Source organism: Nuphar pumila, chromosome 14 (assembly GCF_984573655.1).
Source record: "Nuphar pumila chromosome 14, dmNupPumi1.hap1.1, whole genome shotgun sequence".
In the NCBI taxonomy this organism is placed as follows: Eukaryota; Viridiplantae; Streptophyta; class Magnoliopsida; order Nymphaeales; family Nymphaeaceae; genus Nuphar; species Nuphar pumila.
The window spans coordinates 7,791,902-7,936,080 of NC_143262.1; the positions used below are offsets into that span (position 1 = coordinate 7,791,902).

Here is a 144,179-nt window from a genome sequence, read left to right on the forward strand (position 1 = left end):
ATGTTGAGACTGGCCTGCAAATCGCAGAACTAGAAATTTACTTTCTTGTGCTCGTCAATATGTATTGAAATACCAATTCGTTGTACATGCTCGGTGATTCGAAAGATTGAAATGAGAGAGAGAGAGAGAGAGAGAGAGAGAGAGAGAGAGAGAGAGAGAGAGAGAGAGAGAGAGAGAGTCTGTGTTGGTCTTGGTTAGGACTGGTAAATGAACTGAGACTTCATCGTTCAGCTTGGTTTGGCTCGCTCAAAGTTCGCTTGTGATTGGCTCATTTAACTAATCAGTTGATCACAAGTTGGCTCTGCATACCTTACTGAGACAAGCACGAACAATGCATCTTCGTCTTGGCTCGACTTGTTTAGGCTCGAAATCTTAATGAGCCACTTACGAGCTGTTTGAACAGCTTGTCTAATGTTCATAAGCTGTTTTGGTGAGATTGCAAAGATTTTTTTGCTTCCCTTATGGAAAAGATAAATTGTGCCGTTCTATACTGTTATCTGTAATGGGACCCACAAACTGCGTATTCTCATTATAAAACTGTTTCATAAATAAATAAAAAATGTTAATTTTATTTTGTTTCTTATTTTATGCAATTTAATTGTATCAAACAGGTGCTTGAATTCAGAAAGCCATTCTTGATCTTGCGATTTTGTGTTGAGCTCATACGAACTTATGAGCTGAACATGTTCATGATCTTGTGAGTTTGAACCTGATCCTAGCAGAAACTTGACTTCTTTGGTTGTTTGAACTGTTCATGAAATGAGCTTGAACACATGATGTTCGGGATAGAACGATCCAAGTTTGGCTTGTGGTGAACACGAGCCGAGTTTGAGTTATACAAAATGTTCAACTAGCTGAGCCTAAACACCTTTTGTTTGGTCTGTTTGGCTCGATTACCAGCCCTAGTCTTGGTCTGAGTTCTCTCATACCCACAAGTGCTTTTTGGGTATGGTGGTCTCTTGGCTTTTGGTGGCCCTTTTAGGGAATCAGCCCGAACCTTGTCATTGGTAGACATGAACCTGTTTAGCATATAAACTGTGCTTAATTTAAAATATATCTAAAATATATTTACTTACATTATAGGTAGGATCTTGAATCTCATTTTTTCACATAAATAGTATTGTCACGGGCCTATTTCTTTCAATGGGCCAGCGCAGTGCGACAATCCTTCTTCACCGCTGCAAGCCTACTTTCCAGCTCGCTTACCAGTCACGGAAGCTTGTAATTAGAAAGTAGAGGAAGATAAATTGCAATCGCAAGAAGCAATCACAATGAGGGTGAACAAAAGAAAGCTCAACACATTTATTTCATTCATAATTTTGCCCGCAAACTATTATAGTTTAGGTATACGGGCTGCCCCTTCAGGGTATTGATTCACCTGAACTGGTCTGCTTATATCAGATTCAACAAAAGCAAAAAAGATTTTAAGCGCAACTGTACAATGTAATTCGCAAGGAAACATGCTTTCTTTTAAATCATGCGGCGTTCTCGGTGTCATTTGTTTCATGGTAAGCTTTGACTTCAGTCGGGTAGCAGCTGTTCATTCGGAATGCAGGCTTCCATGTTGGTTTTGTTGTTTTCTCTCACTACAAGTATTTTTTTGTCTCTCCCAAGTAGTTGACCTTGAGGCGAAGGATTTGACTGAGGTGTTTTTCAGCCCGTTGTGCTGTCAGGGTCTTCTGCATGATGGGAGTGCACTGTGGCACACTGCGTTCTGACTCTTCATCATTCAGATGTAACTGCTTGAGGTTGCACACGTGAAACGTCGGGTGCACCTTGATGTCTGAGGGCAACTCCAGTTTGTATGTCAGCCTGCCCACCTTCTTTATGATGGTGAATGGTCCTTTATACTTTCTCAGCAGTCCGTGATGCCGCTCACGGAAGATGCCTGTACGATCAAGATATAACTTCACCAACACTTGGTCTTCAACTTGGAACCCCGCTGGACGACGATGCTTGTCCGCCCACTTCTTCATTCTCTTTGCCGCCTTGTGTAAGAATGCCTTCGCCAACTCATTCTGCTCGTGCCAATCGCGAATAAACTGATAGGCGAAGGATGACCTTCCCTTTTTTTGTGCGGCAAGAGTGTGTGGGGTCAGTGACCGCTGCCTCGTGGCTATCTCAAATGAGCTATGTCATGAAGACTCGCTCTTCTGTAGATTATAACAAAACGGTGCCACATCAAGGAGCTTCACCCAATTTTTCTGATTGGCACTAACAAAGTGTCGAAGGTATTGCTCAAGTATCCCGTTGATGCGCTCTGTCTGCTCATCTGTCTGCAGATGAAAGCTTGTTGAAAATAGCAAATCAGAGCCAAGTAGTTAAAATACTTCATGCCAGAACTTGCCTGTGAAGCGATCATCGCGATCACTCATAATGCTCTTTGGTATGCTCCAGTGCTTCACCATATGCTTTACGAACAACTCTGCAGTCTTATCCGCAGGGCACTCCTTGGAAGCTAGGATGAATGCGACATACTTTGAGAAACGATCCGCCACAACCAAAATAGAACTGAGACCCTCTACCTTTGGCAAAGTTGTGTGTGGCCCCTGAGTCTATTATTGTTGAAGTAGACTTTCCATTAATAATGACTTTCAAGTACATAAGTTTTTTACTGACCTGCATGTTCTTAGCCGCGCAACTTTTAGCTGTGTTAATCGATCGCATGACCCCCATCCTTGGTTGCATTGTCTTAGTGTCACTAAATTCAGTATCACTGCATTCTTCCTGTGCAGCGTTGGCTTGCCCATTGTTCTTCACGAGTCACTTTGGGCACTGCCTGACGATGTGCCTATCTCTACAGAACCAACATGTCACTACCACACCCTTGTTGTTATTGTTATGCTTTGTGTAGTTCTGTTTCTTTTCAGATTGATGGCGTGTTGATGACTCACCTTTATCATTGCTCCGCTCGTCCTTCTTGCCTCTGTGGTCAGGCTTCTTCCCGACTTTGGTGGATAGAGTGAAAGGCTTGCGCTGAGTGTCAACTAAGCGCTCAACTGCCATATATGCATCTTGCAAAATACGAGGGTTACTAATTTTTACTTTAGACTGTGCCCATGACTGAAGTCCCACAATGAACCAGTTGAGCATGTCGTCTTCTGGCATGTTAGGTATCTCCAACATAAGCTTCTGGAACATTGTGACATAGTCTTGCAACGAGCCAGAGTGTTTAAGCTCATGAACCATCCGGTATGCCTGCTTTTGCGCGTTTGTTGACATGAAATAGTTGCGTAATTCCATTTTGAAGTCGTCAAAGGTGTCTATCATGCATTGACCCCTCTCTATGTTGCTGCGCTTCCGCCTCCACCAAGCGATGACATCTCCATCAAGTAAGACTGCTGCAGCCTTAATCCTCAGATCCTCAATGATCACATTCTCGATATTCAAGTAGTCTTCTACTTGGAACAAAAAGTTCTCAATGACCTTGCTATCACGAGAACCATTGAATTTCGCGGGTCTTGGCACATCAATCCTTGATGGTCTCTCACCATTTCCGTCATTTAGGGTCAGCGCCTGCTGCAACGTACAGTTCTTCAACTAAAGCTCCCCTACTTCAGTCTGCAAGTCGGCCACTATAGTCGTCAACAAAATGACCTACTTCATTAGTAAGTTTACCTGCTCTTGCAGGCTCGCCACCATATCATTCAGTCCACTTAATGATTCACATGCGCGTGAAATCACTTCTTCATGCGAAGTCACATCTTCCACCAGCTTGTTAACAGTTGCAACAAACTTTTCTTGGCACCGAGGTGAACCTATCTCCTCAGCTTTGGCATCTGCCTTGTTTTTGCTGTTACGTAAGTTTTGATAAGGCGCCACAATGTCTTGCTTATAAATCGCAGCCTGTCGGCGTGTCTGTCAACACCGACTCCGGAGTCCCTTCTCCAACACGAGAACGAAGTTTGGTATCACTTGTCACAGTCCTATTTTCTTCAATGGGTCAGCGCGGCGTGACGATCCATCCTCATCGCTGCAAGCCTACTTGTAAGGTCACTTGCTGGTCGTGAAAACTTGTAATCAGAGTGCAAGAAAGAATAGAGGAAGATAAATTACAATCACAAGAAGCAATCACAATGAATGTGAATAAAAGAAACCTTAACGCATTTACTTCATTCACAATTTTGCCTGCAAGCTATTACAGTTCAAGTATACGGGCTGTCCCTTCAGGGTATTGATTTACCTGAACTGAGCAACTTACATCAGACTTAACAAAAGCAAAACAGACTATAAACGCAACTGTATAATATAAGTCGCAAGGGAACAAGTATTATGTTGCACCTAAATGGGTGGGTCTGATACTTAACCCCGTTGGCTGCCTTAATTTCATTCAGGGCAACATATCTTTGAATATGATTTCTTGTTTGCAAAATTTTGAAAATGAATTATTTTTAAAGTATCTTAGAAAAGGGTGTTTCTATGGTGGTACTGTACCACCGTAACTTATGCTGCTTGATTTACATAAATCTAAGCTCCAAATGCAAAATACCTTTGGATAATGTTTAACGTGTTCTACTTAATATTTTCATGCGTTAAAGGGACTGAAATATGATGTTTATAAAATTTCTTGAACACCCTTATTTTGATTAATTGTAAGCAGTTGATTTTCAATGTCTCAAAAATATTATCTTATGATGTATTAGACATGATAAAACCTTTTAACATATTAAATAAACCACATTTGTAGGTTAGATATACCGTTTGGTGGCTACATCATCCATACAAACAAGAGTGTGTGTGCAGAACCACCTTATATTTTTTCCTTAGAAAAATGGTAAAACCGCCTTATATTTTTCCCTTAGAAAATTGGTAACCTGTATCATACAGGCTGTATGTCTTAGTATTTTTGCTAAAATATATGGGTACAAAAAAATCGAACAATATAATTTTTAAAGGCATGTAAAATTTTGGTACAATATCATGATAGCTTGATAAGTTGATAATTTGCAAAATCGTGCCTTATCGAGATTTCATTACTTTTGATATTCACAACTGTGGTTTTACCATTTTTTGAGAACTTGGTTAGTGCATGATTCGATTCGTTTCAGGACGCAATACCAGGGTCTGTCTAACTATCTCACAGGGACACACCATTTTGTTGACGTATCTGAAGTGACACGAGAGGACACGCTATGACACGTGAATATGGACACCGACATGTACAGTGATTATTTTAATATTAGTTAAAGTTTTTATTGTAATTCCAATCAAAATGTATTTTTAATATTCAAATATAAAACAATAGTTTTTATTAACTAAAAAGTTAAAAATTCTGCATCCTCTTGTCTTATTATCCAAAAATTTTTCAAACTTGTGAGTTGGACCCATGTCATGCGTCCTCGTGTCCGTGTATCTTTGTGATATAGAGTCCAATTAGGTCGCATAAAAGGAACCAAGTCGTACGGTCCCACTTGGTTCAAGTGCTGATACACGTTATGATCCGTGCAACAAATTTGTGGCATCAGAATTAGGGATGGCAGTGCACCGGGGGAAAACGGGTCTTCGCCTTGCCTCGCCCCGTTTAGATCGGGGATGGAGAACATGAAACTGGGATGGAGGCAGCAATGGAGGTCAAAATCAAAACCAGTGTGGGGATGGAGGCGGGGATGGACTTACGCTTCCCCCCCCCATCCCCGATTCTCGTTAGTAAAATGATAAAATAGTCTTTAGGAATGGCATTGGACTGAGAGAAAACAGGGCCCCGCCCCACCTTGCCCCGTTTGGACTGGATATGGAGGACATGAAACAGGGATGAAGGGAAAAAGTTTGAGACGAGGCGGGGGTGGAGACCATGTTGCCTGCCCCCACCCCGGTCCACTGCGAAACAAATTTGATATGCGGCTATAGCAACAAACCTTTAAAATGTCAAACATGTGGCGCATATTTTTTGTTTCTAATGATTGAGAAACTCTCGTCGATAATCGGATAACTTAATGGTCTTAATCCTTGCAAGATAAACCCCAAGTGGGTTTCCTGCACTCAAGTCCTTACTCGCCAGTTAAAGGCACCTGCATACCTGGTGAGAGTCGAACTTGGGACGAAGCAGTCAGCACCTTCTCCCCAGGCCTGCTGCCTCTTGGGCAACCCTTGTGGGTATATGCAGCAGAGAGTTTCTCGCTATACTTTGAATTATATATTTTCTTGAACTTTTATTTGAAAAAAAGTCTTGGGAACATTAAAAGGTGTTATAAACAATTAAAGAAAAAGACATGAAAATTTAAAAATATGTAGAAAATAAAATAAATAGTTTACCAACATTTTATCAATAACAACTTAAATATCGCAATAAAAGTTGTGATGTTTTCGTTTGAACTATAATATCATTGAACATATTGTAATACATTAAATGTTTAAATATTTGTTAAATATCTCCTTTTTTGTCAATCACTTCAAAATATCGCCGATATTAATCATTGAATATCAAATGCAAATTTCTGCAACTTGTGCACCAAATTTTCTGCTTTAACAAAACCGCACGTGTGATTCTATTTGGCATGAAAACAGGTCAGGTATGGGTCCTGGGTTGGTCAGGCTTGACTTGTGCCGCTATTTGTTTATTCCTTTTTTTGGTGTGTGTGTACTAAAATTAGATATCTATGCAACTCAGGTATCAAAGCGAGCTTTCAGATCCAATATGACATGAGCTTCTGTGATATTGGATTCTCCAAAGATGGATAAAACCTATTGATTTACGTAAACAAAAGCAATATGGGTCGGGTCAAACACGATTCTTACTGGATTCAACTATATTTGTGTACCCGTTGTTGACCCTAAGTCACATAAGATCTGACCCAGATTAGAAAACACACCATTCAGATCCATCAATGTGATTGGATCTTGTTAGGATCTTTGACTCTTTTGCACTCCTATATATGCCGCTTTAAAACGGGGTAATGGATATTAGTGTTTAGAAGTTTTTTTTCTTGATGACGATGAACCCTCATCAACGAGAATCAGGTCACTTAATGGGCTAGCTCCCTATAAGCTAAACCCTGGGTTGAGTCACCCAACACCCAAGCTCTCATGAAGCCCACTAGTTAAAGGTACCCTCACAACATGTGAGAGTCGAACCTATGACGGAGAGGTCATCACCTTCTCCTTAGTGCTTAGAAGTTAATTGCGCCTACGTGGCAAATATCACCAATATTTTGAAAATATCATGATTTTTGTCATAATATTTTGCACATCATTGCAATATTTTAAAATGTCACTTATTTTTTAATATTGCAATGTTAAACTAAGAACTACTTGATGAAGACCGATTTTTAAAAGTTTTATACTTTTACATATTATCCTTTATAGTATTCATATGTTTTTATTTATTTTTTAATATTTTAAGCCTGCCAAAATATTTCCCGTCGATTTTCCTGAAAAACAAAAAGTTAAATTTATTGAGAAAATTTCCCTCGCAAAGAAAATCCCGATACCAAGATGTATGACCTTCGGTTCTGGCCATATTTGATCCGAACCGAATCCGACCCGTTTAAAGATACTCGTATGTAAATTGTACGCATCGTGGAGTGTAGAGCATGAAGCGGCTGTGGTTGGGGAATCTTCGATCTCTGGCCATGAATCGTAGGGAAAGGTGACCCCCTCCCCCCCTCTCTCTCTCTGTTTCCCACTGGTTCGCGCCATCCGAAGTCCGGAAGAAATCGCGGGAATCCGTGCGCGGAAATGCAGGGGAGGGAGAGGAGAGCTTTGCCGCTCGTTTAGTGAAGAAGGCGGATTCCTCGAAGCGTCGACCTTGACAGAGATTGATGCATGAAAAGATGCTCGCAGTTGCACCAAACCCTAATTTCCAGGCCCACAGTCTCTTCCGTTGTTTCACTTTCGCACTCCCTACCGCGGGAACCTCACATTCGCCCTTCGTTTCTTCTCAGGTAAGAACTCGACGATCGGAGTTCGTTTCTTCGCGAAATTCGCGTTTCTCTATATGGGTTTGTTTCGATCGGAACCTGCAGGCCTTTAGTTATTGGAGGAGGCCGCGTTGCTGCCTGAGGTTCTCGTGCTCGTCGCGCTCGGCATTGCCGGAGAGAGCTAATGGTGGATTCCGGACGCTCTCTGTGCTTCGGTTGCTCTGCCGTTTTCAATTGTTCGATAGTGATGGATCGAGGTTTTTGCAGGTGGTTTCGATCCGGATCTCCGGTCAGTGCTTGAATTGGCCACGGATAGTGAACTATCTGAACTTTCGAGCATTCTCTTCGGTCGCAGGTAATCAGATAGTTTCGACTGTGTTGGTACTGATTCCACTATTAATTCCTCCTTTTCTGCATTGGTTAGTTCGATTCTAGTAGGTGATGGTATACATAATGCTTGAATTGCTACTCAAGAGTTCTCGGTTTCTTTTTCTTTTTTCTTTTCTCTTGTTTTAATGTGTTTAATTGAATTCTTTTCCCTTTCACTGAGAGGAAGAGGGGATTTACGTGTTTAAATTTTGTTATGTGAACGCATTGTCTAGAAAGTGAGAAGAGGGATCATTCTTGTAGACGCTTAAGATAAAATGCGTTTCGCTAGTTAATTGTGAATGCAGTGTGCAAGTTTTGGAGCCAACAAGTGATTAAGATGTGACAAGACGTCTTATCCATAAACACTGCTACTGAATTGTTTGATTAAGATTTTTGTGTATGTGAAGATTTTCTTGATAGTGAGAGCAATTAAGATTGGCCTTTTCTGCTGTCAAATAGTGGGAAGATATCGTACTAAGCGATTAGGGTTCTCTTTTTTCTGCTCGCAAATGATGAGAGGGGTTCATACTTTCCAAATCAAATTTGCTTTCTTATTGTTTCTCTCCAGAATTTATTCGTTTCTATGTCTTGTCAATGGACTATTTAATGATGTTTGGAGATATTCCAAGTTCTGCTTCTTTAGCGTTTCTTGAACTTGATGTGGTGTCCTGTCCTGCTGCCCTGTCTGAAGCCATTCTTCCATTCTAAATGAAAATTAAAATCTCTTACCTTGTTCATACATTTGATATTCAATCATTTTTTTTCTGAAATCTCTCTCTCTCTCTCTCTCTTTCTATATATATATATATATGTGTGTGTGTGTGTGTGTGTGTGTGTGTGTGTGTGTGTGTGTGTGTGTGTATGTGTGTGTGCTACTGTCTACAGTTTGTACAATCTAGTTGGGAAATCATAGATGCAGGTTGCACGCATTCAATCTGACCATGGATCATATTTTTCTATGTAAAAACATGATCTTTTGATCCTTGAAAATCTGACACGTTGTGGAATGTTGATTTTTGAAGCCCTTGGAGAACCTGCTTAATGATGCAAATACATGATCTAAAACTTATTTTCTACTAAACAAACTATGTAGAACACATCTATAAGGTTAGCTCTACTAGAAAATTGCAAAAAAGTTGAAAAAATGGTGTTTTCTACTAGATTGTATGTACAAACGACTGTAGCATATATATCCCTTGATTTTATATTTGCTTTGGTTTTATATTATTATTTGTGTTAAACTCTCCTACAATATGATGCTTCTATTGATAGAAATTAGAAAGCAAGAAGGTTGGATGCAAAAAACATGCAAAAAAGAATTTATGAATGTACACAAATTGTTTGGCTGAAGAGTTTTTTGAACGTCATGGGTGTAATATTCTTTACTCCATTGAAGATGTGTTGTGACTGCAAGAGTGTCATCTACATCGCCAGCAATCACACCTTCCATGAGCGCACAAAGCACATTGAGATGGATTGTCACTACGTTCGCAAAGAGTTTCTAAGGGGCATTATTGAGCTTCCCTATGTAACATCTGAATATCAACTTGCGGACTTCTTCACCAAAGCATTGTTGGCACCTCATTTTTCTTTTTTCCTTAGACAAACTTTCGGTGATCTCACCGTCAGTTTGAGGGAGGGTGTTATATATATAATTGTTTAGAATGTATTTTAAGATATTATGTAATTTCTTATTCTATTTTATTTTTAACCCTTATGTAATGCACCCCTTTGTTAAGGGTCATTTCTGCCCACTATTCTAGCTGTTGGGCTAGGCCCAACAGCTAGATATCTAGCCGTTGGGAACAGCCCAACAGCTATATAGCTAGCATTTGGGACTAGCCCCAACGGCTAGATATCTCTCTCTTCCCCATTTTGTATATATAAGGGGTGATCCCCCTTCCCTCTAGATGCTTCTCTTGAGCATTTAGTAAACTGATAAAATATTATTTTTACATTGTGAGTTTATCCCTTTAGTGGCTTCTGTGTGCTCTTGAGTGTTACTCTCTTGCCCGTAGTGTCTTTTGTGTATTTCTCTTAGTGGTCTTGTGTGCGTGTGCACATCTATTTCTTGTTTCATTACAGAATATACTGAGAAGAGAAGTTTGATAAAGCATGAGGAAGCACTGAAATAACGAAAGTTTAAGCAGGCTAGGAATAAGAAACATGAGAAACAATAAGATCTTGGAGTGGAAAGAAAGGTGAATATTGTGCTGTACTGACAGCAGGAAGCATGAGAAAAAGAAGACGGTCATCTTCTGGTGCGTCCTTGAGTCCACATGGGTTACATAGATTTATTCTATAATTCATTTCCATTTTATAGATGAATCCTATAGCTTATTTTACATAAAAAACAATATTGTGCAAATTATAAACTATTCCTTACTATGCCTAACCAAAATAAGAATAGGAACCTTTGGTCTAATCTTAGATTGGTAGTACATCACATATGATAAAAAATGTAAGGAGTTTAAGTCATTTATTGTTTTCTGTCACTGTACTTTGAGGATAAGATACATGAAATAATATCCTTGCTTTTTATTACTCATGGCATGCTTATATTTGTACAACTGTATTTGTATCTATTCTTATATCTAGGTGCATGTACTAAGCCATTGGGGTTTTACTGTTTTTCCTTTACGTTTTGATCAGCTACTTTAGTCCATTGTTGAAGTCCATCACATATGGAGGTAATGTCGATGATGTTATGCATGGAGAGGCCTGTGAAGTAAGGGATGATTTCATTGAGCTTCTAGAGTCCCGATTTTTGTTCTTGGCTGCAGATGCTCGGGCAACATTAAGGCAAGATTCTAATTTTCTGCGAGCTTTATTTCTCTTTTTGTTGTTATAATCCAGGAACTTTTTTCAATAATATGTAGTTTTGTTGTTGAATATGAGGCTGAAATGTACTTGTAAAAACTTGATTATGTTGCAGCAAGATGTCCATTGTTCTTAGTTTTTAAAGCGTAAGAATAAAAAAGAAGTTTTTCTTAATCTGTGTAAGCAGCCTCATTGATATCTGCAAGTTTCACAAGGTTTCAATCAGCACCCCATCTGATTTTCTCTTTCACTATTATTGCAAGGGGTTGGAGGCCTTCCTACAGGGATGTTTTGCTTGACTTGAGGAAGAAGCTAAGGGTTCCCTGTTCCACCACATTGACAACAGGGGACTTGGAGGCAGAGATATTTCTGCACCTATTGCAGGAATACTCAAGGTACTATTTGCCATGTGTAATTTTCTGTGAGCTGGTTGCATGATCAGTTATCATGTACGTGCTTTGCCCTAGCAAAATATTTTATTATGATATTTAGGGGTGAAACAAAGATGCAGGTTCTGAATGTTATCTAATAGATTTCTTGCCTCTTCTGTTCTCCAGTAGGAAGTGCATGAGCAACTTCTTTCTTTTCTGAAATATGCTTACACATATGGCTAACTATTATAACTGTATCAATCTTTGTTATTTGAAGATAAAGTTTTGCTAATTATGAAACACGAGTTTTATGGTCAATACTACTGACTTATTGCATTTATTTTGAAGGTTACTGTTTCTACCGAAATATTAGGCCAAAGTTTTTAATGTCATTATCTGTGCACCACTAGGCTAGCAGGGTAGTAGCTAACATTTGCATCTGCTAACAATAATTATCATTGTTAGTTAAAGAGGTTAAGTTGTTCACAAGGAATGTTATGTTTATCTTTTGTTTTCTTACATTACTTTGATTGGACTAGGTGGAAGGCTCTTTTTGTATGGTTTTGTACTTCAAATTGATTTCATCAAGAGCGTTCCGTGTTTTATCTTTCTCATCTCACCTCTTTTTTTATTGAAATTTCTGTATTGCTTTGATTAAAATATCTGAGAAGTTGCTGTTTGTAGTTCCAACAAAGATGGATCTAAAGATGGAAATTAGAAGCTTCTCATTTCCATCCCAACATAGTTTATTAGTTTTAGAGTGTTTTTGTGCTGCTTCACAGATAAACTGGAATTTTTTCTTATACTTTTTAACTATTATATGTACGCTCACTTGTTATGAGTTCTACTCGATACCATTTCACATCTTAAAACTGCATGGATCGACTAGTTGACTCCTCTAAGTTGACCCGAATTGTCTATTTACTGGATCAATCAGTAAATGGACCTGGGAACCTGCAAAATAAGGTAACACTCTGCTGAGTATATATATATATATATATATATATATATATATATATATATATATATATATATATATATATATATATATATATATATATATATATATATATATATATATATATATACTACACTCGTGGGTAAGGAACCCCCTAGTGAAAAAATGAAATATTTTTATTTTTTCAGTTTTTTTACACATCAAACCCTCCAGATGTGATCTACATATTAAGTTTAGTTGAAACTGACATTTGGATCATGTTTTTCTGACATATATGTATGTCAGATTTGATGAGGGTTGAAAAATCAACGGTCTACAATGTACCAATTTTTCAAACCTCAAAAAAACCTGTTTTTTATGTCCAAAAACTATGATTCAAGAGTTGATTTCTACTATTTTGACCATGCAGAACACATCCATGAGGTCAGATCTGGTCAAAACAACCTCCCCCTATGAGTTCTAACTAAGGGGTTCCTTACCCATGATATATATACTTCATTTTATATAATCTCGAGTTAAAATTTCATTATTTTTTGTCTAAACTGCAGTGCAGTTCTTGAATTGCCAGATAGGAAATGTCAATTCTGCTACATGTATTAAATTTCTTGTTCTCTTTTTTGTTTCCATTCTTTTCTCTTGCCTATTTCTTAAAATTCAACGCTTTGGAACTTGATCTCTTGGCTATGACAAAGGAAAGAATAAACAACTAGCTTTGCATTGGTTGCTAAATTTAACATGTACGGATGCTGGTTTGCATGTCTGGCATTGTGAACTGTTCATATTAATATGCTTGATCTATTTTCTGTGAGGCGCTTAGCCTTACATTCATATTGATTTATTTTGTCTATTTTCAGTGAGGAAGAGCCTGGTTTTTTCTTCCCTTGGGAGAATGGCAAGTTTTCCAATTATTATGCTTATACAGATGGGCAACTTGGTCTTAGTCAGTGGAAAGTGCATGCACTTGATGTGTTGAAAGTTGGGGCAAAGGAACTCCAGTTGATAGTTTTGAAGGTTATTTTATTTTCTTTTTAATATTCATATTGCAATTTCATCAATGAATTACTTCTGGATTTCGTTCTTAAAATTATTGATTAGATGAATAATTTATTGGGTTTGCGAACAGGGTGGTGGTATGCTGACTCTATCCAAGATATATCAATTGGTATGTTATATGAGCTGGTTCAATTTGAATGGATTTGTCTATTGAGCTGTTAGAACAAGTTCTTGCCACTCCTGGATATGCTTAGACGTTTCTCTCCTTTGATAGTTAAGAAGGAGCTTATCTGGAAAGTTGATGTTGGAAGCTGCCAACTACCAAATAAAGCATGAAGCACTTAAAAAGGTAGACTAGTTTTTGAAATATCATTTGAATGGTAATTGAGCTTTCACCCATCTAACCATCAACTATGGGGCAATAGGTTTGCAAAGTTGGCTTTCTAGTTCATGCACTATCATCATTGTCCATCCGTCATACATCTCAATGTAGATACATCTGAACCTACACCTGGTATTATTTTCTGATTCTGTCAGCATTGTCTCTTCAGCTGATTCTGACTTGTATTACATCTGAACCTACTGTTTGTTCCACTAATCCTTTCTGTCTGCATTTGGTCCTGGACTCCTGTCTAAGGTCAATAAAAAAAAAATTAAATACTTACAAATACCAACTAAGAAAATGTCTAAAAGAACATACATGGAAGGTGGAAAAAAAGGGCTTCACTTGACTATGGCGTCTCCAGGCATTCCATTCCTTAACAAAAGGGGCCATACTTCTATGGTAGGACTGCCTTGTTGTCCATCAAATTGAACAAGGTAGTGGAGTGCTTTGGGTCTCCTTTGATTGGAGTAAATCCATCTGAAACTTGATCCTGTACTTTGCCTACCAGACTATAGCTAGACAGCTTGCTTTTCCTCTTTTGGCTAACTTATAGCTTTACCATGTCATTTTGAAATACCATGGCAGTTATTTCAGCAAGAAATGTTGTTTCTTGCATGTGTAGGTTGAATTAGTGGCTAGAAAAGGGAAAAGAAAAGGAATTGAAAAAGCCTCTAAAAAGGTTTTAAACGAAACATAGGTTAGGTTAGTGTGATATTGCTTAGTTCTATGGTTATATATATATATATGTGTGTGTGTGTGTGTGTGTGTGTGTGTGTGTGTGTGTGTGTAAAGTAGTTTACTTCCCATTTCATAAATTCATACCAGTAAACACAATGTCTTGTTTCAGTTGGGTTCTTGTCGTATTTCTTCTTTATATGGCTTGCAGTGGTTGTTCCTATTTTGCCCTTTTTTCTTCTTTATCTTCACCTTAGTCAGTCATTGTTCTTATTTCTTTTTATCTCTTTTATTTTCACTTTATTATTTGTACTACTTTATAAAATCAATTGACTCAGAACCACTGCTTTTTGTTGTTGGAAAAGTGGGATACAGCAGTTGTGGATGGTTTGGACTTGGGTCCGGATGTCTGATTGACCTGTATCTATTTAGTTGGATGTTAATTAGAGTGTCAGACTTGACTGGATAGATTGATTCAGTTTTATGTTTTTTATATTTGCATCCAAATCCTACTCTGAATCTGTAGCTGATCAGATCCAGATTCTGTAAAGGGTTTTTTCGGCTGTATATGAATCTGACTCTTTAGCTGATTAGTCTACATCCAATTATGTCTGACTTGAATTTGGCCCGAGTCTGTTTACATCTCTACATATGAGCACTTCATTATATCGTATCCTCAAGAATATAACTGCTACTCACACACACAGAGACACATACATGCATTCGGACGCACACATGCAATGTGTTTGATTCTTCTGTTCATAATAAATTTCCAACTTGTGCTCTTTTTCTATTGGAAACTCAAACATCTTTTCCTTCCTCTCTCTTTTTCCCTTCTTGAATCTTCAGTCGACATTCTCATGACGCATATGCATTTCCGCTATTTTTCCACTAGGACAACTACAGTCTACATCTCATAATGCTGCTAAGATTTGATACATCTTTTGTATCACCCTAATGAATTTCTTCACTAGAGAATGTAGTGTAGACCCTGTGAATAACTAGAAATTTCCATTTTGTTGTCAGGGTGGGCAATTGGCTGCCATTAGCTTGGAATCTAGAGTGACATTGCTTGCTGCTAAGAAGGTGATTTTTACTGTAGTGCTTTTATCACCCAATGTTTCTTGTGGATAGAATGTACATTCTCAAGTATATCCTGATTCATTTCACCATCCTATCACTTGCTTTTGCCGAGGGATAGACATTTTTTTCACTTTTGATATGTATCTGAAGCTTCTGTTTTGTAATGATCTAGGGTTTGGCTTCTGCAGCATCACGATATTTTGGACTACGGAGCATGATGATGTTGCTTGGTCCAGTGTATGCCATTCTGTTTGCGTATTTTTAATTTATACTACTTATTGTGGTTTCTTGCAATATGCCTTTCACTTCACCATCTTTCTATTGTTGTCATATTGCATAAGATGGAAGTTGAAGGCCTTCTGTATCTGCTTTGCTAAGCTGTAAAATGTTAGGTTGACAATGGAAAAAAATGGAAAATTTGCCGCATCCTAAGTTAACTTCTTATAATGAAATATTTGAAGGAATGCTTAACTACTCGGTAACAGCATATACTGCCTTGGAAGCGTTGCTTATTTATTTCTCTTTTCACTACTAGGGAAAACGGATCAGGGACTCTGTGGTCGTCTTATAGAACTCTTCAAAATTTTCTTGATTCTTGGATGAAACTGGCACCCCGTTATATGGTTTACTATTTTGTGGGCAGTAATTTAAGAAATTCATTTATTGCATAGCCACCAATTTATCTGCTTTTTAAACTAGTTTTCTGGTCCCATGACTTTTTAATTTCCTGATTGGATACATGGACAATGTACTCTTCTCAAATAGTTTTGGTCTTGGATAGTATTTGCTAAAAATATTTAGAAAAATTTCAGACATCATGTAAAACTCAATAGGCAGAAGAAACTGCTGGTATAAATTCTAGCTAATCATGAAGTTAGAATGAAGCTGCTTCAGAAAGTGAGTAAGATTCTGTAGGTTAAACTCAATTAAATGAGGTGATAATGGAGCTCTGTCAAACTGTTAGGAAATATTTTGATTTTCCTTAAATATAGCAAGCAGGTGCTGTTCCTCAAATCCATGGTGACAAATATAGGCATTGTTTTAGAAAATGCAAAAAATTGCATAGCCGATAAAGATGTAAATATCACAATAATTTTAAATTTTAAAAAATTTCCTTTATGGAGATTACTTTTTTATTTTTAATTTATTTTTTTCTGATATTTTACCGAAAATCATGAGAAATATAAAAGTTCTCAATTTCTCATGAGACTTTGGTTGCTGATATTTACCATTGTAAATGTTTTGTCACTATACTGGGATCCTGTCACAGGTTTTCCGATTTTTCTTTCTCCCTTGTTCTTTCTGTCATGTTTTCTTTTGTAGTATTTTTTGATTTGTGTTCACCTGATTTATTATTGAATGATTTTGTTGTGGTTTTTTTTTATCCCGTATCTGCCTACTTAGATGCGTGGCTTTTCCTTACTCTAAGAATTGGGCATCAGCTGTTCTTTTTAATGACACACATTATCTACTATCAGGTTTATGGCCAAGAATCTTATGATGTATTATTCAGGTCTTGAAATAACTATTACCATCATTATCACCATAATAATAAATCATATGGTTTTTGCCATTGATGGACCCTCGTCAGTTATCACCTCCCTACTCTGTTTATTTAATTAAGTTTTCTTTTAATTGATATTTAGAAAAGGAAAACGAATGCCTCCACTTTTTTGCTGTAAATGATGAAGATGGTTACTGGGTAAGATGCCCAAGGTATACCAGCGAAAGAGAAATATGGGCAAACGGACCATATGGTTAAGCTCAGCATTCATAAACTGGTGCTGAATCTGTATAAGTTGGAAAATGCTGCTATTTTCATGCAAACAGTTATCTTATCTTGAGAAAGGCATGCTGTTACTTCAGTGTTTCTTAGTCCACTTGCATTATCATGTTATATGTGGTGCATCTTTCTCTGAATTTATAATAAAAGATCTATGCATTTATGGCCCGAGTTCTGCAGGCTATGGGGAACGTTTCTGGCAGATATTGTAATTCAAATGATAGGCACAGATTATGCCAGGATATTGCGGGCAGTTTATGCATTCGCCCAGGTAATAAGTTTTGATTTGATATATATCCATATGCTAATGCAATCTCAACAAATACATGGATGGAATTCTGCGTTATATCTCAAATTTTCAATTCTAATTATGTCTCATTGCACTTTATTGCAGATTCGCCTTACACGTACGTATGGGTGGACATCAAGCAAAGATCAGACAAGAGATATCATCTAAGAGGTTGGCTAGAAATGGAGTTTTTTTGTTGAATTTAGATTCTGCAGTATATGTACCTCAAGGCTCAAGCCAGTAAATGTTTTAAATATAATGGTATTTACAAAATATAGTGGTAGTTTTATTTAACCTAAATCCACCTTTTGACTCCAGACATGATTATTGATGATATGTGCCACTTTAACAAACCAACAAACCTATCCCAGTCACACGGAACTGTCCAACTGATGTGGAGATATCCCCACATCACGACTTCGAGCCCTGGGGAGCATTTATTTTATCACACCGAGGAAGTGACCGCATCTTTGTACAGATCAGATCTGGATCACATTCTAGAACACTTAGCTATCTTATCTAAACTTGTAACGAGGCAATAAAAAGAGGGTGATATTTTGAAGTATCACTTATTTTTGAAAATATTGCATCTTTATTGTGTTAACAAACTTTTAGTATTTTTATAGTTATAAATGTTCTAAATGTATTTTGCATATTTTATTTTTGGGAAAATTTCAAATGTGCACCAAACTTTTGGCTCTAATTCATATGTCCACCAATCTTTTGGAAGTTTTCAATTAGGCACCAAAGGTTTCTCAATGTTAATCAAATGCCCCCCATTCCTACACTGCCGTTATCTTGCCCTTGAGTTAGCACTAACTATTGGTTTAAAGTTACTATTTTGCCCTTGCAGCAATTGAACTGCAAGTCTGGGCTTTTATTACCATCCCAAACCTAATTTATATCCAAACTGATTTTATCGACATTAGGATGGTGCAACGGCCCCGCCCATAGTTAAATGAAGTATAAAGTAAAATTTTGATTATGACAAAAATAAAAATCAATGAAGACATAAAATTCAGTATACATTTAAAATAAGATGCTTGTTTGAAAAAAGTGCATAATAAAATATAACTACCTAAACTATAAACCAAATCCAATGGCCAAAAAATGCTTACTATTAAGCATGTCAGTGGGTCATATCCGAACCCAAATCCAATTAATCAGATTCAGTAACCAAATCCTTTTTTTTTAAAGTTGGATTGAGTTATCATAAGCATGAAAAAAAACCCCTTTCGTACAGTTCAATTGCTGTAAGGGATAAATAGTAACTTTAAAACAGTAGTTAGTGCTAACTCAAGGGCAAGCTAACCAACAGTTTAGGAATGGGGGCATTTGATTAATAGTGAGAAACCTTTGGTGCCTAATTGAAAACCTCCAAAAGTTTGGTGGACATATGAATTAGAGCCAAAAGTTTGGTGTGTATTTGAAAGTTTCCCTTTATTTTTCTATATGTTATTGTTTTCAAGAATTTTTTTTGACAAAAGATTAGCCAGAATGTTTAAAAATGTTTCGAGATTTTCCATCAATAAGATTTCTAGAGAAGCAGATTTGTGACATTGGGTGCTGGTGAAATCGGCCACATTCTACCGCGGAGAATGCTAGATTATAAAAGCCACATCAACATATGTAAAGAGTGAGCTCAAGCATTTTTTTTATTAAGACAGAGAAACTCATTTCCCATTGATCTGTATAAGAAGACATGAAGTTTAAAACCATTATCCATCTCTGGGGATGAACGGCATTGAAAGCAACTTGTATCAAGACGAAACCAAAAGGGGGAAGTCTTGAATAATTCTGCCCTCAATTTTTTATTCTGCAAAGAGCTGTATGTGCTGATTTATTTTGGTATAATTGATGGAGGTCTGACTTTCATCTCTCCATCCCAGAATTTCTCTAGGGTTTTATATGGCCCATTAGGAAATTTAAAGGCCTCCCCAGGGGAAGGGAGTGAATGGCGTCAATCTCTTCCTGACATAGCTCCCAATAAAAAATACCAAGATTTTCCTTCATCCTGTTCATGCTGAAGCTTCTCACCTCCAAGGTCGCACCTTGCTGAAATCCCCATCTCAGGCAAACCTACAACATTATTTTATCCCTACATATATTTTAATTAAGAAAAAAATTTGGGGGTTCGAATAAGAAAGCTGAATCACCATCTTAATTGAGGGATCTAGCATTCTCATGCTTACACGCGATCCAGCTCAACTAAGTTTTACTGAAGTCTAGCATAACATGGAGAATCATTTCATTGCTACCTGAGCCACAGTCTTTCCTCTGGCTTGAGATATATCTTTAAGAACATGGCTGTCTAGAACCGAGTTCGAACCCCAAAAGTCTCCCCTTTCTCCCAAGGGTTTCCAAACACACACATGGACACCTTTGCTTGCACATAACTCCCTCAACTTTCCCTGCTGCCACTCTGGATGCTTCTCCACCTATTTCGGGGATCAGACAAATAAACTTTTCAGCTGTCACAATGATACTTGGACACAAGGACGTGTGATGCGAGTTAGCCTCGCAAGTTTGATTTTTTTTTTTTGGAAATCGGACATCAGGTCATGGAATTATTTATTCTTTAATCAATAAATACTATTTTTGATATTTTAATATTAAATAAATGCATTTTTATTAAAATGATTCTTTAAAATAATATTATTTGGTTGTATTTGTCAGTGTGTGTGTCCATGTGTCCAAGCGTGTCCTCGTGTCACTAGGGAACACCACCAAAATGGCGTGTCTGTGTCCACGTGTCCAAGCATGTCCTCTTGTGCCACTAGGGAACACCACCAAAATGGCGTGTCCCTGTGACATGATTTTTCAGTATAAAATTTAGGGATTTCTGCAAATAGGTCTCCGCCTTATAGCCAATTTGTAACATAGTTCTTGCCTTATGCCATTTCACAAATCAGTCTTTGCCTTTCTCACTGTTATTACAAACTGGTCCTTCTGTCCACTGCCGTTAGTTTGACCAGAGTCAAATACTGACCTTGGTTAACTTGTCACCACAATGCCCTTCATCAAATAGTTGTTAGTGTATTAACTTTTTGCAAATTAATCCCTGCCTTATTCATATTTACAAATTGGTCCTCCTGTAAGGGAAGAATAATCAATTTATCTACCTTTAACAGTTACCATCAAGAAAGCTAACAGCTGTTAACCTAAAGGACTGATCTGCAAGGATTAATGAAAAAGTAGGGATCAATTTGCAAAATGGCATAAGGCAGGGACCATTTTGCAAATCAGTTATAAGGACCAATTTGCAAAAACCTTTAAATCTATTGTTGCTCCCTGTTAACTTACGATGACAAATAACGTAGGCCGTCAGCATAATATTTCAAACATGTGCACGGGGACTACCTTTATTTCTATTTGATGAAGTGAAACAACTAATCTTTGTTATCTACAGATCCATGAACCTGATTCACGGCTGGAGGTATCTTGTCAGTGAGAAGCAAATCACTGAGATTTCTTGCTGGAGAAATTGCTTACACCAATAGATTTGGCGAGGCACAGCCTTTGGCACTCCTCCATGGCTGCCCATGTGCCGCCTATATCCATTGGAAGAACCTGTTCACTGCTGTAGTCCAATGTTAGTTCTCTGTCTCACTGGGAAATGTACCAAGTAAAAATCCAGATGTTGCAACTGCAGATTCCTGAAACAATGTTGATAAGGAAGCAACAATTAGAGATATTTCATTTTTTTCGAATAAAGAACATGCTAGGGGAATGGGTCCCTTCCTTTCATTGCTCAAAATTTAGTATGTCCAAGATTTCACACCCTGTTCAGGGGAAATCAAAAACTGTAATTGGTGTCTGGAGGTTTATGCATCCCCCCCTCCACGCCACAATCCTGTAAGGGAATCAGCAGCAAATTACATACACCTGTACAAGGGTTGGCATTTGTGAAAGTCAGCCCCTTACCAACCCTTAGTTTCCAATCATTCAGAGATTCAGACCTTCTCCTCCCTTCTGCTATTGCTTTCAGACAAGCAACCCAGCTGGTGTTAGAAGCAGAGAATGACAGTAGAGATATTCCATTTACTAACACAAATTGCTATGCAGCAATCCTTCGCTTTCAAATATAATTTAGTAGAGCTTTTTTTTTTTTTGAATTCATAACCTGAAAAAACCGCACCCGGCACAAAGACCTGGTTGCGCTGACTCAGCAGTCTTCATGCCGGCTGCATAAAACTCTGAGGCTAGGACCCCTGCCCCAATTTAGTAGAGTTGATGAGATCATTTCGTGTATAGAAACGTTACCAAGCTGGGCAAAGCACGCAGTTTAAAGAAATCACCCATTCATATTGCATCATCATCTCATCCAATGCACAGGATGTCCATCCTCTTCTAAAAGAAAATGTATTAACACAGTGTAACCAATGGATTTTTGGATATTCAACCAGGAAGGCACTGAATTTGGGCTGTCAGTGTAGCATGAAAACCAACCCGGCCAAATAATAAACCATGTTTGTCACGGATCTGGGTAAAATTTTCTTCTTTTTTATTTTTCAGTGGGGTGCAGTCCAGTGGCGGAGCCAGAAGAGTTTCGTTGGGTGGGCAGACTTCGGGTCTCGGGGACAATGCTATGGTCTTGAAGGGCGATCCATTTATTTGGACCAGTGGGTGAAATCACATTCTTTCTTGATGATTGAACCAGTCTCTTCAGAAATCAACCCATGGGACCAAAAATATTCATAAGTAGCAGTAGTGTCTACAGCCAGATTGAGAAGAGGATTGCCAATCTTCATAAAGAAACAAAAATTTAAAATAGTGAACTTAAATTCAGAAGACCAACCTTTATATACAAAAATTGGCATTGCCAACTTGAATGAAAATACGAGCTCATGCCAGGTCAAACCAAATGCCAACTACTTATTAGCTCAGGGCTTCAGTATATTTGGCAATTCTGTTATGGCTTGCAAGGTCTTCATTGATTGGTAATTTATCATGTGCGTAATTTATCATGTGCCATGTCAATGAGACTGGTTAACTCACAGCTAAGCCCTTGAGGTTGAACTTGAACCCAGATGAATGTCTATTGTGGTGTAGCAGAACACTTGCCTACTGAGGTATGTAGTGCCCTATTAGTAGTCATAAGTGAGGAATTGATCAAGAAACACAATCACATCACATAGACTATAAATTTATAGTGTTCAAGACTTGCATAGCTTTCTCCTGTTAGAAACAAAGCTCTTGATTTGTACTCTAAAAATTTCTCATACCATCCCACAAAAACCGAGAATACAAGCAGAAACACAGACACCCACAATGCAAAATCCATGTTTGGAGCAGAATGAAGAGGATCCATCACGTTAGAGGCCCAGAATCAAAGGAAAAAGAGTGGTAGTTTCCAGAGGCATGAGTGATGCTTATATTGAAAGTGGGATGGAATAGGGAGATTGGGGTTTCAGTCTCAAAATTTAGAAGAATATAAACAAGAAATACACAAACACCATCCGACCCAGATGGTGTTTGTGTATTTCTTGTTTAGCTCTTACGTATAACAAATTCAAAAACGCCCAAAAAAGGAACCGTTCAGAAAACATGAAAGAGAACGGAAGAAAGAAAAAGAAGAAAGGAAAGAGAGAGAGACACCGACCTACTTCAAGCCTTCAACTGGCGGTCCGACGTTCCGGCATGACGGCAAACGACAGTGGTGCTTGGGGTGGGCATGGGTGAAGCAGCAACCCAAATGAAACAGTGAAAATGAAATGGAAAACCTCAATCCCTAATTTTTTGAAATGTCCCGACTCCTGACTCGGCTGAGTCGCAGTAGACTCGGGGTCGGAAACCGAGTCAAGTTGACTCGGCTGAGTCCCAAATCGACTCGGTTTCTAATTATAGGGTGGGCGACCGCCCACCCATGCCCACCCGTGGCTCCGCCACTGGTGCAGTCCAGTCTCACCAGAGCCTCAGTGAGTACCTATGCATACGGGCCCCTGATCTTGTGTAATGTTAAAATCGATTTACTAAGTGTATGGATGCCTTAAAAAAGCCTAAGAATCGAATGGAATTGAATCGCCAACTTTTTACCATCAGAAGACGCATGCCATTTGAAAATAAAACTACTAAAAATATATTAAAATTTCTTTTAACCCCTTTAAAAAGAAAATAAAAAAATGAATTGGTCGCTTTAGAATCGGTGTTGGGCCGATTGATTCGATCTGAACCAGCTGATTCAGAACGATTTTAACATTGGTCTTGTGGTCGCATAAGAATTACACTTACCGCATGTAGGGTAGCATACTCTAGTTTGCATAACAAGTAGGTTTCATTAGATTTGTTGCAGTTTTGGGAGGCGAAAAAACTCTGTTCTACAAAATGGTTTGGAAGATCAAGTAAAAAAACTTGCCTCATGGTTGAATCCTCAATAAAACGTGGTATCCATTCAAATGATAAAACGAGAGAGCAGAATAAGATCTAGACCGTTAGTTTCTTTAAAAAAGAACTGGATCAACATCGAGCACACTAAGGTACCGTTACGTGCTCTCACTGGTCCCATGAGCTCCAGTGGGCAAGATCAGATCATGTTGAATCTAATCCATTCATCAGTTATGTTTAATCTCCACTGCACATCTCACTTGATGGAGATGTGATTAGGCCCCACTCATAATTCCCAAGCGAAATGCTTCATGGACCACGTGGCCTCACCCAGGGTTTGCCTCGCTGCAGGGGTGGTCCATTAAGTAGTCCGGTTCTCAGCCAGGGGTTCCTCATCATAAAAAAACAAATGCGGTATGGACCTAGTGAGATGTGTAGTGGAATTTGAATATAACCAATGACCAATTATATTCAATATGACCTGATCTTCTTTCTAGTGGACGATGGGGGCAATCTCATAGTTTTACTGTCCAAGCAGGAGGCCGGTTGATGTACATTTTACACCCACCTTTTTTTCATGAGGAAATTTGAAACTGCCCACAAAATCGGAAACCTAGTCATGCTGGCTATGCCTGCCATACTTAGGGTCGCCTTTCGGACAGTGTAAACCGGAGTCACCCATATTTACAGTCTGGACAGACAGTCTGATCATGAAAAGAGAGGAAAAAGACTTTCATGTCCACCCCTAGAAGATGCATCGGGATTTGGCCTAGGATTCAACTTGAAAGAAATCTATCATGGACCTTGTGATGATGAAGTCCTCCACTGTCCCAAGGATTTGCTGCCTCTTGGTGACAAATCCTAGGCCACATCTATTGGTAGTTAAAACTGTTGATTAGCATAGTTGCCCATCATCTAAAAACTTCTTTTAGTAGAAATTAGAAATTGATCAAACTTGGTATACGTTTGACATGATCAACAAGATTTTGCCACAAAATTGAATGATTTCATTAGATTATCGACTACAAATACAAGTTTATATTGACAAAAGCTTAAAATGAAAATTACCGGCTTCTAATATCTTGTTAGGTTTCAATTTTTTCCATGTTTTTGTATGGATTTTTTTTTTAATTTAAATGTCAAATAAGATTAAAATTTATATTTAAAGAAACAAAAAAAGGCAAAAACGATAAAATGTAAGTCAAAGAAGCATCCTCATTAGAGTATTGAAATTAAGGAGAGAATATATGAGCTCAACGAGGGAATTCTATTAAGAGTTGATAAAAGCAAAGTTTATTCTTGAAGATATACTCTTCATAAATATTAAACATAATGATGAGAGAAAGAGAGAGCGGTAACCTGATATATCTGTAAAATGAATTCCTAAACAGCATTCATATAATGTTAAATTCGTGCTAGTTTGTTTTTTCAAGTTGCAATACATTTATAAGAAAAAACACAAATTTTAAGGGATAGGCTCATCTGGTAGGGGTGACTTAGGAATGTCACAAAGTTGATAGGACGTCACAAGTTCGAAACCCCATGGAAAACTTCCCTTACCACAAGGTTAAGGCTGGGTATACTCCCCATGGGCACAGGGACATCAAGGGTTTTACCCACCGGTGGCGAGCCAATGTGTTGTGGGTGATGGGGGTTTTCCCATGGCCTAGGCAATTTTTTTTTTTGAAACATCATGATATTTTTGAAAACATCATGATATTTTTGAAAACATCGTTATATTTGTAAAGTAACCGCTTGCTACTAGAGTGTGTTTGGGCATCGCGCGGAACATGATCAACTTCATGAACGCCAATGATTTCAACTTCATAAACTTGGTCCATCAAAAACATTCAAGTTCACAAACCTTATGCTTGCTTTACTTCATTCATACATACATATGTGCACTAAAGGGAGGCCTACAATCAAAACTTACTCCAATGTCTTCGTGAGGGCAGGGAGGACTCCATCAGGGTGAGTATCAGTGAACCAGAGCTTGGAGGTGATGAAGAGTTGCACCCTGCTGCCAACCAGACCATGTTCGAGCGCGTAGGCAAGGGCTTTGCCTAAGAGGACTTCGGTTCCATATAGTGAGGCCGTGTCGAAATGCCGGTAGCCCACCTCAATGGCATCAAGTACAACTCTGTATACAACATCAGGTGGGCAGATAGGGTACGTGCCTGTGCCCATGCCTACCAATGGCATCTGAAAGCCAGAGTTCAACCTGACCTCAGGGATGTGCTGCTCCATTGCTTTCTAAATTGAGCCAACTTCCAGGGCACTCAGACCACATCCAGCTCACCTGTTTCGGAGTTTCGGGGACTTGCCAACCTCTCATATAAAGCTGGATATGACTATGCAATGTAACATGGACATTTATAAAGTTCAATGATTAGTGGCTCAGGTATTTATTTACAAGAGTATGAAAAAGAAAAAAAAGTCAGGGTATCAAACCTATAGTTAGCAACATGTGAAATGACAAATTTTTTTTTTTGAGAAGAGAAATGATAAAATTTATTAAACAATGAATACATGACTAAAATTCTTTTGTATTTAAAAGAATGACAAAAGAAAGACATAAAACTTGCTTTAAAAGACACGATAATAATTTTTTAAAGAAAAGAAAAAGATTGTACTTTTTTGAAAAGAAATAACAGATTGTATTCAATATAAACTTGGTACCAGAGCCAACCACACCACGTAACACACACAAAGAAGAAGGACCTAACGTGGTTCGGCTAAGCCAACTAGCCAAGCCTACACCCAATGAAAATTTATTCTTTCCTCGCTTATCGCTCTTGCTTATTTTGAGAGAGACACATCATTTATATAAGTCTCCATTTATAACAACCTTGCCCAACTATCATATCTCATCAACAAGGAAATTACAATAACTTGGAGCTACAACAAAGGACTTTTCACAAGGATGACTATATTTCATGGAAAGTTGACACCCTTCCTTCCTTCTCTTTCTTCGTTGACAAGACTTGCCTTATGAACATATATTCACCAGGAAGATTTTCCTTACAAGCATGCTCGATTGGATTATGTTGGATCCTTCTAGATTGAAGTGGCTTGGTTAAACAGATCATGAAGTCTAGTTGGAACTGGATCAGGTTCAAGTTGAGGGACTGGATAATGAATGATCATGTTCAATATTTCTAATATGCCCTCTCAAGCCAATCTTCATATCTATGAGAATGAGCTTGTTTCTAAGAAAACAAAACCTTGGTCCAGCGATAGCTTTGGTAAGAATATCAACAGGTTATTCTTCAGATGAAATAAACTTTATGATAAGTTCTCGACTTGCCACTTTCTCTCTAACAAAATGGTAGTATATTTCTATATCTTTAGTTCAAGCATGAAAAACAAGATTCGCAACTTGGCTCCCAAATTATCACACCACAGTATTGGAACTTCTCTCTGACTTATCTCTAATTATGTTAGAAGGGGTTTCAATCACATCAAGTCTCGCGAGAACTTTGTATTTGGCTTCTATGCTTGTTTTGGCTACTATATGTTTTTTTGAGGTTCAAAAAATTATATTTGGTTCCAAAAATGTAAAATATCAGTCGATAGACTTTATGTCATCTAGGTATCTTGCTCGATCAGTATAAGATCAGCATAAGAAAAGATAGAGAGCCTTAATGAATTTTGCTTGGATATTTTTAAACCATAATTTATGGTTCCCTTCAAATAACAAAGTATTCTTTTCATATGATTCGAATTCTCCTGCGTAAATTGTCAGGTTAATATCAGGCCTTATTAACCGAATAAGCAACATCTCGGGTAAGAGTAATGTATTAAAGTGCTCCCACAACACTTCTATAATATGTAGCATTCTCAAAGAAATCTCCAACATATTTTGATAAAACTACATTAGGGGTTGCAGGGGTAATCATGGGTTTGGATTTCGTCATTTGAGTTTTGAAAAAAAGATCGCAAACATATTTCCTTTGTGACAGAACAACATCATTTGAAACATGATTTACCTTAGCTCCAAGAAAAAAATGCAACTGTCTTAGGTCCTTGATGGAGAATTCTTCACCAAAGTCATATAATATTTTGCACATCTTTTTGAGAACTCTTGAAGATGATTATGTCATCCATGTATACAAGCACATACATCACCAATTCATCTGTATGCTTGACAAAAAGACAACTATCAGCTTGGCTTCAACAAATCCAAGCCATTGGAGATAGGTTCTTAAGCGTTCAAACCAAACTCAATTGTTTAATCTCATATAGAGCCTTGATGAGCTTACAAACATAACCGAAAAACTGCTCAGGTTCAAAACCTGGCGGTTGAATTACCATGCATATCTCCGATTTTAAGAAAACCCATGCAAAAATGAATTGTTAACATTTAACTAATGAACCTTCCACCCTTGACTGATCATGAATAGATGACACTACCCTGATTGTAGTGGATTTAACAATAAGGTTAAATGTTTCAAAATATTCAACTCTCTCTTGTTGACTATATCCTGACTTTGTAATAGGTTAAGGATCCATCAACATGCCACTTAATACGATATATCCACTTGGAGCCAATGATACATGTTTGGGAGGAACCAAAACCCATGTTTTTTTTTTGTACAAGGATTCTATCTCTTCCTTCATAGCTTGAACCCACTTCTGTTTGTGTTGGGCTTCATTGAAATTGGTAGGTTCTTTTTCCTCTTGAGCCACCTCATTATTAAGAACTTCAGGTAAGGGATATCTATAAGCAAAATAAATTTTAGGTTTTCAGGTCTGAGCATGTGACCTGGTTATCATGGGCTGCATCTTAATAGGAAATTGGGAGGATAAATCATCAAGATTTATCTCATTGGATTGATATGAAACTGTTTGTTCAATAGGATTGGTTTCTTGAGTAGCCTCAATAAGATTTGGTTCATGACTATGTTGTGGACTGGTAGGAATGGACTCAGAAACTTGCTATCTTGTGGCGGTCCTCTGGCTAGTTCTGACGGCTTAACAGTGACACAAGCTGATCAACTGACATTGGTATTGATAGGTATGAAAGGTATAGAGGGGATGGACCCTACATCATTTATATATTGTCTTTGTAACCACCTAACTACTTCTTTATGAGTGACAGACTCCTTTAAACCAACATAGAGAAACAAAACTCTTTTTGAAATAGGTAAATATAAGGCTTAGATCTTGGGTCCAACTTTTAATTGTTATAAGGCATGACGTGAGGATAGCAGGAGCACCCAAATAATCATAGCATGGGTAGTTTTAAAAACCAACTCATATGGAGACTTATTTTTCAAATTAGGTGATATTCACAACCATTCGAAAAGCATCCACCCAAAAACTAAGTTTCTTTGAAGCATATACCATAAGGCTCAATCGAGTTTCTACGACAAGACAATGCTCTCCCCAATATGCCGTTTGTTGTGTGGTATGTGAACAAGAAAGCCATCTTTTGATGCTATGTTTGTCCAAAAATCTACAGACTTTTACTCATGAACTCACCACCGACAATGCTGAAAATTCTTTAGGTCATAATCAATTTATTTCTCAACTATGCCTTTGATATTTTCATAACATTTTTGGACATCCAAGTTCTTAACCAACAGAAAAGGCTACAAAAAGCATGATAAATCATTCACAGTAAGAAAATTATATCTATATTCCTCACAAGACAAGAAAGGTGTTGGACCCCATAGGTCCACATGAACCAACTCAAGAGGGCGTTTAACAGAAAATTTAGAATTTTCAAACAATAGGGTGTGGATCTCACTAACTAAGCATGTTGAGTGAAAATTAAAGTCTTGTGCTTTCTCAAATAACAAAAGTTTATTCTTTTCAAGAGTCTTATAACTTCGGTGGCCCAGGTGGCAGTGCCACCTTGCCGTAGGCACATTCTTTTCATTAAAAGCCACATTAGCTTTTCCACCATTGTGCTTACATGCTGCTCTCTACTTGTATAAAGTACAAATCATTGCTTTTCTGTCCTCTTTGTAGTGTGGTTCCTTTATGTACATCCCTAACAAGAAAGTAATGAGGGTAAAATTCAAACATATGCCTATTATCACGTGTGAACTTCATGACTGATAAAATATTCTTCAATATTAGGCACATGTACAACATTCCTCAAAATGAAAGATCATTTTTCTGAGTTGAGAATAATATTACTAGTGTTGATATTGGATAACTAGCTTGGTTTTCCATGATAATAGTCATTCCCTAACATTTTTTCTTGTCAGTCATACCTTGATCTTTAGCCGTCATATGATTCATAGATCCATGGTACCAGCTATGTCTTGATATGAGTTTAAAGTTGGGCTGTACGATTCTTGCGGTTGCAATACTGGTAAACAACTTGTCTACCTTGAGAAAAATGGTTAAAGATCTGATTCTAAACATTCCTTTGAACATTATAATTATTTTGAGAATTTCTATAAAAACCACAACTCCTGCCACATCGTCTATAGTTATTTTCACATTCTCACCCTCTTTAAGAAAAGGAAGTGATGGACATAGACTCTACTTGATGATGAGGCTGTTTGAGAGCAAGCGTCTCAAGCCTCATTTATTGATTTATGAGCATATCATATATTTCAACAAACTATGGTAGGCATTTCAATGTAGAAACTACAGTAATAAAACTTTCATATTCACTAGATAGGGCATTCAGAATGTGCAAAACAAGTTAATCATCAGTAACATCTTCACTTACCGAGCTAAGAGAGTTGGCTATAAACTTCACTTGATTGAGATAGTTTGCCAAACTCTTTATCACCTTTCTTAATATTTTGGAGATCACATTTCAGTTGGAGTATCCTTGGATTAGACTGTGAGGAATAGGATCGATCAAGTTCAAGCTATGCTCTGCTTTTATCCAATTTAGAGCCAACTGATCGACTCACTTTCAAAGAAACTATTTAGGATTAGGAGAAGATTGTTCAACTTGAAGAGTGAACTGACTTGGTGAGAGACAAGACCCATCCACATACTTCACGAGGTCCTGGCTATAAGTCACATATTCTATCTATGAGTGTCAAGGCAAACAATTGGTCTTGTCCAACTTACTGGAGACGAGGCATAAAAATGTGTTTCATTAAGGAATCCACACTATGCTATTGGATATAGTTGATGAACTAGAGTTGGATGTCGATATGAGGAGAATCACGAGCACTATTGTGATTATCCCAACTCTATGTTGATAAAAATTTACAGTAAAGAAAATAAGACTTGGATTTCGTAAATCCTTTTCTAATCTGTTCAAAAAGATGTAAGATAATCGTTTCAAGCCTCATCCATCCTTCATGAGAAGGTAAAATATGGGCATGCTTTTCGATACTTGCAAGCGTGATAAGAATCAAACATATATTAGTATTTATGTGAGGAATAATAACTAAAAGGAAGAAAGTTTGAGGTAAAAACATGAAACTATTAAAAAGATTTTGACAATTTACCTTTTTCAAACTTTAGGGTCCGTTTAGTTCTTTTAGGGTTCTTCTTCGGTCCGACAACATGTCAGCTCAAGTACGATGATTATTGTAATGATTTCGACAACACCTTTATGTAAGCACAACTTAGGACTCAACCTAAGAAAGAGTCAGAATAAAGGCAAGGATTGGGTATGTATTCTCTCTAGGGTCAGTATCAAGACATATAATTTTTAGATCCTCTCAAACTCTAAGGTTCAACTCTTATTTATAGGAATTATAAATGAGATATGAACTAAGAGTTTTCAACGTTTGAATCCAACCCAAATGGACCCATCCTTGTCCTCATAAAAGATAAGGCTCATCTAAAAGAGTCTCATACGAAAATGCATAAGGAGAGTTTGAGTTTGATTAAGACACACATCTTATTGAAGCTTATTCGTGCATTTGATGGAGCATACGACATAGGGGTGCTGTCCCAAGGGAGGAAGACACACTAGAGTGCCATCCTAGGGTAGGATGACACGCAGGGTGGTGCTGTCCCAGGCAGGATGACATCCTAAGGTGCCATCCCAGGATAGGACAACACTCTAGGGTGCCATCCTAGGGCAGGACGACACTCTAGTATGTCATCCTAGAAAATTTTATTCGGTTCTCCTTTTGAAATCCCGATCTTTAAAACCCTAAGAGTATTTTGAATAAAATTGTGTGTCTACACACATCAAATGGGCTCTTTTTAAGCCAAGCTAAGGATTTACTCGAGCCTGCAAACATTGTAAATTGCAAACTGGTCTACACACCCATGATTTTGAAAATTCAGAAAAGTGAAAAAGATGATTTTTTTTGATGATCCAACGTACAATCAAAGTCTTGTAGGTGCTCTTCAGTACCTAACCATTATTGTCTGGTAGGTGCTCTTCCGGTCATTCAGTGTCAATTATGTTAGTCATTTCATGCATGCACCTATTATCTCACATTATCAGGCTATTAAGAGAATCTTTCGATCTGTCAAAGGAACCATTGATTTAGGTCTTCATATTTTAAAGCAAAGCACAATGGATCTTTGTGCCTTTTCAGATGCATATTAGGCTGGCTGCCCGAACATCAGGAGATCGTCGACCACAGGTTTCTGAACCTTTCTTGGAAGCAATTGACATCACCTGCTTTTGGCTAATTTCATTGCTTAGGATCCCTTACAAACTCATTTCCAAGAATATTGCTAACAGATTGAAAGCTGCTCTTCAACAACTAATCTCGCCATTCTAATGTGTTTTTTCCCATCGCAGAGAATACATGATTGTGGCTTCATGGCGAATGAGGTTGTGCACTCCTTAACCAGTCAAAACCGTCCTTTCTTTATTCTTTAATTGGGCATTTACAAGGATTTTGACACTGTTGAGTTCTTTTTTGACGTGCCTCTAAAAGTTTCATGGTCGCTCTCAAAGGACGGCCGCGTCGTGCTATGCTTGCTTCATTATCTGAATACGGAATGGATTGGCTACCTGTGGATGCTCTTTGGATCAAGGGAACACTCCCCAAGAGTTGTTTATCTTGCTTGGTGTTTATTGTCTGGTAATGTAAACACCTTAGACAGAGATTGCAAAAAGGTGGGATTACAACTTGCCAACCGTTGCGCGTTATGTGAGCAGGTGGGTGAATCGGCTCAACATATTTTCTGGCTATGCCCGTTTTTTCAGTCACTTTTCAGGCACTCCTGGCCAGATATTCCCATTCAGTTTGATTAATTGGGTTGCTTAAGGCAATTGGTTCTTGGCCAAGTCAGATTACCGAAATCGGCTAAATGGATGAAAGTTTAGAGGTTTTGGCCATTCTGTGCAGTGTCCATGGTGGCGCACCTGAGAGGAGAGGAACAATAGGATGTTCCTGAACGTGGTGTCTTCTGCTGTTTCAGTCAAACACGGATCCCATCATTTGAAATAGGATGGGTTCCATCCAGGGGCGTAGCTAGGATTCATGTGAGGGGGGGGGGGGGGGGGGGGCAAACAGGGGTGTAGCAAAAAAAAATTATTTGTGCGATAGTCGGGGTTTCGGGGGGCAGTGCCCCCGAAATTTTTTTTTTGAGATAAAAAAATGGCTACAATTATTAATAAAAATCTATTTCATATGGACAAATCAAACTATTTGCTGCAGTCAGGGCTGGGCTTTTAAAAAAAGCAAACAAAAAAAATTAACTGTTTCGGGAGGCAGGACTGGGCCCTTGGTTCCATCCTACATTCAATCCTAGCTATACATTCAATCCTAGCTATCCGGCTAGATGATTCTGCTGGATGGTTAGGATTGAATGTATGATGGAACCCATCCTATTTCAAATGATAGGATCCGTGTTAGTTTCAGTCTCGTCTGCTGTTGAAGGAGACATGTCATTTGCTGTCAAGGTTGCCTGGCTCAAATGGTTTGGTAATGGGAGAATTGGTTCTTGATTCAAACCTGCTCTTTAGCCGTCTCTTCTCTGATTACCGATTGTACTCTTGGTCAACAGATGACGCCTTGTTATCTGCTGATATTTTTCTGATATCAATGAAATTTTCCTCTCCTCAAAGAATGACTATCATACACGTTAGTTTTATGCATGCGTAGCAATATAGACAAGGATGGAGCTAATACTAATTGTTGCATACATGACATGGATTCATTGAAAAATGAGGCTTTGCTGCCATTGCAGGTCCCGGAGATTGATAGTGAAACTCCGCCAATAAAACAGAGGCCTTATCAAGGACCCAACCTGTACCCAAGAGGCTTAATAGATAGTAATTTAATATTATTAATTGACTATAACCCTTCAATTATTGCACCAAACGTGTCAATACTCAATACCACATTCATATGGGCAAAATTAGCCCTGGCCTTGATCCAATGAGAGAGAGGGGGTAATTGTCAATGACAACACACTTGCCAAAAATAGTGCTTGTGCTGATGATCATTATTAATAATGGTGGTGATGGTGAAAAATTATGAAAAAGGAAAAATAGTCATTTAGGGTCACCCTCCTAATTCCAAATATGGGACTGTGTTTTCTTGGAAACTTTCAAACAAGGATTATTATTCTTTAACTCAGGTTAAACCACAAGTCAAATTAAATTATAATATTGTCCTTTCACATTAAGAATTCTAAGTACTGTTTAATATTCTGTTTTCATATAAATGAATATACATGTATTTTTAAATTTTCAAGGAACAATACAAGAAATAAAAAAGAATCACATTTTTCAAGATGATAGATGTCGCCCTGAGGTCCCTGTTTAACTGCTTTCACGGTAAGTTTGTCTCATTTCTAAAATTTCAAAAAAGTATGGTCCATATTGCAAACTATAGACAAAAGGTTGGGCCTTAAATAAAAGTTTTTCAAAGAAAATTGCTATGACCACCACCATGAATTGCTTGTCATCGTTTGGGAGACCTTTACTTTACTATTTTTTTTTTTGCATCACCCACATCACACCTGGTAGTAAAATTCTCTTTTCAAAGTCTCCTCAACCTTTGCCAAAATCAAAGGAAACTTTTTGATTTGGGCCCACCCTTTACCTGAAATTCTTTGTTAAAGTACCAACATCTCAACAATCGCCGATAAAGGCTTCAGGTTTTGAAGGAAGTTTCAGATAAGAATCTTGGGTTAAAATATTTTAGACAAGTCAGTCACAACTTCCATTCTTTTGTCAAGTTTCTATTTTACTCATTATAAACAAATAATATTGCCTTCTATGACAACGGAATTTGCCATTTCTCCCTCTCAAAAAAGGAAAAAGACAATGGAAACGAAGGCAGAAGAGTATTTTAACCATTTAAATTAAATAAATAAAATTAAGTGGCCCAAGGCAATGGCAAGTCATAATAGATTCTTATTTGATAATATCCAAAAAAAAGAGGCATGTCTTTGAAATTGATAAAAGGTAGGTCTAAATAATTTTTTTTTTTCGAAATTAGAACGGTTAAAGTGATACGCCTAATGACGTTTCGTGAGTGTCAGTTGCTGTAGATGACATCATTGGCGAGCCTCATTATTAGTGCTTCGATGAATACGGGAGATAAAGATGTCAAAGTACAAAGAAAACGTGTTTTGAAATATCAGCTGATTCATGTTCCAGGTCATTGGAACTAGCTTTACTTGGACGGTCCGTTGGGCCAAGCCGACTCGGCCACTCATGCGTAGGTATCGGGCTGATTCTTGGTTCTTTATACACATGGGTTGGGCTTGAGCCTGCCTGCGACTGGCCTGATGGGCCAGAGTTATTTATTAATCTTTTAATAATATAAAAATTAAAAATTAAATATTACACAGTAATTTGGTTACTATTAATATTTACCTAATTAGTTAAATTAAATATTAAGGTTTATCAGCCGATGGGGATAAATCTTTGTCCTTAATATACGTGGGTGGGGCTTGGGCCTGCCTGTGTATCGATCGGCCTGATGGGCCAGAGTAATTTATTAATCTTTTAATAATATAAAAATTTAAAATTAAATATTAAATATTACACCGTAATTTGGTTACTATTACTAACTTACCTAATTAGTTAAATTAAATATTCAGGTTTATATCGGCCTATCAGGCTAAATCTCGATCCTTTATATACGTGGGTCGGGCTAGGGCGGCTAGCTGGGCCTTCCTATGACCAGCCCGATGGAGTAATTTATTAATCTTTTAATAATATATATTACACAGTAATTTGGTTACTATTACTATTTATCTAATTAGTCAAATTGATTTAAAAAAAAAGATAATTAATTGGGTGCGTGGGAAGTTGAAACCTTATTAATTATTACTAATTACAAATGAATTTGGGTCCGGGCTGATCGAGACCCGGACCGGGCTGCTTTTCAAACCCGAGCCCGTTAAGAATCAGGCCAAAACTCGGCCCATTAGAATGGGCCACACTTAAAGCCCGGCAGGTCGAGCTCTAAACGGGACGGGCCGGGCCGGGCCGGGCTGGCCAGTTTCCCACACCTACTAATTAGAGGTTCTATTTTGTATCAATGTACCATCCCTCTATTAATTATGTTTCCTCATTCATTATCCATCTTTTTTTCTTTTGGATATATAGTTCAAGGAAAGAAACCCCATCATTAACAGCACATTGGCTGACTTCCGGTTGGTAAAACCCTTGAGGTCTCTCTGCCCACTGGAGAGTACACTTAGCTTCGACGGTACCGCAAAAGATGCCACCGGTGGGTTTTAAACTTGCGACAACTCGTCAACTTGGTGACATTCAGATACAAGTCACCCCTAGCTACCAGATGAGCGGAGCCCTTATGGGCCATTCATTAATTGACGGTATTTTGGGAGATAATAAGTTATAGGTAAGTCACACCTGGTTGACAGCAGGATAAAACTTGGCAGAAGAGAGCAGATGAGAGAGCTTCTTTGCACGGGAAGTCACTGACACCTATGGATTTGGCGAGCCCAAGCTTAAGACACTCCTCCATTGCAGCCCATGGAGGAGGTTTTCCTTCTTGAAACTCATGCACTTTCCTGCTTCTTTCTTCGACCTAGCTAACGGTGTTGTGTATGAGGTACAGAACCACATAGACTGCAATTGCAAGCACCTATCCTTCATATTACTCCGATTAGAAGAAGTTACCAACATCACCAGAATTCTCATGTAAGGGTTCAAAGTCTACTGGGTATTGTATGGTTCCAAAGTTCCTTGGATGCAGTTCAAAGCCCACAAAGTTTCTTCCAAGGTTCCTTGACTCCTGTGTCACAGGAGCACGCCATTTTGGCCGCGTGTCCTTAGTGACACGTGCAAAGACACACTGGTTTGATCACACGGATTCGTATAGACATTATTGTTAATAATTTTTGATAGTTTTCATTACTTCCATAATATTTCAATAAGAAACTTTTTTAAATATTAAAATACCAAAAAAAAAAGTTTTTTTATGAATTAAAATTAAAAGATTCCGTTTCTTTGTGCCTCATTTATGAAAAAAAATCAAACTTTGGGTAAACCCGTATCTCAAATGACTACTTTCGGAACACCTAGTAGGTCCCTAATTGAAAATTTTCCTTTCAAAAAATAAGGTGGAAAACCGTGAGAACAATACCTGTCACATGTGGTCCTCCTTCCATTGTTTCTTCCATCATTTTGTAGGAGAGTGCCCTACTTCGTAGGGCAAAGTGAGCCGGATGGCAACTTCATATGGAGAACTAAGGGATTGTTTTGACGACTGACAAGTTGCCAAAAATAATATTGATGTTGATGGTGGAAGATAAAATTGCTGAAGAGAGAGAGAGAGAGAGAGAGAGAGAGAGAGAGAGAGAGAGAGAGAGAGAGAGAGAGAGAGAGAGAGAGAGAGACTCTAATAGATCAGGCAGAATACCTGATCTATTAGTAACATGCATATTTCGGATCCATATTCAATTTTAACAATAATCTTTGTCAAATATAGGCTTGCACTCGGATCTAATGTAAAAAGTTTGGATTTTGATTTTGATGAGGTCGAATCCAGACTGCACCCGATCGGTTTGAAGCCTTACTTGGAATTGGTCCTTATGCTATGCATGACTGAAATAGAGTGATTGTACAATTGAACGACTAAGATAACTCAAATGATGAGGACTATCCATGTTAATACAAGGGAAAAAAAGAAACCGAAAGACCTAACGATCCAGTGGAAACAAATTTGAGATTTTATTGCATACATAAGATTTCAAGGTTTATTAATATTCCTAGATGGACAATGAATCGGCGGTAGGCTGCCAATCCACAGTAGTCAGTCCCCAATTATTACATAGAGAAGGTGATTTAGCTTTAGTAGTAGACACGACTAATTAGATAATGTTACAAGGAGCCGGCACGCACAATATCATACATGATCCCGGTAAAGCTTTCCAATATCTCTGACACTAATGAACAAAATCAAAATACCACATGCACGCTGTTGCCCGTTGTGTTGTGCTGCTTCTTTGATATTAATGGATGCGTGGGGACCAAGGACGATATCATGATGCTTGCGCCCTCTAAACAATCTTTATTTTACTTACGTAAAAGTGTCATAGTCAAATTTGGGAAGCCATTGCTGAAGTAGACCAAGGGCATCTGCAATTGTGATGGAGATGGATTCTGATTTGAGGCAACTTGGGGGCTGCACCACGCCCCCGCTGGTCCCATATGCATTTCGACAGAAGGACTCAGCAGTTGTCGTCCCATATTTCAGTTGTATGCCTGCTAGCTTTATATCTTCACAAGGGGCAATCGAGCTGCAGTTGAAATTTGCAGCTATTTTTGTTGCAGACGTCCCTATAATGTTATTGTAGCTCACTTCTGATATCTTTACCCCCGAAGTCTGAAAACAGAAACAGAAACAGAAATAAGAGGATTTTTAGATAAGGGTAAGGCAACCATCATGTGATGAAGACGGCATGCAGCTTCATATGTTCGTGCTTGTAGCAATAACGATGGATCGATCATCTATAAGCCATGTTCAAAGCAACCAAAATCCAAGCAGCCATCTTTTAGAATTTTCGTCAGTGACTCGAGCTAGTCATTTCGGTTTGGGAGTTGGCTTTTATAAATTAAGCATCGAAACTTAATTAATTACCTGACCAGGGCAATCCTGCTGGTGCGGACAGTAGCTCTGGTCGATGATGATGGGGTTGTTCACGTTTATCATGGTAGCTCCGTCAAATACAACTCCTTTAGCAAATCCTTTGCTCAACCTAGCCCATGATTTTATCCTTAGTCCATTCTCAGTCCCCGTGAATATTGTGTTTTTCACTGTGACGTTTTGCACGCCGGCTTCATTGGGGTTCTTTCCCAGACTTCCAACACTGGTCCAGGCACAAACAAAAGCATTGCCATCATGGTTAGCATACACATGACAGAAAGAAAAAGATAAAGGAATCACAACTAAGCTTTGGATGGGTTGCAGTGCACCTGATGCCATGTCCAGGCCCACAAGTGACTTGTTGGATCCACAGGTTCTCGGTCCCCGGACCAATGGATATGCAATCATCTCCGGTCTTAATGCTGGCATTTATGATTGTAACACCTATAGATTCTTCAACGTGTATACCGTCTGTGTTTGGACTGTTGCCAGCAGCAGTGGCAGTGAGTCCCTCAGCATGCACGTTGGTGCAGCTGTTGATGACGAAGTGAAAGAGCTCGCTATCGACAGAGGTGATGCCCTTCAGCCCAATATCCTTCGCGTTGTTGAAGATGAGCGACTGGACCAAGAAAACAAAATGAGACAAGATGTGAGTAGATAACATAGCTGCTAGGTCAGCTAGCTACTTGAATATATCGATGAGAGAGCAACCAAAAACTGACCGATCTCATCGATATATTCATATAGACTTGCTAGGTCAGCTACTTGAAAGTTGCAAACGGATCAAGTCGAGCCTAGATTGGGCCTTGGGTCAAACCTGCATGGTAGGAGTGCCTCAAGGTTGGATGGACCCATATCAGATCCAGAGGACTTCCATGTGTGTGTGTTAGAGAGAGAGAGAGAGAGAGAGAGAGAGAGAGAGAGAGAGAGAGAGAGAGAGAGAGAGAGAGAGAGAGAGAGAGAGAGAGAGAGAGAGAGAGAGAGAGAGAGAGAGGCTCTTACAGCCGCACCATCAGGGCATGATTTAGTGCCTGCCCTTTTGCAAGACCATAAGTTTGATCCCTTGCCATCCAAATACCCTCCCTGAAACGTCATCCCCACCACTTGGTCGAACTTGATCCAGTAACCAGCAGCTGCATATGTTGTGTAATCAGCCAATGCCAGCAAATGGCCATCAACCTGGACAGTGGTATCACTATTCTTGCAGGGGCCTGTGAACAACACCGGATACAGCAAGAACTGGCGATCAGATGGTACATACATCGTTGCGGGCTGCGACGAAGCGCATGCCGCAGACCATGCTTTGAGAAATGCTGGACTGTCGTTGGTCACCCCATCCCCTTTAGCCCCATAGCTCACCACGTTATATACGTATGTGCCGCTCGCCATGCGGGAAAAGAAAAAGATCCAAGCAGTAGTGACAAGGGTAAGAAAGCACAAGGAGCTCTCCATGTTACGATTTATTAAGAGTCTCTCTCTCTCTCTCTCTGTGGAAACGAAAATATGAGGAAGGCGTACTACTAGTAATGGCAGCAGGTAGTAGTGGTGGTGATGGTGGCATCCAAAGGGTTATATATAGCACTATCACCACTCCCTAAATTGGGTCAACAGTTGTTGTGCCTTTGAGCACGCAGCCGCCCTTCTTTGATGGTGCGGTTGTGATAAGTCATGAAAAGTAAAAGGACTCGTGTATCAACAGCTTTTGTTAACTTCATCCCAATATGTATACAAGTCTTTTGTTGCTTTGTATAGTATGCAGTTTCTTAATGAGCTTGTAGGGTAGGGTTTGCCTATTTGGACCCAAGCCTTATCAAAAACCGAAAAGACCTTAACCAATTAAGTATATTCGAAATAAAAAATAAAAAATGAACGGTCATGATCTTATCAAAATGTATCATGAGATGCAAGGTCTTTCACATCCAACTTGTTAGAGTAACATGATATTACGAAATAAGCAATGTTAAGCTCATCCTCAACGTGCGCTCTAATGGAAAGTGCATGAGAAAGTGTGATTGATGGACTCGCTGATACCATACGCACATTTGCTGCAAAGACTTATCTAAAAATCATATTTATACATTGAACAAACACAAACCAAGTTTTGTCCAAGAGCAAACAATTAAACCATACTAAACACATCTAGTACGGTCAATTAGGGTCGACAAGCTAGATACTTCTGCACCTTCATTAGGCAGACCTCTACCAGTTATACAACCATACCATCTGGGTTTGAACTAGCAACCTCCCAACACAAGGTGACGTGCAGTAACTGCTCCTGCCAGACAAGCAGAGCCCCCCGTTGGTGGAATATGTCCATGTTGAATAAATTTGCTCACATGGATGTATTCAGCATGAGAAAAATAGTAAGAATCGACTGAAATATATTTATACAAATATGAATTTTTTGTGAGGTGAAATTTTAGCAAAATGTAAGCACTAGATTTTTAACCCTCAGAAAATCTGATATACACGTTTGGAAAACATAACCAAAGGGCTAGTTTCTACTCAACTAGACGTGAACTACATCGGCAAGGTCAGATGTGCAATTTCTAAATTTGTAATGAATAGATCAGCACAAAAAAATACAAAAACATGGCTAACTTTTTTGGTTCTTAATTTTTTTTAATGGAAGAAAACTTCAACGGGACAACGAGTAGAACCAGTTCCACCAATAAACATGCTCCATGTAGCCTAATACCATTAGTGTCCAACGGGCGCAGCTTGTCTGGTATAGGAGCATCCTAGTGTTGGGTCACTGCAGGTTAAAAACCCAATGATATAGTTGTATAACTGGTAAGGGTCTGACTAACCCCAGCTTGCCTTTCAAAAAAAAAAGTCGGACCTCAAAGGGGTCTGCATTAATGTTGTTAGTATCGGTATCGATCGACCCTATAATATCGTTTGGCCAACTATTCAGGTTTTATCGGCCTGTACCAATACTCAAGTGAATCGTTCCCAATTGGCCAAAAAACAATTAAAATATATTACGTGTCAATTAAAACATGACATGTGTTAAAACCATTAAAATGATAATAAAAAATAATTTCAAGTTTTTTGTATGTTTTATTAAAAAATGGTTGATTCATGAGTAAAGCATTTTCTGCCGATATGATATGGCCGATACAGGCCGAGATACGGACCGATACTGAGAACAGATATTCCTATGATTCATGGTTTTTGGGCAAAAAATCTATAGCACGATTGGCGAGTGAAATGAGTGACAATCTTAAATAGGGATGGCAGTGGACCGGGGCGGGGGACATGGTCTCCACCCCCGCCCCGTTTCCAAATCCGAACTTCCATCCCTGCTGGGGATGGATTTTAACCTCCACTCCTGTTTCATGTCCTCCATCCCTGGTCCAAACGGGGGCGAGGCAGGGTGGGGCCCCGTTTTTCTTTGGTCTATAGTCATCCTTTGAAGGAATGGAGACGGGGCGGGGCGGGGCGGGGCAAGGCAGGGATTGAGACGGGGACGGGGCTGGGGAAAGCGTAAGTCCATCGATCCCGGCACGGGGATAGATTTTAACCTTCATTCTTGCCTCCATCCCCGTTTCATGTCCTTCGTTCCTGGTCTAAACGGCGCGAGGCAGGGCGGAGCCCAGTTGTCCCCCAGTCCACTGTCATCCCTAATCTTAAAGGGCGAACCGACTTATGAAAGGGAAGAGCATGAACCTCATACTGCATCAGCTAATTTTGGGCTGGCCGCATTTGCTTGTACCAATTGTGTACGTTTGAATCTCCCGCACGTTTTCCAAGTTTATGTCTGCAAATTGTCTCAGGCCTCATCCATCATGTGTGGGTCCAGTCTGAATCTCCCGCACGTTAGTAAAATATTTAAGGATGACAATGGATCGGAGAAAAATGGGGCCCAGCCTGACTCGCCCCGTTTAGACCGAGGATGAAAGATAAGGAACGGGGATGAAGCTTAAAATCAAAACCCGTGCGGGGTTGTATGGATAGAGGGTAGAATTTTGAGATGGGGGCAAAAGTGGAGACCTTGTCCCCCCCCCCCCCCCCCCTGCGCCTCTGATCCACTGCCATCCGTACTTGTGTTTCAGATTTTCTTACCAAAATAATTGAAAAGTTGAGCTAGCAGCAAATGAGGAAAGACAGTCTAAATGGATGAGGCAAACTTTTCTAAGGTTAATACAAAATCAGATATGAAAACCGCACGTAAGTTCCCTCATTGAATAAGGTTGTTATCATGTATATGGTCATTGTAACGCACCTAAAAAAAATACATATTGTTGAATGAAGAAGATCCACTCAACAAATAAAAGAATAAAGAGAGGGAGGAGTAAACTTAGTCGTGGATGTAGTCGAACAACAAAGAATTTGTGTTAATTAATTGATTTTGTTATTTTCAAGTTTTATATAATGTTTTCACGGCATCAAAGCTTCGATTTTCTCATGGTTCGTGTTAAGAAGGTTGCCATTCGGCTCCATCACTATATCATCAAACCATGGTTCATTTTCGTCGAGCTCAATATTGCATGTGCCAAACTGTTACTATACCCACAATTCCTATCTTGGTTCTATTTAGATCAGTCTATACCCACAATGCCTATGTTGGATCTATTTAGACCAGTCCATTTATATTTGGGGTTTGAGGTCTGGATCTTGTATTTTTGCATCTGATTGTTAGATAAATCATGTGAGCCTACATATATTTAATCACACATTATATCACATACGGTTGGGTCATATGATATCTCATACAGTGTTGTCTTATTATGTGTAGAGACCTCTTGTGCCTTCATATGTTAATTTTAGATTTTATGATATGATAAATTAAAAATAAACTATAAGGTGGTTACAATTAGGTTATGGTCCCCCAAACCATATATATAGTGGCCGTCCTCTTTTGTTTCCCCATCAAGAAAGAAAAAACTATACCTCTCTCATTAGGTTTAGAGAAGAAAGCAAAGGCATATATAGAGGTTCTGGAAGATCCTTCCCGAGAAAGATCTATCGAAGCACCAATGGATTAAGGTATGCTTTTGCATCAAGTTTTAGATTATGTCATTTTCAATAATTTAGCACGAACACGTCAACGATCTATAAAGTTTTTCTGGTGAATTTAAAATCCAACAATTGGTATTAGAGTGGCTTGCTCCTATTGAATCATTGGAATATTCTCTTTTTTTTTTTATATTTTATATTTTTTTTATTGCAATCGGCGATCTATGGTGGATGACTTTCGATGCAGGCACCGTTTGGTGCCTTTTACGGTTCTCAAGGAAAGGAAAAGGATTATATCCTCTTTCTCTGGTTTTCTTTCAGTGACCAAGCGCAGGCAGAAGAGAGCCAATTGGCGCTCCTCGCGCCGTTCGACAACACCCAGACAAGAGGGAGGGCCGTTCGGCCCTCTTCTTACAAGATAGGCAAGAGGGTCGATCGGCCCTCCCTTTTTCTGTTTTCCTGAACGACGGACGACGACCTGGGGGGGGGGTGTTCTCCCTTTTCTCCTTGCCGAACGACGAGTTGGTATCATTCAGATCCCCGAACGTCGGACAAGGGGTTGTCACCGTCCAGATCGTAGGATGCTGGACAGAGAGGGTCATGGCAGACCAGATGAAAACTGATGTTGGTCTGGGCATACAGTTTGCCCCAACCACCGTCGGTGACCATACGAGGCCGACCATGATCGACAATGGTGCGAAGGGCATCCAACTCACCCCAGTCACCATCGCCAGGTGTCTCAAGATCAACGACAACCGAAGACCTCTTTGATTCAACCTTTGTCTATCAGGGACAATTTGGCCTATAACCGAATCAGTGACCTGAAACATTTTGTTTTTGCCATCGTAGTGATCCGCAACGCCGATTCAACCCTATTCTGTTGACTCGGCTCAGGCCAGGCCGATTCGGCCGTTAAGCCTAGGATGGTTCGGCCTTTAGCCAACCAAACCACACTAGAGTGCCATCCTAGGGTAGGATGACACGCAGGGTGGTGCTGTCCCGGGCAGGATGACACCCTAAGGTGCCATCCCAGGATAGGACAACACTCTAGGGTGCCATCCTAGGGCTGGACGAAACCTGCCATCCTTGGACAAGAAGGGCAAGAGTGCCATGCTAGCGCAGGACGACACTCTAGTATGTCATCCTAGGAAATTTTATTCGGTTCTCCTTTTGAAATCCCGATCTTTAAAACCGAGTATTTTGAATAAAAAATTGAGTGTCTACACACATCAAATGGGCTCTTTTTAAGCCAAGCTAAGTATGTCAAGGATTTACTCGAGCCTGCAAACATGGTAAATTGCAAACTGGTCTACACACCCATCATTTTGAAAATTCAGAAAAGTGAAAAGGATGAACTTTTTTTTGGTGATCCAACGTACAATCAAAGTCTTGTAGGTGCTCTTCAGTACCTAACCATTATTGTCTTGTAAGTGCTCTTCCACCAGAACTGTCATTCAGTGTCAATTATGTTAGTCATTTCATGCATGCACCTATTATCTCACATTATCAGGCTATTAAGAGAATCCTTCCATCTGTCAAAGGAACCATTGATTTAGGTCTTCATATTTTAAAGCAAAGCACAATGGATCTTTGTGCCTTTTCAGATGCATATTAGGCTGGCTTTCCGAACATCAAGAGATCGTCGACCACAGGTTTCTGAACCTTTCTTGGAAGCAATTGACATCACCTGCTTTTGGCTGATTTCATTGCTTAGGATCCCTTGCAAACTCATTTCCAAGAATATTGCTAACAAATTGAAAGCTGCTGTTCAACAACTAATCTCGCCATTCTAATGTGTTTTTTTCCCATCGCAGAGAATACATGATTGTGGCTTCATGGTGAATGAGGTTGTGCACTCCTTAACCAGTCAAAATCGTCCTTTCTTTATTCTTAAATTGGGCATTTACAAGGATTTTGACACTGTTGACTTTTCTTTTTTGACGTGCCTCTAAAAGTTTCATGGTCGCTCTCAAAGGACGGCCGCGTCGTGCTATGCTTGCTTCATTATCTGAATACGGAATGGATTGGCTACCTGGGGATGCTCTTTGGATCAAGGGAACACTCCCCAAGAGTTGTTTATCTTGCTTGGTGTTTATTGTCTGGTAGTGTAAACACCTTAGACAGAGATTGCAAAAAGGTGGGATTACAACTTGCCAACCGTTGCGCGTTATGTGAGCAGGTGGGTGAATCGGCTCAACATATTTTCTGGCTATGCTCGTTTTTTCAGTCACTTTTCAAACTCTCCTGGCCAGATAATATTTCCATTCAGTTTGGTGAATTGGGTTGCTTAAGGCAATTGGTTCTTGGCCAAGTCAGATTACAAAAATCGGCTAAATGGATGAAAGTTTGGAGGTTTTGGCCATTCTGTGCAGTGTGCATGGTGGCGCACCTGAGAGGAGAGGAACAATAGGATGTTCCTGAACGTGGTGTCTTCTGCTGTTTCAGTCAAACACGGATCCCATCATTTGAAATAGGATGGGTTCCATCGTACATTCAATCCTAGCTATCCGGCTAGATGATTGTGCTGGATGGTTAGCATTGAATGTATGATGGAACCCATCCTATTTCAAATGATAGGATCCGTGTTAGTTTCAGTCTCGTCTGCTGTTGAAGGAGACATGTCATTTGCTGTCAAGGTTGCCTGGCTCAAATGGTTTGGTAATGGAAGAATTGGTTCTTGATTCAAACCTGCTCTTTAGCCGTCCCTTCTTTGATTACCGATTATACTCTTGGGCAACAGATGACCCCTTGTTATCTGCTGATATTTTTCTGATATCAATGAAATTTTCCTCCCCTCAAAGAATGATTACCATACACGTTCGTTTTATGCATGCGTAGCAATATAGACAAGGATGGAGCTATATATTTTCAGTAAAAATACTAATTGTTGTATACATGACATGGATTCATTGAAAAATGAGGCTTTGCTGCCATTGCAGGTAAAACGGAGGCCTTATCAAGGACCCAACCTGTACCCAAAAGGCTCAATAGATAGTAAATTAATATTATTAATCGACTATAACCCTTCAATTATTGCACCAAACGTGTCAATACTCAATACCACATTCATATGGGCAAAATTAGCCCTGACTTGATCCAATGAGAGAGAGGGGGTAATTGTCAATGACAACACAACAACAACAACAACAACAACAACAACAACGCCTTCATCCCAAACAATTGGAGTCGGCAATATGAACCAAAAAAAAAATCATTTTGGGTCCTCCACATGAATCCTTCTCCTCCAATCATTTCTATCCAATGTCATGTCCTCAGTGAGGTTCAAAGCCTTCATATCCTTTCTTATCATCTCCATCTAAGTCTTCTTTGGCCTACCCAGACCTCTTTTAGCTAATATATTTTCTCATTTCTCCATCTTTCTAACCAGAGCATCATTAGGCTTCGTCGGATATGCCCAAACCATCATAAACGATTCTCACTCATCTTATTTTCAATGGGTGCAACACCTACCTTCTTACGTATTTCCTCGTTCCGAATCTTATCTTTTAGTGTCTTCCCACACATCCATCAAAGCATACGCATCTTAGTTACACTCATTTTTTGAAAATGATGTCTCTTGGCAGCTCAACATTCCGTACCGTATAGTAAAGCGGGTCTAATTGTTGTCCTATAAAACTTTTCTTTCAACCGCAATGACATTCTACGATCGCACAACACTCCAGTTGCATTTTTCCATTTCATTCACCCAACCTTAATCCTATGATTTACATCTTCATCAATTTCTTCATTCTTTTGAATGATAGATCCCAAATATTTGAAACAGTCATCCACACTTGCCAAAAATAGTGCTGGTGGTGATGATCATTATTAATAATGGTGGTGATGGTGAAAAATTAAGAAAAAGGAAAAATAGTCATTTAGGGCCACCCTCCTAATTCCAAATATGGGACTGTGTTTTCTTGGAAACTTTCAAACAAGGATTATTATTCTTTAACTCAGGTTAAACCACAAGTCAAATTAAATTATAATATTGTCCTTTCACATTAAGAATTCTAAGTACGGTTTAATATTCTGTTTTCATATAAATGAATATACATGTATTTTTAAATTTTCAAGGAACAATACAAGAAATAAAAAAGAATCACATTTTTCAAGATGATAGATGTCGCCCTGAGGTCCCTGTTTAACTGCTTTCACGGTAAGTTTGTCGCATTTCTATAATTTCAAAAAAGTATGGTCCATATTTCAAATTATAGACAAAAGGTTGGGCCATAAATAAAAGTTTTTCAAAGAAAATTGCTATGACCACCACCATGAATTGCTTGTCATCATTTGGGAGACCTTTACTTTACTATATTTTTTTTTTGCGTCACCCACATCACACCTGGTAGTAAAATTCTCTTTTCAAAGTCTCCTCAACCTTTGCCAAAATCAAAGGAAACTTTTTGATTTGGGCCCACCCTTTACCTGAAATTCTTTGTTAAAGTACCAACATCTCAACAATCTCCGATAAAGGCTTCAGGTTTTGAAGGAAGTTTCAGACAAGAATCTTGGGTTAAAATATTTTAGACAAGACAGTCACAACTTCCATTCTTTTGTAAAGTTTCTATTTTACTCATTATAAACAAATGATTGCCTGCTATGACAACGGAATTTGCCATTTCTCTCTCTCAAAAAAGAAAAAAGACAAATGGAAACGAGGGCTGAAGAGTATTTTAATCATTTAAATTAAATAAATAAAATTAAGTGGCCGAAGGCAATGGCAAGTCATAATAGATTCTTATTTGATAATATCCAAAAAAAAGAGGCATGTCTTTGAAATTGATAAAAGGTAGGTCTAAATAAATATTTTTTTCGAAATTAGAACGGATTATTAGTGCTGTAGATGACATCATTGGTGAGCCTCATTATTAGTGCTTCGATGAATACGGGAGATAAAGATGTCAACGTACAAAGAAAACGTGTTTTGAAATATCAGCTGATTCATGTTCCAGGTTATTGGAACTAGCTTTACTTGGACGGTCCGTTGGGCCAAGCCGACTCGGCCACTCATGCGTAGGTATCGGGCTGATTCTTGGTTCTTTATACACATGGGTTGGGCTTGAGCCTGCCTGCGACTGGCCTGATGGGCCAGAGTTATTTATTAATCTTTTAATAATATAAAAATTTAAAATTAATATTAAATATTACAAAGTAATTTGGTTACTATTAATATTTACCTAATTAGTTAATATAAATATTCAGGTTTATCAGCCGATCGGGATAAATCTCTGTCCTTTATATACATGGGTCGGGCTTGGGCCTGCCTGTGTATCGATCGGCCTGATGGGCCAGAGTAATTTATTAATCTTTTAATAATATAAAAATTTAAAATTAAATATTAAATATCAAATATTACACCGGAATTTGGTTACTATTACTAACTTACCTAATTAGTTAAATTAAATATTCAGGTTTATATCGGCCTATCAGGCTAAATCTCGATCCTTTATATACATGGGCCGGGCTTGGGCGGCTGGGCCTTCCTGTGACCGGCCCGATGGACCAGAGTTATTTATTAATATTTTAATAATATATATTACACAGTAATTTGGTTACTATTACTATTTATCTAATTAGTCAAATTGATTTAAAAAAAAAAGATAATTAATTGGGTGCATGGGAAGTTGAAACCTTATTAATTATTACTAATTACAAATGAATTTGGGTCCGGGCTGAGCGAGACCCGGACCGGGCTGCTTTTCAAACCCGAGCCCGTTAAGAATCAGTCCAAAACTTGGCCCATTAGAATGGGCCACACTTAAAGCCCGGCAGGTCGAGCTCTAAACGGGCCCATATTCAATTTTAAGAATGGTGAAACTACAAACTCTAAGAAGTGAATTTGATTCTTTAAGAATGAAGGAATCTGAAACGATTGAAGCTTTTTTCAATCGAGTCTTCTCCATTGTTAATCAAATGCGAGTAAATGGTGAAAAACTTGAAGATCAAAGAGTTGTTGAAAAAATATTGAGGAGCTTAACTCGCAAGTTTGAACATATTGTTGTTGCTATAGAAGAATCCAAAGACTTATCCACCTTGTCCATTGATAGTTTAATGGGATCACTTCAATCTCATGAACTTCGTATAAAGCAATTTGATTCTCCTCCAATCGAACAAGCTTTTTAGACACAACTCTCTATTCGTGGTGGTGCTCGAGGACGAAGAGGAAGAGAAAGATGATATGGAGGTGGTAGAAATCAAGAAATGAAAGAAGATGCTTGTGATTCATCTTATTCTATGCGAGGAAGAGGTCAAGGTAGAGGTCGAGGTCGTGGTCGCTCTCTCTCACAAGTTCAATGCTTTCATTGTCAGAAGTATGGCCACACCATAAAGTTCTGTAGAAAGAGATTGACAGAAGAAAACCAAAAGGAGGTAACTTTCATGCATGAGAAAAATGAAATTCTTGATGATGAAATTATCTTTCTTGCTTGTGATACCAAAGAAGAAACACATGATGAAGTATGGTATATTGATAGTGGTTGTAGTAACCACATGACTGGAAACAAAAAATTATTTGTGGACTTAAATAAAATGGTTCAAATTGAAGTTAGAACAGGTGATGATAATAGGCTTGCTGTCAAGGGACGTGGTGATATTCTTGTTAAAACTAACCATGGCAGCAAGCACGTCACCGATGTTTTCTATGTTTCAGGCCTCAAACATAATCTTTTGAGTGTTGGGCAACTTATTCTAAAAGGATATGATCTTCATTTCAAAGGAGAAATATGTGAAATTAAGGACAAGAAGAATGCTCTCATAGCCGAGGTGAAAATGACTCAAAACAAAATGTTTCCATTTATATTTCAAAATGCTGCTCTTCCTTGTTTCAATACTATTATTAAAGATCCATCATGGTTGTGGCATCTTCGATATGGACATTTGAACTTCAGTTCTTTATCTCTTATGTGCAAAAAACATATGGTCAGAGGCATGCCTAACATTCATCAGCAAGACAAAATTTGTGAAGGTTTTGTTCTTGGGAAACATCACAAAGACTCTTTTCCTGGTGGCAAATCTTGGCGAGCATCAAAACCACTTGAGTTGGTTCATTCTGATCTATGCGGCCCTATGCGCACCACATCTATTGAAGGTAATCGCTATTTTTTAACATTCATTGATGACTTCAGTCGAAAGACATGGGTTTATTTTCTAAAAGAAAAATCTGAGGTGTTCAAATATTTTAAGCAATTTATGACATTTGTTGAAAAGCAAAGTGATCTTTCTATTAAAACCTTGCGTACTGATCGTGGGGCTGAATATATGTCAAATGAGTTCGAGGAATTCTTGAAAAAGAAGGGCATCCATCATCAGTTGACTACTCGGTACACACCTCAACAAAACGGCGTTGCGGAAAGGAAGAATCGCATGATCATGGAGATGGCAAGAAGTATGTTGAAATCTAAAGGTATGCCTAACATATTATGGGCTGAATCAGTGGCATGTGCTATCTATCTTCTTAATCGTGCCCCCACTAAAAGTGTTCAAGACCTAACTCCTCAAGAAGCTTGGAGTGGGCAAAAACCATGTGTTGCTTATTTGAAAGTATTTGGCAACATATGTTATTCTCATATTCCCGATGAACGAATAAGCAAGCTTGAAGATAAATTTGAAAAATGTATCCTTGTTGGGTACAGTGAATGCTCAAAGGCTTATAAGCTTTACAATCCAATCACCAAGAAAATTATCATAAGCAGAGATGTAAAATTCAATGAAGAAGAATCTTGGAATTGGGATGGAGAGAAAGAAAATGAAAATTCACATTTCATTAATAAGGAGGAGAGTCATGAACCAAGTGGTGATGGAGATACTTCACTCTCCTCTCCATCTACACATTTATCACCATCTTCCTCATCTTCAAGGAGTTCTGAATCTCCTCCTATGAAGACAAGAAGTCTTCAAGAAATTTATGAAACAGCAAGAAGAAATCTTGAGGAAGACTTGGTGAATTTTGCTTTATTTGCAGACGCCGATCCAATTACTTATGAAGAAGCATCTCAAGAAGAGAAGTGGAGAATTGCTATGAATTAAGAAATGTACTCGATTGAAAGAAATTATACTTGGGAGTTGACTGAGCTCCCAAATGGACACAAATCTATTGGCGTCAAATGGGTATATAAAACAAAATTCAACTCAAATGGAGAAGTTGAAAAATGCAAAGCTCGGCTGGTGGTAAAAGGTTACAAGCAAAGGTATGGCATTGATTTTAATGAAGTTTTTGCTCCTGTGGCTCGCCTTGAAACAATTCGCATGGTGTTAGCTTTGGCTGCTCAAAGAAAATGGAAGGTCTTTCAAATGGATGTAAAATTAGCATTCTTGAATGGTCTCCTTGAAGAAGTGTATATTGATCAACCTCCGGGTTATGTAAAGAAGGGTGAAGAAAACAAAGTGTGTCGATTAAAGAAGGCTTTATATGGGCTAAAACAAGCGCCAAGGGCTTGGTATAGTCGCATTGATGGATACTTCTTGAGGAATGGATTCAAACGGTGTCCTTTTGAGCATACTCTGTTCATCAAAGAAGGCAATCAAGGGGAGTTCTTAGTCATATGCTTATATGTTGATGATTTAATAATTACCGACACTAGTACAAGCATGTGTGAAAATTTCAAGAAAGATATGATGCACGAATTCGAAATGACTGACATGGGGCTTCTCCATTTTTTTCTGGGCATTGAAGTAAAGCAAGCCGAAGATGGAATATTCATATCTCAAAAAAGGTATGCTGAAAATATATTAAAGAAGTTCAAAATGGAGGGTGCTACACCTCTTAATACTCCTATGGAAGTTGGACTGAAACTTAGCAAAAATGATGGTAAGAGAAAGATCGATGCAACTCTCTATAGAAGCCTTGTTGGTTGTCTTATGTACTTGACTGCTACAAGACCTGATCTTATGTTTGGTGTCAGCATGATTAGCAGATTCATGAAATCTCCTTCTAATACTCATTGGGACATAGGCAAAAGAATTTTAAGATATGTGCGTGGCACTATCAATTATGGAATTCATTATAAATGTGTTGAAGATTCAAAATTGGTGGGTTTTTGTGATAGTGATTGGGGTGGAAATAGAGATGATAGTAAAAGCACTTCAGGTTTCGTTTTTCACATTGGCTCAGGTGCAATCTCGTGGGCATCGAAGAAGCAAGCTGTTGTTGCTCTCTCCACAACCGAAGCTGAGTATATTTCATTGGCTCTTTCTAGTTGTCAAACTCTTTGGCTAAGGTGGATTCTTCATGAGCTGAAGCATCCTCAATGAGAGAGCACTCCTTTGTTTTGTGACAATAGTTCAGCCATAGCACTCACCAAAAATCCAGTTTTTCATGGCAAAAGCAAGCATATTCGAATAAAGTATCATTTCATTAGAGACTTGGTCAAAGATGGAGATGTCAATGTCAAGTTTTGCAAGACCCAAGACCAAGTGGCTGATATATTTACAAAAGCATTGAAGAATGAAACTTTCAATAAATTGAGAGAGAAATTAGGTGTCATTATAGTCTAGCTTAAGAGGGGCTGTTGGAATTATAAGCTAGACTCTTCGTATTCCTCCCTCATTTTTGGGAAACTCATTTTACTTTAAGGCTTGTTGGAATTATAAGCTAGACTCTTCGTATTCCTCCCTCATTTTGGGAACTTGTTTTACATTAAGGCTATTTGCAGTTTTCTATAGAACTCTTTGGGTTCCTTTCCCATTTATTTCTTTTCTTTGAAAATGTAATAGTCTTTTAGTTTTTCTATAATAGGAATTTATTATGTAATTAAATTCTGGTTGGGCTTGAATGCTATATATATATAGCAGCCATGTATCCTCATTTTGACAAGTCATTGGAATGTATTGAAGCCTTTTGTAGCCTTCTCCTTCTCTTGCACCATTTCTGTGAGTTTTTCATTCTAGAGAACAATCTTCTTCTCTAGTTTGTTGCTTTATTTCCAACAGCGTGTCCTTAGTGACACGTACAAAGACACACTGGTTTCACACGGATTCGTATAGACATTATTGTTAATAATTTTAGATAGTTTTCATTACTTCCATAATATTTCAATAAAAAACTTTTTAAAATTTTAAAATACCAAAAAAAAGTTTTTTTATGAATTAAAATTAAAAGTTTCCGTTTCTTTGTGCCTCATTTATGAAAAAATTTCAAACTTTGGGTAAACCCGCATCTCAAATGACTACTTTCGGAACACCTAGTAGGTCCCTAATTGAAAATTTTCCTTTCAAAAAATAAGGTGGAAAACCGTGAGAACAATACCTGTCACATGTGGTCCTCCTTCTATTGTTTCTTCCATCATTTTGTAGGAGAGTGCCCTACTTCGTAGGGCAAAGTGAGCCGGATGGCAACTTCATATGGAGAACTAAGGGGATGTTTTGACGACTGACAAGTTGCCAAAAATAATATTGATGTTGATGGTGGAAAATAAAATTGCTGGAGAGAGAGAGAGAGAGAGAGAGAGAGAGAGAGAGAGAGAGAGAGAGAGAGAGAGAGAGAGAGAGAGAGAGAGAGAGACTCTAATAGATCAGGCAGAATACCAGATCTATTAGTAACATGCATATTTCGGATCCATATTCAATTTTAACAATAATCTTAGTCAAATATAGGCTTGCACTCGTATCTACTGTAAAAAGTTTGGATTTGGATTTTGATGAGGTCGAATCCAGACTGCACCCGATCGGTTTGAAGCCCTACTTGGAATTGGTCCTTATGCTATGCATGACCGAAATAGAGTGATTGTACAATTGAACGACTAACATAACTCAAATGATGAGGACTATCCATGTTAATACAAGGGAAAACGAAACCGAAAGACCTAACGATCCAGTGGAAACAAATTTGAGATTTTATTGCATACATAAGATTTCAAGGTTTATTAATATTCCTAGATGGACAATGAATCGGAGGTAGGCTGCCAATCCACAGAAGACAGTCCCCATTTATTACATAGAGAAGGTGATTTAGCTTTAGTAGTAGACACGACTAATTAGATGATGTTACAAGGAGCCGGCACGTACAATATCATACATGATCCCGGTAAAGCTTTCCAATATCTCTGACACTAATGAACAAAATCAAAATACCACATGCACGCTGTTGCCCGTTGTGTTGTGCTGCTTCTTTGAGATTAATGGATGCGTGAGGACCAAGGACGATATCATGATGCTTGCGCCCTCTAAACAATCTTTATTTTACTTACGTTCAAGTGTCATAGTCAAATTTGGGAAGCCACTGCTGGAGTAGACCAAGGGCATCTGCAATTGTGCTGGAGATGGATTCTGATTTGAGGCAACTTGGAGGCTGCACCACGCCCCCGCTGGTCCCATATGCATTTCGACAGAAGGACTCAGCAGTTGTCGTCCCATATTTCAGTTGTATGCCTGTTAGCTTTATATCTTCACAAGGGGCAACCGAGCTGCAGTTGAAATTTGCAGCTATTTTTGTTGCAGACGTCCCTATAATGTTATTGTAGCTCACTTCTGATATCTTTACCCCCGAAGTCTGAAAACAGAAACAGAAATAAGAGGATTTTTAGATTAGGGTAAGGCAACCATCATGTGATGAAGACGGCATGCAGCTTCATATGTTCGTGCTTGTAGCAATAACGATGTATGGATCATCTATAAGCCATGTTCAAAGCAACCAAAATCCAAGCAGCCATCTTTTAGAATTTTCGTCAGTGACTCGAGCTAGTCATTTCGGTTTGGGAGTTCGATTTTATAAATTAAGCATCGAAACTTAATTAATTACCTGACCAGGGCAATCCTGCTGGTGCGGACAGTAGCTCTGGTCGATGATGATGGGGTTGTTCACGTTAATCATGGTAGCTCCGTCAAATACAACTCCTTTAGCAAATCCTTTGCTCAACCTAGCCCATGATTTTATCCTTAGTCCATTCTCAGTCCCCGTGAATATTGTGTTTTTCACTGTGACGTTTTGCACGCCGGCTTCATTGGGGTTCTTTCCCAGACTTCCAACACTGGTCCAGGCACAAACAAAAGCATTGCCATCATGGTTAGCATACACATGATAGAAAGAAAAAGATAAAGGAATCACAACTAAGGTTTGGATGGGTTGCAGTGCACCTGATGCCATGTCCAGGCCCACAAGTGACTTGTTGGATCCACAGGTTCTCGGTCCCCGGACCAATGGATATGCAATCATCTCCGGTCTTAATGTTGGCATTTATGATTGTAACGCCTATAGATTCTTCAACGTGTATACCGTCTGTGTTTGGACTGTTGCCAGCAGCAGTGGCAGTGAGTCCCTCAGCATGCACGTTGGTGCAGCTGTTGATGACGAAGTGAAAGAGCTCGCTATCGACAGAGGTGATGCCCTTCAGCACAATATCCTTAGCGTTGTTGAAGATGAGCGACTGGACCAAGAAAACAAAATGAGACAAGATGTGAGTAGATAACATAGCTGCTAGGTCAGCTAGCTACTTGAATATATCGATGAGAGAGCAACCAAAAATGGCCGATCTCATCGATATATTCATATAGACTAGCTAGGTCAGCTACTGGAAAGTTGCAAACGGATCAAGTCGAGCCTAGTTGGGTCTTGGGTCAAACCTGCATGGTAGGAGTGCCTCATGGTTGGATGGACCCATATCAGATCCAGAGGACCTTCCATGTGTGTGTGTGTGTGTGTGAGAGAGAGAGAGAGAGAGAGAGAGAGAGAGAGAGAGAGAGAGAGAGAGAGAGAGAGAGAGAGAGAGAGAGAGAGAGAGGCTCTTACAGCCGCACCAGCAGGGCATGATTTAGTGCCCGCCCTTTTGCAAGACCATAAGTTTGATCCCTTGCCATCCAAGTACCCTCCCTGAAACGTCATCCCCACCACTTTGTCGAACTTGATCCAGTAACCAGCAGCTGCATATGTTGTGTAATCAGCCAATGCCAGCAAATGGCCATCAACCTGGACAGTGGTATCACTATTCTTGCAGGGGCCTGTGAACAACACCGGATACAGCAAGAACTGCCGATCAGATGGTACATACATCGTTGCGGGCTGCGACGAAGCGCATGCCGCAGACCATGCTTTGAGAAATGCTGGACTGTCGTTGGTCACCCCATCCCCTTTAGCCCCATAGCTCACCACGTTATATAGGTATGTGCCGCTTGCCATGCGGGAAAAGAAAAAGATCCAAGCAGTAGTGACAAGGGTAAGAAAGCACAAGGAGCTCTCCATGTTACGATTTATTAACAGTCTCTCTCTCTCTCTCTGTGGAAACGAAAATATGAGGAAGGCGTACTACTAGTAATGGCAGCACGTAGTAGTAGTGGTGGTGGTGGTGTTGGCATCCAAAGGGTTATATATAGCACTATCACCACTCCCTAAATTTGGTCAACAGTTGTTGTGCCTTTGAGCACGCAGCCGCCCTTCTTTGATATGTCATGAAAAGTAAAGGTAAGGACTCGTGTATCAACAGCTTTTGTTAACTTCATCCCAATATGTATACAAGTCTTTTGTTGCTTTGTATAGTATGCAGTTTCTTAATGAGCTTGTAGGGTAGGGTTTGCCTATTTGGACCCAAGCCTTATCAAAAACCGAAAAGACCTTAACCAATTAAGTATATTCGAAATAAAAAATAAAAAATGAACGGTCATGATCTTATCAAAATGTATCATGAGATGCAAGGTCTTTCACATCCAACTTGTTAGAGTAACATGATATTACGAAATAAGCAATGTTAAGCTCATCCTCAACGTGCGCTCTAATGGAAAGTGCATGAGAAAGTGTGATTGATGGACTCGCTGATACCATACGCACATTTACTGCAAAGACTTATCTAAAACTCATATTTATACATTGAGCAAACACAACCCAAGTTTTGACCAAGAGCAAACAATTAAACCATACTAAACACATCTAGTACGGTCAATTAGGGTCGACAAGCTAGATACTTCTGCACCTTCATTTGGCAGACCTCTACCAGTTATACAACCATACCATCTGGGTTTGAACTTGCAACCTCCCAACACAAGGTGACGTGCAGTAACTGCTCCTGCCAGACAAGCAGAGCCCCCCGTTGGTGGAATATGCCCATGTTGAATAAATTTGTCCACATGGATGTATTCAGCATGAGAAAAATAGTAAGAATCGACTGAAATATATTTATACAAATATGAATTTTTTGTGAGGTGAAATTTTAGCAAAATGTAAGCACTAAAATTTTAACCCTCCGAAAATCTGATATACACGTTTGGAAAACATAACCACAGGGCTAGTTTCTACTAAACTAGACGTGAACTACATCGGCAAGGTCAGATGTGCAATTTCTAAATTTGTAATGAAAAGATCAGCACAAAAAAATACAAAAACATGGCTAACTTTTTTGGTTCTTTTTTTTCAATGGAAGAAAACTTCAACGGGATAACGAGTAGAACCAGTTCCACCAATTAACATGCTCCATGTAGCCTAATACCATTAGTGTCCAAACGGGCGCAGCTTGTCTGGTAGGAGCAGCTAGTGCACGTCACCTAGTGTTGGGACACTGCAGGTTCAAAACCCAATGGTATAGTTGTATAACTGGTAAGGGTCTGACTAACCCCAGCTTGCCTTTCAAAAAAAAAAAAAAAAGTCGGACCCCAAAGGGTCTGCATCAATGTTGTTAGTATGGGTATCGGCCCTATATCGTTTGGCCAACGATTCAGGTTTATCGGCCTACGCCAATACTCAAGTGAATCGTTCGGAATTGGATAAAAAATAATTAAAATATATTACGGGTCAATTAAAACATGACATGTGTTAAAACTATTAAAATAATATTAAAAAACAATTTCAAGTATTTTGTATGTTTATTAAAAAATAATTGATTCAGGAGTGAAGCGTATCTATTTTCTACCGATATGATATAGGCCGAGAGCATATTCCTATTATTCATGGTTTTTGGGCAAAAAATCTATAGCACGATTGGCGAGTGAAATGAGTGACAATCTTAAAGGGCGGCAACTGCAATTCTATATACGACCGAAGAATTATTAAGAAATATGCCTCGCATGAACCTCATACTGCATCAGCTATTTTTGGGCATGGCCCCATTTGCTTGTACCAATTGTGTACGTTTGAATCTCCCGCACGTTTTCCAAGTTTATGTCTGCAACCTCATCCATCATGTGTGGGTCTAGTCTGAATTTCAGGTCAAGGTCCAATTTCCCAACTAACCATGAATGTTTATTATTTCAAGATGGGCAAATTACAACCCACCAACTATTGCAGTGGACCGGGGCGGGTGCTGGGGACAATGTCTCCATCCTTGCTTCCTCTCAAAACAGTGACTTCCATCCTCGGTGATAGGGTGACTTTGGACCTCTACTCTTGTCTCGTCTCAAATTTATCGTCTCTGTCTTCATTTCCGTCTCTGTTCCGGACCGTTCTTGTTCATGTTCTCGTTCCCGTTCAGTATTATGAATAAATATATAAGCGTTATATGTAATTTTATTAAATAACTAAGAGTATTGTAATCATTTTACTAATGGAGACCAGAGACAGAGAGGGTGATTTTTATTTTAACCTTCATCCCTAGTTCATTTCCCGATGTCCTCCATCCTCACCCCAAGTGGGATGGGTTTAGAAGGATCCTTGCTTTTTTCATGTTCACTACCATCCCTAACCAACTTGGAACGTAATACGAGATCCAGCTAATCGAATGTTGCCTAAAATTGCTAGGATTCATATTCAGCATTAGACCATGAATGGCTTGTACCAAATTTGCTCTCTCTCTCTCTCTCTCTCTCTCTATCTATCTATCTATCTATCTATCTATATATATATATATATATATATAGAGAGAGAGAGAGAGAGAGCTCCAAGCGGACCTACTAAGACATACTAGAAATCATGGTTGTAGATTATATATTTTATATTAAACAATATGGATGTACTCAGGGGCGTAGCTAGGATTCATGTGAACCAAACAAAGAGGTTTATAAGCCAAGCAATTAAGTGATATATATTTATATATTCCCGAAATAAAGAGGTTTATAAGCCAAGCAATTAAGTGATATATATATTCCCAAAACAAAGAGGTTTATAAGCCAAGCAATGCCAATAAGGACAGACAAAATCCCACACTTGTTGAGGATAAGAAATTTTGAATCGTGCCTCAGCAGTCACCACTTGCCATAAAAAAAGAAATAAGACAACTCCATGAGAAGGGCCCACCAAGAATTAACTAAACAAGGCGAGTCACCGCCCACAACTAAGTTTTCCATGGATATTATCGTTGGAAGGAAGCTATTTATGACGTCGTGACCATGAAGATTGACTTTTAAGGTTGCTTGTGTACGAGTGGTCTGCCACATCCCTACTTGTGTTTCAGATTTTCTGCAATTCAAAACAGCTCTAAAAAAATGATTAAAAATCATACTTTTTGTATAAAAAAAAGAAACACGATCCAAGAGTTTATTCTTATAAAATCGACCATGACGATCAGCCTATGGTGTCAGATTTGATGAAACCTCTTGAAACTAATATAGACGGATCAAGAGCTGATCCAAATACGATTAGATTCTGTACAAAAAGCATATCAAATCAAATAAGAAGACAGAAGAATACCAAAATAATTGAAAAGTTGAGCTAGCAGCAAATGAGGAAAGACAGTCTGAATGGATGAGGCAAAGTTTTCAAAATCAGATATGAAAACCGCACGTAAGTTCCCGCATTGAATAAGGTTGTTATCATGTATATGGTCATTGTAACGCACCTTAAAAAAATACATATTGTTGAATGAAGAAGATCCACTCAACAAATAAAAGAATTAAGAGAGGGAGGAGTAAACTTAGTCGTGGATGTAGTCGAACCACAAAGAATTTGTGTTAATTAATTGATTTTGTTATTTTCAAGTTTTATATAATGTTTTCACGGCATCAAAGCTTCGATTTGCTCATGGTTCGTGTTAAGAAGGTTGCCATTCGGCTGCATCACTATATCATCAAACCATGTCGGTGGTTCATTTTTGTCGAGCTCAATATTGCTTGTGCCAAACTGTTGTTACTATACCCACAATCCCTATCTTGGTTCTATTTAGATCAGTCTATACCCACAATGCCTACGTTGGATCTATTTAGATCAGTCCATTTATATTTGGGGTTTGAGGTCTAGATCTTGTATTTTTGCATCTGATTGTTAGATAAATCATGTGAGCCTACATATATTTAATCACACATTATATGCTGTCTAAAGTTATGGCTCATATAAAGTGATCACATACGGTTGGGCTATATGATATCTCATATAGTATGATCTTATTATGTGTAGAGACCTCTTGTGCCTTCATATGTCAATTTTTGATTTTATAATAGGATAAATTAAAAATAAACTATAAGGTGGTTACAATTAGGTTATGGTCCTCAAAATCGTATATATATTGGCTGTCCTCTTTTGCTTCCGCATCAAGAAAGAGAAAACTATCCCTCTCTCATTAGGTTTAGAGAAGAAAGCAAAGTCATATATAGAGGTTCTGGAAGATCCTTTTCGAGAAAGATCTATCGAAGCACCAATGGATTCAGGTATGCTTTCGCATCAAGTTTTAGATTATGTAATTTTCAATAATTTAGCATGAACAAGTTAACGATCTATAAAGTTTTTCTGGTGAATTTAAAATCCAACAATTGCTATTAGAGCGGCTTGTTCCTATTGAATCTTTGAAATATTCTTTTTTTTTATATTTCATATTTTTTTGTTGCGATCGACGATCTATGGTGGACAACTTTTGATGCAGGCATTGTTTGGTGCATTTTACGGTTCCCAAGAAAAGGGAAAGGATCGGATCCCCTTTCCCTAGTTTTATTTTAGTGATCGGGCGCAGGCAAAAGAGGTCCGATTGGCCCTCCTCGCGCCGTTCGATAGCGCCTAGACAAGAGGGAGGGTCGTTCGACCCTCTCCTTACAAGATAGGCAAGAGGGACGATCGGCCCTCCCTCTTTCTGTTTTTCTGGACGACAGACGACGACCTGGGGGGGGGGTGTTCTCCCTTTTCTCCTTGCCGAACAATGAGTTGGCATCGTTCAGATCCCCGAACATCGAATGGGGGGTTGTCACCGTCCAGATCGTAGGACGCTGGACGGAGAGGGTCATGGCAGACCAGATGGAAATTGATGTTGGTCTGGGCATACAGTTTTCCCCAACCACCGTCAGTGACCATACGAGGCCGACCATGATCGACGATGGTGCGAGGGGCATCCAACTCCCCCCAGTCACTATCGCCAGGTGTCTCAAGATCAACGACAGCCGAAGACCGCTTTGATTCAGCCTTTGTCTGTCAGGGACAATTTGGCCTACAACCGAATCGGTGACCTAAAACATTTTGTTTCTGCCATCGTAGTGATCCGCAATGCCGATTCAACCCTATTCTGTCGACTCGGCTCAAGCCAGGCCGATTCGACCATTAAGCCTAGAATGGTTCGACCTTTAGCCGACCGAACCAGGGCCAGTTCAACCTTCTACCGATCAAGTCTGGGACTGGTTCGGCCCTGCGACATGCTGAGTACAACCTTCACTAGTGACTCGAGTCGGGGTCAGGTTGACTTAGGTTTCATTCGGGGAAGGGGGCAGCTGACCCGATTCAGTCCCCATTTAGTTGCAGAGACTTAACCGAGTTAGGTGGTGCCACTCTACGGGTCGGTCTTGGTTAGACCCGACCCAATGGTGCAACCCCATACCCGACCATGGTGCATTTGGATCTGACAAGTGACAGGTCAGGTCTGTTTTGACTCTCGCAAGTGCCTTGAGACTATTTTTTTATAAAGTTTTTTATTATTGAATTCAAGGCCATTAAGTATGCATTATGTGTTCTTTTAGAGGACTGACTTCGGTTACTTTTTGACCCTATATGGATTACATTTATGTTTTCTTTTTATTCATATGCATGTAATTATATATTTGAAACATGGTATTCTTTTAAGAATAAGGGTCCGATATTCTAATTGAGTTGATTGGAACAATATGTTACCAAAGTAACCTCTCTTATGTAGATTGACTCATTTCAAATATTGAGATGTTTATATATTTGGGGTTCATGCGAATAGTGACTGGCTCAAAGGAAGATTATTATTTGGCCGAGCCTAAATATATATATTTTTAGTAATAAATATGAGACAATTGTATAATTTTTTATGTGAATAACGAGTCAGTCAAAAGAAATGTTCACTGTTTGCTATGATTAATTATCCATGTTTGATTACTGTAATGCGAGTACCACTTACAAGTTGATATTTCTGTCCAAAGACTAAATGCCAATGTTGTGCTGGGGTTCACCACAGTTTAAATATGTTATTTTATATTAAAATACATGTAAAAATATATGTTAATTATAAGCTTGTTTTGTTCTTGATTAAGTTAATATTTATGCTTCTACGATATTTGCAAATATAAATTTAATCCCTGTTTTGAGTGGTTCTAACTTCAAAAACTAAAAAAACAACATTATGAATGTTCTCGGATGTAAGGATTTGGATCTTGCATTTTGAGATGATCAACCACTTTCTCTTACGAATATGATTTTTGCTGAGGATAAAAGAAACTTTGAGCAGTGAGATCAATCCAATCACATTAGTCTTATGATCATGAAACATGCGATTCCTGAATCCTTCAGGGGCACTATGCCTAAAGAGGTTAATACCAAGAGGTTTCTTGAGAAAATTGAAAAATGTTTTATTAAAATGAAAAGTCTGAGACAAGCACTCTGCTTTCCAGTCTTGTTTCAATGATGTATAAAGAAAAAAAGAACATCAGGGAGTACATTATGAAAATGTCTCATCTTACTTTAAAACTAAAGTCACTAAAGTTAGAGTTGTTTGAGGACTTACTCGTGCACTTAGTTTTGATATCTCTTCCAACACAATATAATTAGTTTAATATCAGTTATAACTGCCAGAAGAACAAATAGACTTTTAATGATCTCATTTCCAACTATGTGTAAGAAGAAATAATGAAGCAAGAAAAGACAGAAAGTGCTTACTTGGCAGTAGCCTCTAAGGACAAATTTAAGAAAAAGAAAAGTAATAAAGAAGCTGTAGTGGACCCTCAATCGTAAAAAAAATAAAAGAGACATCAGAATCCAAAGTCTAGTTGTTTCTTTTACAAAGTGGAGGGTCACATAAAGAAGGACTGTACCAAATATCATGCTTGGCGTGAAAAAAAAGTATGCTCCTTGCTTTGGTTTATTCTGAGGTTAATTTAACTTATGTACCCAAACATACTTGGTGGATGAATTCTGGTGCTACCACTCACATAAGTATATCCATGCAGGGTTGCCTAAGTTGTCGAACGCCAATTGATATTGAAAGATTCATTTATCTGGTCGATGCCAAATCAGTTAAAGTTGAGGCAATATGGACATTTATGTTATTATTAAAGACTGATAGTTATTTAGATTTGAAAGAAACATACATTCTACCATTATTTAGACAAAATTTGGTTTCTATTTTTGTATTAAACAAATCTGGTTTTGCTTGTTTATTTGAAAATAGTCAATTTAAATTATTTCTTAATTCAAATCTTATTGAGACCAATTTTTTATCTGTGATTGATAACCTATATTTACTTAATATTGTTGCCTCATATAATGAAACCTTGCATTCAAGTTCCCGTGGTACAAAAAAAAGTTAACAAATGAGAATTCTGCTTTATTATGATACAAACGCTTAAGTTATATTTCTAAACAAAGAATTGAAAGGCTTATGACAAGTGAAATTCTTGATTCCTTTGATTTCACTAACTTTCAAATTTGTGTTGAGTGTATAAAAGAGAAACAAACAAACATAAAGATATTAGGTACTGAAAGAAGAACAAACATCTTTGAACTAATTCATATAGATATTTGTGGGTTATTCTCTATGACTTCTTGGAATGATCAACAATATTTTATTAAGTTCATAGATGACTATTCTTGTTGTGAGTACCTATATTTAATTCATGAAAACCCTCAGTCTCTGGATATGTTCAAATCATTTAAAGTTGAAGTTGAAAATCAACTTGACAAAAAGATTAAGGCCATTAGATCTGACCGTGATGGTGAATACTATGGAAGATATGATGGATCAAGTGAATAACATCCATGACCCTTTGCTAAATTCCTAGAAGAATGTGTTATCGTCTTTCATTATATCATGCGAGACACTTCTAGCATGAATGATGTTGTTGATGGACAAAACATGACCTTAAAGGATATGGTAAGGAGTATGATTTTTCATTCTACCTTACCAGAATATCTCTAGGGAGAGGCATTAAAGACTACAACTTATGTATTGAATAAGGTACTATCTAAAACAGTAATCAAGACCCTATATGAAATGTGGATAGATAAAAAGCCTAGTATGAAGCATTTTCATATTTGAGGAAGTTCAACAAAGGCTAAGCCACACAAGCTACATGAAAAAAAATTAGATTCAAGAACAGTTAGCTGCTATTTTGTTGGGTATTCTGAAAGATCTAGGGGTAATAAATTTTATGACCATGCGAATAAGTCATTTTTTGAAATGAAAAACGTTTTTTTTTAAGATGCTGAGTTTGAGGGGAGTGATAAGGTAAAAGATATTGCTTTTGAAGAAAAATCTAGTTTTCTTCCTATAATTGTAGTTGATAATGATCAGATTTTTATTCCCGACATTGTTTCCACAAATCCAAAACAAGGCAATGCTTTAGATCTTCCTATCCAAAATCAAACTTTAACTCCTGGAGAACAAACTCAACAGCCTCAAGAAACACCTCAAGCAACACCTCAAGCAACTCAAGAACAAGTGTCATTAAAGAAATCCACTAAAGAGAAGAGAAGGGCAATTCTAAATGATTAAATTATTTTTCTTCAAGAACATGATAGTGATACTGACTTAAGGGAGGATAGTCCAATCAACTTTCATCAAGCTATATGCAGTTTTAACTCTAAAAAATGGATAGATGCCATGCATAAGGAGATTAAATCCATGAATGATAATGACATATGGGATCTTGTCCCATTACATGAAGGTGTGAAACCCACTGGTTGCAAATGAATACTTAAAACCAAGAGAAATTCAATAGGTAATGTGAAAAGATATAATACCCGTCTTGTTGCAAAAGGGTTACTCAAAGGGTAAACATTGACTATACAAAGACTTTCTCTCCAGTTTCTATAAAAGACTCTTTTAGAATTATGCTGACACTTGTAGCTCATTGTGATTTTAAGTTGTATCAGATGGATGTAAAGGCTGCATTTCTTAATGGTGACATTAATGAGACAATATATATGATGCAAACAAAATATTTTGTCTCAGTCGATGCAAAAAAATTTGTTTACAAATTAAAGAGATCTATCTATAGACTTAAGTAGACTTTCCGTCAATAGTGACATAAATTTCATTAAGTTGTCCTCTCATTTGGTTTTGAGATGAATGTGGTTGATGAATGCATATACCATAAGTTTAGTGGGGGTAAATATATTTTCTTGGTTTTATATATCGATAACATATTACTTACCAATAATGATATAAGCATATAGCATGAAATCAATAGATTTCTGATAAAAAAATTTGAAATAAAAGATCTTGGTAACGCCTCTTTTGTATTGGGGATCCTGATACATCGAGACCGTTCTCGAGGTATTCTTGGGTTATTACAAAAAATCTATATCGAAAGGATTCTGGATAGATTTGGCATGAAGGATTGTAAACACGGTGACACCCTGTTGCTAAGGGAAACAGGTTCAGTCTCGCTCAGTACCCTAAACACCAGTTCAAAGTTAAGGATATGAAAAAGATTTCTTATGCATTTGCTATGGGGAGTCTTATGTATGCTGAGGTGTGTACACGTCGGGATATAGCATACATTGTTGGGATGTTAGGCAGATATCTTAGTAACCTAGGTATGGATAGTTGAAAAGAAGCCAAACGGGTTATGCGATACTTGCAAAGAATAAAATGTTATATGCTTATATACAGGAAGTCAGATCAGTTGAAGATCATTGGGTATTCTGATTCTGACTTTGTTTGATGCGAAGACAGTCGCAGATTCATGTCAGGTTACATTTTTCTATTGGTCGAGAGAGTGATTTTCTGAAGGAGTGCCAAGTAGACACTCATTGCTTCTTCCACTATGACAGCAAAGTTTGTAGTCTATTATGAGGCATCCAATCATGAAATATGATTACACAACTTTGTCACAAGGCTATGAATTTTGGATAATGTTGAGAGATTGCTAAAGTTATTTTATGACAATAATTCAATAGTGTTATATTCTAACAACAAGAGCTTGTCGAAGTCAAAGCATATTGACATCAAGTTCCTTGTTGTTAAAGAAAGAGTGCAGAATTATCAGATATCTATAAAACATATTGGTATAAACTCCATGATTGCAGATTCGCTTAGCAAAGGTTTGCCACCCAAGGTCTTTCACGAGCATACTGCTCGAATGGGTGTTTTATCGTTTAATGATATGCTGATTTAGTGGGAGTTTGTATTTGGATGTTCTATGATATAATAAAGTTTCTTTTATGACTTCAGTATAAAGTCCAAGTTTCAGTTTCATTTTGTACTCATTTATTGTGATCACACTAAAGATTAAGGTATGACTAGTTGAAAATAGGCATGTTTGAATCACATTACATGTGATTTTCATGCTTCACCTCCATACTTGATCTATATATGTTGTTTGGTTATGTCAATATATGTGATTAGTGATGGGTTTAATTATGATGATTGTAATGAATACCACTTCGGTTCTATGTTGATATGATCAATGAACTAGATTGTTATAAATGTCATTTGGTAAAATAGTGTTTTTGAGCTCATAAGGTTATAATGCGTGATTGTAAGGTCACATATGTGGTCCAAGTGAGAGATTGTTAGATAAATCGTGTGGGCCTACATATATTTAATCATACATTATATGATGTTTAAGGCTAAGGCCCGTATAAAGTGATCACATACGGTTGAGCCATGTGATATCTTATATAATATGATCTTATTATGTGTAGAGACCTCATGTGCCCTCATATGTCAATTTTTGATTTTATGATGGGCTAAATAAAAAATAGACTACCCAAAACCATATATAGTGACTGTCCTCTTTTGCCTCTCCATCAAGAAAGAAGAAGTTGTCCCTCTCTTGTTAGGTTTAGAGAAGAAGGCAAAACCACATATAGAGGTTCTGAAAGTTCATACCCGTGAAAGATCTACCGGAACACCAATGAATTTAGGTAAGCTTTCACATCAAGTTTTAGATTATATCATTTTCAATGATTTAGTGCGAACAGGTTAACGATCTATAAAGTTTTTCTGATGGATTTAAAATCCAACACTGATATGCTTGTACTAGGGTCCTCGACCCACTTGGGCTTATGTTGGTTGCTTTAGGATCCATAGGAGCAAATATGTTGTAATTCTCATGTATGGGATAGAACAATAGTTGAAAACTACGCGAGTCAACACATGATTATGCTGAGTTAATTCGTATCAGCCGTTAACCGATTCAAAAAGTTCATATAACTCAGTTAGAACCAGACCTGACCGAGTCTTAAATTGACTCAGTCAAGTCCAACCGCATCACACTGACTCGGCGGAGTGAGGCAAGTCTTATTTAAGAATTCTAAAATTTTAAAGTATGGTATAATGAAGCAAGGTTTTTTTTTTACCTTATTATAATCTTCACAATTGGTAGGGAGTATACCTGGGTTGGGCAGACCCGACCCAACGTCCTGAACAGATTAGACCCGACCAGACCCCACCTGATTTTAGTAGACCCATGGGTTTGGGTTGGGTCCAAAATATTGACCCCTTCAGAAAATGGTTGGGCTCTTGGGTATGATGATTGTAGACCTTAACCCATATAGACCCGACCCGTTTCTGTACCCGACTCAAATGGGTTTATGCAATCTAAACTCGAACCCGTTTTGTACCTGAATCCTGCACGTACCCAAAATCGACATATACCCGAACCAACCTGTACCCAAACCCAAACCCGATTTTGCAGCCTAATTGACAAGAACACGTTCTTGGTAAGTGCCTGAACTGATCGAACCGATACCTCCTTGAGACTTTCTACTCACCCTTGAAGCTTGTTTAAAGGTAACAATAGCATGGGATTCCTATTGACAATAATTTTCTTCTCTTGAACAACTTTCTCATCTAAAAGAGAAAAAAAAACAAGAGGCTATTCATAAAAGCAAGAAGGATCAGCTTGGACAGATCGGTTGGTGTTCTCTCTGTGAAGAAAGAAGCTTGCTGGTTTGCCAAGGCAGTTGTTGAGGGATGTCATTCTAGTCCGGTATCCCCCCTTTAAGCCCACTTTTTTCTTTTGTTATCATTGTTCCATCTTGTTGTCGTTGGGTATTGTCATTGAAATTTTTTACAAGCTCTGCTTATGTGGAGAAAACATGGATGACATGAATCACATACCCATAATGCCATCTTTTGATTAGGTAGAACAAACAAGGTGTTGGTAGATCTATTCTTGCTGCCATCATCTCTCAAGTTATCCATGTTAAGTAGTGACCAACATGAAGATTTTCAATGGTTCACCTTCTTCTTTCACTTCTCAACATTATAAAGCTCCTTCCCAAGTGTTTACATGATCAAGACAAATATATGCCACAAAAGGAAGTTTATATTCAAAGTAAAGATCAACTTACTTAACTTAGCTGCACGTATCAAATTTCATGTTATTCAATCCTACTGAAACTCGAACGGTTGAGACCTGAACCTGTTAACCCTTATGGCTCTAGTACTTTTTTCAGTGATATCCAAACCCGGACCCACCTGAATCAAAACTGGTCTATTGAAAACTCGGCCCAATTATACCCTAGCCGATACATATCCGAACCCATTAACCCATATGGGTCCACAATTTCTAGCTGTACCCAAACCCGAACCTGAACCCAATTAGATCAGGTTGGGTTTAAGTCTTTCTTTTAGACCTGATTTAGAATCCGATATGAAAAAACCCAACCTATTTACACCCCTAACAATTGGAAAGACCTTCACACCCTCTCACCTTACACAAAAGTGAAAGGCCCCTCAACTTGTTGTTTTGGTACTAACTATGTTTCTTTTCCTTTTTGATCTCTCATTAAATGAAGGAAAAACATTTATGACATTCCTACAAAGCTGTGAAGCATGCTTGAAAGAGGTGTTCGTTTACTTGTTAATGAATGACAAAAATGTCACTCCTAAAACAGAATATGACTTATCACTTAAATTCTTGAATTCTATTTTATAGCTAGAAATATGTGAAAATGTGAAAAATTCTCATAAAAATCTCTTTGTTTGTTGTAAAAATATAAGCCAATAATTTGACCTCAAGAAAATTGGGAAATTCCTGGGCATTAATTTTGGAAAATTAAGTTTTAAATTATAAACTCTTTGAAAAATGTTTTTGTATTTAGAATTTATGGTTCGTAGCCTCTCTAATTACAAAAAGTGGAATTGATTGTAGCCTACCTCGGGATTTGGGTCATTTGCTTAAGCAACAAAGCGATTGAGATTTCCTTATACTATTTATCCAATTCATCCCTCTCATCTCTAACCTTTCTAACGATAGCCAACCCTCTTCTACTAGATCCATCTCTCACACACTCACCTTTTTCATAATAGCTACTATCCTAACTCGCAATTAGGCCCAACAAGCACCTATTTGGTATTTATTATACAAGTTAGATTCACCATTATTAGCACGAAAATACCAAAAATGAGCTCTTAAGTGAAAAACAAAAAATCATTTTAGTTGTGGCTGAATTTCATGTCGAATTGGAGATCTAATGTGTTGCATCAATTCTGCACAAACTTCTCATAGACCAGTCACAACCGGATCAAATTTTGGCATAAAAGAGAGAGAGAGAGAGAGAGAGAGAGAGAGAGAGAGAGAGAGAGAGAGAGAGAGAGAGAGAGAGAGAGAGAGAGAGAGAGACCAACCAAGATTAGGAAAGGAAGAGGGCAAGTCTGGTTTTGTAAAAAAAAAGGCAGGTGAGGAAGAAAGAGTCCCCCCTATTTCTTGGGCTTATGATGCTCATCGAAAACCAACGGTCTAGAAAAATCTAAGGGACTGAAAGTCATAGTGGAAGAAAGGCCACTAAAAAATTCAGAGGTTAGGGTGGGCATGGGTCTGGGCAGGCCTGAGCCCATTTAGAGCTCGATTCACCAAGCTTTAAGTGCGACCTAGTTCTTAACAGGCTCGGGTTTGAAGAGCAGGTCATGACTCGGCCCAATGAGCCAATGTGAAGTGGGTCGGGTCTGACCCTGCTTGACCCAAATCCAACTAATTAGGTAAAAACTTGAACAAAGGAAAACACTTGTTGTTTAGAATGATGGTGGTGATGCCAAAAACTGTAGTTTACAACCTTTTCACGCTGACAGTGCATACCCGATCACATATAAAAAAGTGCTATTTTTTTTAATGATCTTGTATGCACTCTTGTTATTTCGAAGTATTCAATTCAATCCTCTGACGACAAACTGGTTTATTGGGCTGGTCCTCTTGCGGCAACATCACCACCAAACATGTCTCACAACCTTTCTTTATGTCTCACAATATTCGATAATGGAAACATTATTCAATTTGTCTAATAATCAAAACAGGTGACTAATGAATTAGCTTGTGATGGAAGAAAAGAGTATTCAACAGCATAGAGAAGCTTCTTTTCCCCCAAGAAGATAGTGAAAGGGGCGACTCATTGTTTTTGCTAAGAGGATTGGATTTGGTTGCCTCTTCTCTGATTCTTCAACTCACCAACTGTCTCGATTCTGCTTTACAAGTATTTGCTCTGGTTATCCCCATTCATATTGTTATCATTGCCAGTCTATTACTTCAATCTAGGGGTGGACATCGATGACCCATCATGATTTAAGTACAACCCCATTCTTAAAGGGCTCAGGTTTGAAGAGCAGCTCATTGGCCCAATGGGCTAATGTTTAACGGGTCGGTTCAACCCGTCTCAAACCCATTTGTAGGTTATTTTTGGAATAAAGTTCATAAACTAATTTGTATAATATCAAAAGAAATGAATTAAATGATAAATTAATGCACACATCTAATTATCTTTCTATTTCTCAAATAATCAATGTAACTAATTAGGTAAATTGTAATAATTACCAAGTTATTATGCAACCAACTGCTAAAAATTAATTAGGTAGCTCTCAAGCCTATCGGGTCGCCTTCTATCATGTGGGCTGACCTAGGTCTGACCCATGTATATAATAGGCTGAATTTTGGCCATGTTACAAAAAGGTCAGAGCCTAAAACCTTGACCCAAATCCGGCCCATGATGAGCCAGGTCAGCTTGGCCCATCAGCCCACCTAACCCATTGCCCACCCCCAACTTTAATCTTCATATTCCATATGTTCCCTTGCGACTTACATTGTACAGTTGCACTTAGAGTTTGTTTTGCTTTTGTTGAGTCTGATGTAAGCTGCCCGGTTCAGGTGAATCAATACTCCGAAGGGGCAGCCCGTATACTTGAACTGTAATCGCCTGCGGGCAAAATTGTGAATGAAGTAAATGCGTTGAGCTTTCTTTTGTTCACTCTCGTTGTGATTGCTTCTTGTGATTGCAATTTCTCTCCCTCTATTCACTCTTGCTCTCTTGCATTCTGATTACAACCTTCCGTGATTGACAATCAAGCTGGCAAGTAGGCTTGCGGCGGTGAGGAGAGTTTGTCGCGTCGCACTGGCCCATTAAAGAAAATAGGCCTGTGACAAGTGGTATCAGAGCTCGTTCTCGTGCTGAGGAATGGACTTCGAAGTTGGTGTCGACAGACATGCCGACAGATTGCGATTTGTGAGCAAGACATCGTGGCGCCTTATCAAAACTTGCGCAACACCAAAGCCAAGGCAGTTGCGCAACACCAAAGCCAAGGCAGTTGCCAAAGCTGAGGAGATGGGTTCACCTCGAGGCCAAGGAGAGTTGACTGCAACTGTTAACAAGCTGGTGGAACATGTGACTTCGCATGAGGAAGCGATTTTACGAGCATGTGAATCATTCAATAAACTAAATGATGTGGTGAAGAGCTTGCAAGAGCAGGTAAACTTACTAATGGGGCTGGTCACTTCGTTGATGACTACAGTGGTCAACTTGTTGACTGAAGTAGGGAAGCTTCAGTTGAAGAACCGTACGTTGCAATAGACAGTGACCATAAATGACAGAAATAATGAGAGGCCATCAAGGATTGATGTGCCAAGACCTAGAAAATTCTATGGTTCTCATGACAGCAAGACCATTGAGAACTTCTTGTTCCAAGTAGAAGACTACTTGGATATCTAAAATGTGATCATTGAAGATCTGAGGATTAAGGCCACAACAACCTTACTTAATGGAGATGCTATCACTTGGTGGAGGCAGAAGCACAATGACATGGAGAGGGGTCAATGCATGATAGACACCTTTGACGACTTCAAAATAGAGTTGCGCAACTATTTCATGCCAAGAAACGAACAGAGGCAGGCATACCAGATGGTTCATGAGTTCAAACACTCTGGTTCGTTGCAAGACTATGTTAGAACATTCCATAAGCTTATGCTAAAGATACCTAATATGCCAAAAGATGACAAGCTCAACTGGTTTATTGTGGGACTTCGGCTATGAGCACAGTCTAAAGTGGAAAGGAGTAACCCCTGTATTTTGGAAGATGCATATGTGATAGCCGAACACTTAGTTGACACTCAGTGCAAGCCTTTCACTCCATCAACCAAAGTCAAGAAGAAGCCTGACCACAAAGGTAAGAAGGATGAGCGATGCGATGATAAAGGTGAGGCATCGACACACCATCAATCCAAAATGAAACAAAACTTCACAAAGTATAAGAACAACAACAAGGGTGCGGTTGTGACATGCTGGTTTTGTGGTGATAGACATATTGCCAGGTAGTACCCAAAGCGCCTCGTGAAGGACGACGGGCAAACCAATGCTGCACACGAAGAATGCAGCGATACTGAATGCAATGACACTGAGACGATGCAATCAAGGATAGGGGCCATGCGATCGATTAACTCTGCTAGAAGTTGTGTGGCTAAGAACATGCAAGTCAATAAGAAACTTATGTACTTGGAAGTCATTATGAATAGAAAGTCTACTTCAGCAATGATAGACTCCGGGGCCATGCATAACTTTGTCTCACGGGAAGAGGCAGAGTGGTTGGTCTTGAAGCCTGAGCCAAAGTAGAGGACCATCAAAATGGTAAACTCTAAGGCCAAGCTCATCCTTGGTGAAGCAAGAGATGTGGCTATTTAAGTGGGGAGTTGGGTTGGTAAAGCCAACTTCTCTGTGGTGCCCCTCGACGATTTCAAGGTGATTTTGGGTATGGAGTTTCTGCGAAGCCAGAATATTCTGATGCTGCCAAAGTTTAACACGTTGATGATCATGGGGTCAGACCTTTCCCACACAGTATAGTGCCTTACGCAGAAAGACAAGTCTTCAGTGCTATCGGCAATGCAGCTGAAGAAGGGTGTCAAGCATGAAGAGTAGACATTCTTAGTTGCAGTGCGCGCAGAAGAAGGAAAGGTAGAAGCAGCAGTGCCGCTGACTCTAGCGCCACTATTGGAGAAGTTTCAGAGGGTGATGCCTCCAGAATTGCAGAAGCGTCTTCCGCCAAGACGTGAGGTCGACCACAAGATTGAGTTAATCCCGAGAGCAAAGCCTCCCATAATGGTTTCATACCATATGGGGCCAACTGAGTTAAAGGCGCTGCACAAGCAACTAGACGAGATGTTGGACGCAGACATTATTCGTCCATCGAAAGCGTCATTTAGCACCCCAGTCCTTTTTCAGATGAAACATGATGGCTCCAAACACTTATGTGTGGATTACCGTGCTTTGAACAAGGTCATGATAAAGAATAAGTACTAATTCCTCCAAAATAGAATGGTGGGTTTTCAACCTTATCATGTAACTGGTCTATTTTAAGCAGTGAGTGATGGATGTATCCAAGCCCAGTTTGGCATAAGTATTATTCCATCAGAGATCTTGCAACCCTAGAGCAAGGGGATGATCACCTGGGAACAAGATAAGACAAGATGTCTAATCGTGGCACTCTTTCAATTAAGAGCAAAACAAGAAGTATGCCTCCTCCATCCGGTGAAGGGGAGAGCGGGAAGAAGAAAATATGATCGAACTGTCTTTTTTGGCTTGGAAAGTAATCAAATTTTTACCTCTCTAGAGGAAGTACCACAAGGCACTAGGCATGTAAACATTTGGACTCGGGTTGGATCTAGCCATTACAATGTTTGGCCTAATTGGAGTTAGATGAAATTAGATAAAACCGAATCAAGATGCAACTAGCTTAAAATCTGATATTTACATGTAAATGGATTCATGGTTTAGTAGTATATTCAGACTTGGATTCTGATGCAAAAACTCAATACGGAAGTCTGGATCCAAATTTGGCTACTAAATTGGACTAATCGAATCCAGATTTGGGTCTGATGTCAGATTAAATCCAACCCATTAACATTCCTATGTACCACAACGTTTCACATCTCAACTGGATCTAAAACTTCATTTTACGATTCAATTTAGATCTGGATCTAAAACATAACACGCTATTTCAAAACAGGTCCAGTTATGGGTCAAGCCAAAAGCGACCTATATATGTCAGACCAGTTCACAACTCCGACTACTGCATACAAAATGATAAAAGCTGCATCAACATGTAAGGAATCAACTCAAACATTTATTTTTATTGAAATATAGAAACTAATTATTTCCCACTTATTGTGCATAAGAAGACATAAGTTTGAAGAGAGATGAACGACATTAAATGATTACGGTATCATGACGAAGCAGCAAGGAGGGGTCTGGAAAATTTCTTTCAATCAAATCCTTATTCTGCAAAGAGCTGCATGTGTTTATCTATTTTGGGGTCTTTCATATCTCCCCATCCCATAATTGCTCAGGGGTTTGGATGTGGCCACCAGGAGATATGAAAGTTGGACAACCGTACAGTCTACCCTGTGGAAGAGAGCTTTTAATGGTGTCCATCTCTTCCTCACTCAGCTCCCAATAAAAAATACCAAGATTTCCCCTCATCCTCTCCTTGTTGAAGCTCTTCACCACCAAACTCACACCTTGCTGAAATCCCCACTTCAAGCAAACCTGCAATAAACATCATTCTATCTATTACTAGAGGTTTGAACAAGATAGCCAAATTGATTGCCGTCCATTTTCCAGCTTGCATGCCGTTCATCTAGAAAATTTGATGGATTAGATGAGATTTAATTCGTCATTATCTTAACTAGATTACTTTTCATATGAATTTAAATTAAGTTTTTTTTATTTAGATCTTAAACTTATATAAATGTGACTTGAGTGATTGAATAAAACGAGAAAGAAAAGGCGCATGAGTTTTTCCCCATATACGTAGGCCTTTGGCCGAACCACGTAAATGTCATGATATTTTTCTTTCTTCATTCTAATTTATTTTATTTTTATTCAGTTCATTCTTCATTTTTTACATGCTATCAGAGTGGGATATGATCCAAATTTACCAAATTGGAGGCTGCAAATTATTCTATCAACAAGTTTGTACCACAATCTTCAAGTTGTGCATTTTCTAGCCACTTGGGTTCAAATTGTTGTTCATTCGATGCTGCATGATCAATTCTAACATCTATTTTCAAGTTTCAAGTTTCTTTTGTTCATCCTCTAACTTGAAGAGGTGTGTTAGAATCTATGATGATATAGAAGCTTTTATTTAAATTTGGAGGAAATTTTCAATAGTTTTCTAAGATTTGATGGATTAGCTGAATTTCATTTCATCATTATCATATTTTGATTAGTCTTCATGTGAGTTGTAAATAAATTTTCTTGATTTGGATCATAAACCTGTATAAATATATGACTTGATTGATTGAATAAAATGAAAAAGAAAGAGCGGAACATGAACTTTTTTTCATGCATGTAGGCTTTTAGCTGAACCACCTAAATGTTATGTTATTTTCCATTCTCTGTCTTAATTTAATTTAATTTTATTCAGTTTATTATTCATTTTTCATATATATGATGGTTTTGTGCCACGGTACACACTCTTGCTTGTATAGATCCAAACAGACAAATGTGTTTAGCTCAATTTATTTAATATATTAAAAGGTTTTATCATGTCTAATACATCATAAAATCTCATTTCGGAGACAATAAAAATCAAATGCTCACAATTCAAGAAAATAAGGATGGTTTAGAAATAATATAAAACATCATATTTCAGTTAGCTTTAACACATGAAAATAGTAAATAAAACATGCTAAACTTGGTCCAAAGGTTAGATTTTGCCTTTTAAGCTTAAATTTATGTAAATCAAGTGTGCACCACTGTAGAATTATATATATATATATATATATATATATATATATATATATATATATATATATATATATAGAGAGAGAGAGAGAGAGAGAGAGAGAGAGAGAGAGAGAGAGAGAGAGTTTGGTTCCTCAAGGGCAGGAGGGTGTGAACGGTCTCAAATTTTCACTTTTTTATATTGTTTTTCGAATATGACCTTACATATATGATCTACATGGTGGTGTTTAGTAGAAATCAACTTTTAAATAATCTGATGATGACATTTGAGCAGGTAGGTTTTCACAAGGATTCAAAAATCAATGACTTAGAATTTATATAAAATTTAGAACTTATAAGATCATATTCTTATATCAGAAGAGTATGATCCAACAGTCGATTCCTATTAAACCGATCATGCTGAACATATATATATATATATATATATATATATATATATATATATATATAATTTTGGCTAATTGAGCTTTGTTAAGCTTTATTTTAGTTCAAGCTCATTTATTCTATTAAGCTTATAACTAAGCTCAATCTCAACTTAATAAATAAACAAGTTGGAGGTGGGGAGCCCAAGCCGAGCCTGAGCTACTCAGCTCGTTGTGCACCCTCTAGCAGAATAGCAACGGAATCATTTCAATATTACCTGTGCTACAGTTTTTCCTCTGGCTTGAGCTATATCTTTGAGAACTTGGCTGTCCAAAACCGCGTTTGAGCCCCAAAAGTTTCCCCTTCCTCCCAAGGGAGACCAAGCAGACACATGGATCCGCTTGCTTGCACAGAACTCTCTCAACTTTCCTTGTTGCCACATTGGATGCATTTCCACCTGTTTGGAGGATTTAAAGAAAAAGAAAAAAAAAAGCATAATTAATAAGCCATGACAGCTTTTCAGTACAAAGTTTATTATTGTCCTCTCTGAAGTTATCGGCACCCTTTGTGATGAGAAATAACGCTATGATATTTCAAGAACTGAGGGAACGGGGACTGCCGCTGTTTCTGTTTGGTGAAGTGAACAACTAATTGTTGTTATGTATCAGCAAGTTGAAGTACCTGATTCACGGCAGGAGGTATCTTGGCAGTAAGAAGCAAATCAGTGAGCTTCTTGCATGAGAAATTACTAACACCGATAGATTTGGTGAGGCCGAGCTTTTGGCACTCCTCCATGGCTGCCCACGTGCCACTTATATCCATTGGAATCGTGACTTCACCGCTAAATACGAATTGTGTTTCTCCTTTCAATCTCACTGGGAAATGCACCAAATAAAGATCCAGATATTCCAACTGCAAATTCCTGAAATCATGTTAAGGAAGCAACAATTAGAGATATGCTACGGTACAACATTTACCGTTATAATCCAGTACAGTTGATAAGATCATTCCATGTATGAAAACGATGCTTAGCAGGATGACTGAACGGGGTTTAATGTTGTTTTCTCTGAAAGAAGGGACGCAGTTCAAGGTATTGACTCTCTCTCTCTATATATATATATAGAGAGAGAGTAGTGAAGTAGGTGCTTGAACATCTACTTGAACATGCTGGCCATCCATCAGGCGCTCGATGGATGGCCAGCACAAAAAGAAAATTGCATCAAAATGATGAGTTTTTTCGTCCAAATGAATTTAGCGGTGCTTTTTGAGTACCAGGAAAAAATGACCTTTAGCGGCGCTCAAAAAGTGCCACTAAAGGTATAAGGGAAACTTGTGACCATACAAAATTGTAATGCCATGCATGTCCTCTAAAGCTATTTGGGCAAAAAATTCATCATTTTAACGACTTTTCACGTTTTTTTTGTGTGCTGGCCGTCCATCAATGTTCAAGTAGCTGTCTCTCTCCCTCTCTCTACACACACACATATATATATATATATATATATATATATATATATATAGAGAGAGAGAGAGAGAGAGAGAGAGAGAGAGAGAGAGAGAAGAGGTATGTGTTAAACCCATTTGGTGCTAAACTGCATGGTAAATGAGTTTTTCAGCTTCTTCAGTGCTTTTTATGCTCTTTCGGCCCTATAAATGTGTCGGGCATGGTCAATTTACTAAGAATCCACACTTATATTATGTGTTTTCGATGAAAAAAATGATGTTTGAAGCCTAAAGAATTTACAAAGATTTTGGACGGTTGATTCTTCAAACTTTATAAAAACCCACCCATGTATTGGAATCAAACACTTTAAGAACTGGTCCCTGTAAATTCAAGTACATAGATCACATTTGTACGGTCAAAATTTAAAAATAAAATAAAAAAGCCCAAAAAACTATTTAGCATGCAGTTTAGCACCAAATGGGTTTAACACATACATCTTTCTCTCTCTCTCTCTCTCTATATATACATATATATATATATATATATATATATATATATATATATATAAGGAGAAATGGGTTCATGCTAAATAGGTTTTTCTTCTCTTTTAGTATCTTTTTTGCAGTTTTGACTCCATAAATGTGTTGAGCATGGTCAATTTATGAAGAATCCACACCTGGATCATGTGTTTTCAATGAAAAAAATTATACCATTACTCTATATAAAAACCCATTTACAAAGATTTTGTAGTGTTGATTTTCTGAATATTATAAAAATCCATCCATGTGTCAGAATTGAACACTTCAAGAGGTGATCCCTATAAAATCAAGTACATAGATCACATCTGCACCGTGCGAATTTAAAAATAAAACAAAAAAACCTTGAAAAACTCATTTAGCATGAACCCATTACTCAATATAAAAGTCTCTGGTGAAGGTGCATATGGTATCAATTAGTTGAATGAACAATATCTTATTGCTCTTGTTAAGTGAATATAACCTATAGATATGATCTACATGATCTTTTTAAATCACAGGAATGTAGTGTATGTACATGTTTTTTGGTGATTAAAAAAATCAATGGCCATAAATGAATCAAATTTTCACATCTTAAAAAGTTTTTTTTGTAAAAAAAAATGATCCGAGAGCCAATCTGTAGCAAATTGACTATGACCTCTGCAAGGTTAGCTTGAGTCAAAAGAACTTGCACATCTGCACGAAAGACTTACCCTCTCTTTATGCATACATGTCCGTATGTATGCATATGTATAATAATGCTGCTCGGGGAGTACCTACTTCCACATATATTGAAATCATGGTTATAAGTTGTATCGTCTCAATATAGTTTATTTGATAGGAATCATGCTTTGGATAATTTTTTTGGACATAAAAGTAAGATTTTTTATGTCATGAAATTTTGATACATTGGGACCATGTATAATAAAATGTATAATAAAGTGAGGCCAGCAATCAAATTACTTACTCCAGTGTCTTCCTAAGGGCAGGGAGGACTCCCTCTGGGTGAGCATCAGTGCACCAGAGCTTGGACGTGATGAAGAGTTGGTCTCTGCTGCCAACCAGACCATGCATGAGCGCGTCGGCAATGGCTTTACCCAAGGGCACTTCTGTTCCATAGAGTGAGGCCGTGTCGAAATGCCGGTAGCCCACCTCAATGGCATCAAGCACGGCCCTGTGAACAACCTCATGTGGGGGGATGGGGTGCATGGCTGTGCCCATGCCTATCAATGGCATCCGAAAGCCAGAGCTCAATGTCACCTCAGGGATGTTATGGTGAGCCATTAATTGCTTTCTAATTGAGCTCTTTTACTGACTTCCAGGCACTCACACCACATCCAGGCACTCACCTCTCTCTCATATATAAAGCTGCCTATGCCTATGCGTGTAACACAAGAATTCACAGAGAACCTTGCCTAGTGGTTCAAGTATATCCAAAACTATGAAGAACCATTGGAAAGATGCTGGACAGAGTGTCAAACCTATAATTGGAAGCACTTGAAATGGCAAAATTCGTCCAACAATGAATACATGATTAAAAATGCTTGCATTCAAAATGATGATGAAAATATGTTAAAAAAAACGATATATATATATATGAGTTCAAAATGGACGTAAATATCAGAATTTTATTTGAAATCAAGTCAGGGCACAGGAACTATAGGATCTGAATCCCAGAGTTAAAGTGATTTTAAACACGAGATTCAAATCATTTATATTAGTATTAGAATTTTTTTTATAAGTAATTTTTTCTAGATATATTTTAGCGCTTTACACATTTCTTTCAAAGGAATGAGTGTTTTTTCCAGAATTCCACAAAAGACCGAGCATCCTTTTTTTCAAAAAAACAAAAAAAATTTATCAAGCGATAAAGGCTATTTCCAAATAAGAGACGAGTCCAAATCAAAGGAGAGTGATTGGCAATTCAAAAATTTTACGTAACTAAAGCTTTTGTTGGTTTTTGGTCATGGGTAGATGCTGAAACTCATTTCATGTGACGAAATAAAAGTCATTCTTATCCTCTTTACAAAATTATCGACCAGGAAACCCCAAGATCGAATCCTAGCCTCTCAAATCTCTTTGAATGAGAGCCACCCATCTTACCTTGGATCTCGGATATGTAGAAAACATATTCAGATCCATTAAAACTTTATAAATAGGAGTGCTCCTCCTATTTCAGGATGAGACCCCTACATTCATAAGCACTGTTACTTTGCCGAAACTCCGCTAGTGATTAAACCCAGCCTAGACGACCCACCTGACCCACATAGCCTACCTTGGCCTAGTCGACTAACCTAAGGTGCACCTACTTGAACCTTACCTAGGAACTCAGATCCCTCATATCTCACACTACCTTTTAGAACTCGTGATTGTTCGTGACATTTGTGTTCGCGTGCTTATCAACCGTGGGAGGGTTACCCATAGCCCGTGTTGAGATTCACATGCTTTATATGTGTTTCATTTATATTTCTCATTTTTATAAGTTTGGATTTGAGTAACGTGAGTGTATTTGTCATTTTTTAGTGTCTTTTTCAAGTTTCAGTCGTTTTCGCCGCAAAAACTCAATTTTTTTTAGGTTTTTGGTTAAGGTACGCTCCTTTTTTGCAACACAGCTCCAACAACAAAGATATGACATCCATGATCTGGCTGATCCTTGGTCAATAGAAGAGGAAAGCCGTGAGGTCTTGAAGAACAATTTTCATTATCTTCTCAAATTTGGATCTCGAATTTATTTTCTAAAATATTTTTCAGTGAAAAACCTTGAGTGCGCGACAGGTTTATACTATCGGGACAATTACCTAAGTATGGCAGGCTTAGCCAGCTGGACTAGTAGGTCTCTGACCATGAGGGTGGTTTTTCCTTCATGAACAAGAAAAAACCAGACCTCTAGGAATGTACCTAGCATTTCACCTTTTTTCTAGTGACAGAAACCTTTAAGGACGGGTTCCACTTAATGAGGCTTCCTCCAAAATTTACAAAATCACCATCTCATATATGTGAACCATTTGTAACCCTATCCCTCATGAATAGTAGACGACAGGTGAATACCCCAAAGGGAATTGATTTGGGTTAAGATGAAAACAAACTTATAAGGTTGTGATTAATTTTTTGAGTTTTTCCCATAATAGTCCTCCTTCACGGAAAACACCCAAAACATCCCACCCTTATTTCTTTACATTTTTCATAAATGGTCCTTTCTTTTCAGAATGTTAGTACAAATATATCATTCATCATGTGACGTCTAGTTGCCTCTAAGGCTGGTATGGAACGAGCCTAACGAATCTAACAGCGAAGGATCAGGCTTGGCTTGTTTATCAGTGGACCGAGCTCATGACTCTACTCATATTTGTGTTTAGCCGAACGAGCTCAAGCTCGACTTGTCCTTGAATAAGGTGAACTGAACACAAGTTGGCTCGTATAAAAAGTTTCATGTTATTTGTACATGGAACATATATGTTTACTATATATTACACAAACTCTCTCTCTCTCTCTCTCTATATATATATATATATATATAGAGAGAGAGAGAGAGAGTAATGGGTACGTGCTAAATGAAATATACTAAATGAGTTTTTCAGGTTTTTTAATTTTATTTTAAAATTTTGATGGTACAGATGTGATGTATGTACATGATTTTATAAGAATCATCTCTTAAAGGATTTGATCCTAACACATAGGTGGGCTTTTATAATGTTTGAAAAATCAACGATTCAAAATCTTTGTAAATTTTGGAGGCTCTAAATATCATTTTTTTCAACTAAAACACATGATCCTGGTATGGATTTCTCTTAAATTGACCATGCCTAACACATTTATGGGGTCGAAACTGATAAAAAAATACTGGAAGAGCAAAAAAACCCAATTTAGCATATTTCATTTAGCATGTAGAGAGAGAAAGAGGATCAGGTTGAGGGGTGGGGAAAGGCACCGACGAGCTTCATCTGCCTCATGCAACCCAAGATCCGACGAGCTTCCTGCGGGAGAGAGAAACGGTTGAGGTTGAGGTGGGGTTTGGTTGTGAGAGAGATCAACGAAAATGGGGAAGCAAGAGGGGGTATCGGAATCCACACTTGGATCATATGTTTTCGATGAAACTAACCTTATAAAAACCATGTCTACATATCACATCTACACAAACATAATTTAAAAATAAAAGAAAAAAACCTGAAAAGCCCATTTAACAACACCTATATATATATATATATATATATATATATATAGAGAGAGAGAGAGAGAGAGAGAGAGAGAGAGTAATGCTCGCCATTTTCGTTGATCCCTATAGGTTATTTAGGCTCCAACACTACAAGAAAAATGTTAAATAGTGTCAGAAATTTGTGACGGTTTTTTCCATCACAAATTTGCGATAGACTAGCTAGAGAAAACTAGCCGTCGCCAAAATTGGAATTTGCGACGGAAAAATTTCATCGCAAAATCTGTCGCTAATTCGAGATGGATTTTAAGACAGAATTTTTCTGTCGCTAATTTTCGCTTCTAAGGTGCGAAATTCTCCCTCCCTCTTTTCGCTCTCTCTCCCAAACTGTAATGTTCCTTCATGAAACGCCATGTACCACCATGGCCGATCTCGCTCCCCTGCACACCCGCATTGTCGTCGCCGACCTCTCCGACGATGCCAACCTCTATGGCCACCTTGTCAGGCTCTGCGCCCTGTCCCTGTCCGATGGGTCTATCTCCCATACGCTCCTCTACCTCACCCACCTCTCCAAACCCACCATTTTCTCCTTCAACACCATCATCAAAGTCTACCTCATTCGATCGCTTCCTGCGCTTGCCATCGATTTCTTCAATCACCAGATGGTTCAGCGTGGAGTTTTGTCGAATGAGTACACGCTTCCCCTGCTTATCAATGCTTCTGCGCGCCAGAATCAGGTCTACGAAGGTGAGATCCTCCACCATTTGATTTGGTTTTGCCCGTTTCGAATTCCTTGATCCATATGTATGGGAATTGTGGGCTTCTGGATGGTGCTCGTCATGTATTTGACGAAATGCCGCTGAGAGATTTGATATCTTGGAACTCTATGGTTGATGGATATGTGAAATTTGGAGATATCACTGTCGTTGAGGATGTTTACTTGGCTTAATTGCCCCTGGCACATGTTCTAGAACTGGCAGCTGAGGTTATTATTTACATAAGTTTTTCTTTTCTGATTGTATGGTTTCACAATTGTATATAAATTTTATATGTGAATCTTCTTTGCTTTTCTAGGTAGTGATGATGACTGCAGGTACTGCAGTAGGCTATGGTATAGCTTTGACATTAACTGATTCATCAAATAAAATCATGAAAGGATCACAAGGGGATGCATCTGCATTACAGCCCACACTTATGGCAGCAGTATCTGACACTTATGGAGGCAGTACTGAAAAAGGTTTACTTACTAACTAGTATTTGTAAAGATTCACCATTAATTGGAAAATTAGAAGTGACTCATCATTCATAATTATTAGGTTGTAGAGGAAGGTGGCTTATCAAAGAAATTCTTTGATACTGCATATAGACGTCGACTTTCTGTTATTGAAGGAAGTTGGTTTGGTGCATCTGGACTAGAAAAGCTTTTCTGGGATGTCATTGTATTTAAAAAGATAAGATTTGTTCTGGGGGGACGTATTCGTTTTATGCTTTGTGGTGGTGCTCCTTTGTCTGGAGATACCCAAAGGTTTATCGACATTTGTGTCGGGTAAATCTTTTTTTATCATTTCTATATTTGAAATTAAATATTGTACCGATATGAAATAAGCTTAACACTGGCTGGAACAACTATATAACAAAGTGCTAGAACTTTTATAGTAGCAACTTTTAGTGACCGTGCCTCATTGCAATTAATCATGTTATGGTGATTCTTAATCATCAAACTCCCAAGAAGTTTTTGCCGAATTATAGGGGTTTGGTTTCTATGAATGTTTGAGTGTTTTTGCTGATCTGGGCAATATGCTGCACTTGAATTTTATTGGTTTGGTAAAGTTTTCTTGTTCTCCATGATGCTTTGATTGTATTGTCTTTTACTTATTTCCATAAGCAATTGTGTTTTTATAGAAACTAATGTGGTTTAACTCTTCAGGGCTCCAATAGGTCAAGGTTATGGGTTAACAGAGACATGTGCTGGTGCAACTTTTTCTGAATGGGACGATCTCTCAGTGGGTCGTGTTGGTCCACCTTTACCTTGTTGTTAACAGAGATAATTTGTAAACTTTGAAAAATAGGAGGCATCATAATTTTTGGGTTTCAGTTCTTGGGAATCAGGGGTATAAACAAACGCCAAGCCAAGCTAAGCCAGGTATTAATATGCTAAAACTTGTTTCTATACAATAATTGTAGGCTTGGTTTCAGTAAACCTCTTTTTAAGTCACTGAACAAATATGTAAGGTAAAATGAAGGGTACTGCAATTATTGTTCTAATTTTTTGCGACTTCATAAGGAATTTCTAGGTAGGATAATGCTATCTATTGCGAGTAAAAAAGATATGAGAAAGTCTTTTTCTTGTTAAATGTAATACAACCTCTTTCAGGTACATGCCACTCTCTATCTTTAGATGAAGCAGAGGAGATAAATGATTGCATTTTGTTATTCATGATTTGAGAATGGTTACGTTCTGTCCTTTTGGAAGCAAGAGATTCCTTATTTTTGTCATTATGTCAGTTGCTTAAATGTTAGTTTATAAAGTTTGTAGTCTATTTAACTGCGGAATAACTTGTTGGGCAGTACAGTCATAAATTTTCACACCCTTTTGCAGAGGGTACTTTGAGATTGTTGACAGTGTCTCTGGCTGTCATATGTTTGATGAAATATGTGCTTATCCTCCAAAACAAGTGTCACAAAAAACTTTTGAGGCATCTAGGAATTTACCAACACACTTGCAATTTAAGTTACTGCCTCGCCAAGCTGTATGGCGAGAGAGTTTTCATGCAAATCCTCCCTCATATCATGATATTGCCCTCTACTTTCTCCCTGATGACATTTGACATGTTTAGTTTCATTAACCATGCTTGATTTTCTTAAACTTTTATTCATTTGATAATGAATTATATATTTAAAGCTCCTATCATGGTACTTTTCAGGTCTAGGCAGAACTACTATGATTTTCTCGAACGTATAACAAACCTTGATTTAGCACTGAGACACGATGTTGGTGGTGCTGATTTGTTGATATTTGTTTCCAAGCAACTGCCCGGGTTCCTGAAAGTGAAGTTTTTTGGCTCTTTCAAGTTGAACTTTTGAACTTGTTTCATATAGCTTATAAAGTTTCTAGTGAATCTGATCTGTTGCCATATACAATGAAGCTCCTTTATTTTTGTGTACCTATCTTGTAATTTCAATGACTTGGGAAGTGGAAGCAATGTGGATGTCTGTATAATAACTAAGGTTTGAAAGTTTTGCCTTTGTCTATCATTGTAAATAAGAAGTAGTTTCTGTAATACCAGATGATAATTCTAAAGTTGTTGAATGTACTAATGAAATCTATGCTTTACTTGCTTGCTTATTTGTGCCATTGTCCTTCTTCCCATTTTTATTAGCCTTTGCTGAATAGTTTGTGTCACTATTTTTATTAGTTACAGGCCATCATTATGTTGCACAAACTGTGGCATCCTTCTAACAATGAAACTACATGATACTTTCAGGTTTGCTTAACATTCTGATCTATAGGTCTTTTAATATAGCATTTTATGGTCCATTGCTTACGTTTATTTGTGGAACTGCAGAGCCTTAATAATCTTATTTCTTCTATCGCTCGGTACATTTTATGTGTTTGGTATATTATCAAAGTGATTGATTTTTTTCTTTCTGCTGTTATAAACCCTTGATAATATATGCCCTGCAATAATTTTATTTTGACCCTTATCGAGTTTGTTTTCACTGTGAAGTACTATGTAGGATTTGGGAGAATTGATCTTTCAAATGTTATTATAATGAACTTTAGCATTTGAAATTGAGCTACTCTAACAAAAGAACCATTTCTTAATAATTTTGTTCCTTTTCTTATTTCCCTTCTTTTCAGATTGAGCAAATGGAGAAGTTGTTTCATGATGCTGGAGGGAGGCCTTTGGATTGTAACTTTTATCAATCACTGATGGAGAAATTCAAGTATGCTCTCTGTCTTGATCTCAAAATGATATTTTTGTCATAGAACTTGGATCAAGTTCAAAAGCTTTATTGTTGATAGGCAATTAAACATCTCCACTAATTACATGCCTAGATCATAAGAAACATGGAAGGTTTTGGGGGAAAATGTCTAGTGAAAATTGTTTAATTGGCATTTAGAAAATGTAAATGCAAATTGCTTTTGTGTTGGAAGAGCATGGGAAGATGATGAAGTTTATGTCTTTCCTCAACATTTGAATGCATCCCTTGCTTGGATTTGCATTGCACTATGTTCGACATGCTATTGATCCATCATGTGATGGCTTGCAAGGGCAAGGATTAGATGTTGATGGAAGTGAGCTAGATCAAGACGCTTCTCTTTTAATGTTGTAGCTTGGATCTCTTCTCAGATTTGAGACAAATAGAGGTCTCATACTTGTTGCAACTTAGGATCTGAGCCGAGCTGGAATCCCTCATGAGGACCCACTCATTTTAACATAGGTCCAACTGATGAGTTGTGGAGCCTGATTCATATTGCCCTTGCAGTAAGGGGGGTCCGGGGGCTCCCCTCTGATGCAGGTCCCACTACACGTTCAGCGGGTGGGGGTCCAGGGGGGCCGCCCCTGGCGAGAGGTCGTGGGGGGCAGCGCCTCCCGGAAGAATTTTTTTGGGCTTATGTTTGAGACCCGGTGTCTTATGGATCAAACCCGATTTCTTACTAACACCTTAGTTAAAACTGCGCAAAAAAATCCTATTTTTTGGTCAAATGAGGACTTTGACCCTCATTTGACTAAAAAATTCAAGGTGTGTACGCCTTGTCTTGAGGCGCGCCTCGCCTTGAGGCGTATGAGGCGCACGCCTCGGGGCTCTTTTTTTTTTTAAAATTTTGTGATGGATTAGCGACGAATAATATTCATCGCTAATATTCGATGAATTTTTGATGTTTTGCGATGGATTATATTTCGTCGCTAATGCCGTCGCTATTTTAATGACAGATTAGCGATGAAATATAATCCGTCGCAAAACTAAATCCATGCTTATTTAGCAAAGGACATGATCCGACTCTAATCCATCACTAATTTACAACAAAAGTAGCGACAATTCATTTCCATTGCTAATTAGTGATTAGGAATTTGTGATGAAAGTTATCCGTCGCTAAAATGTTTAGCAATTGATTAGCGACGGATAGCTTCTGTCGCTAATCCACATTTTTCTTGTATTGGCAAATATCAGAGAGAGATCAACGAAAATGGGTCAGTACTTCAAGAACTGATCCCTATAAAATCAAGAAGTACATAGATCATATTTGTATGATCAAAATTTAAAAAATAAAAAAAAAATCCTAAAAAGCTCATTTAGCACGTACCCATTACTCTCTCTCTCTCTCTCTATATATATATAGTAATGGATAGGTGCTAAATAAAATATGCTAAATGATATGTGTTAAGTTGGTTTTTCTGCTTTTCTGGTATTTTTTTCTTGCAGTATATAACCCATAAACGTGTTGAACATTGTCGATTTAGAGGAATCCACACTTGGATCATATGTTTTCGATAAAAAAATGATATTAAGAGGCTTGAAATTGATTTTTGAAACCATATAAAAGCCATGTGTACATATCAGATCTGTACAAACAAAATTTAAAAATAAAAGAAAAAACTTGAAAAACCCATTTAATAGCAGCTATCCATTACTATATATATATATATATATATATATATATATATATATATATAGAGAGAGAGAGAGAGAGAGAGAGAGAGAGAGTAATCAGTAGAAGCATGGTAAATCAGAACATGACGAGAGCCTAACAAAGCTGTCCATTTACAAAAAGGGATACTTAAAACTCCTTTTTACATATCGTGACCCCCTCGTACTTCTCCATTTTCGCTGAGCTCTCTCCCAACCATACCCCCACCTCAACCTCGACCCTCTCTCTCTCCAGTGGGAAGCTCATCGGATCCTGGGTTGTCGGAGGCAGACGAAGCTTGCCGGTGCCTTCCCCCACCCCTCAAACCCGACCTATTCTTGCACACCTTCCCAAGTCTTGTTTGTGTCGCCTTTAGGTTTGCTTGCTCAAGGTGGGCTTGACATGCTTTTGCCTTCTCCTTCACAGCGCATGCCGCCAGGTTTGGCCTCACAGTCCCATGCCAAGGCCTGCTCTCATTTCCATCCTCCAGTTCAGTCGATCATTTCTTCGCTTCCTTGGGACCCGCCATTTTCTTTGACCTTCTCCCTTTTCAGCTATTGCTCGATGGCACGGGTGGACAGTCTTGCTCATGGTGGCCTTAGTTTAATATCTCTTTTCATTCTCTTTTCATCTCGGAGTTCTGCTTACCCTGTTATCCATATTATGACGATTCATGTTGTCTCCAACCAGGCCTGCAGTTGCATGGTGATTGGCTTCTCGGTTTCTCATCCTCGCCTCTTTTCCCCTTGTGCCCCTGAGATTTTCTCATTTTCTTCGCATATGGTTTCTCCGCCTATCATTGCCCTTGGCAGCGGTTTGTCGGGGGGGGGGGGGTGTCAACCCACTTGCCTTCCTCTCAACTCCTCTTGGGTATTGAGATCAGTGACGTTGCTGGAGATCTCTCTCTGCATTTCAACTGCTAGCTCTATCGGCTGTCATGGATTCGGCTATTTCTGGTCTCTACTTTGTTTTCGAGTATATCCTTTGCCCCCTCCTCCTGCTTCGTTCGGTTCTTCGCAGGATGACTCTCCCGCTGGGAATGTTCAACGTTCCCCCACTGGTAACCGTAGACGAAAGAGGGTTGTCTTTCCTGCCTCAGTTTCTCTTGGTTGGTCTCCTCGTAGATTGCCCAGGTCGAGGCAGCCATGAGTCTTTTCATATTTTGTGCCATAAAGCTCATTTGTTGGAATATTAGGGGCCTCAATTTTGCCCTCAAGCACTTGTTTTTGGCGAGTTGGATTAAACAAGCTAATTCAAACTTGTTTGCCATCTGTAAAACTAAAATGAAGGACATCTCGCTTGCGGTCGCTTCTTTCCTCTTCGGTAAGAAGTCTTTAAATTTATCACAACTAGACGTGGGTCTCTACTCTTTGTCTGTTGCCTTCAGCTTACAGTCAGTTGGTCGAAGAACAGTGGTGTTCGTGGTTTATGGACCCAAACTTACTGCAAGGAGGCCAGCGTTTTGGGGGAGACCTTGATAGGGTGATTACTTCTAATGATCTGTGCCACCTTATTATGGGCGATTTCAATTGTTTGCTTTCTCCTCATGATTCCAATTCTATCGTCCTTTCTTATCCCTCCATTCGAGGCTTCCAAGACTTTGTTCACCGACATCTACTTTATCCTCTTCCTCTTACCGGCGAGCACTTCTCTTGATCAAATAGGCGATCATGCCCGTGCTGTCGGGTTCTTGACAGGGTATTTGTCACCCCTTCTTTGTTGGACCTCATCCTTGACGTTAAATGTGTCTTGCTTGCGCCCTCTATCTCTGACCATGATCAGCTCATCAATCTTTGGAGGGATGACTTCTCCTTCATCGGGCACTTTGTTTTTGAGCAATGATGTCTTTAAGAGCCAGATTTTAATTTGATTATTTCTGCCTCTTGGTCTAAACCTTCTGTCGAGCATTGGGTTGCTCTTTGACTTACCAACAAGCTTTTGCGTCTTGCTAAGGATATCAAGGCCTGGATCCATAATTGCAGCATTATGAAATTTCAACATTTGGATGCCTGAGAGCGTGCGCTTTCTGAATTATACTAGTCTATGTCTTCCCCTGACGCTTTTTCTGAACCTCAAATTTTGAGTTTCCAGGCCAGGTCCATTGAGCTAACTATGCTTTTGAATAGCTGGAGAGTCAGGAATGAAATCCGTTGGAAGCAGCGATCAAGGGTGAATTGGTTCAAAGCCGATGATGGCAACACTAATTTTTTTTACTCCTATGCGTCCCATCGTCATTGGAGGAAGGCTATCCCTTTCATCTCCATGAGGGGTGTCTCTTTCTCTGATCAACTTGTCAACCCGGCCATCACGTGCTATTTCAAGTCCATTTATGCCTCTTTGGTGGTCGCAGAGGGGAAAATTGAATTTGTCTTGCTACAGGCGATCTCTTATGACCAAGCTTGTGCTTTACAAAGAAGATTCTCGGATGTTGAGATCCTTCGTGCTATCAAGGATCTGTCTGGTTGGAAAGTGTTCGACTTTAACGAGTTTCATGTTGACTTTTTTTCAGGATTTTTTTGGGATTCTGTCAAATCGGATGTGGCTAGCCTCTTTGATGAGTTTTATCGCAATTCTAGGCTGCCCTACCCTTTTCATCTAGCCATTATTTTGCTTATTCCTAGAGACGTTGACACTTCAGATATCTCTCAGTTTCACCCGATCTCGGTGACGAGTGCTCTTTACCGTATGATTGCCAAGGTTTTGGCAAATAGGATGAAATCAGTGACTCCACAGATCTTCTCGGACTCTCAGTTCACCTTCATCCATAATAAGAGGGTTCATCATTATTTTATCATGGCAACCAAGGTTGTGCACTCTTTGCATCTTTGCAGTCAACCTTCATTCTTAAATTAGATTTTCATAAGGCCTTTGATTTGGTGCAATGACCCTTCTTATTTTAAATGTTATCAAACTTCGGGTTTGGTCGTCAGTTCTCTGGCTGGGTTAGGGAACTAGTCTCGAATGCCCAGGGTATGCTGAATATCAACGACACTTTCGGAGAACGGTTCAAGTTGGAGTGGGGTCTGTGTCAAGGTTGCCCTCTTTCGCCTTTATTGTTTAATGCGATCGCCGAGGGTCTTGTTGTGCTGCTTAAGCGGGCCACTGCTTGCAGTTTCATTGATCCCTTACCAATTCAGGACTTCCATTTTCATGCTCTTATTTATGCTGATGATATGTTCATTTTCAGCCGCCTAGTGTTCAGCAGATGCTTTGGTTCAAGCTTATTCTTCTCATTTTTCTCTCTTTTTGGCATTTCTCTCATTGAGCAAAAGTGTTCCTTTTCTATGTTCCACGTCCAACCCTCTATGTTAGCTGCTTGGATGAAGATTTTTAATTATGTTACATCTGAGCTGCCTATGTTGTACTTGGGTTTGCCATTACAAGTTAAGCGCCTATCCTCTGTGGCCTGGGCTCTGACAATTTTTAAAGTTAAGCGCAAATTATTCTCGTGGCATGCTTCTTATCTCTCGTACGTTGGCCGCCTAACTTTAGTGAAACACATTTTCTCGACCATTTCAGAATTCTTTATGTCCATGTTTCTGATGCCTGTGGGTGTGAAGAAGCAGCTGATGCGTCTACTGGCAGGCTTCCTTTGGTCTGGGTGTCATCTCAAGGGTAAGCGCCACCTGGTTGACTATCGTTCAGTGGTTTTGCCACGTTCTATAACCTGTTTAGGTGTTTCTGCGCCCAGACTCAAGAGTATTGCCCTGGTCTCTAAGCAATGTTGGCTTGCTCATAAACTGGATAATCCTTGCGCTAGTTTTCTTCTCTCTAAGTATGGGCCTCCACTCCTTCTGGTTTTTCTCCGTTTGGGGCCTAGAGCATTTTCTCATCTGCGTAAGTCATGGTTGTCGGCTTTAGCTATCTTGAGCGACTATTTTGATGATCCTGCCGATATTGGTAACTGGGTGCATTGGGCTATTTCTCCTACCAGAAAGTTCCTGACCAACAAAGTTTATAGATCTTTGCTTCTCCCGGGGGCAGCTTGGTTGCCTGAATCTGCACTATGGGTGAAGGGTACTTCTCATTGTTCTCGGGTTCTGGCTTGATTAATATTGCACGATAAGGTTCAAACTCACTCTACCTTAAAGAGGTGGGGCCTTCAGCTTTCGAGCTGCTGTGTGCTTTGTTATGCTGTTAAAGAATCCTTGTTCGACCTTTTCTGGTCCTGCCCTACCTTTATGGAAATCTTTCGTAGGACTTGGAAGCACCCGGAGGTCCTGGTTATGGAGGAGTCCTTTGCGCTCGACCTCATCTTGGGTCCGGTCTGCCTTCGGCACAATAAACGATGGTGGTTAATCTGAAGGTCGTGGTTGTTTACCACTTGGGGGTTCGTTTGGATGATGCACAACGATGTCATTTTTTGGGAATCTCTGGTTCACATTAATCTTCTTGCACAAAAAATCCTAGTGGACATTTACGTGATTCTGCGTATTCATCTTCTCGATCTTATGTTTCCTCCTGCTTGTTTTTGTTGTTCTGCTTTTGTTCTCTTTGGGTTCAACTATGTTGACCCTTTCTGTGGCTATGTTGAAATTTTGTTATATATATATATATATATATATATATATATATATATATATATATATATATATATATATATATGGGTCCATAGGATGACCAAAATATCCTGCGAGATCTCAACTGTCCATCTCTTTCGAAAGGGTGGGAGGGCGATCAAAGGAGGCTGCTTAGGCGGTGGAAGAGGGATCAGGCGTACAAAGTAACTGAGGGCGTAAATACCCATCGCTTGAAACAAGGGTGGGGGATGTCAGTGGCCAGACTGCTGACCAGTGAGCTAACCAACTATGGTCTCTCCGACTGTGGAGAGAGAGTGAGAGCAGTCGGCTGACCACCCGATGACTGTTGCCAACTCCCACCGTCATCTGTTGGGCTGCCGTTCGGTAGATGTACAACAACTGGCAAAGGGTGAGCAAGTAGAAGTGAGGAGAGGTGTTGGACCAGATTTACCGGTATGATCTCGGGTTCGAACCCAGGTCTACTATAAGAGAAACCATACTCGGACCGGATAAGAACTACATGAACCAGTCCCGAATCATACCCGGTAAAATAATATTTTTTATTAATTTTACATTGAAAAACTGTGGGTCTCAATCGGAACCCTGGTCGGACCTAGGTCTGGTATAAAAATTCGCAAACTATACCCACGTCCATGTATTAATCGGACCTTCGGGTCTGGACTCTGGTCTTATTTGTCACCACATCTGACCCTATAAGGTTTGGTCCGGGTAAAACCGACCCATTGACACCGCTAGGATACGGTGTTGGGTCAAGCATGAGCAGGCGGTAACGAAACATGCTCAAATTGAAAAGTGGTCAGGTCCAAAGGACATTAGACAAAAAAAGCTTCCAAAGTTAAGTTCCTTGGAAGCTATTTGTCGCCATTAGGGGTTGTCAATGCGCTGGGTTTGACCCAGACCTGACCCGTACCAAACCCTATAGGGTTAAGGTTTTATGATAAATAAGAAGGTTCAATTAAATTTGGGTCGGACCCGAGGGATCTGATTAATATATGGATTCCCATATGGCATGTGAAATTTCATACCAGACTCGGGCCCTACCAAAGTTCTGAATAAGATCCACAATTTTTTTCAATGTAAAAAACATAAAACATATCATTTTACCAGGTAGGGTCCAGGTCTAGTTCATGTAATTCTTATAGGATATGGTTTCTCTAATGGTGGGTTCAATTGGATCTGGGTCTGGACCCAATATCATCATATCAAATCAGGTATAGGTCTGGTTTCACCTAGGTCCGAACCAATCCTGACCCGTTGACACCCCTAGTCACCATGATGAACGGCAACCAAAACTCCATAAGACAAAAGATCCCAACATACACGGATCTCACGTCTTTCTGATGCCATCCATTTGCTAGATGAACGGCAGCTGCCCTTGCAAAACAAATGGTTCAGATTCGTTTCAAAGGCCTTTTGTTTGCGGATTTTTGAATGTCGCTCTCAATTTGGTGATGAACGACATCCAATGGAAAGGCGCTCAGACCTGGGGCCCAACAGTGAGATGGATGGCACTCAGGTGCAGCAGCAGCACACCTTTAGCGTGCAATGTGATCGCACTTGATCAGCCCTCGATCACACATAATCTACATCAATGTGTGGCAAGCCAACAAAAGCATTTGTTTTTGGGAACATACGAACTCAATCCCATTTGATGTTGCACATAGTAAAACAAAAGGTTGAAGACCACCGTCCATCTGTCGAGAGGAACATCACTGAACGCATCTTTCATCAAGGATAAATCTTGGACACTAATTCTGCACTTGTATTTTCGAGTCCTTCACTTTTTGATGGAAGTCCATACTTTTCATATCTCCCCATCCCAGTATTCCTCAAGGGTTTTGTATGGGCCATTGGGAGATATAAAACACTCTCCACGGAAGAGTTTACACTTGGGAATGCAGTGATCAATGGCGTCCAGTTCTTCTTTGCTCAGCACCGAATCAAAAATATCAACATTTTCCTTCATCCTCTCTTTGTTGAAGCTCTTCACCACGATACTCACGCCTTGCTCAACTCCCCACCTCAAGCAAACCTGAAACGTCATATCACAAGCTTCATTTTTTATCTAGAACAAATTTCCTTTCACGTATTTATACATACAGATCTCAAACTTTAAGAATTTACGTTTAACCTCCTATAATAACAGACTTTATATCAAATGACAGCTTCAGCAAGGGTGGACCGCGGAAACTATCACCGGCAGCGTAAAATTACAAAAATGGCCTTAGCACAAGAAAATTAACCATCAGGTTTCACTTGCGTGCATGAGGCATTATATTCGTGTCAACGGGTCGGGTTAGGTTTGGAACCAGGTGAAACCAGACTTGGCCCTGATTTTTGAGTATGGTACCTGGATTCATGTATTAATCGGACCTTCGACTCTAGGCCTGGGTTTTAATCGGGTCTTCTTATTATTACCATACCCTGACCCTGTAGGGTTTGTTACAGGTCGGGTCCTGGTAAACACGACCCGTTGACACCCATATTCACAACGTTGTGCTAAAAGAGATTAATTTCAATAGAGAATCAAAGGCACCTCTGACAATAACGTGAGGCGCCTAGGATGCCAAAACGACACCTATCAAATAATGAATAAGGCTCATTGTGAGCTGTTCATTTTAAACTATTCAGATGCCGTCCATCAAACCTTCCATAGAAGTCCTGTGTCCCCTAATTAAATCCATTTCTCCCTCCATTAGGGTTGGCAGTGGACCGGGATGGGGGCGGGAGACAGGGTTTCCACCCTCCCCTGTTTCAAAATCCGAACCTTCATTCCTGCCTCCATCCCTGCATGGGGATAGATTTCAACCTCCACCCCCACCTCCATCCCCGTTTCATGTCCTCCATCCCCAGTCCAAACGAGGGCGAGGCGGGGCCCCGTTTCGCCTTAGTTTATAGTCATCCCTTAAAGGATTGGGGATGGGACGGGGCGGGGCTAAGGGGAGATTGAGACGGGGACGGGGCGGGGAAAAGCTTAAGTCCATACCCGCCTTCATCCCCGCACGGGGATAGATTTTAACCTTCATCCCCTGTCCAAACAGGGTGAGGCGGAGCCCCGTTGTCCCCGAGTCCACTGCCATCCCTACTCTCCATGTTTTTCTTTGGGTTGAGAAGCAACAAATTAGGTTGTGAAGGGTAAATTTGTCTATTAAAATTAGGTTGAGAATTAGTTAAGATAATATTGTTGGTCACAAGCGCCTGTAAGCAAGCATGAGCAGGTTAAATGTAAATTCTGAAAAATTGACTGGTATTTTCAAATAGACAACAACAGAACGGGTTGGAAAAAGACAGCTGAACTGAAAAGTCACATGTCATAAAAGAGATCTCTGGTTCGGATCATTTTGGGCATCCCTAACTGGACCGTTACTAGGTCTCACTGTTACGTAGAGTTGAAAAAGGTAGCAAACTGTAAAGCTGCAAGTAACACCAACAGGTCCACGAGAGAGCCACGTCGGATCAGGTGTAATCACATTGCACAATTTGAGCGTGGGCATACCAGGTTGACCAAAAACAAACCTGGTCTCAACCTGGTTTGGTGTCATCTAAACAATAGCCATCAAACCAGGTTTTGTGCTTAAACCGGGTTTGATACCATGGTTGTCATTCAAAGGGTACCGAAGTGTGCAATGTGATTGCACCTGATCCGCCCTCGAGCTTAGCATTCCCAAGTAGCTGCGTGTGTACCATGCATACATGAGACTTAGCTCGCAGGTAGATGTCCTGTGTTTAAGGCCCATTCGCCCTCAAGGCTCATGGCGCAGAGGGTCACTACTTTAGCAAGATATTAGGCATGAGCAGGGGCAAAACCCTAAATTTAAAATTTAAGTTAGGGTGAACACAAATGTATAGTAAAAGGAATTTTTTTTATTACAATAAACTATCCTAGCAAGTGCAAAAAAATAATAATAAATGAATTAAAACTGAATTAATTGAAACAAATACATGCTAATTGAAATAAAAAAATAATTATATGCTAATTAAAAAAAATCTTAAATTATCATCTATTGTAATTGATAAAAAACCTTAAAATTCTAAGTACTAACCAAAGTCAAGTATTAAAAAGAAAAAAATACATAATACCCTAAGAGCATAAGCTAAAATTCATTACAAAATTGAAACCTTAATTCTTACATCATCAATTATGCATTTATGCTATTCAAGCATGTAAAATCATGTTTAATGCTAATTTAAAAATATAAAAATATCTAAATTAAATAATTTATTTTATTTAAAAATAAAATAAAATTTTAAACTTTTTTCAAAAATTAAAAAACTCTAGATCCTAATTAAATACTCATGCTATTTAAAAATAACTAAATAAAAACCTCAATCCTAGCAAACATCATTCATAGTTTTCATACAAACAAAAAATGACAAAACCGTCAATTTTTAAACTAAAATCAAGCACGTGGATCATGTATAATCTTGATTAAAAAATATAAAAAAACTAATTAATATACATCTCATTAAAAACCTAAATGCTAATTAAAAAAATTATAAAAAAACCCTAAACCAAAACTCTAATTGAAAAAAAAAACATAAAAGCCCTAAACCTAAATGTTAATCGAAACCCTAATTCTTAAGTCATCAATTATACACTTATGTTATTCAAACATGTAGAATCATGTTTAATGTTAATTAAAAAATATAAAAATATCTAAATTAAATATTTATCTTCTTTAAAAATAAAATAAAAGTTTTAATGGTACCAAAAAAATATAAAAAAACTTTAAAACCTAATAAAATATTTAGATTATTTTAAAAAAACTAAATAAAAACCTCAATCCTAACAAACATCATTCATAGTTTTCATACATAAATTAATTAAAATAAAAAACTAACAAAAACCCCCAATTTCTAACTAAAACGAAAATCATGTATAATGTTGATTAAAAACATACATAAATAACTAATTAATATGCATATCATTAAAACCCAAAATGCTAATAGAAACCCTAATTCTTACATCATCAATTATGCATTTAAGCAATGCACACAAGAGAGAGAGATAGACTAGACCAAGTCATGTGCGCTCTACGACAATGCCATGGACAATGCGTCAAATGGTTGTGCCGTTGGGGTTAGGTTGTGGGATCATGAATCAAGAGAGAAAGAGAGAGAGAGAGAGAGAGAGAGAGAGAGAGAGAGAGAGAGAGAGAGAGAGAGAGAGAGAGAGAGAGAGAGAGAGAGAGGGGGCCTAATTGTGGGATTGCAGGTAGGAGCAGAGAGCCCCACTCAGGATAGGAGGTGGCAATATATATATATATATATATATATATATATATATATATATATATATATATATATATATATATATATATATAGAGAGAGAGAGAGAGAGAGAGAGAGAGAGAGAGAGAGAGAGAGAGAGAGAGAGAGAGAGAACAAGGATTTTGAGATAGGGGAGGTTGTCTCGGCCCATCAGCCCCTTTGGGTCAAGCACCAGACTCGATCAGGGTGGGAACTGCCCTTGCTTCCTGCGGGTTAGTGTGGGCATACCACCTTGTGGTGCTTTTTATGGGTCAGTGTCGGCACATGCCCACCCTCCCCTTAACATGCCTCCACCCCTGCAACATTGGATTATTGTGTCGGTCCAAAAGATTGTTTGGTTGCTTTTGCAAGAAGAAATGATAGATTTCTAAGATAGATTAACCAATATAAAAGGCATCCATCAAAGACAACCTCTTTAGAAGCGAAAAAGCATATGCAACAATGTTTACATTACGTTGTCACTTTTTTTTTTTATCTTTTCGGAAAAGCAAGCTCGGGTTAGGCAAACCCCTCACCAATTAAGTCATAACTTTTGAGATAGCAAAAGGAAAGAAAAAAACTCTTACAGGGTCTGGTTATGATGATAAATAAGAAGACCCGATTAAGATTCAGGTAGGGTATGGTTATGATGATAAATAAGAAGACCCGATTAAGATATGGGTTCGGACCCAAAGGTCCTATTAATACATTGATCCGAGTATAGTTTGTGAAATTTTATACCAGAGCTGGACTCGACTCACACTACAAGGAAAATGCTAATTAGCGACGACAATTTATGATGGATTTTTTCCATTGCAAATTTGTGATGGATTAGCGAGAAAAAACTATTTGTGGCTAACATTCGAAATATTTGCAAAATTAGCGACGAAAACATCTCCGTCGCTAAATCCGTCGCTAATTAGCGATGGATTAGCGACAACATTTTTTTGTCGCCAAAACACTACAAAAAAATGCTAATTAGTGAGGGATTTTTTTTGTCGCTAATCCATCGCTAATTAGCGATGAAAAAATTCCCTCGCTAATTTTCGATTTAAACCGTCTCACCTGAGGCACGAAATTTTCCCTCCCCCCGTTCAAAATTTTCCCTCCCTCCATTTTTCCCTCCCCCCGTTCGATTTAAACCATCCTCGTCTCCTCCTGCTCGGACAACAACGACACCTCCATCCTCTGCGTCATTGTTCAGCCCGATGCCTCCTTCAAGTTCTCCCCCGTCAATCCTGGCTACGCCACCTGCCTTGACCGCATAAGGAAGGACCTCATCGTCGCCACCATCGCTTCGTCGCTCGTCGGCTGCCTCATCATGGGGACCCTCGCCAAGCTCCCCCTGGCCCTCGCACCCGGCAAGGGCACCAACGCCTACTTCGCCTACACCGTCGTCGGGTTCCACGACTCTGGTAACATCCCCTATAAGAGCGCCCTGGCCGCCGTCTTCGTCGAGGGCCTGCTCTTCCTCTTCATCTCCGCTGTGGGCCTCCGTGCGAGGCTCGCCAAGCTCGTGCCCAGGCTCGTCCGCGTCTCCTCCTCTGCGGGGATCAGCCTCTTCAATGGCGTTGGCCCCTAGAGATCAACTCTCGTCCGCGTCCGTTGTGACTAGCTTGCTGCGGAAGAGCTTCCTGACGCCGGAACACGTCGGTTCTGTGAAAAAAAATTGCTTCCTGTCGGAGAACGCGTCGACAGAGAGCAATTTTTTTTAAATTTTTTTTTTTAAATTTAACGACGGATATTATCCATCGCTAATTTAAAATAGAGAAGGACTCGCGATGGATCATGTCCGTCGTAAATTCATCACAAATTAGCGACGACAGTAGCGGCAGATAAGTTCTGGAACTACTTAGCGCCGAAAAATTCGTGATGAAATTTTTCCGTCGCTAATCTGTTTAACGACAGATTAGCGTCGGATTAATGACAGATTTAGGTCGTCGCTAATCCACAGGTTTCTTGTAGTGTCAAGTTCTGATTTTTTTAATGTAAAAATGATAAAAAATATTATTTTTACTAGGTATGATTCAGGTGATTCCGGTTTGAATTAGGGTGGCTCCATGGACCCAACATTATTGATTCTATGAAGTCTTGGTGGCTCCATCCTCATGATGACAAGTGGGCAGCACAACGCATTTAAAGGAAGATCAGACTTTATAATACAATATCTCATCCTTTGGTCACATAAAAATAAGGCAAAGCAAATTTTTAGGTTGCGGATTGGGAGGATCAACTACAAGCCATTGAAACTAAAATTTGTGTTGAGTCCCGCCTTGAAGAGGCTACTCATTTAAAAGAGAGTCATGAACAGCTTAGCCTCTTTGGTCGAGGAGGAGTGGCGAGTTCACGAGGAGATGAGGTGGCGACAAAGATCTTGAATCACCTAGTTAAAGGAAGGAGACTTGAACACATGCTATTTTCATGAATAAATCATATTTCCTTCTTCAATGCCAACTGAATGAATTGGACCTCTTGATTCATTTCACTCGCCAATTCCAAGGCAGATTCATATCCTCTACTAGAATGGCACCAGACTTAGGAGACTTGTGAGTTCGTGCTTTAATTAGTGAGGAACAAGTAAGTTGGTCTATGCCTTTGTAAAAGACCAGGGGTTGATGACTTTTCTATTGTAGTGTTTAGAAGTATTTTAGATGTGTGTAAAGATGACTTTGTGTTATATTGTTTCAAGAGTTCTATACTAATGTTCTCCTCCTTAGAGAGCTCTTGGTCGATCAACTTACGTTGCTCATTCATAAATATGGTTACCGTGATAACATTGATAACTTTAAACCAATCTCCATCAGTAACACCATCTACAAACTCATTTTCAAGGTGTTGGCCTCTCGACGTCAATTAGTCATTGATCACATCATCTCAAAGAATCAATTTGCGTTTATTTCGAGAAGTAAGCTACACAAGGGATTTATCCTTGCCCATGAAGCCGTCCACTCAATACACTCTTCTCGCTGAAACTTGATTTATCCAAAGCGTTTGACATGGTCAACTAGGCCTTCTTACCGGTGTTGTGTGTTTAGAGCAAATGAACTGTGGAAGTAAATGGTGCGCATGGATAAAGGAATTGTTTCGTATTTCAACATCGACAATCACAATCAACGACATCCAAGGTACATTTCATTTAACTTATCTCATAGCCTTCACTGTCACTAAAGGTATCTTTAAGTCACATTGTTTGTTGCGATTCTATACTGTTAATTTTAAAGGCAGCAAGAGGGGACCAGAGTTTTCAGTCTAGGAAGCGGGAAGCGATTCAGGAAGTAGAAGTGGAAAGCGAGGCACTTCTAAAATTTTAAGAAGCGGGAAACACGAGATGACTTAGAAGTGAACCGAGAATCATCTCGAAAGCGAGAAGAAAAGCAAACCGAAAGCTACCTAGGAAGCGAACAAGAAGTGAAGAGGGAAGCAACCTAGGATGCGAGTGAGAAGCAAATAAGAATCGAGTATTTCAATATTTTGTCAAAATTTTTTTTTATTAAAGGTTCCAAGGCCCCCCAAACAAGAAAATTCACTTTCTGATATTGGGAAGCGAGCGGAAAGTAATCGGGAAAGCAAGTGGGAAGCATACTTCCCATTTAAAAGGGTTGCTTCCCCGAGCGTTTCGGAAAGTAGAAGTGGAAAATGAGGCACTTCTAAAATTTTAAGAAGCGGGAAGCACGAGACGACTTAGAAGTGAACCGGGAATCATCTCGAAAGCGAAAAGAAAAGCAAACCGAAAGCGACCTAGGAAGCAAACAAGAAGTGAAGAAGGAAGCAACCTAGGATGTGAGTGAGAAGCAAATAAGAATCGAGTTTTTTCGAAATTTTGTCAAAAAAAAAATTATTAAAGGTTCCAAGGCCCCCCCAAAAAGAAAATTCACTTTTTGATATTGGGAAGCGAGCAGAAAGTAATCGGGAAAGCAAGTGGGAAGCATTCTTCCCATTTAAAAGGGACGCTTCCCCGAGCGTTTCGGAAAGTAGAAGTGGAAAGCGAGGCACTTCTAAAATTTTAAGAAGCGGGAAGCACGAGATGACTTAGAAGTGAACCGAGAATCATCTCGAAAGCGAGAAGAAAAGCAAACCGAAAGCGACCTAGGAAGTGAACAAGAAGTGAAGAGGGAAGCAACCTAGGATGCGAGTGAGAAGCAAATAAGAATCGAGTTTTTTTTATATTTTGTCAAAAAAAATTATTAAAGGTTCCAAGGCCCCCCCAAAAAAGAAAAATCACTTTCTGATATTGGGAAGCGAGCAGAAAGTAATCGGGAAAGCAAGTGGGAAGCATACTTCCCATTTAAAAGGGCCTATTCCCCGAGCGTTTCGGAAAGTAAAAGTGGAAAGCGAGGCACTTCTAAAATTTTAAGAAGCGAGAAGCACAAGACGACTTAGAAGTGAACCAGGAATCATCTCGAAAGCGAGAAGAAAAGCAAACCGAAAGCAACCTAGGAAGCGAACAAGAAGTGAAGAGGGAAGCAACCTAGAATGCGAGAGAGAAGCAAATAAGAATTGAGTTTTTTCGATATTTTGTCAAACAAAAAACATTATTAAAGGTTCCAAGGCCCCCCAAAAAAGAAAATTCACTTTCTGATATTGGGAAGCGAGCGAAAAGTAAACAAGAAAGCAAGTGGGAAGCATACTTCCCATTTAAAAGAGCCGCTTCCCCAAGCGTTTCGGAAAGTTGAAGTGGAAAGCGAGGCACTTCTAAAATTTTAAGAAGCGGGAAGCACGAGACGACTTAGAAGTGAACCGGGAATCATCTCGAAAGCGAGAAGAAAAGCAAACCGAAAGCGACCTAGGAAGCGAACAAGAAGTGAAGAGGGAAGCAAACTAGGATGCGAGTGAGAAGCAAATAAGAATCGAGTTTTTTCGATATTTTGTCAAAAAAAAATTATTAAAGGTTCCAAGGCCCCCCAAAAAAGGAAATTCACTTTCTGATATTGGGAAGCGAGCGGAAAGTAATCGGGAAAGTAAGTGGGAAGCATATTTCCCATTTAAAAGGGCCGCTTCCCCAAGCGTTTCGGAAAGTAGAAGTGGAAAGTGAGGCACTTCTAAGATTTTAAGAAGCGAGAAGCACGAGACGACTTAGAAGTAAACCGGGAATCATCTCGAAAGCGAGAAGAAAAGCAAATCGAAAGGGACCTAGGAAGCGAACAAGAAGTGAAGAGGGAAGCAACCTAGGATGCGAGTGAGAAGCAAATAGGAATCAAATTTTTTCGATATTTTGTCAAAAAATTTTTTTATTAAAGATTCCAAGGCCCCCAAAATAGAAAATTCACTTTCTGATATTGGGAAGTGAGTGGAAAGTAATCGGGAAAGCAAGTGGGAAGCATATTTCCCATTTAAAAGGGTCGCTTCCCCGAGCATTTCAGAAAGTAGAAGTGGAAAGCGAGGCACTTCTAAGATTTTAAGAAGCGAGAAGCACGAGACGACTTAGAAGTGAATCGGGAATCATCTCGAAAGCGAGAAGAAAAGCAAATCGAAAGCGACCTAGGAAGAGAACAAGAAGTGAAGAGGGAAGCAACCTAGGATGCGAGTGAGAATCAAATAAGAATCGAGTTTTTTCGATATTTTGTCAAAAAAAAAATATTAAAGGTGCCAAGGCCGCCCAAAAAAGAAAATTCATTTTCTGATATTAGGAAGCGAGCAGAAAGTAATCGGGAAAGCAAGTGGGAAACATACTTCCCATTTAAAAGGGTCGCTTCCCCGAGCGTTTCGGAAAGTAGAAGTGGAAAGCGAGGCACTTCTAAAATTTTAAGAAGCGGGAAGCACGAGACGACTTAGAAGTGAACCAGGAATCATCTCGAAAGCGAGAAGAAAAGCAAACCGAAAGCAACTTAGGAAGCGAACAAGAAGTGAAGAGGGAAGCAACCTAGGATGCGAGTGAGAAGCAAATAGGAATCGAGTTTTTTTCGATATTTTGTCAAAAAAAAATTATTAAAGGTTCCAAGCCCCCCCAAAAAGAAAATTCACTTTCTGATATTGGGAAGCGAGCGGAAAGTAATCGGGAAAGCAAGTGGAAAGCATACTTCCCATTTAAAAGGGCCGCTTCCCCGAGCGTTTCGGAAGCAATGTATTTCGTGCTTCCAAAATGCGTTTCATGCTTTCGAAACGCATTTCATGAAAGCATGCTTCCCTAAGTGCTATAGCGTTTCTGGTAACCCTTATTTAGACCCATGTAACATAGGTACTTAAAAATGCTGCAGGTACCCGTGTCAATGCTGGTACTTTTTGGTGCTGGTATTGGGTATCTCTACGTGTATAGATGCATTATTTAATACAATGGATACCTTGTATATGATTTTATTACTGTTTTGTATGCTGACCGTCCATCACCCACACGATGGATGGTAAGGGCGATCAAGTTTCATAAAGGACTTAATGGATCAAACACCTAAACATTTCTCTATAAAATTATATTGTTACATTAAAAAACACTAACAAGTGTTAATTCCTCCGCCTTTTTTTTATATATATTTTTTCCAAATTTTCTGTCAGGATTCAATCCGTCTATTTTTGTTTGGTCGACTGTTCAATCACCAACTCAATAATTAATTTTTGCTGGAGTAGAAGGGCTCACATGGCTTTGTCATAAACTCACTATTTTCTCCGCGTGCGACAAATGTTGATCAATTAATACCTTTTTGGTTTTTGTCTTTTTTATAAAACTAGACTTAAGAGGTTCCCCACTCGGTGCTTTTCTAGCTTAGGCGAGGGTTCGTCGTTAGGGTGTCAGCGGGTTGGGTTTGGTTAGAACCCAGGTGGTACAGACTTGGACTCAATTTTCGGGTATGGTATCGAGTTCAGACCCAAGTTTAATCGTGTCTACTGTAAGAAAAATCATACTCGGACCTGATAAGAACTAGAAGAACCAGACCTGCATCATACCATATAAAACCATATTTTTTAATCATTTTTACATTAAAAAATTATGAGTATTGATCGAAACTTGGGTCAAGTCCAAGTCTGATATAAAATTTCACAAACTATACCTGGGTCCATGTACTAATCGGGGCATTCGGGTCCGGACTCGGGTCTTATTATTTATCACCATACCTGAATCGTATAGGGTTTGGTTCGGCGTTGACACCTCTATTCTTCATCACAAAAAAAAAAAGAAAGATAAAACTAAGCTTAATTAATGGGATAACATCATCTTAATTAGCAGAATCATTTAAAAGTTACCTGAGCCACAGACTTTCCTTTGGCTTGAGCTATACCTTTGAGAACTTGGCTATCTAGAAGCACATTTGAACCCCAAAAGTTTCCCGTTCCTCCCAAGGGAGACCAAGCACACACATGGATACCTCTACTTGCACAGAACTCCCTTAATTTTCCCTGCTGCCACATTGGGTGCATTTCCACCTGTTTAGAGGTCAAGAAAAATGTAAAACACAATTAGTTAGCCCAGCCAGTTTTTCAGTATAAATTTATGATTTTTTTTTTTTTTTTTTTTGCAAATTGGTCTCTGCCTTATGGCAGAATTTACAAAATAGTTCTTGACTTATGTCATTTTTACAAATTGGCCCCAACCTTTTCATTAACCCTTGCAAATCAGTCATTGAACTTAACCGCTGTTAGCTTTCTTGAGGCTAATGGTTAAAGGGCAGACAAATTGACAGTTCTGCCTTTAGAAAGAGGACCAATTTGCAAATTTGAATAAGGATTAATTTGCTAAAAGTTAATACACTAACAACAATTTGTTGAAGGGCATTTTGGTGAGCAATTAAGCATGGTAAGTGATTCATTATGGTCAAACTAGCAGCCGTTGACAGAAGGTCCAGATCTTAATAATGGTAACAAAAGCCATGACTGATTTGCAAAATAGCATAACGTAGGGACCAATTTGCACAAAACCCATAAATTTAATATTGCCTTCTCTGAAGTTACCAACACCTTTTGTGATAACAAATAAGGTAAGTCATCCCGGTGATATATATTTCAAATATGTGTATGGGGACTGCCTCTCTGTTGGTTTTGTCAAAGTGAAGAACCAAATTTTGTTATGTATGAGCAAGTTGATGAACCTGTGGGCTCACGGCCTAGTTTTAGAGTTGCACACTGTCTGTACAACTCCACGATGACTGTAGGTATGGCAGGTTGAGCCAGTGCGACCAGGTCTGGGCGGGTACGGTTTCTCTGGGTAATAAATTCAAAAAAAAAAAAAAAACCAAGTTGATGAACCTGATTAACCGCAGGAGGTATCTTGGCAGTGAGAAGCAAATCATTGAGCTTCTTGCTTGAGAAGTTACTAACACCGATAGATTTGGTGAGGCCTAGCTTTTGGCACTCCTCCATGGCTGCCCATGTACCACTTATATCCATTGGAATCACGTCTTCACCGCTAAATATGAAATTCATTTCTCCTCTCAATCGTACTGGGAAATGTATCAAGTAAAGATCCAAATACTGCAACTGCAAATGGCTGCAGAAAAGAAAAGAAAAGAAAAACTTTCAAACATATAAGGAACAATAATAACTTGTCATTTTTAGTTCCATAGGAGCAAATAATTTTTGTTTTTTCATGATTACATGTCATTGAATTTTGTTTTTTAGACCCAGTGATACAACTAATACTATTGGGATTCTAACTTGCAACGTCCCAACACAAGGTAACATGCACTCAATGCTCCTGCCAAACAAGCGGAGCCCCCCTTTGGTATGTCAATGAAATTTACTAATACAAGTGGCTATGTAAAAACCCTTATTTAAAAATAAGTTTAGTAAACTTGAAAAAATTATTCCATATATGGAAATAGTACTTAGCTATTCCATGAGTGCAGTTTAAGGCATCTGAAATATATGTACCCTAAGGTGAGGTGTGCCATCAAAACTTACTCCAGTGTCTTCTTGAGGGCACGGAGGACTCCCTCAGGGTGAGCATCAGTGCACCAGAGCTTGGAGGTGATGAAGAGCTGGTCCCTGCCGCGAACAAGGCCATGCTCGAGTGCGTAGGCGATAGCCTTGCCCACGGGGACTTCGGAATCATAGAGTGAGGCAGAGTCGAAGTGCCTATAGCCAACCTCAATGGCATCAAGCACGGCTCTATACACAACATCAGGTGGGGGAATAGGGTGTATGGCTGTGCCCATTCCTACCAAGGGCATCTGAAAGCCAGAGTTCAACATGACCAAAGGGATGTTGGGGTGCTCCATTGCTTTCTATAATTGAGCTCTTTTACTGACTCCAGTGCACTCAGACCACACCCAGCTCACCTGCTTTTGGCCACTCACAACCCTCTTGTGGAGCTAGATACCTGTCTAACTTGGATATTTATAGTAAATAGCTGTGGTTCCATTATTAAAAAAAAAAACAGGACAATTTTCAAAAAGCGCCCCACCATTTTCCTTATATTACAGAAAAGTCCCTTGTTTTCTGAAAAGACATCAGGACTCAATTTTCTTTGAAACTGTCTTGTAGAAATGTAGGGTTAACCACGAGTTGTGTATGTCAATTTTACTAAACAGCTTCCCTATTACATAATATACGGAAAAAACACCTTTTCAAATGCATTATTTCGCATGGAACTTAACCATGAAATTAATTTCATGTCTTGACAGTTTCAGTGTAAAGTTCGGTCCTGAAATGCCTTTTCAAATATCACAGGTTTCTTTTTGGAATAATAGGAAAATTATGTTAAATTTTATATATACTAATCCCAAGGCCTTAGTTAATAAGAAAGTGGTCCACGGGTGTAAAGCATAGTGACAAACGTTTTGAACGGCAATTTCTCGTTTTTCATAAATCTCATGTTTTTTTTGGGGAAAATCTTGGCAATAAAAAATAAATTTAAAAAATATAAAAGTTATTTTTTATAAGAAAATATTAATAAAAATTATTTAAAAATAAAAGTACATGTTTTTTTCGTGATAAATAGCTGTTTAAAACGTAAATATCATATTTAAATCATGGTATTTATGTTTTTTCATAAATCTCGTGATATTTTGAAAATCTTGCGAGATAATGCCGTTTTAAACTTTCAGGCAATTTTTCACGATATTATCGCGAGATTTATGAAAATCTCGCGATATTTGTCACTATGGTGTAAAGTTGAACACAAAAAAAGTTCCACCAAAGTCGAACTTGTATGCACCGCTAACTTCGTGCACGATCAGCGCACCAAATATATGTTGCACTCAAAACACCTATAGTGGCGGTCCGCGACGGCCAAATTGTGTTTTTTACCACCATCGGTGCATGATGGTACGTCTGATGGTTCGACCCGTCAACTGCAGTTCGAAGTTACACCTTTAATAAAGAAGGTTAATATTTGCTTTCTGCTGAAATGTTAACTTTCTGAAATATTAATGCAATTATCTATTATCTCAAAAAGAAAAATAAAGAAGCTTAATAGGCAACTCAAAATTTAGACAAGGGAAAGAAAGTTTCATTGTACCTAGGGGTGGCAATCGGGTCGGGTCGGGTCGGTGGGTTGGCGGGTCAAAATACCTCAACAGGAACACGACCTGTTTATTAAACGGGTTGGATGTGGCAAACACGAACACAACCCATTTATTAAACAGGTAACCGAACATGACACTGTTAACCCGTTTAATAAATGGGTCGAGTCCACACAACACGATTATGATGACCTAGTAGACACATGGCATCTAATCGATTTTTAGAATTACGAGCAAAAATGGCAAAAAATGCTGAGCCAAGAGTTTTGGATGGCGTCTGTCACCGTCCTGGTGATGGGATAGGGTATTACGTGCTGTTAGGGGTGGCAATCGGGTCGGGTTGGCGGGTTGGCGTGTCAGCATACCTCAACCCGAACCCGACCCGTTTATTAAACAGGTCGGCTGTGGCAAACACGAACCCGACCCGTTTAATAAACGGGTAACCCGACATGACCCGCCAACCCATTTAATAAATGGGTTGGGTCGGGTAAACAGGTTTACAGGTTCGCGGGTCAGGTTGGCGGGTTGATGGATCGGGTTGGCAGGTAGGCAGGTAGGCAGGTTGGCGGGTTGACATGTCGGGTTGGCGGGTCGGGTTGGCGGGTTGGCGGGTTGGGAGCCGGGTTGGCGGGTCGGGTTGGCGGGTCGACCCACCCGCCTAACCCATTTATTAAACGGGTTGGCGGGTTGGCATACCCCTAACCCGAACCCAACCTGTTTAATAAACGGGTTACACGGGTCGACCCGTTTATTAAACGGATTGGCTTAAGCCCAACCCGAACCCGCCTAAGAGGCGGGTTGGCGGGTCGTGTCAGAAATTGCCACCCCTACGTGCTATTACTGTTTGCCATCTCATTACAAGGACCACATCATTACGGTCCATCCAAAGGTGTCAGAATACAGAGGCGTCGAGTGCGTCAAAACCACAACATTGGCGTCAAAATTGAAAAAGATGACGAATCCACCCCTTCTAGTCCTGGACGGAAATGGGCTTCCTCCAAATTTAGCAATTTGTGATCTTTCTAGTAAATGACTGAAGCTTATCTTGCCAGTAAAAGTTTTCATAACCAAGGGCACATGTGTCATTTTCTAGATAAGCCTTAGAACATGGTTCTATTTCCAAATATGCCGCTTCCTTTTTGCTCTCTTCTCAGTATATGAGACTATTTATCATGCAGGCCTGTTAATGCATTCAGATATGTTTCCATCCGATTCGAGTTAGAAAATGGGTTGGGGGGTTGGCATACCCCTAACACCAACATGACCCGTTTAATAAATGGGTTAGGTGGGTCGACCCCTTTACGACACGAACTTGTTTAAGCCAAACCCTAACCCGGATAAGAAGCGGGTTGGCGGGTCAGGTCAGATTTTGCCACCCCTATTTGTACCTAGCTAGTGAATGTACTTGGTAAAACTGTTGGTTGTTAGTGACTTTGCGTGGCATATATGTTTATTTAAGGGAAAGTTTCATTTGGGCCCTACCTTTTCCTCCTATTTTGAAAGATGCACCCCATTTTCTAATTTTTTTGATATGAGCCTCAGGTTTGCTAGAATCTGCAAAAGAGAGTTGCACTGCTAGTGAAAGAAAAGTTGAATCGAGAATATGAGAGATTTAATATTTTATTCTCACTTGATAAAAAAAAGAAGTAGAAAACGATACATATATATATACTGCTGCAAATTATCTTGAATATAAAAAACATTTTAGTCAATTTTCCTTGATTTCACCCAATCCTTCTTTCCTTGATTTGAGTAACCGTATGATATTAGCCAGCTTTTCATTATTTTAGTAACTGTGTGCCCTTATATCAGCTTATCCTCTTTTCCTTGATTTTAGCCCTTGATATCAGCTTATCCTCTTTTCCATGATTTTAGTCCTTAATATCAGCTGATCCGCTTTCCTTGATTTTAGTAACCGAATACAATAAGAATGGTAGGATAATAATACACATGGTAAATATACATAATAAGTAACATTTTTTTTTCTTTTACTCCTCCTCAAGTTGAAACATTAGGGTTGAGTATGCCCAACTTGGTTTTGAGATGAGAGAAATGATCGCTGTCAAGCGCCTTTGTGAAAAGATTTGCATATTGTGAATGCATGAGAACAAATTCTATTTGAATTAGTTTGCTTTGAATATTCTTTTGCATGAGTTAGCAATCAATCTTGATATGTTTGGTACACTCATGATATACTAGATTGACGACAATATGAAGTGTTGCTTGGTTGTCATAATGTAGTATCATAGATAATGATTAATTCTAAAGTCTAACGACAGATATTTGATCCATGTGAGTTCACAACATGCTAGAGCCATAGATCGATATTTGGCTTTGGCCAATGATTATGACACCGTAGATTGGTTTTTGGTTTTTCAAAAAATTGGGTTATCCACAATCATGACACAATAATCGGATGTGGATCTATGGGTCATTAGACAAGAGGCCCAATCCGAATCAAGTAACCAACAACTTGAATCTTACTGGTGGATGACATCAGGATCCCATATCCTGGAGAACTCTTGATATATCGAAGTACCCTCATGACACCATTCATATGAGGTTATCACAACTTGCTACTTAACTGGCTTAGAATATTGACTGCGAATACAATATCAGGTCAAGTTATAGTCAGATATAACAGTTGACTCACTAGGCGCTTATACGACCCTGGATTATCCAACAAATCTTCATATTCATTATTGAGTTTGATATGTAGTTCCATGAGAAATTGGCTTGGCTTTACTCCAAGATATCTCATAGCCTAAAGAATATCAAGAATATATTTTCGTTGGTATAAGAAAAGTCTACTTTTACATCTTGCAACTTCAATGCCAAAAAAATATTTGAATTGTCCAAGGTACTTCAATCAAAATTGCTGATTGATGTGAGACTTAAGTTGCTCTATGTATGCAACATCATCTCGGGCAATGATAATGTCATCTATGTAAACTAAAACAAAAATGTGTATCCCATTAATGACTTTTAAAAAAAATGAATAATCAACTTTAGATTGTAAGAATCCTTCTTGAAGTAGATGAGTTGACAACTTGGCAAACCAGTTTCTAGAGGATTGTTTGAGGCCATATAATGACTTGTGCAACTTGCTAGCTTTAAGCTCTCCCTGAACAAAAAAACCTGGTGGTAAGTTCATATACACCTCTTTATCTAGGTCCCCGTGAAGAAAGGCATTATTAATGTCTATTTGATATAGATGTCAATTTTTTATTGTTGCGATATCTATCAAACAATCTACGGTTACTAACTTGGCAACAGGGGCAAATGTCTCATTGTAATCCATACCTTCAATCTGAGTGTAGCCTTTTAACACTAGGCGAGCTTTATACTTTTCAATGGATCCATCAGAGTGATGTTTAATTTTGTACGCCCATTTACAACCAACAGGGTGTTTGTCCACAAGTAAATTCATAATCGACCAAGTATGGTTCTCTTCCAACGCCCTAATATCTGAAGCCATAGTGTCACACCAACATTGAAATTTCATGGCACAAGAAAATATTTGGGTTCTGAGTGTTGGGAAATGACACTTAGAAGAAAATGATATTATTTTGAAAAATGATCATAACATATGACTTGGGATAACTCATGATCCGTGCTGTGAAACTTCTTTTTCGTATCAATTGATTGTAGTAAGTGGGCAATCGTGTAACAACTATAGTCTTTAAGATGGGATGGTGGTCGATGGATTCTTTCAGATCTTCAGATATGAACTTGAGTGGGTTCAAGGGTTTCATGATTAAGAAGTTCAGGATTTAGATTATGGTGACCAGGATTGTAAATCTCATTTTCATGGATCTCATAAGATTGAGGCTCGAATATGGATATGGGTAGGACTCACCCTTCCTCTTTATCTGGAATATTATGATCTTGAAATAGAAACATATTTTCATAAAAATTTATATCCTGACTAACAATTTTTTTTTGTTTCAAGATCATACACACGATAATCAACTTGACCATATGGGTATCCTATGAAAACTTCTTTGCATGCTCGATTATCAAATTTATGAGAATAATGAATGTTGTGAGCATAATACATACATTAAAAAACACGAAAGTGATCTAAACATGGTTCTTACCATGAAATAACTCATATGGCATCTTGCCTATTGAAGATTTGGAAGGAATGTGATTAATGATATATGCAACTGCAAGAACGCATTCTCCTCAAAAACTTAATGGGTAAAGAGGCTTGAAATCACAAAGCTCGCGCAATATTGAGTAAATATCTATACTTGTATTCAACCACTCCGTTCTGTTGAGGGGTCGCAATGCAACTATATTGGTGTTTAACCCCCTTTTCCTTTAAAAGGGTTTGCATATCATTTAAAAAAAAATCAGTATCATTGTTAGATCTGATACTTAGAATTTTGCTATTGAATTGGTTTTCAACTAGCAAGAAATTTTTTTTGATCTAGACTATGGTTTTATCCCGCATGAGATGAACCCATATAGTTCTAGAGTAGTCATCCACTATGGTCAAGAAATATTATGCGCTGGATAACGAACCCTACGATAAGATCATGTTGTTGTAGCGTTTCCTGTCTGCAACACATTTGATAGGAGAGGTCGGCTTTTTGATAGACCCATCTACAAATCTAAATTTATTTTTTGCAGAGAGTGCCATAGTCATAGCACAACACCATTTGGAATATTTGTCATCAGTTAATGGATGTGATACTAGCGACATGTTAGGGTTGTTTGAGTGATGGAGCAAAAATGAGCTCTCCATTCCTTCAGAATTTTGGGTTGTCAGGATGTTCTCTGAGTGCTCGGGTACCGTGAAAGAAAAGTTGAATCGAGAATATGAGAGGTTGAATATTTTATTCTCACTTGATAAAAAGAAGAAGAAAATGATACATGTATACTGTTACAAATTATCTTGAACATAAGAAACATTTTTGTTGTTTATTCTTGATTCCAGCCTATCCGCCTTTCCTTGATTTGAGTAACCGTATGCCCTTGGTTTCAGCTTATCCTCTTTTCCTAGCTGATCCTCTTTTCTTGATCTTAGTAACCAAATAAAACAAGAATGGTAGGATAAGAATACACGTGGTAAATGTACATAGTAACTAACATTTCTTTCTTTTAGGTAGTATATCAGCAAGCATTAGTTTAGATGGCAGATCGACTGTAACCTAAGGTCCCTATTTGGCAGTTTTGCAGAAAACTTGTAGCCCATCTCAAGAAATTTAGAAATGTGGTCCATTTTTTAAAATTGGAGGCAAAAGGTTGGTGTCTAAACTGCATTCACCATTTTATTTTATATTTTTATGCATGGTATTATGTTGATGGTATGACCAGATTCAGTGTCCCCCTTATTAAAAGGAGGGTACTCCCTCTATGAAAATGGGGGGCGGGGGACCAATGTACTGCCCTCCCATTTTTTAAGTGTTTGTCCCCCGAACACCTAACCACATTGATGGTTGGTGCATGGTAGTATAAGGAAGGCTTGGGGTTTTTCAGTAAAAGCAATTTAGTTGTCAGGTGTACGATAATTATTTTTACTGCAAGGGGATTAAAGATGCATCCATAAGCAGAATAAAATGCTTTAGCTCTTTACGGACCCTCGAGGATTTCTCCATTTTAGGGCATGTTAGGCTGCTCCTTTTGCATATAATTTAGAATCTCATGAAAAAGTGATTCTCATGTTCGATTGATTTAGAATCTCATGAAAAAGTGACTCTCAAGTTCGGTTGGCTTGAGAAAAAGAATCTCATACAAATGGGATTCATTTTCTTTTGTTCGGTTATTGTGACATGGATTCATTTTTTCATTTTCTCATTTAGATGTGCCTGAGTATCCACATGTTGACTGTTAGTCATTTTGTGGGCAAGTAGCTGGTGCGAATGCAGATTAAGGACTTCATTAATATTCATGTTTTTGTTTTGTTTGCTTCTTCCATGCAAAGTACTCAATTGATGATAGCCTTGCACGACACCCTACTCTTGAATATCCCCACCATGTCTAGGATATATGCATGGTATTTGAAAAAGAAAGTCCTTGTAATTATAGCTATACATAAAAAATATATATTCAGTACTGAACAGTAACAGAGTTGGAGTGTGGGTTGGGATCTCCCCTACTATCGTATTTCTTCCCTGATCTTTCGGATATGCTCAGAGACTGCCTCTCGTATGGGTCCCTAGACTATTACAAGATTAAGAAGTTTCTTAGATCCCTTAGTAAGTCTCTCCTTTTGGCTCATGAGGCGTCTCTTAACCTCTGCCCACCCTTCTTTTCTGCGGCATCGGAGGAGGGGAACTCAGAACCCCATAGCGCAGCGGGATGGGAGGAGGTGAAATCCAGCGGGTGCAAGTGCATAGAATGACTGATTGCAAATACATTTTGCTGGGGGGGGGGGGTGGGGCTAATAAAGATCATTTGCGAGCGCTGATAGTTGGTGTAGATCATTTGCTTGGTGTTGACATTGAGATTTTTTTGGGTTTCCAACCAATATCAATGTTGGCCCCAACACCATTGTCACCTCGATGACTCTCACAAGGGAATTTACTAATAAAGATTGAAAGGACGAACAAGATGCCGTTTGAATTAAAAGACAAAAGTATCACGTGAAAAAGGGCAGTGAAGCTTTCCTTCTTAAATATCGTACAAGGAGCATCAGGGGTTATAGATTCAAGCCAAGATCTATGTGTCAAGTAGATCTCTTGTAAATCAAGAACTCATAACAAAACAAGATCTCAACAAGAAGGAAGGGTAAGTCCCATCACGGTCACCACAAGATTTTGTAAAGATTGTTTTAGAATGATTTTTGAAAAAGAGTTTTGTAAAACTTACATGCTTTTCAAATTAAATGGTGATGAAATTGGCTTGATATGATGAGATCAAATATTTCCTTTCCAAATTGCAAGAGATGACCCAATTAAGGTTGAGATCTGGATTTTTTCTTGAGCTTTCTTGATTCTTTAATGTGTAACTCAAACAAGAAAGTGTGTTGTCAATTAAAAAGTGTGAACAACTAAATGTACCCAAGAAAATAAAGAAAAAAATAGAGAAGGAGAGAGAAACTTTAGTGATTTACTTGAATGAAATCTGATAGAGATACCAACCCAGGCACCGCGTGGTTGGTAGGAGCTGTCGGTGCAGGTCTCCTTGTGGTGGGACGTTGCAGATTGAAATCCTAGTGGTACGTTGAATAATAAGTGGTGGAGGTTTGCTGCATAACCCGAGCTTGCCTTCAAAAAAAAAAAAAAAAGCTGGTAGGAGTACTAAATCGGGGCTCTGCGTGGTTAGTATGAGCTGACAGTACATGTCTCTTTGTGATGGGACGTCCCGGTGGTACGTTAAATAATAACTGGTGGGTTGGCAGTAAAATTCTCCACTAAGGATAAACCTTCGGTTTTTGTGGGCCCCACCGCACCATCAAACGAACCCTCTTTTCTCCATTTTTTCCAACTTTTGTTTTTTGAGAAGAAAAAGATCGTCATGGTATTCCCGCTAGCGACTTTTTCTCCATGCACGGAGAGATTTACTGTGCCTTGCAATCTCACCCTAAGAAACAATTGGAACAGAACATGGTAAATATAGACGTCGTGTGCCGGCAATCTCTGGCATGTCCAAAAAGCTTGGTGGATTCCCTCATTAAAAAAAAAAAAAATCTCGCATTGAAGTAATGACTACATCTTTAAGGTGCGTTTGCATGTCACGGAAAATGAGCATTTTCTGCAGAAATGCATCGACCGGGATGCATTTTTGCAGTGCCAAAAATTTTAAAACAAACGTGGGAAAATGGATTTACATCGACAGGCATGCCAAAATGCTTGCTGGACCCTCCTTTTTTGCGAAAACTGTTCCCATGAGGGTATCTGATTCCATTTCCGTAGCAGTAGAATCCACGGAAGGGGGTGCCCCAACAGCCCATTCCATGACATGCAAACGCCCCCCTAAATGAACCACTCTAAACTTTGCCAGTTATATGGAACATGATTGAAATAAGCTCAAATAAGAGATAGCCGGCCCACTCGCAAACCGGAGCATCCAGTGATCGAGCCTGAGTAATTTACCCAAAAAATCACTGCACACAGAGAATTTTTTTTGTGTTTTGTGGTTTTACACAAAAAAATCACTGCACACGTAGTGAATTTTTGTGTTTTATAAAATACTTGGGCCACACAAAAAACAGAAAATCAATACGTATGCAGTGATTTTTTGTGTATTGTGTTTAAAACGAGAAATTGTTGTTTAAAACGTTTGTCACTGTGGCCCCCACACAAACGCGGGATGTGCGGATGCTATTTTGGTGTCTCGCAGCATCTGTTGTTGTTCCATGCCCTCCACGGAACAACGGTGGATGGACAAAAAAAAATGATTTTTTTTTGTGGCACGTGGCAATGGCGGAGCCAGAAGTTTTTCCTTGGGTGGGCAGACTTCGGGTCTCGGAGACAATGCTATGGTCTTGAAGGACGATCCATTTATTCGGACCAGTGGCAGAGCCAAAAAAAATTCGCTGGAGGAACAGTCATTCGTGGAGAGATAAAACTTAAATAAGCCTTTGAATTAAAAAATTCTTTTTGTTTAGGTCATCCATTCACCCATAACATATCTCATCCCATGGGCTGCCACAAGTCTCCATCTCATAGTGACAAACGTTTTAAACGGCAATTTCTCATTTTTTAAAAACTCACGAGAAATTGAATTTTTTTCATAAATCTCGCATTTTTTTGGAAAAATATTGGCAATAAAAAAATAAATTAAAAATTCTAAAATATAGTTTTTATAAGAAAACATTAATAAAAATTATTTAAAAATAAAAACACATGTTTTTTTGTGATAAATAGCCGTTTAAAATGTAAACATCGCGTTTAAATTGTGGTATTTATGTTTTTTCATAAATCTTGCGAGAAATTGCCGTTTTAAACTTTTAGGCAATTTCTCATGATATTATCGCTAGATTTTCATAAATCTCATGATATTTGTCACTATGCTCCATCTTCATCTTCATTCCACCCACCACCATTTCTAGTCTCTCGCTTTCTCTCATTTTCTTCCTATTCTTTTATTCCGTTTTTTTCATGTTACACAAATATATAAAAAAAAGTTTATTTGAAAGTTATCATATCAAAACTTCTCATAGGATTTTTTTTTTCACTGACAAATTTTCTTGCTTTCAAACGTGTCCTTAATTAGTAAATCATACATTCACCTATTTTACCCATATTGACTGCAATAATGGTATAATCAAGAAGTTTACAACTATACTCACCTACAACCAAGCATGGTGAGAAATCAGGAGTTGAAAGAATGAGTCATTGACAGAGTTACTTATGCAGTAGAGGGAATCCACAACTCCTTTGAAATCCATTTCCCTTAAAGTCTACTTTTTGTATTTCCCTGAACTCTTTGCAAGTCTCTTCAACACCGGTTCTCAAACAGAGCCTTATTTCTTTCATGGCTAATCAAGAAAGCCAAGTTTTGGGAGATCGCAAACCTTAAGCAGTTCCAATCTCGAGTCACTAATCTAAGCCCAGTGCAACTGGCCTATGAGCTGCACATTCAGAGAGAGAGAGAGAGAGAGAGAGAGAGAGAGAGAGAGAGAGAGGTTCCACATGGAACTTTATTGGATCCACGGCCTACACATCTAATGTTGAAGAAAGTCCAACTAGAATGAGATCTAGATCATCGAAGGGCTAATGTAAGTGAGCTCTTGAGATGAGCCATATGAGACAAATACAACCTTCCCACAAGTCGAGAAAATTGGATGAAAAAATCCGATCCAATTCATGTTTGGTTAGTACCCTAGCCACCATCCATGCAAAACGCTCTCATGGGGGTGCAAATGTCCTCCACTGTGGGGCAAATAGGTAAATAAATCAAGTTAGTAAAGGTGAAAATGTAATGGAAAAGGTCATAAATGACAGTTTTTTCATTTTAGGGAAAGCAAAAGTGGAAACCATTTATTTTTAAAGCTTTTTCCGGAATCACACTTTCTTTTTATCGGTTTTACTAAATTGATCCTTCATAATGGGTAAAAATGTCATTTCATCATTAGCTTCTATGACGTGAGTAGGGATGGACCGGGGCAGGGGCAGGGGCCGAGGACAAGGTCTCCACCCCCACCCCCTCTCAAAATCTGAACCTCCATCCCTGCACGGGGATGGATTTTAACCTTCATCCCCATTTCATGTCCTCCATCCCCGGTCCAAACAGGGCAAGCAGAGCGGGGGAAAGCGTAAGTCCATCCCTGCCTTCATTCCCGCATGACGATAGATTTTAACCTTCATCCTCGGTCCAAATGAGGCGAGGCAAGGCGGGCGGGGTCCTGTTTTCCCCCGGTCCACTGCCATCCCTAGACGTGAGTTAACCCAGGGGTGGATCACTACAACAAAGCAGTAGATTAGCGATGACCACATTCCGTCGCTAATCCGTCGCTAACATGGTTAGCGACGGATTAGCGACAATGAGGCGACAATATGCTTACGTCGCGAATATTTCGACGCTAACTGGCGACAGAATTATTCTGTTGCCAGGTCCGTCGCTAATTGCGACGGAATAACGAGCGCTATATTCCGTCGCTAATCCGCCGGTACTAAACGACGACCACGGCTTGGCGACGGATTTACTTCCGTCGCTATGCCGTCGCTAGATTAATATGAATAGCGACGGATGGTTCCGTCGCTAATCCGTCGCAAACACGAAAAAAAATTTAAAAAAATTTATTTGAAAATTAATTACCGAGAACTGTACAATTTCTATTTCCTGTACAATTTATATTTCATGTAAATAAAAAACAAACCACACAAAAAAATTCATATAACAAGTATCTACAACAATTAATCGTTCCACCTTAAAATTAAGAAGTTTAATTATTTACAATTCAACAATTACAATTAGGAAAAATAAAAAAAATAGAACTTCTTCAACACAGTCCTCTAATCATCGCCAAGATTTTGTGCGTCATCTTGTTCATTGTCTTTATCTGTCCCTTCAGCTCCACTATCCTGATTATCGCTAGCAGCCTACACAAGAAAAGAACAGTCAGTATTGATAAACAAAATATAATGAAATAAATTACACACTATATGTGATTCTATATCATGTGCTCATGTGTGATCTAAGGCAATAAAAAAACTCTATATGTGATTCTATCATGCTCATATGTGTGCTAAGGCAGTCAAAAAATTGAATATGTGATTATAGCATGTTCATATATGTTCTAAGGCATCTAAAAAAACTCTATATATGATTCTACCATGCTCAGATGTGCTTTAAGGCAGGCAAAAAACTATATATGTGATTCGATCATGCTCGTATGTGTGCTAAGGCAGTAAAAAAATTGAATATGTGAATATAGCATGCTCATATGTGCTCTAAGGCAGGCAAATCCAAAAATTTTATATGTGATTCTATCATAAATGATATATAACATGTTCATATGTGTTCTAAGGCAGTAAAAAAACTCTATATGTTATTATAGCATGCTCATATGTGTGCTAAGGCAGTCAAAAAACTGAATATGTGATTATAATATGCTCATATGTGTTCTTAGGCAGTCAAAAAAATGAATATGTGATTATAGCATGCTCATATGTGTTCTAATGCAGTCAAAAAAACTTTATATGTGATTCTATCATGCTCATATGTGCTCTAAGGCAGACAAAAAGTTATATATATATATATATATATATATATATATATATATATATATATATATATATATATATATATATATATATGATTCTATCATGCTTATATGTGTGCTAAGGCAGTCAAAAAATTGAATATGTGATTATAGCATGTTCATATGTGTTCTAAGGCATCTAAAAAAACTCTATATGTGATTCTACCATGCTCAGATGTGCTTTAAGGCAGGCAAAAAACTATATATGTGATTCGATCATGCTCGTATGTGTGCTAAGGCAGTCAAAAAATTGAATATGTGAATATAGCATGCTCATATGTGCTCTAAGGCAGGCAAAGCAACTTTATATGTGATTATAGCATGCTCATATGTGCTCTAAGGCAGACAAAAAAACTTTATATGTGATTATAGCATGCTCATATGTGCTCTAATGCAATAAAAAAACTCTATATGTTATTATAGCATGCTCATATGTGCTCTAAGGCAGTCAAAAAACTGAATATGTGATTATACCTGAGAGGGACCTGGAATCGAAGATCCCCTATCCTGAACAGCGGCCTTGATCTCATTTCGGAGAAAGGGAGCGACGGTGTATTGAAAGTAGTTATTCAGTGATTCATTAATGATCTGGCGTACATCATCACCGGAAAGAATAGTCGGCTGCTTGGAGCTTATGTCGGCGCAAGAAGTCGGTGAGCCGTAACTGGAAGAACCAATAACTGGTGAAGTGTTCATATTACTCCCAAACCCGAACACGCGACCTTTTTTGGGTTCACCTGCTGCAGTCACCCATGCTGTATGATCAAATGATGGATGTTGAGTAGCGTCATCGCCATATCGCTCTACCATCTGTTGCTCATATGCCTCCTACAAAATAATGTTTAAAGTATTCATTAATAATTAATGATAACATTATGATAACTTGCATATATATTGCAATGATTATTAATAGAATTAATACATACCGTTGTCGTTCTCGCCTTCTCTGATACGAAGACTCCCGTGGTCTTCCGTTTATGTGTTTCTACAAACACATTCTTATATGATACACTGCCTCCTTTTTTTGCTTCCTGCGAAGTTAAATGACAAAAGATTTAGTACACAAGTTTGCAACAATACTTATAAAATTAATATTATATATTGATGAGTTACCATTTTCTTTAGGTGACTCCCAAATGTCTTAGATCCACCTGTGTGTAGATGGGCTTCGGGCATCTTCGATCGATTTTGTGAAGCCTTCGCAGAGCAATTTTTAAATGCATCTCCTGCCCACTTAGCGCACATTTCATCCCAGTAATCTCTCTTGATAGTAATAGGACCATGGCCCTTCCACAGTAATGGATCATCTACTACGCCAGATGTTTTTTTTGCTGCAGTCTTCATAGTGTGCAGCATGTCTGCAAATCGATTGGCAGCCACCTTCTGCCACACCTTCCTTGCATCATTTTCTTCCACCGTAGTTGCGAAGCGATTCGAAGCCTACAAATATTTTCAGAAAGTTAGTAGACATTGCTTAAATAAATTAAATATGAAACACATTAACTATGAGGAACAACTATATACCATGAATGAGGACCACAATCTGTCTAACACTTCCTTTGGGTACTCTTTCCATTGAGCAACTGGTCCTGGTAGATGTTGAAAAAGTGAATTCCTAATCTCCCGTACTACTTCTTGTGGCTCAAACCTCGTGCTGCACATGAATTGTTACACAGTAAATATCAATATAAAATATTTAAAAGATATACAATAATTGAAAATAAAATACTTACGGTCGATTATCGATATACACTATTCGAATGAGTCTTCTTGTGCCAGCCTGAGAAGACCCTGTTTCCTGTGTTGGCTGTTGACTTGTGTGATCAACTGGTGTAGGTGGGTCGTGTACAGGCGCAACATCATCTGTAAAAAAATACATTAGAAATTCTCAGAATGTGCATTTGAACTAATCAAGCATCTAATTAGTTATATGATATACCTATCACAGGAGCCCGTGAAGATGAAGGTTGAGCCTGGCTACTACTGGATGAGCGACCACTATAACCTCCACGAACCATATTCTAACAAATAACATATGTCATACAATACATTCAAATAATTCACATCAAGTATTACAATGCATTCAAGTCATTCACATCAAGCATTGCAATGCATTCAAATAATTCAAATCATTGACATCAAGTATTGCACTAATTCAAATCATTCGTTAATTGCATAAATTATAATACATTCAGATAATTGAAATCATTCACATCAAGTATTACAATGCATTCGAATCATTCGTATCAAGTATTACAATACATTGAAATAAATTTTTTAATCATTCACACCAAGTATTGCAATACAACTTACATCAAGTATTACAATGCATTTAAATAGAGGTTTGTAGTATAAGATTTTGCTCACTAGCTTGAGAATTCTTCCTCGTCACTAGTTTGACTTTCTTTTTCCTCTTCTTCTTCTTCTTCTTCATTGTTTGCCCATCCACTTGGTACATCATTTGGATCACATTCCTCTATGAATGTTTCATCGGCCAATGGAGATATGACATGCATATCATGCGCAACATCGTGACCATAAGCGAAGTCACAGACATCATCTGATTGATAGTAATCACTGTCTTCAGCTAACTCATCTTCCTGTAACTGATCATACTCGGGGTATAGTTTGGATTTCACCTTGCATGATATGTCATTTTCCTGCTCCTTGAAATACAACATGCAGTGATTTGGACAAGCATCAATCTTTTTGTAACCCATACCTAGAGCGTTGACCATAACTTTCGCACGATAGAAATTTTGTGGCAATTTCTCATCTCTAGGCAACATACTCTTCACAATCATGCACAAATGGTCAAAACATGATTGACTCAAATTATACTCGGACTTCAAATTCATTAGTTGAAGAACTGCAGACAAGATAGTGTGACTCTCACAACCGTTCCAAAGTGGCTCATCAACATCTCTAAGTAAATCATAAAATCTATTAGCTGCATCGTTTGGTGATTCTTCATCTACGACAGTTCTTACATCACTAGAACTCATAGTAGAACCCAGTTCTGTTCCTGCAGCATCAAATTTCAAATTCGTATATGGATTATCGTGCACCACATTCACCCGTGCATCAAAATCGTTTCTAAATTCTTCTCCATGAAACGTCCAGTTCTGATAATCACTCACAAAACCCTTCCTGTATAGGTGATGTCTAACGCCATGAGGTTTTACAAATCGATTATTCTTACAAATCTTGAAGGGACACCTAATCCGACCTGTGGGATCTACCGTACTGACACTTGCCGTTGCAAATTCAATAAAACTGTCGACACCATCCATATATTCATGCGATAACTCATTGTCCACTATCCTACGGTACATCCATTCACGGTTTGCAGTCATTCTGTCGTATGATGTTACGAATAATATCCTAACCAGTTAAAAGAGAACCATCAGAATGCTATGATGAAGAAAATATCAAATTTATCATGCAATATATGATGTCATATAATCACAAGAATTATGATGCATGCATTGATAACTTAATATTTTCATGTGCAAACTATTCATGACACGATACATTCATTTGAAGCATGCTTTCAGTATACAATTTCACATGGAAGACATAATCAAATTGAAAGTAACTACATGTAAGCATGGATACAATCACATCAAACATTGCAATACATCGAAATAATTCATATCAAACAAATGTCAAACATGTACCTGCAGCAAACACACTTCAATATCCCACTAACTACTACCATGCATAGCATGGACTCCGTACTCCAAAAATAAGAACACTTCCATATTCATACATTAAAATCATGCTCAACATGATCTCCGAACTCCAACAAAGTAGTCCTAGATATCAACAACTAAGTGAGTGTGTGAACAATAAAGTGTTACATTCAATAAATTAAATAACATGTGATGCGCTTGCATCACTTACTCACCACGGGTATTTACCCGATTTGCATTGTTTTTGTCACTTACTTACCACGGGTGGCGGGGCACAAGCGAGTTCCATTGAGAAATCTGCAAAAAACACTGTGTTAAAATGAATATTGAAGCTAATTAGGAAAACACAAACACTTATGCAATGCAAAAAACAACTAAACTGATGATGATATATCTAATGATGAAATGCGATGAAATAAAGTGTGCAAGTAATGTACTGCAATGAATATTGAAGCTAATTAGGGAAACACAAACACTTATGCAAAGGAAGCAAAAAGACTAAACAAAGAAAAATAGAACAAAGAAAAAATAGGAAAAAGAACTCGTTATCGAAACCAAAGAACAAAGAATTTTACAGTATGCAGACCCTGTTCACAATGACCGCTTTGACTGGGCCAAGGTATCAGAACCAAAGGTTTTATATCAATAATTCCAAAGAGTCAGAGATCAATACAATGAATGCAGAATTTCACGACAGAGGAGATCCTTCAATAGCTATACAGGCCACAAACGGGAAAAAGGACATCACATTAGCATTCCCCTGGATGCCACAACACTCAGGAGGGCACCATCTCAAGTAGAGAAAAAAGAAGCCGTGACAATAAGTCTTAAAAGCAATCCAACCTCGTAGACTTGTAACCACTAGATAACAAAAATTACCCAGAAAAGAAGGAGCAAGCAATGTAATACATTTCACGCTCTCAAGCAAAACTCCCAATTTCCGGCAGGAAAATCTCTTGTTGAGAAACCCTAGATCCAGATCCCTTCCAGATAAACTAAATCCTAACTATTCACGAAGATCATCACAACATCTGTAAGACCCATAATTTTTCAGTATCTTTCTGAAGAAATTCACGAGGCATTTTCAAGTAAAAATAGCATCTGAACCTGAAATACGAATCAGATCGATTTGTACGAGCCAGTTATACTTAAGATATTCGTCGCTTTGCGAATATATGCTCAAACACTCTAGAAGCCATAACTTTCTACCTAAACGAAATCAAAGGATTTCCTCGAGCCAACTTTCTTAGTTACGTCAATACGAAGAGAATGGCGTACTCAGAATTTTTTGGAAAAAAATTGCCGAAAACCCGAAATTTTTGCGGGACCCACAGAAATGTTGGTGGGACCCACAAAAATATTCCTCAGAAAATATCTTGTGGGACCCACAAAATATCCTATGGAAATATCTAGTGGGCCCCACCTCAAAAGGAACCTCCAGGAATTAAAATATAGCTCAGGGGTAAAAGGGGCATGGAAAAACCCAAGAGGAGGTGGGCTTGGGCTATAAATAGCCCTCCCCACTCTCTCTCTTCTCATAATTTCGACCCCCCCTCTCTCTCTTGCCTTCTCTCTCTCCTAAACCTCCCCTAGTGAGCCCAAGTGAGTCTGAGCCCACCTGACCTGGTCTGAGCCTGCCTGACCTGGTCCTAGCTCACCTGACCTGGGTCTGAACCCACTTGACCTAGTCCTAACCTAGTTGACTTGACTTGAACCTAGTTGGGTTTAAAGTCAAAGTCAAAGTCCCTTTTTGTCCAGATTCCGGTTTGGATTTCTGAACCCAGACTTAGCCTACTTGAGCTGAGCTCGAACCTGCTGAATCCAGTTGACTTGGACCGAACCCTGTTTGGTTCAAACCACTTAGGTTGAGTAGCTTGACCTACTCTACCTCTTTCTCAACTAAGTCAGCTTCATCTGACTTAGTCTGACCTCTCGAAGGAAGGCTCGAAGCCAAAGAAGCAACCCAGAGCCGTTTCTTCCACGATTTGAAGTAAGTTCGCTTCGTTGATCCATCTCTCTCAAGTATTTGATTGTTTGTATATAGAATATACTTTCTGAAGTAGTATCTTGCTTTAGTTCTTGATTGAGCCCTTTTTGGACACTTCGGTGTTCACCCGCTCGTCTCGGAACTATCGTCGGATATATCTATGTTCAAATACGCAGTATATGCGTTTTTAAAATGGTATCTCGCCCTAGTTCTTGGTTGAGCCCTTTAGAACACTTCGGTGTTCACCCGCTTGCCTCGTAACTATCGTTGGATACGGATCTAGGTGTATATCTGTTGATTCTGCCGACGCGTCCTATATCGCACAGGCTATGTAATTTACCTTTGTCGTCGCGTCGTATGATGCTAAGGCTCCCTGTTTTCTGCACTTCCGATTACTGCACTTCCGATTATGCATTTACTTACGCCGTCGCGTCGAACGATGCCAAGGCTTCTGTTTTGTTATATATGTAGAATATTTCGTTCAGTTACACACCCTGAATAATAGTATATGCATTTCTTTACGCCACTGCTGTATAAAGCACAAGCTTCTGCTTATACTACATATATGGCGCATAAATGAGCGTTCAAATGGAGATCAACTCCAAATCGCCAATGTGATTCCCTGACCGCTCCTCGTTCAAGATTCTGCTTGACGAATGAAGCCCCTATTGGAAAGGCTTCAGCTTTTTGGCAAAATGCTCTTTACGTAAAGACTAAGTCAATTACGTATGGCCTGGCTATGGCCCAGGGTTCCTGCAACCTTGATGGATGCAAAGTACGCACAACGGTGCGCATCCATGTCCCGAATTAAGCGTAGTGATTTCCCGCCAAAGAGGGGAGATGCCGCTGAAATGGATAAAAGAAACGCACGCTTTCTCTGTAAAAGAGAGGAAGTGCTGCTGAAATTTCTGAAGAAGCTAAGAATAGCTCAGAAAGAACGTAGCAGGATACTCTGACATATAACAGAGTACTACCCAGTTCATGTATTGCCTTCTACAAACGTAGAAGGGTTTGTCGCGCCGCTGCCGATAGAGCATGGGAGGTGCTGACGAAATGGTCGGCAGAAGAGCTGCCGGAACCAGTTGAACGACATAATGATGGCCGTTGATGGAACATTGCAAGATCGGTTCGTATCCTTGTGCCTACAAGGGCACCTTGCTCGTAAGGGCCGCTGAGCCGGAGTAGAGGTTGCGCCTTGGCTAGGTTTGGACTCGTTGCATAAAAATACGCCGAGTAGCCGATCTATTTAGATCGAGTCATATGCATGCTCATTGAGAACGGTTACGCAACCATACTCGTAAGGGCCGAAGAGCCAGAGTGTGTTGTTTTCACCCAAAGAGGTGTGATGCTCGTGGTGGCCGAAGTGCCAAAGAGCGGTGTTCTGCATGCATATGAATAAGACTTAAGGTCACACATACCCCGCGGTTGAAAATCATGTTAGGGGTACCTCCTCAGTAATGACTGTGTTGGGGCAGACTGAATGGGGTCGGGTACATACTCCCGTAGTGCTAAAAGCATGGGCTGCCTAAATGGCATGCAGATTCTGTCCAAGTAATTGTAAGACTGGCAGACCCCTTCAGGAATTATGCTCACTGTAGAATGACAGTGATGGTACAACCTTGAGTGACATGTATTTTACTTTGGACCTGATAGAGTCCACGATGACCTCAATCACTTATGGGTTTTGGGGTCGTGGTTATCCTTAAGATCTAAGGATTGAACCCAACTACTGCAAGTAGAGGATGCATCCGAATATGGGCCTAGTAGGGTTCTCCCAGTTGAAACACACTGCCCTACTATGGATAGGGTCAACAGGCCTCTGGGGTATCTAAAATACATAGAATAATCAACCCCCAGAACGTCGCGTTGATGCCCGGACAATAGCTCTACCTGCGTACCAAAGGCGGGAGCGGTTAATTATCGAAACAATGCATTAGTTCTAGGTACAACGATGCTTTGAATGTATGAGTGGATGACGTGTTAAGTCAGTCCTGCATAACCTTTGTGAAGGTGTCATGTTCGGTATACTACTGGACCGACTGGGCAAAGACCCGTGTTGTATCCGCACGACTAAGTGAAGCTCGAGGAGCTGTCCTTAGGTGCATGGGATACGGATGTGCCAAGTATGAAGACTTGAGTTAGACATCACTTTGAGACCCGAAAGTGGTCATGGCTAAGTCGTGGAGACTTAAGCGGTTATTCAAACCACAGCTCTGAAAAGGCTTGCTCTAAGTCATGGAGACTTGAGCGGATGTTCAACTCATAGCCCTGCGGAGGCTCTTGCGATATACGCTAAGTCTTGGAGGCTTGAGCGTCGTTATTGCGCATTGCGACCTTGAGTGGTCATTATCGTACTTGAGTTGAATGGATGTATGACTGCATGCTTACCAGACCATCAGTGGTTCTGACCCCGTTTTATGGGGATTTCAGGTGTTGTACCTGTGTGGCGATATGCGGAGCAAGGCGGCATCGAGTTCCATGGTTTCTCTAGACAGAGTTGTATTGCTTCATTTTTATTGAACCTACACTGCTTTTCTAAGGAGTAGTGTTGTAATAAACATGTGGTTTTTGATAAAATGGAACACTTTGGTGGTCAATGAGTTGCTTGGCCACATACCTACAACGTGCTCGGAGTTTTCTAAAACTGACGACTCATTATCGTCTGATTCCGCTGCTAAAAGCTTTTCTAAATTCCGCTGCAAAGAAAAAAAAAAGAAATTAATGAAAATTTTAACTTAGCTTTGTTTTGGAAATCCGGGGCGTTACAGAATTTGTATCAGAGCATGAGTCTGATAAATCTGGTTCAAGATCCGTCGTGTTTGCGGTATCGCACTGTAAGTATAAATCTTATACTTTCTCTGATTTTGGTATATTTGAGTGAATAGATAAATGGCTCCTAGGACGAGAAGAACCATGCCGAGCGAGGAGTCCCATACACAGGGCTTCCTGCTAGAGACACTCAACAGGCTTGTGTCTGCCATTCGCGAATCAAGGCAAGCACCAGCCCCGCCTCGCAACGAGAACCTTGGAGGAATAACTTATGATAAGTTCCTCAAACTCGACCCACCAGTTTTCGTTGGCAGGGCCGATCCAGAGCTCGCAGAAAGCTGGATCGAGGAAACAGAGCGTGCATTCCTGGTATTGGGAGTACCAGAGGATAGAAAGACTAACTTTGACACATATAGGCTGAAGGATAATGCCCGAAAGTGGTGGGATAACACTAGGATTATCCAGTTCTCACATCACGAAGTCATTCCTTGGAATGATTTTCGGAGAGCATTTTTGGATAACTACTTCCCGTTGCACTCCAGAAATAAGAAAAAGATGGAATTTTTGGAACTAGAGCAGGGTGGTATGAGTCTTATCGACTATACTATCAAGTTTCAGAATCTAGAGCGCTATTGCTCCCGATTATTTGACACCGATCAAGAAAGGGCCGATAAATACATAAATGGATTGCAAGGAGGGTTGCGATCTCGTGTGATAACAAGCATGCCCTCAACTTTTCAAGCTGCTGTGGCAGCATCTTCAAAGATTAGCGAGGATTGGGCGCGATCTAAGGTGACCATAGCAAAGAGGGTCATAGTTGATGGTCAAAACAATAAGAGGACGTTCTCAGGTGGCCAAGAATCGCAACCACCTTTGTATAAAAGAGATTTTCAGGAAAAGAATTTCACTCCACCGACCGAGCGGCCATTGCAGATGGTAGAGGCCAATCAGCCCTACCGACAGTCTAATTTTCGATGCCCGAGGTGTAGCTTAGATCATCCCGGAGGGGTTTGTCCTCGCGATACAGGGGGTTGCCTGTATTGCGGCAAACCAGGGCATCTTGTAACAGAATGCCGCAAGAAGGCCTCAGATCTTCAACGAAGAAATATGGGATATGAAGGACCCTCTCAACAACAACGTCTGCCATTACCTGGGGCAGAGCAGAAACCCATGGCAGGTCGTGTCTATGCGGTGACAGCCGAACAACTCACGAATGATGACCATATCAAGGAATCTTGATACCTTGATAGATAGAGTTGTAATGGGTAAAAAGTTATTGAAAGACAAGATCTAATGAATGCTTGAGACAAGTGGCTTATGACCTTGTGTACGGTCATCTGAATCGATATGTATCCTTGCTCTCTAAAGTAATATTGGATTTGTTAAAATTAAATTTTAAGTGCTTATGCCCAAAATATATGGCTATAGACCACATGATTGAGAAATTAAGTTTGCGTAATTAGAACGTTAAAAGTTACTTAATAAAATAAACCATCGAGGATTTGTTCCCAAGAAAAGAGTCCTGTGAGGTTTTACATATTCAAGATCAGATCGTCTAGCCAGAGTGAGCCTGTGAGGGTATACAGCTCCGTGCGAGTGTATATGTTCCAAAACCAGTAGCTTCGCTAGTATGATTCTGTGAGGGTGTACTGATCCAATATCAGGTAAGTCTGACGAAGGCGAACCTGTGAGGAGGTACGTTTCCAATACCAGGTAGTCTGACAGGGGACTTATTCCAATATGGTTAATTTCTAGAAGAATGATCTGTGTGTACAAAATAGTTATACAGGATGGCTATGATAATAGCCGGTTGGAAGAACATTGATTCAACAAACTATCGTGGTTGTACCATAATTTGAACTCAGATATGAGAAACATACCTCATTGATCAGGAATCATGATATGAGGTTATGATTGGAATAAATACGATGTTGAACTAAGTGAACAACATTATGAATCTAACATATAGGAGAAATATCCCGAGTTACGTACTTAGTACTCTTAACTGAATTTCGTGGACGAAATTCCTTTAAGGGGGTAATGATGTAAGACCCATAATTTTTTAGTATCTTTTTGAAGAAATTCATGAGGCATTTTCAAGTAAAAATAGCATCTGAACCCGAAATACGAATCAGATCGATTTGTACGAGCCAGTTATACTTAAGATATTCGTCGCTTTGCGAATATATGCTCAAACACTCTAAAAGCCATAACTTCCTACCTAAACGAAATCAAAGGATTTCCTCGAGCCAACTTTCTTAGTTATGTCAATACGAAGAGAATGGCGTACTCAGAATTTTTCGGAAAAAAATCGCCGAAAACCCGAAATTTTTGCGAGACCCACAGAAATGTTGGTGTGACCCACAGAAATATTCCTCAGAAAATATCTTGTGGGACCCACAAAATATCCTATGGAAATATCTAGTGGGCCCCACCTCAAAAGGAACCTCCAGAAATTAAAATATAGCTCAGGGGTAAAAGGGGCATGGAAAAACCCAAGAGGAGGTGTGCTTGGGCTATAAATAGCCCTCCCCACTCTCTCTCTTCTCATAATTTCAACCCCCTCTCTCTCTTGCCTTCTCTCTCTCTCCTAAACCTCCCCTAGTGAGCCCAAGTGAGTCTGAGCCCACCTGACCTGGCCTGAACCCACCTGACCTGGTCTGAGCCTGCCTAACCTGGTCCTAGCTCACCTGACCTGGGTCTGAACCCACTTGACCTAGTCCTAACCTAGTTGACTTGACTTGAACCTAGTTGGGTTTAAAGTCAAAGTCAAAGTCCCCTTTTGTCCAGATTCCGGTTTGGATTTCTAAACCCAGACTTAGCCTACTTGAGCTGAGCTCGAACCTGCTGAACCCAGTTGACTTGGACCGAACCCTGTTTGGTTCAAACCACTTAGGTTGAGTAGCTTGACCTACTCTACCTCTTTCTCAACTAAGTCAGCTTCATCTGACTTAGTCTGACCTCTCGAAGGAAAGCTCGAAGCCAAAGAAGCAACCCAAAGCCGTTTCTTCCACGATTTGAAGTAAGTTCGCTTCGTTGATCCATCTCTCTCAAGTATTTGATTGTTTGTATATAGAATATACTTTCTGAAGTAGTATCTTGCTTTAGTTCTTGATTGAGCCCTTTTTGGACACTTCGGTGTTCACCCGCTCGTCTCGGAACTATCGTCGGATATATCTATGTTCAAATACGCAGTATATACGTTTTTAAAATGGTATCTCGCCCTAGTTCTTGGTTGAGCCCCTCAGAACACTTCGGTGTTCACCCGCTCGCCTCGTAACTATCGTTGGATACAGATCTAGGTGTATATCTGTTGATTCCGCCGACGCGTCCTATATCGCACAGGCTATGTAATTTACCTTTGCCGTCGCGTCGTATGATGCCAAGGCTCCCTGTTTTCTGCACTTCCGATTACTGCACTTTCGATTATGCATTTACTTACGTCGTCGCGTCGAACGATGCCAAGGCTTTTGTTTTGTTATATATGTAGAATATTTCGTTCAGTTACACACCCTGAACAATAGTATATGCATTTCTTTACGCCGCCGCTGTATAAAGCACAAACTTCTGCTTATACTACATATATGGCGCATAAATGAGCGTTCAAATGGAGATCAACTCCAAATCGCCAATGCGATTCCCTGACCGCTCCTCGTTCAAGATTCTGCTTGACGAATGAAGCCCCTATTGGAAAGGCTTCAATTTTTTGGCAAAATGCTCTTTACGTAAAGACTAAGTCAATTACGTATGGCCTGGCTATGGCCCAGGGTTCCTGCAACCTTGATGGATGCAAAGTACGCACAACGGTGCACATCCATGTCCCGAATTAAGCGTAGCGATTTCCCGCCAAAGAGAGGAGATGCCGCTGAAATGGATAAAAGAAACACACGCTTTCTCTGTAAAAGAGAGGAAGTGCTGCTGAAATTTCTGAAGAAGCTAAGAATAGCTCAGAAAGAACGTAGCAGGATACTCTGACATATAGCAGAGTGCTACCTAGTTCATATATTGCCTTCTACAAACGTAGAAGGGTTCGTTGCACCACTGCCGATAGAGCAGGGGAGGTGCTGACGAAATGGTCGGCAGAAGAGCTGCCGGAACCAGTTGAACGGCATAATGATGTCCGTTGATGGAAGGATGCCAGATCGGCTCGTATCCTTGTGCCTACAAGGGCACCTTGCTCGTAAGGGTCGTTGAGCCGGAGTAGAGGTTGCGCCTTGGCTAGGTTTGGACTCGTTGCGTAAAAATACGCCGAGTAGCCGATCTATTTATATCGAGTCATATGCATGCTCATTGAGAACGGTTACGCAACTAGACTCGTAAGGGCCGAAGAGCCAGAGTGTGTTGTTTCCACCCAAAGAGGTGTGATGCTCGTGGTGGCCGAAGTGCTAAAGAGCGGTGTTCTGCATGCATATGAATAAGACTTAAGGTCACACATACCCCGCGGTTGAAAATCATGTTAGGGGTACCTCCTCAGTAATGACTGTGTTGGGGCAGACTGAATGGGGTCGGGTACATACTCCCGTAGTGCTAAAAACATGGGCTGCCTAAATGGCATGCAGATTCTGTCCAAGTAATTGTAAGACTGGCAGACCCCTTCAGGAATTATGCTCACTATGTAATGACAGTGATGGTACAGCCTTGAGTGACATGTATTTTACTTTGGACCTGATAGAGTCCACGATGGCATTAGTCACTCATGGGTTTTGGGGTCGTGGTTATCCTTAAGATCTAAGGATTGAACCCAACTACTGCAAGTAGAGGATGCATCCGAATATGGGCCTAGTAGGGTTCTCCCAGTTGAAACACACTGCCCTACTATGGATAGGGTCAACAGGCCTCTGAGGTATCTAAAATACATAGAATAATCAACCCTCAGAACGTTGCGTTGATGCTCGGACAATAGCTCTACCTGCGTACCAAAGGCGGGAGCGGTTAATTATCGAAACAATGCATTAGTTCTAGGTACAGCGATGCTTTGAATGTATGAGTGGATGACGTGTTGAGTCAGTCCTGCATAACCTTTGTGAAGGTGTCATGTTCGGTATACTACTGGACCGACTGGGCAAAGACCCGTGTTGTATCCGCACGACTAAGTGAAGCTCGAGGAGCTGTCCTTAGGTGCGTGGGATACAGATGTGCCAAGTATGAAGACTTGAGTTAGACATCACTTTGAGACCCGAAAGTGGTCATGGATAAGTCATGAAGACTTAAGCGGTTATTCAAACCACAGTCCTGAAAAGGCTTTCTCTAAGTCATGGAGACTTGAGCGGATGTTCAACTCATAGCCCTGCGGAGGCTCTTGCGATATACGCTAAGTCTTAGAGGCTTGAGCGTCGTTATTGCGCATTGCGACCCTGAGTGGTCATTATCGTACTTGAGTTGAATGGATGTATGACTGCATGCTTACCAGACCATCAGTGGTTCTGACCCCGTTTTATGGGGATTTCAGGTGTTGTACTTGCGTGGCGATATGCGGAGCAAGGCGGCATCGAGTTCCAGGGTTTCTCTAGACAGAGTTGTATTGCTTCATTTTTATTGAACTTACACTGCTTTTCTAAGGAGTAGTGTTGTAATAAACATGTGGTTTTCGATAAAATGGAACACTTTGGTGGTCAATGAGTTGCTTGGCCACATACCTACAACATGCTCGGAGTTTTCTAAAACTGACGACTCATTATCGTCTGATTCCGCTGCTAAAAGCTTTTCTAAATTTCGCTGCAAAGAAAAAAAAAGAAATTCATGAAAATTTGAACTTAGCTTTGTTTTGGAAATCCGGGACGTTACAACATCAATATCAACAAGAAAAGCATTAAGAAACCAAAAACATTAAAAACCCAAAAAATCTTAATCTCGCATTCCCATCAGTAGAAACCTCAAATCCATTTGCAGGCAACTCATAAACAAGAAATCTACAAAATGCATAACAAACGAAACGCATCCATGAACGAGACAGTAGATCTAACCCCAAAACCTTGCTTTTGATCAAAATATTGGGGCTAAAAACCTTATAAAGAAAAACACTACCAAATCTTAGGGTAACTTCCATCAATCTTTAGCGAGAAAAAGTTTATAGATTCAGACAACGAAAAAGGAGATCGATAATAGCGACGACGTGCAACGGATCAGAGAGAGAGGGAGAGAGATATACCTCTGGTTTGCTGTAGGTCAGAGTAAAGAGGAGAGAGGGAAGAAAGAGATCCTCCTCTCGCAGACGAGGAAGAAGAAGAAGAAGAAGAAGAGGGAGTGAGTGGGGGTAATTACAGGGGTGAAAATGATATTTATATCATAACTGGTGGGGGAGAAAGGCGATAAAAAAAGATGGCAGAAATTGAAAAAGTGGCACCGAGCGGTGGACGGGGAGCGGCGGCTGGCGAGCGGCGGCGGTCGGGCGGTGGCGAGAGCCGACGACCGGCGGTGGCGAGAGCCGACGGGCGGCGGGAGGGAGAGGGCGGCGGGCGAGAGCAAGACAACAAAACAGGAAAAAGAGAAAGAGGGATGGGATTAGGGATTTACGCGACGGCTTAGCGACGGAATAATTCCGTCGCTAAGCCGTCGTAAATCAAAATACCAAAAAAGCGACAGAATATATTCTGTCGCTACGCCGTCGCTAATTAGCGACGACAGAGTTCCCTCTCTAAATCCATCGCTAAAATGGTGTTCTTGTAATAAGAATTAGCGACAAAAAATTGCAGTCGCTAATCCGTCGCTAAGTAGCGACAGATTAGCGATAAAAGTTGTTTCCTCGCTAATCCGTTGCGAATTAGCGACAGATTGTATCTCTAGCTAATCTGTCGCTAATTAGCGACGGAAAAAATCCGTCGCAAATTTCCGTCGCTAATTAACAATTTTCTTGTAGTGGATTTGGCTTGGTTGGCTAAAAGATAAGGATGATTTGGAGATTAAGAATAAGTTAGGGATGGATTTGAGATTAACCTATTAGGTGAGGACTCTTTTGGAAAAACTTCTTTTTTTTATGTTTTATGTATTTTTTATTTTATTGTGTTGGCTAATATTTTTTATCAAGTTCTCTCAACAAATTTAATTTATCGCAATATTTTTTTTCTTATCGAGAAAAACCCGATATCAAGATCTGTGATAGTGCTCCTTTTTTCATAACCCAAAGCTACGACTAAGATGCCTGAGTGGGCTTGGTTGAAGTTCCAATCTTTGTTGGATCTAAATTTAAACCATTCGTGACGAGCAACTGATTGGAGCTAATCTACAAATTTGATCATTTCCAATGCAGGTTTGTTTCTGATGAAAGAAAAGAATTCCGTGGCCAGACTTTTAGCCTCCTTGGCCGAAGTTCAAAGAATGTCGAATCTCCAAGGATAAGCCTCCGGATTGGTTACCAATAGGGATGCACAACGAGCCGAGCTAGCTCAGGCTCAACTCATTTAATCTCAGCTTGAATCCGTTCAAAAAAATAAATGAGCCAAGCTTTAACAAGGGTTCACGCTTGCGGTACATATAAATGAGCCAAGCTTGAACAGGCAGTTCAGCTCGAATAAGCTCCACTAAGCATTTTACAAATTTTTTATTTTCTTTATTTAAAAAACATTTTACAAAATTTTTAAAAAGTTTAAAAACATTTTGCCGAGATTAAACAACCATTTTTTCTTCTAGAGCTGAGTCAGGCCAAGCTGAGCTCGAAACCTGGCTAGTGTGCAAACTTCGAGAGTCTATTGGTGACACTTATGGTTACATTTGCAGCATAATTCTTGGATGTAATCTCTTGTAGGGGTATGCCTAACAACATTGCTAATAAAAAAACATAATAAACTGGATTGGGTTGGAGTCAAGTCTAAGTTGACCCTTTTATTATTTTCACATATGAAAATCAATAATGTGACTACGTTTCTTACAAAGGACTCAGATCATAATTGAACCCCAAGCGCTACTATAATCCCCCATTCAAAATTAAGATCTTAAACCAGACCTACTTTTTGCAAAAGCTGGACACGTTGTTGGGTCAAGCATGAGACCCGTTCTAACCCATTCGCATCCATAGGCCAGATGTTATTGTGGCAATGAGTAAGAATGAAATATCCCTAGCCATAAATGCCACGAGGACCTTAATACTGCTTTAATTAATTTGTGCCATTGACTAATGGTTGAGATTGTGTAGAGACCTCAATTTTGACCAGAAACATTTTTGTGAAAATTCTTCAGCTTTTGGAACATCTTTGCAAAGAGAGTACTGAAGACCCAAAACTAAAACCAAACCAAATCTTGGTAAAAAAATACTTGTTTGAAACCAAGCAGAGGCTTGTTCAAACCATAGTAAAAAACTGGGTCAAACCTAGGTCAAGAATTCTAGATTAAGCCCTAGTCAAACTAGGCTAGAAATTCTAGTCAGGTTTGGTCAAACCTTCGCATAGTCTCACCGTAACCACCCCATAGAATGATGAGTTGCTTCGCTCTATGATTTTCAATGTTCACAAACTGTGATTTTCAATGTGGGTTTGTGGTGACAGAGGGTTGATAGTATTAGTACCGGAGACATGATTGGGGGCATGGGCCTTTGGTTTTGGAGCAAGCCAATTTACAATCCCGTTCTCCCGGTATGGAGCCACTGTCGAAGTATGACATGGCGTGTGTGCGGGTACTCTTAAAACTCCACATCAAAATAGGTCAAATCCAGTTGACCCAGTTAAAGCCCAGTCAAACCTAGCTAACTAAGCTCAAACAACGGTCAGAGCAGGTTCAAGGCAGCCAAACTGCTCCAACCAAGCCAGTTTGACCTTTGATCAGCAGCCAAAACCCGGGAAAGGGCTCAGTCAATAGGGCTGGCGTTATAGGATTCAGTACGGGTCAGGATTGGTCATACTCGACCTGTTTCGCACCGGGTTGGTGATCTCATGAACCTCATCAGATGACAGATATTGAGTTGGTTGGTTAGATGTTTTTTTCTTAAATGTAATGCAGAGATCTACGTGCCAATGATATAGGATTTGAGTCCCTCCATCATGCACTGAGTGGATATATCTACCGTCTGATTAAACTGTTGCGAGTTTAAACTTGTATATGGTAAAGGTTATAACGTGCTAAGGTAGTCATTGTGTGGATGTTTAATTGGAACTCGGGTCCAGCCCGAGTCTGCCCGGATTCATGTACTAATCAGACATTCGGGTACAGACCCGACCCTTAATCAGGTCTTACGTACTTATCACCATACCCGAACCCTATAGGGTTTGGTTTGGGTAGGGTCCGGTAAACCTGACCCATTGACACTCTTAATTTTTTATGCAGGTGAAACAAACGTGCCAACTCCAATTTTTTTATGGGGCCCACACTTCTCACCTCAACCCAGACCCAGTGATTAAATGGGCCAACCCTTGTTCTGAGATTAGGTCAAGAGAAACTCATCACAACTGGGATGGCTCAGATGCCATCCTTTTTCAAGTTTTTGAAGACTGAAACTCTGCCATGAATGAACACTTGCAACAAGGGCATGAGCATCCAAGGCCTAACAACGCCATCGAATATGGCTACAAATGGGCCGCCTCTGCAACTGCGGTATGCCTGGTCCATAAAACCAACTAGTATTGAAATAAAAGAAAGCTACTAAGTTGTAACTGATCGAAGTCAATTCTATTTATTAATCAAGGTTCACCAATCATTCCAACTTTCTTTACAATGAAGCTGAGTTGCACCAACAACTCTAAAGCCAAAAAAAAAAAATCATAGCCACCCATGTGGACGTTTTGCTTAACCAGAGGGCCAAAAAAAATTAGAGAGAATTGGAGAAAAAATGAATCAAAATGAAGCCTCCATGTGGACGTTTTGCTTAAAGCTCAAGTCGGTCTTTCAACTCCACCAAACTGAGATAGCGGCTTAAACTAAACCTGGAGACTCACTGCTATCTCTATCATCATTGGAACTGCAATTAGTGCTACAGCTACATTCTTTCGTTGCTTTCAGCTTGTCCCTGAAGTCATTTTAGGGAGCAGTCTCTTCTCTGAGAAACTTCTCCCGCTCTGGGTGTAGCTACAAAGATGTTAATCAAGTCCATAACCACTTTAGAAGGTGTCATATCTATATAAGGCTGATAGTTACAAAATGTTTAAAACAGTAAAACATTCCATCTTTTCGGTTGCGAGAATTTGAAAATTTTCATATTTCACGATTTTTATGGGCAAAAAGATGAAATAAGAATAAAATAGAATTGTAAGAATAAAATAAACATATAAAAACATGAGAATAAAATCAAAAGTTTTTCACGAAAACAGCAGCTAAATGCATAAATATGCTGACAACAACGTGATATTTACATTTTGCAGAGGACGAATCACCTCATCACTTATTCTGGCCTTGCCCTGTTATGCAATCGCAGCAGTCACTAGCCTGGGGTGGCAAGAACTTACCTTGGGACGATACTTCTTTCAGATCGTTAGTGGTTGCGGGGGGATGTTTGTTCCTTGAAAGGTAAATGGAAGTTTGTTTGGCACTGCTTGACTATTTATTACATATATAGAAGGTGCTATATGGCTTGAGAGAAGCCATATATAGAATTTTCAGGAGCTCTTCAACAAAGGATAAGATGGGAGCTCAAGAAGAGACTAACACTGGCAGGGGATGGATCTCAGCTGGGTCGATGAATGCCGATTTGGTCGTTCATGAGTTTTGGAAGTCCTTTGGGATGACTTACTTGTTGGATACATTGGGTGACCGGTTTGACACCATTAGTGGGCCACGTAATGGGGAGTTAGTGGGTGAAAGTTACGTGAGTATGAAGAGTAACTGCTTCTTTCCCCCATTATATAAGGGGGTAGGCTGCCATAAAAATGGTGAGAGATTCATAGCATATTAGCGTACCCCATATACCACATAAGGTTTACATGGTACTGGGTCTTGCTCACCGTTGACCTTAGACTTGGGCTCATCATGGGCGTCGACTGGCTGAGGAGAACGCTGAACACCCGCACTCGCATGCCATGGCATTTTCAGGTATGCTTCTGTGTTTGATTTTGCACAAAACACCAACATTGGGTTATGGGCACGCGCGACCCACGCATTCTGCTGTGAGTGGGTGAGTGTAGGGCCTGCTGATGTTCACTATGACTGTCGTCGTGGAGCGACGTAAGTTGCAGGTTAACGACAACAATCACTGTGAGGTGACTAATTTTTGGCAGTCTGTCGCCGTGAGGTGACTGCTAAAGACTGAGACTGTCACTGTGGGTCAACAGTGTTTTTCGGCAGCCCGTCATTGTGGGGCAACGTGGCTCATCGGTATTCGAAAAACAATCATCGGTAGGTGGCACCTGCTATTTTTCTTGACAACTGCAGTTGCCGGTCGCCGACGACTGTCGCCGTGGGGCAACAACGTTTCTCGGCATCACATCCACAAAAAAAGGGAAACAGAGCGTCAGACTATTTTAGCCGCGCCGTCGGGTTGTAGGGTGGTCTGCCGACTTCAGAGGGAAGGGAGTGCTTTCGCCGTCCAGTGACAGGCGACATTCGAAGATTTAGAAAACCTTCCTTTTTCTCTGCCCCTGTGGCCGTCGGATCGTAGGGCACCATCGTGGCTCCGAATGTTGTAAACGGGAAGTAGGCAGCCCTTTCGTCGGTCGTTTCCCCTCTATCGTTGGGCTGGATGGGGTCTACTGTAGTCGAAGAAACTGAGGGCTGGTGGGGGTTTTCATCGGATCGCCAGCTTGCGTTCAGCGACGTCCGACAATAAGGGTTAAAAAAATCTCTTTTCTTTCCCTGTGTTTCCTCTATTGTCGGGGTGCTTCGTCGAAGGGGGTTTGATCTTCGCCGGTAGCATGGATCCATGGCACTTCATCGGGATGTCGTCGGGGGTGCATTGCCGGGGGTAGGTGACCATCGTCGGCTGGGCACCGGTGTCGGTCACCATATGATGATGTGGGTCACCGTGGGGCAACGTGTCAGATGAGGGCCTTTTAGTTTCTAAGAAACCTAAAGAAGTTTCTCGATATATGTTGTGTGTCGGGTCGGATCAGTGTACCGACCCAATAATGGACCCGATCCAGATCCATATGGGTGGATTGGGTCTGCCCGGAACCGGGTCCTGCCGATCCCTGAACTAGATCCGGACCCATATGGTTACCGGGTCTAGGTCTGATTCGGTGAGACCCAAGTCTTGTGTGGACCGGGTCAGACCCGGGTCCTGTGTGGAAAGTTGGAGATACTGCATACGGATGTTTGTGACCCTTTTCACTGTTTTATACGGGTAAAAAGTATTTTGTCACCTTTATAGACGATTACTCACAATATATGTATCTTTACTTATTATTTGAAAAATCAAAAGTCTTTCAGGTTTTTAAGGACTTCAAGAAAGAAGTAGAGAAACAAACCGATGCAGTTATTAAAGTTGTCAGGTTTGATAGAGGTGGTGAATATTATGGTCGTTTCACTGAGATGAGATAAAAAGAATGGTCATTAGCGCGGTTTCTAAAAGCGGAATGCATTATTCCTCAGTATATTATGCCTGATAGTGCTTACCAGAATGATGTAGCTGAAAGAAGAAAATGTACACTTAAGAAAATGGTTCGAGCGATGTTGAATCACTCAAACCTTTCTTTTACCTTGTGGGGTGAAGCTTTTAGGACAACAATGCGTATTTTGAATAAGGTTTCTACGAAGGCTGTTCAAAAGACTCCTTGCGAGTTATGGACAAGTAGAAAACCTTCTTTGTTATTTATGTGCATATGGGGATGTCTGGCAGAAGCTAAATCGTACAATCCACATATAAAAGCCTTTGATTCTACGATAACTAGTGGATTTTTCATTGGTTATGTAGAAAGGTTAAAGGGCTTTAAGTTTTATTGTCCATCCCATACAATACAGATAGTGAAAACAGATAAAGCAAGATTTCTTAAAAATGGTTTTATTGGAATAAATGTGTCTCAAAATATTGATTTTGAGGAAATACAGGATTCAGGTCTCACATTTGCTAAGGATAAAGACCTAATTTTTTCTATCATTGTCCCTTTGGATAATGTAAGAGAAAGTTCAGTCAATGAACATCAATTCCAACTAGATTCGGTTGTTGATGAAGATATACAACAACAACATGATACAAAGACTCATTTTGAACCACCTGTAGCGCCTATATGAAGGTCCACGATAATCAGAAAATCTGCTATCCATCCGGACTATGTGATGTATTTACAAGAGTCTAATGATTTGATAGACATTGATTAAGATCCCTTTACATTTGCAAAAGTCATTGAAAGTGAAAGATCAACACATTGGATCAATGCCATAAAAGAAGAGTTTGACTTTATGACAAAGAACCAAGTGTGAGATCTTGTATATTGACCTGATGGAGTCAAACCTGTTGGTTATAAATGGGTCTATAAGACCAAAACAGACTCTAAAGGTCATATGGAGAGGTACAAGGCTAGGTTTGTTGCAAAAAGTTTTACACAGATAAAAGGCATTGATTATAATGAGATTTTTTCTCCTGTCTCAACTAAGGAATCATTGAGGATAATCATGGCTCTCATAGCTCATTTTGATTTAGAGCTATATCAGATGGATGTGAAAATTGCCTTCTTGAATAAGGATCTGGATGAGGAGGTATACATGTAACAACCTCATGGTTTCAGTATAGATGACTCAAATAATTTAGTTTGCAAGTTGAAGAAGTCAATTTATGGACTTAAACAGGCCTTCCGCCAGTAGTATAAAAAGTTCAATAAGGTAATTATGAACTTTGGATTCACTGAAAATATTATTGATCAATGCATTTACATAAAGACTAGTGGGAGTAAGTTCATAATTTTAGTTTTATATGTTGACGATATTCTTCTTGCAACTAATGATTTGAGTCTATTACATGAAACAAAAGATTTTATTTCCTCTCATTTCGATATGAAGGACATGAGTGAGGCTACATATATCCTTAGAATTGAGATCCGTTATGACAAAACTAAGGGTATTCTTGGCCTCCCTCAGAAATCGTATATTCTTAAGGTTCTTAAAAGATATGAGATGGAGAATTGTTCTTCTAGTTCGATATCCATGTTGAAAGGAGATAAATTGAGCTTAAAGAACTATCCTTAGGATGATTTTGCAAAGGCTCAAACGTCAGCTGTCTCATATGCTTCAACAATTGGGAGTTTGCAGTATGCACATATTTGCACTCGTCCTGATATAACATTTGTTGTGAAAATGCTTGGTAGATATCAGTCAAATCCAGGCATTGCACACTAGAATGCAACGAAAAAGGTCATGCGCTATTTACAAGAAACAAAAGACTATATGTTGACCTATAAGAAAGTTGACTACCTACAGGTCGTTGGATACTCTGATGCGAATTTCGGAGAGTGTATTGACAATAGAAAATTTACTACTGGATACATTTTCCTACTAGTGGGTAGTGTTGTCTCATGGAGAAGTGGAAAACAGTCTACCACTGTTGCTCATACCATGGAGACAAAATTTATTGTTCTATACGAGACTTCGTCACAGGCCATTTGGATAAAAACCTTCATTATAGGTCTTGGTATTGTGAACTCTATTAAGAGACCACTAAAGATCTTTTGTAATAATAAAACAGTCATGTCCTTTTCAAATAACAACAAGAGCTCAACCTTATGTTGACACATGGAGTTAAAGTACTTTGTTGTTAAAGAAAATACTAAGAATCATCTGACATGTATTGATACAATTGGAATGAAGAAAATGACTGCGGATTCTCTTACTGAAGGGCTAGCACCGAGATTTCATTACCAACA

At 39.2% G+C, this 144,179-nt stretch overlaps 7 protein-coding genes and 2 pseudogenes across 7 annotated transcripts; 4 read left to right on the forward strand and 5 right to left on the reverse strand.

The window, feature by feature from the left end:
• Nucleotides 1-7,525: 7,525 nt before the first annotated feature.
• LOC149816240 (uncharacterized) lies at nucleotides 7,526-17,859 on the forward strand. Its single transcript, XM_089986584.1, has 12 exons — nucleotides 7,526-7,880; nucleotides 7,962-8,043; nucleotides 8,124-8,211; nucleotides 10,878-11,027; nucleotides 11,309-11,440; nucleotides 13,229-13,385; nucleotides 13,498-13,536; nucleotides 13,642-13,716; nucleotides 15,454-15,513; nucleotides 15,683-15,747; nucleotides 17,474-17,564; nucleotides 17,688-17,859. Exons 1-12 carry the CDS (start codon nucleotides 7,758-7,760, stop codon nucleotides 17,748-17,750), a joined length of 1,125 nt encoding a protein of 374 aa, XP_089842710.1. The 5' UTR covers nucleotides 7,526-7,757; the 3' UTR covers nucleotides 17,751-17,859.
• A 1,619-nt stretch (nucleotides 17,860-19,478) lies between these two features.
• Nucleotides 19,479-26,153, reverse strand: LOC149816241 (methylecgonone reductase-like; annotated as a pseudogene).
• An 11,787-nt stretch (nucleotides 26,154-37,940) lies between these two features.
• LOC149816242 (polygalacturonase-like) lies at nucleotides 37,941-40,419 on the reverse strand. The gene is made up of 4 exons (XM_089987632.1): nucleotides 39,878-40,419; nucleotides 39,205-39,494; nucleotides 38,870-39,098; nucleotides 37,941-38,614 (listed from the first exon to the last, which is right to left on the reverse strand). The coding sequence occupies exons 1-4, from the start codon at nucleotides 40,325-40,327 to the stop codon at nucleotides 38,309-38,311; spliced, it is 1,275 nt and encodes a 424-aa protein (XP_089843758.1). The 5' UTR covers nucleotides 40,328-40,419; the 3' UTR covers nucleotides 37,941-38,308.
• Nucleotides 40,420-52,582: 12,163 nt separating this feature from the next.
• Nucleotides 52,583-53,089, forward strand: LOC149816243 (secreted RxLR effector protein 161 pseudogene; annotated as a pseudogene).
• A 1,562-nt stretch (nucleotides 53,090-54,651) lies between these two features.
• On the reverse strand, nucleotides 54,652-57,104 carry LOC149816244 (polygalacturonase-like). Its single transcript, XM_089987457.1, has 4 exons — nucleotides 56,562-57,104; nucleotides 55,910-56,199; nucleotides 55,575-55,803; nucleotides 54,652-55,325 (listed from the first exon to the last, which is right to left on the reverse strand). The coding sequence occupies exons 1-4, from the start codon at nucleotides 57,009-57,011 to the stop codon at nucleotides 55,026-55,028; spliced, it is 1,269 nt and encodes a 422-aa protein (XP_089843583.1). The 5' UTR covers nucleotides 57,012-57,104; the 3' UTR covers nucleotides 54,652-55,025.
• An 18,543-nt stretch (nucleotides 57,105-75,647) lies between these two features.
• Nucleotides 75,648-80,681, reverse strand: LOC149816245 (non-functional NADPH-dependent codeinone reductase 2-like). The gene is made up of 4 exons (XM_089987798.1): nucleotides 80,365-80,681; nucleotides 78,120-78,360; nucleotides 77,716-77,895; nucleotides 75,648-75,875 (listed from the first exon to the last, which is right to left on the reverse strand). Exons 1-4 carry the CDS (start codon nucleotides 80,679-80,681, stop codon nucleotides 75,648-75,650), a joined length of 966 nt encoding a protein of 321 aa, XP_089843924.1.
• Nucleotides 80,682-84,400: 3,719 nt separating this feature from the next.
• LOC149816246 (long chain acyl-CoA synthetase 8-like) lies at nucleotides 84,401-85,586 on the forward strand. The gene is made up of 4 exons (XM_089986859.1): nucleotides 84,401-84,481; nucleotides 84,622-84,750; nucleotides 84,864-85,093; nucleotides 85,475-85,586. The coding sequence occupies exons 1-4, from the start codon at nucleotides 84,401-84,403 to the stop codon at nucleotides 85,584-85,586; spliced, it is 552 nt and encodes a 183-aa protein (XP_089842985.1).
• A 5,858-nt stretch (nucleotides 85,587-91,444) lies between these two features.
• LOC149816247 (uncharacterized) lies at nucleotides 91,445-92,035 on the forward strand. The gene has a single exon (XM_089986860.1). The coding sequence runs from the start codon at nucleotides 91,445-91,447 to the stop codon at nucleotides 92,033-92,035; it is 591 nt and encodes a 196-aa protein (XP_089842986.1).
• A 3,350-nt stretch (nucleotides 92,036-95,385) lies between these two features.
• LOC149816248 (methylecgonone reductase-like) lies at nucleotides 95,386-108,167 on the reverse strand. Its single transcript, XM_089987889.1, has 4 exons — nucleotides 107,800-108,167; nucleotides 107,146-107,386; nucleotides 106,147-106,326; nucleotides 95,386-95,755 (listed from the first exon to the last, which is right to left on the reverse strand). Exons 1-4 carry the CDS (start codon nucleotides 108,114-108,116, stop codon nucleotides 95,528-95,530), a joined length of 966 nt encoding a protein of 321 aa, XP_089844015.1. The 5' UTR covers nucleotides 108,117-108,167; the 3' UTR covers nucleotides 95,386-95,527.
• Between the last annotated feature and the right edge of the window lie 36,012 nt (nucleotides 108,168-144,179).

Excerpts from the sequence above, each read along its gene's own strand:
- LOC149816246 (XM_089986859.1), top strand. The coding sequence starts at position 84,401 with ATGCCGCTGAGAGATTTGATATCTTGGAACTCTATGGTTGATGGATAT. Across the intron at positions 84,482-84,621 it reads ATATCACTGTCGTTGAGGAT|GTAGTGATGATGACTGCAGG; the intron begins GTTTACTTGGCT and ends TTGCTTTTCTAG. Across the intron at positions 85,094-85,474 it reads TTTATCGACATTTGTGTCGG|GGCTCCAATAGGTCAAGGTT; the intron begins GTAAATCTTTTT and ends TTAACTCTTCAG.
- LOC149816244 (XM_089987457.1), bottom strand. The coding sequence starts at position 57,011 with ATGGAGAGCTCCTTGTGCTTTCTTACCCTTGTCACTACTGCTTGGATC. Across the intron at positions 56,200-56,561 it reads CATGCCCTGCTGGTGCGGCT|TCGCTCATCTTCAACAACGC; the intron begins GTAAGAGCCTCT and ends TTCTTGGTCCAG. Across the intron at positions 55,804-55,909 it reads GGGCCTGGACATGGCATCAG|TGTTGGAAGTCTGGGAAAGA; the intron begins GTGCACTGCAAC and ends TGCCTGGACCAG.
- LOC149816245 (XM_089987798.1), bottom strand. The coding sequence starts at position 80,681 with ATGGCTCACCATAACATCCCTGAGGTGACATTGAGCTCTGGCTTTCGG. Across the intron at positions 77,896-78,119 it reads TACCTCCTGCCGTGAATCAG|GTGGAAATGCATCCAATGTG; the intron begins GTACTTCAACTT and ends TCCTCCAAACAG. Across the intron at positions 75,876-77,715 it reads GAGGAAAAACTGTAGCACAG|GTTTGCTTGAAGTGGGGATT; the intron begins GTAATATTGAAA and ends TGTTTATTGCAG.
- LOC149816247 (XM_089986860.1), top strand. The coding sequence starts at position 91,445 with ATGAGGGGTGTCTCTTTCTCTGATCAACTTGTCAACCCGGCCATCACG.
- LOC149816242 (XM_089987632.1), bottom strand. The coding sequence starts at position 40,327 with ATGGAGAGCTCCTTGTGCTTTCTTACCCTTGTCACTACTGCTTGGATC. Across the intron at positions 39,495-39,877 it reads CATGCCCTGATGGTGCGGCT|TCGCTCATCTTCAACAACGC; the intron begins GTAAGAGCCTCT and ends TTCTTGGTCCAG. Across the intron at positions 39,099-39,204 it reads GGGCCTGGACATGGCATCAG|TGTTGGAAGTCTGGGAAAGA; the intron begins GTGCACTGCAAC and ends TGCCTGGACCAG.
- LOC149816248 (XM_089987889.1), bottom strand. The coding sequence starts at position 108,116 with ATGGAGCACCCCAACATCCCTTTGGTCATGTTGAACTCTGGCTTTCAG. Across the intron at positions 106,327-107,145 it reads TACCTCCTGCGGTTAATCAG|GTGGAAATGCACCCAATGTG; the intron begins GTTCATCAACTT and ends ACCTCTAAACAG. Across the intron at positions 95,756-106,146 it reads AAGGAAAGTCTGTGGCTCAG|GTTTGCTTGAGGTGGGGAGT; the intron begins GTAACTTTTAAA and ends ATGACGTTTCAG.
- LOC149816240 (XM_089986584.1), top strand. The coding sequence starts at position 7,758 with ATGCATGAAAAGATGCTCGCAGTTGCACCAAACCCTAATTTCCAGGCC. Across the intron at positions 11,441-13,228 it reads CTATTGCAGGAATACTCAAG|TGAGGAAGAGCCTGGTTTTT; the intron begins GTACTATTTGCC and ends GTCTATTTTCAG. Across the intron at positions 17,565-17,687 it reads CAGTTTATGCATTCGCCCAG|ATTCGCCTTACACGTACGTA; the intron begins GTAATAAGTTTT and ends ACTTTATTGCAG.